The 144,179-nt window shown below is 38.1% G+C and overlaps 3 protein-coding genes across 3 annotated transcripts; 1 reads left to right on the top strand and 2 right to left on the bottom strand.

Annotated features, from left to right (window-relative positions):
* Positions 1-23,651: 23,651 nt before the first annotated feature.
* LOC145768815 (pancreatic secretory granule membrane major glycoprotein GP2-like) lies at positions 23,652-55,072 on the top strand. Its single transcript, XM_082580414.1, has 11 exons — positions 23,652-23,781; positions 25,461-25,539; positions 27,648-27,709; positions 28,770-28,895; positions 30,256-30,461; positions 34,114-34,283; positions 47,136-47,268; positions 47,459-47,577; positions 47,993-48,161; positions 53,139-53,316; positions 54,311-55,072. The coding sequence occupies exons 3-11, from the start codon at positions 27,649-27,651 to the stop codon at positions 54,490-54,492; spliced, it is 1,344 nt and encodes a 447-aa protein (XP_082436540.1). The 5' UTR covers positions 23,652-23,781; positions 25,461-25,539; position 27,648; the 3' UTR covers positions 54,493-55,072.
* Positions 55,073-57,518: 2,446 nt separating this feature from the next.
* On the bottom strand, positions 57,519-87,451 carry LOC145768862 (uncharacterized). Its single transcript, XM_082580468.1, has 12 exons — positions 77,296-87,451; positions 74,570-74,757; positions 71,543-71,776; positions 71,124-71,323; positions 70,089-70,278; positions 69,141-69,290; positions 68,369-68,792; positions 64,090-64,229; positions 63,170-63,268; positions 62,494-62,626; positions 60,662-60,818; positions 57,519-58,393 (listed from the first exon to the last, which is right to left on the bottom strand). The coding sequence occupies exons 1-12, from the start codon at positions 87,449-87,451 to the stop codon at positions 58,234-58,236; spliced, it is 12,231 nt and encodes a 4,076-aa protein (XP_082436594.1). The 3' UTR covers positions 57,519-58,233.
* A 2,579-nt stretch (positions 87,452-90,030) lies between these two features.
* Positions 90,031-127,415, bottom strand: LOC145768861 (von Willebrand factor-like). The gene is made up of 18 exons (XM_082580467.1): positions 127,271-127,415; positions 120,857-121,088; positions 120,028-120,171; positions 119,390-119,615; positions 118,791-119,006; positions 117,961-118,054; positions 117,209-117,376; positions 116,194-116,322; positions 115,069-115,183; positions 110,755-110,866; positions 110,041-110,170; positions 109,276-109,469; positions 107,033-107,140; positions 105,902-106,047; positions 105,154-105,293; positions 97,067-97,212; positions 96,951-96,983; positions 90,031-90,393 (listed from the first exon to the last, which is right to left on the bottom strand). The coding sequence occupies exons 1-18, from the start codon at positions 127,413-127,415 to the stop codon at positions 90,031-90,033; spliced, it is 2,841 nt and encodes a 946-aa protein (XP_082436593.1).
* Positions 127,416-144,179: the final 16,764 nt, after the last annotated feature.

Genomic DNA, 144,179 nt, shown 5'->3' with positions numbered 1-144,179 from the left:
TAACGTTGAAATCTCTATTTGTTTTTAAATACGTAAGACATTTCTTCCATTTTTAAACCATTCTGCTCGTGTTTCCTTCGTCTGCCCCACCACGAGCTTGCCACCCCTGGAAAGGAAATTTAATTCAGAACACGATTCAAAAATAAAATTCCGAAAAATATATCGGGAAAATATTTTTGTAGACGGTCAATTGAAGGCGTCTATAAACGTTAAAATCTCTATTTATTTTTAAATACGCAAGACATTTCTTCCATTTTTAAACTAGTCTGCTCGCGTTTCCTTCGTCTGCCCCACCACGAGCTTGCCACCCCTGGAAAGAAAATTTAATTCTGAACACGATTCAAAAATAAAATTCCGAAAAATATTTCGGGAAAATATTTTTATAGACGCTCAATTGAAGGCGTCTATAAACGTTAAAATCTCTATTTGTTTTTAAATACGTAAGACATTTACCCCATTTTTAAACCATTCTGCTCGCGTTTCCTTCGTCTGCCCCACCACCAGCTTGCCATCCCTGGAAAGGAAATTTAATTCTGAACACGATTCAAAAATAAAATTCCGAAAAATATTTCGGAAAAGTATTTTTATAGACGCCTAATTGAAGGCGTCTTTTAACGTTGAAATCTCCATTTGTTTTTAAATACGTAAGACATTTCCCCCATTTTTAAACCATTCTGCTTGCGTTTCCTTCGTCTGCCCCACCACGAGCTTGCCACCCCTGGAAAGGAAATTTAATTCAGAACACGATTCAAAAATAAAATTCCGAAAAATATATCGGGAAAATATTTTTATAGACGCCTAATTGAAGGCGTTTATCAACGTTAAAATCTCTATTTATTTTTAAATACGCAAGACATTTCTTCCATTTTTAAACCATTCTGCTCGCGTTTCCTTCGTCTGCCCCACCACGAGCTTGCCATCCCTGGAAAGGAAATTTAATTCTGAACACGATTCAAAAATAAAATTCCGAAAAATATTTCGGGAAAGTATTTTTATAGTCGTTTTTGTGATGCTTACTTTTCTTGCCATATCACATATAGCAGTCTTAGTAGATACGATTTTTTGTCTAACTTTTCGCTATTGCAGTTGCTTTATCTTTGACAAGTCGAGTTTTTTATTTAAATTTCTGTGTTCACTGTTCATTTGGCTATGGAAAAAATTTAAGATTTGCTTTGATGTGGTAACGAAAAGTGATTTTATCAGCTTCCGAGTGTTGCTACTTTCATCGCATTGTTTATCGCGCAAATTTTTACGGATCATTTTTTTAGGCGGATCGCGCAGAATTATTCTGCCAGAATGACGGTGGTTGAAAATAGACCACCCTAGTGATGCAAGCCGCGCCGCGCCGCGCCGCGTACGCGGCCGCTTTTGACTTTTTCGCCGCGTGCCGCGCCGCGCCGCGTGGAAGGTTGAAATGACAAAGCCGCGCCGCGCCGCTTGCCGCGTAAACTTTCAAGAAATTAATTTTTCGTAAACGTAAACTTTCAAGAAATTAAACTTTCGTAAACGTAAACTTTCAACTTTTCAAGAATCAGCTATGAAACTTCAAATTTAAATTGGAAACACGGATCAGTTATTTTTCCCTTCGGAAACCCTAAGATGGAAAGCTATGCAAATGCAAATTGCAAATGGCTTGCAGTTGACAGGGTTTTAGGGCTTGCTTGTCAGGGAAGCTGTACGAATGTTTTTGGTTAGTAGCCTAGCTGATAAGCTCAGTTACCAGGCTATAGGCCTAGCGCAACTACCGCATTATTTACTATATCAGTTAGCCCAGTGAGTTCAGGCTATAAGTTTTACTCTTGTGTGTGTAGTTCATATAGCCACTGGCATTATAATTGCATTATTGCTTACAAAAAGTGTTCAAAAGTCCTGATACTGGATCCAGGAACATTCTATTTGTCTTAGTTTGTATTATGTCTTAGAACTTAGATGCATTGCTGATAAGAGAATATGATCTGGTTAGCCTGGCCAATTAGTGCACAACTGTATTGGTACTAGGTTACCAGTTATATGCCATGGATGCTTTTTCCTACAATTGACTTTCTAAACAATAACTCGTTAAAATATTTTTTTTTAATTTTGTAATTTGCGGTGTGCGGTGCGGTGCAGTGTCAAAGTTCCAGATAAATTGCGGTGTGCGGTGCGGTGCGCGGATAGATGAGTCAGTTGCGGTGCGGTGTGCGGATAAAAATTTTGGGTTCGCTGCATCTCTAGACCACCCTCATTCTGGCAGAATAATTTTTCCGCTTTCCGCCTAAAAAAGTCATCCGTGAATAAGTGCGAAGTATACAATGCGATCCGAGGTACTTTCGACAAATCTCAAATAAAACTATAATCCGCAACATATGCCATTTAAATTTTACATGCATCGGATTCAGTATTGAATTACCTTTCCAGGGGTGTGCACCAATAGGTGGGCATTTTGTAGGAACTCCCAGCAGAACGGTTCAAAGATTGAGGATATATTTACGATAGACATTAAAATATTACAATTTTTGCATAGTTGACACCTCTCCAATAAACCTCAAATAAAATTATAATCCGCAACATATGCCACTTAATATTTACATGCATCGGATTCAGTATTGAATTCCCTTTTCAGTGGTGTGCACCAATAAGTGGGCATTTGGTAGGAACTTCCAGCAGAACGGTCCGAAGATGGAGGATATATTTACGATAGACATTAAAATAATACGATTTTTGCATAATTGACACATCTCCAATAAACCTCAAATAAAACTATAATCCGCAACATATGCCACTTAAATTTTACATGCATCGGATTCAGTATTGAATTCCCTTTCCAGGGGTGTGCACCAATAGGTGGGCATTGTGTAGGAACTCCCAGCAGAACGGTTCAAAGATGGAGGATATATTTACGATAGACATTAAAATAATACGATTTTTTGCATAATTGACACCTCTCCAAACATTTTCGAATAAAACTATAATCCGCAACATATGCCACTTAAATTTTACATGCATCGGATTCAGTATTGAATTACTTTTTCAGGGGTGTGCACCAATAGGTGGGCATTTGGTAGGAACTCCCAGCAGAACGGTCCGAAGATGGAGGATATATTTACAATAGACATTAAAATAATACGATTTTTTGCATAATTGAAACTTCTCCAAACATCTTCGAATAAAACTATAATCCGCAACATATGCCACTTAAATTTTACTGGCATCGGATTCAGTATTGAATTCCCTTTCCAGTGGTGTGCACCAATAGGTGGGCATTGTGTAGGAACTCCCAGCAGAACGGTTCAAAGATGGAGGATATATTAACTATAATCAAGAGAATAATACTGTAGCGATCCATTATTTCATCGTATAAGTTTTCCTGCCGTTTACTAAAGTTTCTGTAATTTTCCATGCAACTGCTCCCAAAGAAAATAGAAAAAAGGGAACACAAAATAAAATGGTTTGTTCGTCCTTTGACGAGAGCTCGATCACATCAAACCAGCTCAATTAGACAAACAGCTCTATCAAGTCGGACCAGCTCACATCAAACCAGCTCAGTTAGACCAGTTCAGCTCTCAGAAAAACATTAAATTGATTGTTTAATTAAAATGTAATAACTCGTGATAATGTTTCACGATCCTATAATTTCATTATTCTGTAATGTTTAAATTCAATTTGTGTTATAGACCTACAATATTATACGAACACCTTCTGATAACTTAAAATTATAATTCGAATAACAATTGTGTGGAAATTAGTTCATGGAGTCAGATAGCCAAACTAGATAAATTAGATAGATAGAAATTTCACCAAGCAGTTAGACAGCCTTCATCTTAATTCAACTTATAAACAAACCATTCTCATACTTAAACTCATACTTAAATATAAACTATATCCTCATACTTAAATAATCTAAATAAAATATTACCACATTGGTTACCCCGCACGTAGGTAGGTTTTTAAAAATAAAAGTAAGTTTAACAAGATAACCAAAATATGGAGACTCTGGTAAGTACATTATGCTACAAAACTTTTATTTCTACGTCAATAATAAAAAAAACACGAGCTCATAATTATCTTTTAAAAACATGTCACCTTTTATCATTTCACGCGTCGATTTTCTAACAATTTTTCTGTAGCGTATTGTAGCCTACTTTTAAAGCACCCTGCCGGCAATTTATTGCTTGTTAAACGTAACTGATTGTTGTTGTTCGCTCAATGGAAGTAATGAAGCGAATTGTTCAACGGCAGACTACTCATTTCAGCAGCCGATGTCGACAATTTATTTCATGTTATGCCGAAGCGCCATTTGCCAATTTTAATGTTTTTAAACGTTGCTTAGATATGCTAATTACCAACAAGTTGCCTTTACAGGGAAATATAATCATGTAATTTTTTGTAGAATAATTGCAGTTTCAAATGTAACTTAAATACTTAGCTCATTTTAATATATTTTTTTTTTATTTTTGCCTTAACCTAAACATGCAACTAGCATGCGAGATTACGAGGTTCGAGCCTCAATCTCACCTTTTATACAGACGTACACGTGCAGGCACAGCTCTGCAAAGCGTTATGGTGTTGCTTCCAAGCAACCATCCGTGAGTTTGTGCGTCTTTTTACTCCGACAAGGAGCATCTCCAAATAGGAGAAATTATTGTGAAGACTTTGCTTCACAACTTTGCCACCCTTACGTTTTCAGCTGAAGCAATCAGTTCGTATAACTCTGTGGCGCAAAGACAGGGGAAACTGTGCGAAGCCGCCCATCCAGGATGTAGTTTTCGTTTGCCCCAATTTTTTTTTTAATATTACTAGGAGCTAACATGATTTAAGAAACGTTGTTTCTGTTTTTTGTTTGCATTGCACTACTGTCTATGCACAGTTTTTGTTTTTTTTACCCTGTAATGGAACTTTTTGTGTAAGCTTGCTTGGCATTTAGCAATTTCTTTTGTCTCTTGAGAAGGCAAAATCGCTGTCACGTGTTCTGGTGCTGAGATCGACAAAACAGCAATATCCATCACACTTAACTTTTACTCAGCAAAACCATCCATTGATGACATCACTCGCATCGACTCAACTGACACTATATAATTTCTTCCATTTGTAATTTTGTATCGAAATATGGCTGATCAACGTTGGATAACCGTTTTGTAGCATATCGCTGAAAATCTTCAAGACAACCCGTAGGGTTGACATGGCAAATCTTAGTGTTCACGTTGCATGAACAGTTTTCGATGTTTTAGTTATGTTGCTGTATAACGTTTTTTCGTCAACAGTGCTATTATCGCCACCAATGATGTCACACGCTGTGAACAACAGTGATGGACCTTCGAACCCCGGAAATGTTACTAAACAACAACACAATAAATCAGTGACGTCATCTGCCGAACAGTCGACAGGCAGTTCATGTGATTAACGCTGCAAACCCTTGCGTTTACGTTGTATTTTAATATTGCAATTACGTAACGTTTTACTGTAGTGTTTGTGTATTTTTAACAGCGCCAAGCTGTTGTGCTGAGACGAATGGTCTTAAGGATTGTCCACTCCAGCATTCGTCCATTTGTTTATTTTGCAGTCTGTAGTTTCCGTAGAATTAGGTTATTTTTGTTTGTTCTAAATCCATGTGTTGGTTTAATCATCCTATGTAGTTCTTTACAGGAAAGTACAGCCTCTTCCAGCATCTCAGCCAATTGGCAATTCTTTTTCAAGTCTCTTGTAGGCTACAAGCTGGCCAACCTGCTTTTCAAAAGCTCTTGCCTATACACTGTAGGTTATATAGCTTCATTGCAGGAAAAATGCAAATATTTCATTAATACGAAATCGTTGCCTTTTTCTCCACTGTCTGCATCTTTTCCAATGCAGATCCAGTAAAATTTAAATGGCATATGTTGCGGATTATAGTTTTATTTGAGGTTTATTGGAGAGGTGTCAATTATGCAAAAATTGCATTATTCTCTTGATTATCGTCAATATATCCTCCATCTTCGGACCGTTCTGCTTGGAGTTCCTACCAAATGCTCACCTATTGGTGCACACCCCTGGAAAGGGAATTCAATACTGAATCCGATGCATGTAAAATTTAAGTGGCATATGTTGCGGATTATAGTTTTATTTGAGGTTTATTAGAGAGGTGTCAATTAATGCAAAAAATCGTATTATTTTAATGTCTATCGGAAATATATCCTCCATCTTCGGACCGTTCTGCTGGGAGTTCCTACCAAATGCCCACCTATTGGTGCACACCCCTGGAGAAGTAATTCAATACTGAATCCGATGCATGTAAAATTTAAATGGCATATGTTGCGGATTATAGTTTTATTTGAGGTTTATTGGAGAGGTGTCAATTATGCAAAAATTTCATTATTCTCTTGATTATCGTCAATATATCCTCCATGTTTGAACCGTTCTGCTGGGAGTTCCTACCAAATGCCCACCTATTGGTGCACACCCCTGGAAAGGGAATTCAATACTGAATCCGATGCATGTAAAATTTAAGTGGCATATGTTGCGGATTATAGTTTTATTTGAGGTTTATTGGAGGGCTCTCAATTATGCAAAAATTGCATTATTCTCTTGATTATAGTTAATATATCCTCCATGTTTGAACCGTTCTGCTGGGAGTTCCTACACAATGCCCACCTATTGGTGCACACCCCTGGAAAGGGAATTCATTACTGAATCCGATGCATGTAAAATTTAAGTGGAATATGTTGCGGATTATAGTTTTATTTGAGGTTTATTGGAGGGCTCTCAATTATGCAAAAATTGTATTATTCTCTTGATTATCGTCAATATATCCTCCATCTTCGGACCGTTCTGCTGGGAGTTCCTACCAAATGCCCACCTATTGGTGCACACCCCTGGAGAAGTAATTCAATACTGAATCCGATGCATGTAAAATTTAAGTGGCATATGTTGCGGATTATAATTTTATTTGAGATTTGTCGAAAGTACCTCGGGTCGCATTGTATACCTCGCACTTATTCATGGATGACTTTTTTAGGCGGAAAGCGGAAAAATTATTCTGCCAGAATGATGGTGGTGAAAATAGACCAGCACTGAAGCTGCTGTTGGGAGTTTCCACATTTTTTTCAAAAAAAAAAAAAAAAAATGGATTGGTAGCTCCATATTTACTACAGGAAAAACAAAATAACACAATATACATTATATAATAATCACAATAACGTAGTTCAGCGGTTCTCAACCGAGGGTTCGCGGACTCCAAGGGGTCCGCAAAGTGTGTTTAGGGGGTCCCTGAAAGTTTTCAAATTTGCAGCACGATTGATAAATTGTGCAGTGATTCTCGACGTCGCATTTGTGCGTCTCGACGCCCAGGTAGCTTGCGTTGTTTGAAATTTTCAAAGGCCGTCGCACCATAACTTATTCTAATGACTTTTCTTTTTTTTATATAGCTATGTAGCCTATTATTGTATGTTCAACTTAATTCTTTCGAGACAGCAGATTGTTGAGTAACGCTTAATTTAGAAATTATCGTTAATCAGCATCCTGTTTGCACTTGGCTTACACTTTTTCTATGAATGTGATTACAACCAAATGTTGACTACAAATGAAAAAAGGGAGAAATTGCAGTGCAGAGCGATTATTCTCTATTTTGAAGCTGATCAAGAATGTACGGCGGTTTACGTTGAAGTATGATCACATACAGGATCACATACAGGTCCCATTAGGCATAAAATCATAAAAAATCATAAAACTTTGCTTGATTTGGAAAAAATCATAAAATAGCATAAAATTTAGACACTATCATAAAAAATCATAAAATTTAGTTGTGATGGAGAACTGAGCATGTAAAAATAAAAAAAATTGTGGTTGTGTAGCCTAATGTGTAATAGTTGTGAAATTCCAACCATGATGACAGCACAATTATTTAGGCTATGTACCGATTGTGACGCCCATAGGCGTAGCCAGGGGGGGGGGGGCGAACGGGGCCATGGCCCCCCAAATTTTCAAAGTTTGGATTCCGAAGTTGAGCCCTTTGTTGAAAATATAATAAAATTTGTAGAAATTTATAACGTTTTCCAAGACATCTGGCTATTAACACCCCAAGGACTTTTTTTAGACACACAGAAAGACACCAATAAATTTTGTAAATCCTAAATCGCGCAAAATTTACGCGATTTACGTTTCTTTTAACTAATTTGTGGAAGCTATTTCAGAATGGCTTACTCTGTTGGGTTTTTGTGTAGCTGAGTTTTTGGTGTTCTCTAATTTTAGCCGCAGATTTTGCCCGTTCGTGTGTAAGAGCTACCTTTAATAAGTTAATAGCTGTTTATCTGCTAATAAATTTCATACAAATATTACCCTAAAAGTGTTTCCAGAAAGCGCTATAATCCATTATTTAAGTGTAATTTTGCAAAAATTTTCCGGGGGAGCACGCCCCCGGACCCCCCTATAATACGCGTGCCTTAGGCACGCTCAACCCCCACCAGTTTCATTGCTTCCCCTTGCTCAAGCCCCCAGGATACGCCACTGCACATCAGGTGGCGATGTCTTAAATCCAACACTTTGTCGTTCTCTTCAATTCATCAAATATTTGGCCCCCCCCAAATTTTTTCCTGGCTACGCCACTGGTGACGCCATCTGTGGAATGCGTTGATTTAGGGCAGGGGTTCTTAACCGGGGGTAAATTTACCCCTGGGGAAAAATTTCACCTACCGAGGGGGTAAATTTACTGAATCATAAATTAAAGTAAATTTCATATTTTCAATTATTAAAAAACTGGTAGTATTGCACTCGATTTTGATTCAAATTTATGCTTAGGCCTAATGTAAGTTTTCGTCTTTTTCTTTTATCTCCACGCAAGTAGACAACCAGTTTCATTTCAGCAGCGCATGTGTGCTACATTTTTAGAAAAAATGGATAAATTAATTTCTTTCAACAAAATAATTATATCTTGGAATCATACAGGTTTACTTTGCACAGACGGTGTCCCTTCTATGCTCGGTGCTAAGTCTGGCTTTACAACTCCGGTGAAAAAACGCGCACCGAACATCATTTCTACTCACCGTGCCCTTCATCGACATGTACTGGCAAGTAAAAACCTTCCAGAATATTTGAAAGCAGTATTGAAGCATGTGGTTGAATGTGTGAATTTTATCAGGACACGTGCTCTTAATCATCGTCTTTTCAAAGTGGTTTGTGATCAGATGGCATCAAAACACTCTGTTCTCCTTTATCACACCGAAGTTCGGTGGCTCTCTATAGGGGTCTTGTTTTGTCTCGAGTTTTCGAACTATAATGGTGAAATTGAGACTTTTCTTCGAGAACGCAAATCTCCGTTGAGCTTTTTGCGACAACAAATTTATTAGTGCATTGGCTTAGGGAACGTTCAAATATTACGTAACGCTTTTTTTCCGAATTTTTGACTCCCCCCTCTCCCATGTAACGCCAACGTAACGCTTTTTTCAATCCCCCCTCCCCCATGTAACGCTTTTTCACTACGAATTCAGCACAAAAAACTACCATTCCGTACTGTAAAGCGTTACGTAACGTTTTGCTTGAACCCCCTCCCCCCTCCGATGTGACGCTAACGTAACGCTTTGCATAAATCCCCCCCCTCCCCCTCGAAGGCGTTACGTAATATTTGAACGTTCCCTTACTTGACAGACATTTTTCAAGTTTGAACCAGCTCAATATGCAAATGCAAGGAAAAAGTGTTAGCATTAGACAAAATTAGATCTGAGGAGTAGGCTAGACTAGAGGAGTTCAAAAAGGAATTTACGCAAATTTTGCAACATTTGATGATTGGGAAGTCAGTAGAAGTCGCATCGAGATTTCTGACCTCAAAGTCGAAATATGCCAACACCTTGCCGCCTCAAAAAAGAACTTTGACGGTTACTACGAAGATGAAAGTTTTAACAGTACTGCTCTTTGGATAACTTATCCCTTCGAAGCCAAGTTAGAAAGTATTGCTGACGATGATCTTTGCAAAAATGAATTGATTGATCTTCAATGTTCAACAACGCTTTATTGCAAACTCTTATCGTGCAATGATAACTTTTCCAAGTTTTGGTTTGGATTAGTCGAAGAGTTTCCTACGCTGACTATGCGTGTATTTGAAGTTATTATACTTTTTTCAACTACTTATCTGTGTGAAGCAGGGTGCTTTTCATTGTTCACTATTAAAACAAAACATCGATCTCGCTTAGTTCCCAAAGACGACATGCGAGTAGCTCTTTCAACGACTGTTCCAAGAATCTCCAAAATTGTTCGTGGAAAGCAAGCACAAAAGTCATTTGAGTAGACATTATTTTTCACAGGATCCCGTCAAGAACAATCGTGTCTTCGGCAAATAAACAGCTTGTTTCTGATATTTGCCAAGGTAAATCCAGACAAAAAAGGATGTTTTGCATTTCTTCGCATGGTTGACTGCACTCGATGACATCACAAGGGGCCATCAAAACGGTGGGGGTAAATTTTACTTTTTTCATTCGGCAAGGGGTAAACGAGACAAAAAAGGTTAAGAACCCCTGATTTAGGGTAACATGTGGTTGGGTATTCAAGTCCAGCATTGCTTGTGTAGCTAGAATTACAAAAGGACCGTAGCTAATAGCTAGCTAGATACTTTCATTGCACGTTTTAAACGTCATTAGACATAGACAAGTAGACGTGACAAGATTTCAAGACATTGCAGTTATTGTGAGAGATTGGTGAAAGGATAATTTGACAGCAATGTTTTGGGAAAAAGCGTAGAGGCATTTGCAAGCAATCATTGTTACTCAGGCCTCGAAATTCAAGGCGGACATATCCTTAAATCTTGAGTGGGACTTGTGACATTAGCCTACTTCTTGCAGGTTTTGCCTAAGCAAAAAAACTTCAAGTCAAACATTGTATTCACCCAGAGATACAAAAGGATTTCAGAAGCATTAAAGTGCCCCTGACAGGTTGGATCCAAGTATAGTAACTTTTTAAACCATTTCCTAGCGCAGAATTACACTTAGCGAACTTTTTAATCTTAACCTCGTAACTCGACTGGTTAGGGCGTAATTTAATCAAACGACTGCTCCGCAGCGCCACCACAGGCGAAACTCCATATTTCACTGCTCTGGGACGACTTTGGTGGTATTACGTCATTGTAAGTCGGCGTTCTTAGCGACGGATGAAACATACGTTTCCTAGATGTAATTGCTGGATCACAGTTTAGTCGGAGTTGGTACAAGCGGTTGCTTTTTTCAAAGATCTGTTGTTTTTTACAGTTTAATAAAACTGTACTGGATACGTTCCTACAAAACCTAAAATATACTTGAAGTGAAAAATGAAGAAATTGTACGAATCATCATTCATATTTAATTCATCATCACTATTCAAAAATAAATAAAAGTTCTCTCTCTCTCTCATGATGTGCCCTCAGTACGTACATAGCAGAGTCTATACATGTAAAAGCCTAGTTTACCTGTACAAGGGTACGTTTTTGTAAACGTTGTTGTTTAGAAGTGCTGAAATCATCATCAGCAACTGGTTGCATCTTTGCTTTTATAGATGGTAGCCTATGGCAGATTTCTTCAAAATGTAAAGTTTGCTCAAGCCCATTTTTACTTGAGTGGTATTAACAAAATCATCTTCAGTGAAGTGAAGAGAACATATACGACTAGTTTTGTATGGCCCATCCTACTTTTGAACACTTGAAGAAAACTTCGACCATTTTCTTCTCAGCACCTTGTTTTGTGGGAAAGCGTGAAAAGCACACGGTCTTTGTCACTGACACTGTCACATATTATTTATTTACGTCAGACAAAGCTGTCCACATCGAAAACAAAACAACGAAATACTGTAATACACAAACTGAAAATGCACAAAGATCACAGAGAGCCACCTTGGATGCCGTCGGTTTAAAAGCTCACTAAATAGGCTATCTACTCTTACAAATTTACATACAATGAGCGTTGGAAGAATTGAAAGCATTCAGAACGACAAAAACAATCAGATGACATCATGTCTGATATAAAGCGATTTGAGGAGTGTATGCAATCGGTTAATAAACGAAAACATGTTTTTTCCTCAATAAAGCATCAAACGTAGTTACATTATTCATTACTTGATATTCACGGGCACTGACCTAACGAGGCAAGTTGTGCAATATTCTGAAAGAGTCATTGTAAGCAACACGTAATTGTTTTATACTAGAAGATCTAAACTTGTTCCACAACTGGGATAAGTAAAACGACATACAATAAGAACGAAATAAACTGTTTTTTACAGCGGGTGAGCATTTAGAAAAATTGAGATTTTGCATTATTTGCAGCACAATACTGAGAACGTACTTGCCTTGAAATATAATTTTCATCTGAGAACTATCAATAAATACATCCAGGTATTTTACAGAGTCTGTGAACACAATTTCAGATTTACCTAGATGTAGCAGAGGAGCACGTAAAAGATAAAAGTTTTTTGGGGAGAATAACATACCAAATGACTTTTTAGAATTGAAAGTAATTTCATGTTCAACAGCATACTTGTGGCAAACATCTAACAAATTTTGTAAGCCACACAAACTAGGCGAGATGCAGCAAATGTCATCAGGAAACATAATATGATTTAGACAAAAGTTGCCAACATAGCAACCAACTTTTGTTTTATTGAGATAAGAAAGCTGATCAATATATACGGCAAAAAGATAGGGGCTGAACAGTGAACACCCCACCTTGTCAGACTCCGTTGGACACAGTAAATGATTGGCACAGGTGACCTTCCCACCTCACTTGCATGGTTTTTTTACTATAAAGGCACAAAGGTCACCAGTATTCCAATAAGCGAACAAAATAGATAGGCAGTAGGCACGTTATGTGTGATAAGCGTTTTAAACAATAAATGATGATTGACTTTGTCGAAGGCTTTTGAAGCATCCAAAAAGACAGAATATACAGGAGTGTCATGACTGATATAAGAGGACACTGGTTGTTTTAATAAAAAACACTCATGTCAGTACTATGACCAGACTTAAACCCAAATTGATTGTCACTGGTATTCAAGAAAGGCAATAGATGATTCAAATAAAACATTCAAACAGTTTTGAGATTACTGTAGCTAGAGCAATAAGTCTATAGTTACCTGAATCTTGAATGTCGCCATTCAAATTCTTTACAATCGGGACTAAGACAGTGTTCAAGCAAGAATTTGGTACAGTGCCATGACTAAGACACATATTAAAAAGTACACTAATATAAAAACGAATAATCAGCATAAACAATATGTTCAACTGAAATTTTGTCAGCACCAGCAGCGCGGTTTAATTGCAGTTTGACAAGCAAGGAACCAATTGTGTCCATGTTGCAACAAAAGTTGTAATATTTATCCCTAGAAGAAATACATGAGTTAACAAATTCTTTTTCAGTGTTGGTTTTGCTAGAATTTAGCAAGGAGCTGTAATGATGTTTTCACATCTCAGCAATTGCTTCAGGACCTTTTGCTCCACCAACATTTACAGGAAGAGAACTCTTTTTGCAAGTAGACTTTTTTACTTTCTGCCAAAATGACTTATGTGAGCTGTCCAAGTTGAGTGCTGAGGCAAGCACATTTGCTCTATGTTGTTTAGAGGCATGATTACAACGGTGAAAGGCTTTTTTAAACTCCTTTCGTTTGCTCTGCATCAACTCATATAGGTAACCATTTCACTGTTTCCCATTTTTTACCTACATGATGTAACTTTCTCTGGCAGTAGCATGAGCTTGCTTAACATGATTATTCCAACCAGGAACAGAAAATATGTTACATTTCTTCTTTACATCAACAAAGATTTTATCAGAAGCTGCTTTGAGAGCATCAGTTATAATATTATAGAAAGAGTCTATTGAGGCAACATGAGAAGCATCTGAACAATGAGAATTATTGCATTTAATACTTTCAGTTGGCAAGGAAATTTTGGATAGATATTTTTAAATACAGCAATAGGCTATACATGAACAGCAATTTTTAGGCATTGCTTCAACCATAAATTAAAGGTAGCCTACTGTTTGTGAGATACTGTTGTTACACTGCAAATGGCTATAGCCAGATTAGGACAAATAAAAAAGTATCAAAATTGTAGCCCTATGAAACTGCAATTTCAATTGAATTGAGATGCTGTTTGATAAAAATAAACTCAACCTATTTGATCAAAACCTGGTAGTACTAGTAAGTTCACTTTTCTATTTCGGTAATTCTTAATTTGCACATGCTTTAGACCAACAGAGCCCAACACATTCTCGTTTTGCAGTAGCCGTACTATACCTAACCAAGTCACCAGTCACCACAGATTGTATCCTTACAGCTTACGGTGACGTCACAGCGATGTTGCCGTTTTTATTTTCGCAATAGAATGAGTGTCAGATTCGCCGATGTCAACGAAAGTTTGCAAGCGTGTAACTTAGTAGCCTGTTGATATTTTTTACAATTTTCTGGTCAGGGAAGTTTGTTAGTGTCACCTTTTTGGTATCTTAGGTAAATTTCGCAAATTTATTTATCTGTCAGAGGCACTTTAAAGTAGGGTTACCATATTTGAAAAAGCAAAATTCCGGACAGTGCATGATTATTTTCATGAGACCATATATATGCGCTACCAGGCGCGGATCTATGGGGGGGGGGCAAGGGGCCCGGGAAAATTTTGTGAAATTTTGTTGTCAACAAATTTTGTGAAAAATTGTGAAATAATTTTGTGAAAAATTGTTGAATGGTTTGATATACTTCTAAACAGCTGATATTAGTCCCACAGCAGACTTAACTTATCCCGGGGGGGAGGGGAATTATTTTTTGTTATTATTAAGGTTGAAATTATCCATCGATTATACATTTTAATAGCAACATTTGTTGGAGCTGGCTCAGCTGAAACCAACGCTGAGCCAAATGACGTCAGTTGAAACAATCTGAAACCTGAATTGTTTTATAGTTTTTAGTCTTCATCATAATTTCAATCAATTACCGTAAGCTATATGTCTGCAAACATACAAATATCCAATTGGTCATGGACACTGCATACAGGGTTGTAAACCAGATTTCAAGTTTACTTTGCATGCTTAGCAATTTTTATTCCAGCAAAATTTATTGATGAACATGGCTGTTTTAATGTCTATTTTTATAGAGTATCGTATATGTCGAAGTATCGTTGTTCACAGTGGTGTAGCCAGGGGGGGGTTACAACCCCCCCTTTGGCACGCGTGTAACGTCACGATATTGAGAATGATGCTTTCAGTCTCTAAAACAAAGTTTGCCTAATTTTAAGCGAAACTGCATTAAAAGAGCGAGTTTTGCCAATACCAAACATTCAAACATCTCAGCCAGGAATTAGCAACAAGAAAACATAGAGACTTAGCTTTATTACCGAAAAAATGCCGAAGAAAACATGATCTTATCTTTTTGCTATACCACCGGACAGCACCATTTTACAGGAATATTTATACCCATTTTTTTGTTGAAAATGCTCTCAGAATGCACCAAATTCAAAGTAATTTTTCAAAATTTTCTGGGGGAGGCCCCCCAGACCCCCGCCGCTGGGTGTTGCCTTTTGCGAACACGCCGTCGGGCTTCGCCCGCCGGCCGTCAAAACCCCCAAAATTTCTGGCTACGCCACTTATTGTTCATATCTGTTTTATCTTTTTCTTTTTTTTTAATTCATTTTCAAATTTTCTGGCCTCCCCCCCAAAAAAACTCCTAGATCCGCGCCTGTGCGCTACCGAAATGCTAAAACTGCAAAAGTTGTACGATACTTATGCTAAAGCGCCAGCTACCGAAATGAAAAGTATTGTCTTCTGTCACGAGCAGAATCTCACACCAGGCAGGGTAAGCACTCTCTAAATATAGCTACGGACCGTCACTGAAATAAATTTCAAGTTCAAAGTGAAAAATAATAATGAGAATTAGGTTGTGCCGAAAAAGGAAGAACAGCAATTACATGCTTAAAACAAATTAAAGACACGCTTGTAAGTCAAGTCACTACAAATTTACTCTTCCGACGATGCATATTTTTCTGAAGATCTAATTCTCTTCAATAGGGCCTTGTGTGATTTCAAAAATGGGAAAAATTCACTACAGCACATATCTTTGAAATTATATTGAAGAGTCAATATGCCTTTCATAGTCGCAACGCTCGACTTGTTTCTTTCTTAAGTCCACTGACTTTGCATCAATGAAAAGACTCTCTCTACATTGGCATTGTGGGATGTAACAGCAAAGAAAAAGTGTACAATCCTTAAAATTTCTGAGTGGCATGTGATGTTCGTAGACTGATCGAAATATTTGCACCATTTCTTATGCGTTTGCAATTTAATAAATTCTTCGTCCTGTAGGTAACTTTCCACAAACAGCTTCAAGTTACACATTTGGTCAAAGTACTTTGCATCGTCCACATCAACCCCTTTACCAATCAGATCTCCAAGGCAAGGCTCTACATCCTTCCAACTTGGCATCTCGTTCAAGGTCATCCATTTGAAACAAGCAAACTCTTCCATTGGTTTCATCCATTTGCACAGGTACTCCAAGCATCTCTCATAGAGGTTTGCAACTTCGGAAAGAAAATTGTTACATTCATCTTCATATCCCTCTTCTCTTTTTTCAACTAAAAGCCTTTTAACTTTCAAGGACATAAAGTTTTCATTCTTCCTTTCCACAAACACCTTATGAACCAGCTCCAAATTTTCTAGCACTTCTGCAACGGAATTGTTTTCTCTCTCAACTACTTGAATACATCCATGAAACACGGACATTAGTGAGTGCATATGCCAAAGGTATAACTCGCTCATTTCATTTTCAAAGAACCGTTTAATAACTATTGGTGGATGATCCCCCAAAACGCCCATCACAAAATTCCGGACATTTGAGAATTTTTTTAAATTCCTCCCGGACGCAAAATTTAACCCTAAATTCCGGACATGTCCGGAATTTTCCGGACGGTATGGCAACCCTACTTTAAAGCATCTTTTGACTGAAGCTTATATTTCATTTGTATCGTTTGCTTCTGGTGACTTTGAACAGTTTTTAGTCCTATTCCAATATGAAGAGCCACTGATTCACATTCTTTACTCAGCAATGTGCTATTTGATCACGGAGCCCTTTGCTTAGTAAATTTATCATAAAAAAGAACATATCCTCCACAGAGTCAGAAAATCTTATGCTTGATGTCACAAACAAAGAACTTCAGAAGCCGTTGAACTTGATTGATGCTGGAACACGAGAAAAAATATTAGTCAGTGATATTGCAGTCCTTACTGAAGCTGACAAGAAGAAATTTAAATCTGACTGTCTAAGTGTCTATACTTTTTTGTGGTTGCTACAATTAAGTTACCTTTTAGTTTACATCATTTGCCATTACATTCATCTGTTATCAAGCAGGCACAATTTTTGCGGATGAGTTTTACAAAAAGACTGATCTTGAATGCAACAAATACACCAATTCCCAATCTTCTTACTGGACTCAAGCACTAATCAAAAGTGGTATACATAACGGTAACACCCCTACCAAAAGTGTCTTCCTACAAGAGAATTGAGCATTATTGGACAAATGTTTTCGAAATGTTTTCTCACGTAAAGTAGCCTACTGCGTCAGCTCTTAAAGATATTGACGGCGTCAGCGCTAATTTCTAGCGTTATTTTAGCCAGGGTCTCACAAAACGGAAGTATTTCAACCAGGTGCATGATAACAATAGCTATAAATAAAAAGCAGGTTTTATGTTTTGAGACTGTATTGCAATTAGCTGTTTTAGCTATAGTTACTTCTTTGTAGAAACACAAGCATTTCACAACGTTTGTCTGACAATCTGCTGCGTTTGGGACGCATAGCCTAATGTCCTTCCCAAGCGAAATGCGTTCCACAACGAATGAATGGTAGGCTATTGGTGTGTTGTCAGGGGCGCCGAAACGATTTTTGACTGGGGGAGCAAGACTATAAAAAAGGGCACTTTTGTTTACTAAAGGGTCAATTTTTTTCAAGTTTTAAGTTAAGATATAGCGATAATGCTAATCCTTCAGCTCACTACGTAGGCTATTGAGTAATGATAGCCTACAAGTGTCCGGTACACAAAGAAGGGCATCATGCTATGTTATAATGATGTAACCTACTGTTCAGCCTCAAAGCAGCCGGCGGCCATGGCCGCTAAGTAGTGCTTGAATGACCGCCGGTGCTACTTCCTCAGTCGGCCAAGTTTTGCCGCCGGTCTAGCCAATTATTTAATTTCGCAATAGAATGATCGTGGATTAAATGTCGAAAATATGTAGTATCAAAGAGTGACGCAGAATTAGGTCAGCGCGTCATAATCGCCACTGTTGCATTGTGCGGGAATATTTGTTATTGATGGAATATATCCATCTGCGATCACCAGCGCTGTAAGTCTTGTTTGTAATTCCCGACGCTTATTTTAACAAAATCTTAATCCGAAGTGCTAATTTACCTCGGCTGGCAATATTGTCGTTTTTATGTCGATTCGATGTTGCCGGACATTGAATCGTTGTTAAAAGGGAAAACTAGGTTAGTTGACATCCGAGGGGAAAATATTTTTTGATCATAAGTTAGGCTAGAGCAGAGTTTCCCAAACTGTGGTCCGCAACGACTGCACAGGCGGTCCGTGGCGATATAACTAGAAATTAGAAAGTCATACATATACGTTGTACAGTACGTACCCTGTCAAAGATAATTGCCGCAGTTCTTTACAACTTAAATGATTTCGAAAGCTTTTGCTATCCAGTAGGCCTATCGTAAATCTTACTTGTTTAGTTGTTGCACCTTCGTTGCAGTTTAAAAGTTGTTTACGAAAAATTCTCGTATTCAACATTCTCATTTAACTTGTTGGTGTGGGGTGGTATGGGCATGTTTTTGAGAAGGAATGAAGATGATGTTTTGAGAAGAGCGCTGGAGTTGCAAGTGGAGGGTCGTAGAAAACAAGGAGACCCAAGAAAACGTGGAAAAGGCAAGTTGAGGAAGAAAGCAGCAAGGTGGGCTTGACAAGAGAGGACGCGTTAGACAGATTGATGTGGAGGTAGGGTGTGAAGGCGATTGCGGCACTTGGAGGTGAATCCGGCCACCTTCCGTAACGGGGACATCACCGGATTAAAACTGGACTACTTGTAGAACGCGTATTGGAATTGCGAGAGGAGCTTTCAGTTTTCCTGCAAGCGCACAATGCTGATTTGGCTTCACTAGTAGGCTAGCCGATGAGATTTGGCTTGGGAAACTTGCATAGCCTACCCCCTACATGGCAGGCATTTTTAACCTTCTAAACCAATTGAACTTGTCACTTCAGGGAAGAAATGTGAACATTTTACTTACTCAAAACAAAATAACAGCATTCATAAAGTAACTCAACATATTGAAAACAAGGATAAATGATAATGTTGTGGATATGTTTCCTGTTCTGTGTGACTACATTAGTCTACCAACAAATCCTTAATTAATACAGATTTGATTTTCTTTGACGTTACACAACATTTGGAATTGCTTTCTGCACATTTCAAGAAGTAGCCTACTTTTAAAAAGAGATATATGAGAATTTTGACTGGATTTTAAACCCTTTTGTTGTTACAAAGACTGATCTGTCAGGACGCGAAAAAGAAGAATTAGCCGAATTATCATCTGATCGAAATTTAATGCTTAGTTTCAATCAAACAACCATTGCATCTTTCTGGTTGAGTGTTGTGGAGGAATACCCATTGCTATCTCAAAAGGCCACTAAAATTTTATTGCCTTTTTCCACGACCTACATGTGTGAGACAGCATTTTCAGCTCTTACCAACATGAAGACAAAATACAGGTCCAGACTTTCCGTGGACCCTGACTTACGAGTTTGCCCTTCACAAATAACTCCGAGAATTGATCACTTATACAAATAAGAAGCAATCCCATCGGTCCCTTTGATGTTGTCAGTTTTTTAAATAAACAAAATTCGGTTTTATTCATTTTAGCCCTTGTATTGGGGGTCCGCGAATAAACAGATCACAAATAGTGGTCCGTGGCCCAAAAAAGTTTGGGAAACCCTGAGTTAGGCTATTTTGCAAAAATTATGCTTCTTTTAGTAATGTCCTTCACATCATTGCAATACTTATTTTATTACCTTGCCGTTATCGTCAACACAATATGTCGAACGTTGTTTTTCGTTGCTAAAAAGAATTCTAGGGGAGTGGCGAACTTCTTTAAAATAAGCCACATTGAAGACACTCGTGCGAGTGTCGTTAGATGGTCCTGCAGTACTGGATTACAATCCCGATAAAGCAGTTACTGCGTGGTGCAACGATTCTATTGTAGGACGTCGCCCAGGCCCAAACTTCAACAACGCTAAGTGATCATTTTAGCGTTGTTGCAAGTTTAATTTTATTTACTTGTGCTATCGTTATTTTTATTTTGGCCTCCAAGCACGCAGATTTGGCCGCCGAGAAGGAGCTCCCGGTAGGCCACGATGGCTGCCGAAAAAAAACGAGTTTTAAGGCCTGTAGGCTACTGTGTTGCAGTTGCAAAATTTTGTGCCGTAAATATTATTTTGAGGCAAAAATGAAAGATACAAAATAGGCTAAAAGCGAATAGCAGAAATTGTTATATTGCAAAATGTGCAGTAGCTTACATAACTTTAAAAAGGCACCATTGCCTCCCCTGCCCCTCCATCTGCAGAAAAATTGAGGGCAGGGGAGCATCCGCCCCCCCCTGCCCCTCCGCTTCCGCCGCCCTTGTGTGTTGTAGGCTATTTCAAAAACAAGCCTTCAAAACGTTTACTCGGAAAGGTAGCCTATCACTGTTCCAAGCGTGCTGTGATGGCTTAGCATATATTGCCTACGGTAAATCTTATTTTAACGAGGTCCACTGCACCAACATCGCTCTTTTCAGGGGCATAGAGCTCTTGAAATAGTTTCTTCAACCTCCGCGATGACATTCATTGATTTTTCGCTTTGTCTTTCTGATCCCTCGTTGTCGATACTGCACACGATATGAGTGATCACCATTTGGCGAACTTCTTCCGCTTGTATTCCAGGGAGTCATTCCAACCAACGCGAAAGCGGGTAATTCGGAAAACGAAAAATGACGCATAGCGATTGACACTTAAAGTCGGCGCTATCACTTCAGTCAACAAAAAAATAAACTGACCGCGCTAGCCTCAGCGTTAACAAAAAGTTGACGCCGTCATTGTACAACACTGATCGTGCTTAAATCATTTGTATGAAAAAACCTAACTTTTTAGCCATATCGAAGTTACGTTTTAGACTAGGCGTGCAACATACGACTCGCGGGCGCTCGGTCGCGGTAGCCTAGCCATTTTTCAGGATTTTGGAACATTTCTAGGCAATGACACATCAAAAGGAAGAAAATTAGGCGGTTAAAGATATTTTTTATTGTTTTATGTTGGGTGTTTGCTTTATTCCTTGATTTTCATTTTTTAAAGATGTTTTTACATTTAGTAGACTTTAGTCCAGAGCTACTCAACTGGCGGACCGCGGTCCGAATCCGGACCTTCTGGGTGTTGAAGGTGGACTTCGGGCTTCTGGAAGAATAACATCATTGCAACATTTTAGGGCCTCTTTAAACAGATTTCCAATAAGGAAAAGCAATTTTTTGTGATTATCCAAGGAGCCGGGGGGCTTCGCCCCCAGACCCCCAACGCTTTGCCGTCTTCTCTGATGTGCGATCCACACAGCTACACTACAAAGAAACACAATACATTTTTCCTTTTTTATTTCTTTGTTTGTGTCAGACAGAAATCCAAATCGTGTTACATACTACCTGAAAAGTGTTTCGGTGCTCGTAGGCTACTGGTTGTTTAATTTTCGTGGTTGCATATGAAATATTCACCGGACCGCAAAAATATTTAACTTCTCAAAATGGATCTTTTCTCACATTAGTTGAGTAGCCCTGCTTTAGACATTAGTTTAATTTCCACATTTTTCAGATCTCAGTCATTATTTGATCAGGCTCAACCTTTTTCAATAGATTGAGAAAGCTTTTTGAATCAATGATTAGGCCCGGTCATCGAACTGAATAGAGTATAATTTTCTCTTGTTGTTGAAGTGTTAATTGTTGCCTGTGAAATAGGCTACTAGGCCGATGAGACAACATTTTAGGCCCGGTACCAATAAAATCTTTGGGCCTCAAATAAAGACATGTTCTACGAAAAACGCACCGTGGGCTCTCCAAAAAATACGTTATGGTTTGTTCATGTTGCTTGGCCCCTAAAAAGTTCCTGGCCTCTAAAAATATCTTGGGCACGACTCTAAAAGTACCTCCTGGGCCCCTTTTGTCAGCGCTACTGGTAAAATACATTATCCACTAGATGCAGCCTGGAGGTGTCCTTGTTGTGCGTTGCTCAAGCGCACACCCAGAGAGTTTGCATCATCTTTCTTCGTTCACAACGTCGGTCACTCAACCGACTGAACTACTTGAGTGAACCTTAATCGAAAATTATACCGTGGAATAGAAAAAAAGATCGTCAGCAAAGCTCACTAATTGACCACTTCTGAGCTGTTATTTGTTGCAAGACTCTCACAAATATAAGTCCGAAAGGCTACTGACGTCTTCATGGAGCAATAGAAGTATGTGCAGTGTCAAATAAAATCATTTAGCAATCTACTTGGCTGTGTTAATTGCAAAAAGTGTCTCATATTGACAAACATAACTGCGGAGAAAGCACTGAGTGTCGAATTGCCAGAGGCAACAGTATCAAAACCAGACATTTTGAGCGAGTTGCAGGCAAGTGCGAGTTGTCGAGCGAGTTTGATTTTGAAGTATCGTCTGGCTTCTTGGAAAGTCAGTGCTGCCATCATTAAAACTTTCACAGCAGTGGACCACTAAGTGCTAATAGGCCACATCAGTGCAAAAAAACAAATATGAAAACATGCATTTGAAAGGTTATTTATCGAAAGTTAGTCCTATGCTGTAAAGTGCTATGCAAAAGCCGTTTCTTTGAGTTTTGTGGGTGACTTCACTGAGATTTGTCATCAAAGGCATGTGGATGTTGTCATGCCTAATCATAGTTTCAGTTTACATGTTTATTGAGAGACGACATCGTTTACAAAAATCATAAACCAGCAGCTTCACTAATAGATTTTAGAATGTGTTTTAAGACTGTAGTTAAAACTTTAAAGTTTAATAAGCTATAGGAATGCCAGTAGCTATAGTTTATGCCAAACATCATTGCAAGAACAGACGAGAACTGAAATTCGTAGTCAGCTATTAGTTTATAAAGTTTTTCTGAAATCATGCAGCAATTAACTAACTTCTCATTCCATTTTAACATCAATGTACGGAACAAATTGTCATAGGCTATGACAGATGCAAAAGTTACCAATGCAATCATGTTATCATACGCCATAGCTCATACGCCATCATGTTAATTGTTTAAAACTTCGCAATGCCAGTTAGTCATCATAATCTTACTCGTCTGCAATAAAAGAGAAGCATTTATTTATTTTCATTTTTTTAGTAAAGCAAGTGATTTTTTGTCTAGTTTAGGCCTACCATAAGCTACTGTAGCATACTGTACATTATGATTTGTATGCAGTGTTCGGCCTGTGCGTTAATTAAGTCTTTATAAACTAAATTGAATTAATTAATAAATATAAACAAACTGAATAGCACTGTTTAGTCGCTCCTTAGGCCTATATATTTGGTGCCACAAAGTAAAACAAGACTGAAAGAATACAAATGCTCGTCGTCATTTTCTCTGAAGTTCTAAAGTCTATTAGTAATTTTAACCGCAAAACTATGTTTTGTTTGCGTATATTATTTCAGAAATAGGATTGATGGAGTAGAGGGCCCAAATGTTATGAAGTTTGGGGTGTGGAGATTTGGACATAACAGAAAAAAGAAAAGAATTATTTTATTTTCTGAAGAGTAAAAGAAAATAACAAAACAATAAGGTGAGATATTGGGTTATTTTGTGCAAGTATTGCATTTAATTTAGGCGTGAATACAAATGATGTTATTAATAGACTAATAATGACTGTAAATCAACGCTGCTCAATATAGAAATATTATGAGCAGATGACAGTAGATTCACCACCACAGTAGATGTGATAATCAACAATTGGTCACAAGCTAGGGTAGCTCGGACAATTTTTTGAAAACAGCCCATATTTTTTCTAAATTACACAGCAAGTTCGTAAATGTTATTTTGTTGTAAACCTTAAAGCTTTGCCAAAAAAGGGTAGGAGTATCGTTTGTTTCAGCAAACCGGAAATGCTTATAAAAAGCATAATTTTTACGGTCCTCAAATGTCCGAAGTCACCCCGGTACCGCGGTAATTTCGGACATGCCGGGGTCATCTCGGACAGCAATTTTATGCAGACGTTTTGAGTTGATTTGACAGTTAATACAGAATATTTGTTTTTCTTTTATATGTCCGAACCATTATGCCTTTAAATTCCAATAAATTATTCAAAAGATCTGAAAATAAGATTTTGTTTAAGTTTGATTTTTTTCTACAGGGATACTTCGGCCATTGTGTCCGAAGTATCCCCGACCACGTGACTACAGGTAAATGAAGAAAATATGGCTACCTGATTAACTGCTGGTCAAAATCATCACTTGCTTATCTGAGTATTGCTTTCTAACTACAACCTCAATCAATAAAAAGTTTGTTTTGGTTAACTGCAACGGAATTATGACCTTACACGTACAATTTTGAAATCTTGATATCACTGATAAAATTACTTTGTCGGCCTCAACTTTCTAAGAAAGCCAGACATACTTGCAAACTTTATCCTGATTTGTAATGGAGCCACAAAGCTTTGGTAAACGTGATCAATACTCTACTGTGACGTCAAATGCCTTATCCGAGGTATCCTCGCGTCCGAACTATCCCCGGTCTCCCCTATATGGTTTTGCTTGCTTTGCAATTAGTCTATTGTGTCTTTTAGCAGATAGGCTTATTTCAATACAATTACCGCCGGTTGAAAGTAAATTAAAACTGTCAAGGGAGCAGAATGTGGAATCTAAAGTATAAAGCAGAAACAACAATCATTAGGTTACTTGCCTACTGCAAGTTCATTACTGCCTTGGTGGCATGATGGTGTAAGCCCGTAAAGCGCTTTCAACAGTGCTGAAGGAAATGGTCGAAACCTACCCCAATATCTAGGCCATGTTACCATCATGGTTTAAAAGACGGAAAAAGCGAAACGCCTCGACCCTCGCAATGGTCGATATTATTGTACATTTTTGACCACCTGAAGATGGTTGCTCGTAGCTAACTAGGCAACCTCGTAGTTGCCGGATTGTAGTTGTCTGAGGAGTAAATGTCTCTGCAATTACTGACCTTCGTCTGATGCTTCCTGGTAATAGAGTTTGGGTTATCATTGGTGATCGGTATGTTACACAAGAGGATAGTTCACAAATTTAACTTGACAGGGAATATTTCGTCCCTTGCCCTGGTAGTAAGTCTCTGCTCAACCCCTTCTTTAGAGCACAAGTTTTAGTGTTACTTTGTCAGTTAGTAAACGTACTACTTTGCTCACTCCCGACTCGAGTAAAAGTGGCAAACTGCAGTTCGCCATGTTTTTATTCTAAATCACTCAAACATAACAAGCATTGTTTTTTCCAGGTTCGTTTCTGCGACCCAATCGCGTGCGCGCGTTAGCGCGAAGCGCGAATAACCGAAAACAAATTTCTAATAATTGAAGGTAAGTTTAGTAAAGATGTTAAAGCCATTACAACTTATTCTATTGCATCCAGGAAAACTTGTTACTGTCGATAACAGGCTTGGTTGTTGATACTTCTTAACATTGTAAACAAGGCAATTTGTGTGAAAGGTTAAAAAACCAAATAAAAATTATTTTGAACTTGTAGATGTAGACATGGATGTAGATCATTAAAAGTTCTAAATTCACATTTAAGCCATGGCGGCTTATTTAGCATTGCTGCTAATAATTTTTACAAACAATAATTAATAAGTCTTATAATAAGGTTTAAAATACGTTTATTGTCTTCACCGTCTAGTTTAATATTGTAATTGATGGATTACTTGTACTAATTGCTTTTATGGTGTTACTTTGAATTCGATGTTTTGAAACCCATGCCCTCATATTTGAATCTTTTGAAAACGGATCCAAGTTTGTGTTGGGTATTAAAGTCTTCAAATGAGAGGAAACCAGCGAGGCTAGTTTTGGTGTTTACTCTTGAGTATGCTTTTTTTTTTTTTAACAAAAAAAAGTATGCTTTTAAAGTGTCTTTACAAAACACAGTCATTTCTTCTCGATAAACCTTGAACCGAAGTGATTTGCATTTAGAGCGTAGGCCTACATAACATGCGTCTTTGTAGCGTGGTAGTGGTTCAGGCACTCTCAATGATTAGCTACATAAACAGTACGGTATTATGATGTGTTAAAGATATAAGGGTATGTTAAAACAACAATTTCATTTAGTGTAACTACACACATATTTTGGTAGATATAAATTATTGCATTTTGTTCAGTAAGCATTTTGTCCTGAAACAAACTGTACATCGCAATGACGTGGAAATGATGTGTTATGTTACTTGTTATATTTTTATAGGAAGAACATTTTTGAGGTTAAATTTTAGGGCAAATTAAACGAAAAATCAAAAAATTTATAACATCATATTCCCGTTGTATATTTTGTCCAATTTTCGAATATGTGTTATAGCCTAACATAATTTAGGTAGTCAGGCAGCACATACCACTCTATAGCCAAATTACCTTTTGCTGCCTACGACAGTCTTGAATAGAAAAAGACATTTGTATTAGGTACCTGTAGAATAATCCCACTCAGGTGTTGCTTTAGCATAATTAAACTAAAGCGATGGTAATTGTCACAACAAACTATCGTGAAAGGAAGTTAATCCATGGCGCTTGACCATAACTCTGTCGCTCCAAAATTGTTTAATCTTGCCAAAATATTCATAAAAAAGAGAATACAGTCAAGATACATAATAATGTTTTTTTTAAATAACTTTAAGGGGATGTGGGGATTTGTAAAGTCATTGGCCCCCGATCGGACTAAAAAGGCAAACGCCATACTCGAGTTTCACCCTTGTTTGGGATCGTCAATATGAGAGATACTAAAATTTTGAAGCAGTTGAATTGCAAAGTTGTAACAATATAAGCAAGATGAAGTGCTGCGGTATCAATATTCGTTTGTGAACTTAAATTGTTGATTTGAACAATGAAACAAAAATCGTAATTTTAGATATTTTAAACTCTTTTATTTGCCATAGTCTGGCATTTTGTTCTTGTCCATATTCAAGACATCATGAGTAAACTTTCGTACTGAAATTAAATAGCAGAAACACATTAAATCAGAGCTGTGGAGTCGGTCGAAAAATATACTTGGACTTTCGATTTATAACAGGCAGACTCCGACTCCGGCTTCAGTGTTGCCAGGTTTTGAGGGTTGCCAGATTTGTTTCAATTGTTGCCCTATTTTATTTATTTAAAGTTTAATTTCACTTGAGTTGTGATCGAAATTGAAACGACAATTTTTGCAAAAACTGACAAAAACAAGCACTTCTATTTTCTGGTAAAGTATTAGGGTGCAACACGGAGAACAAAAAACAAAATAAGTTAAAAAAATAATTGCAAACAAAAATTCTATTGTTTATCTTTTGTATCAAAGCGGACTCTGCACTTTTCTTAAAGATTCCGATTCCGGACAGGCTAAAATCTCTCCAACTCTATGGCTCCGACTCTATAGCCCTGCACTAAATAACTAGTAGTTAGAAACTGAATTATAATAGTCTCTACCTAATAATTGTTCTTTATTTTCTTCACAGAATGCTAGATTATCATGTGTGGACTTATCTTCTTCTGGCATTGATAACTCCATATATTGAAGGTGAGTTTTAGAGGAAATTCTTCTTTGTATTTGGTTGTTTTGTATCATGATGCTATTGCTATTGTATCATGATGCTATTGTATCAAAACAAATGCGCTATTGTATCATGATCACAGGTGTGCATAAAAACCTTATCGATATCTTCAAAACTTCATAATTTCTGACGGCGTTCAGTGTTTCTTCGCTGGTTTGAGTGATTTTCGTATTTTTTTTGTTACATTCTGTTCCTTGCAAGTATTGAAACATCACAGTTTAATCAATTTATTGGAATGAATTTATTTTGTTAGTATTGCTAGTATTATCACTACAATTTTACAGAATGGCACATTAAACGAAGTATTTTTGCATTTCCAATAGAAGTCTTATTCATGTCGTTATTTTTACTTTTGTTCTTTGAAGTGCAGTAATTTAAATTGAATTGAGATCACTCAATGGTCTAAATTAGAGTCTTGGCCTGTCGGCTTTGACGTTATTGTATTTACTGTAAATCCATAACGCATCCAATCCTTTCCCCCGGCTTGGTGTGACAGTTCAAAAACACCAAAACTGAAGCGAATGGATTCATTGCTAAACCAGTTTTAATTTTTAGACCAAACTGATTTATGGAAACACACCCCAATGACAAGCATATGACCTTTGTCCGTTTCTCCATCAAGCGATGGAGATTGATTTTTATCTCATGAAAGCTTGTCTTACTTAATGTCGTTACTTGATCGATTTTGATGAATGATTGTTTAACGGGTTTAAATAACGCTTTGCTGATGCATATACAGTTTGAAAAATCTTTTGACGTTGACCAATGATATTTTCGTACGTGGACCCAAGCCCGGTACAACTATTTGTAAATGAACCAACAGTACTCTCCCCAGATTAAAGGTCAATAGCGGAATTGTTCTCTGCCAGATACAACCCGAATAATACTTTTAAACACAGCAAAAGGTAATTTTATTACACGATTGTTTCCACCCAACATATTTTTTATATTACCTTTTCTGACAAATCTTCGTACTTGCATCTTTATCTTAAACGAATTTAACTCTTGAAATTTTGCATGTACCAGGGCAGGAAGGCTCTTGCTCCGGTGTAACTTGCAACAACAAAGGAACTTGTACTCCGAACTCGGAGTACAGTCGAGGCTATTGGTGTGACTGCTCTGAAGGCTGGGCTGGACAGGATTGTCTGCACCGTAAGTTTGATGTACTCATAATAATAGCGTTTTTTGCAGAGCCTCATCCATAGTAAAAACCATGCTTCTAGGCGTTGTACACGACAATAGTAAATAGTACACGCTAAGTACTTATTGTGACGTGTGCAATACAGTAGAAGGTTTTCAGACGAATCATAATTTTATTTAAATTTTCTGCTTCCTTTGAATGAATAGATAACAGGTATAATATAATAGCCTATATACTGTAATATAACTGCAGACAGAACGTCACTGTTTCGAAGGTCTTATCAGTGCAGTAAACGTACACTAGACGTGAACGCCTTATTACCATATAAGTAGGCTACGTCAGCGTGGTGATTTTCCCTTTGTGGTACGCAACCACATTCGGATAATATATATATAGGATTATATAGTAAATATAGTATAGTATATTAGGTATATAATATACCTATAATATATAGTATATTAGTATAGGATTATATAGTATATATAATAGATGACAGGTAATAGATAACAGGTGTAATAATAAATAGATATAGCAAAAACATTTTTGCAGCGGCACATCCATGGTGGAAACTGTGCAGTAAAGTACTAAACTATGTTCGTAGGCGTTGTACATGATCGTATTGAGAAAATAATTTACTTAGTCTAAGTGTAAATTTGAATATTTTTGAACGAGTTTTGAATCCTTATAAATTCTCAGCTCCCTATAAAACCAGAAAAAAATACAGCATTATGCGTCAACAACTGGGAGGTTACAGTTGCCGATTACAGACCGAATAACAACTGCATGTTCGACTCCAGCCACCCGCACTTGCTGTTGTTTCTCTGGGCAAGAAACTTAACGATAATTGCCTCTACCTAATGATCGATTTCGAGTAATGGGTAGTACCAAATTTAAGTCATAAGTAGAGTAGACAACCGGAAACTGACATTGCCGTCGGCTGCAGCGTGGGTCAGGTGTATGTCGGAAGGCGTACACCGATGCATAGCGCTCAAGTCCGCTTTCCCGCAATGCAGGATAAAGATAAACAAACAAACAAACAAACAAACAAACAAACAATAATGTAATCTTAATTAATACGTTTTATAAATGAAAGAAAGTAAAGATAACAAAATAGGTTTGAAAACTCACCTGAGAGCTGTGATACAGTAACTAATTGAGCACGAAAATCTTTACTCTTAGATTAAAAAAAAAACTCTTCTTGGTGGTTTTGCCAACTATCAAAAGCACGGACACAGCATGTGACCAAGATTGACAGTGAATTGTTTGCTTGTATCTTTTAAAGGTTATTGGTTGTATACGACCTTATTCATTATACTCACTCTGCTAAGCATCTCTATAATTTTATTAACTACAAAGTGTATCTCTTTTCAGCTGAACCGACTGTTGAATGTGGTGAGGATAGAATTGATGTGGTGATAGACAAAGGGTTGGTTCAAGAATTGGAAATAGATGATGACGCACAATATGTCTATTTTGGAAGATCGTCAGCATCTACTCAATGTCGTGCCACAGAACAAGGAAATCTTTATAAATTATCCATCAGAGCACCATTTTCGTCTTGCGGGACCCAAGCAATTGTAAGTCATGAAAAAACATAAGTTTAGAACTATAGATGAAGATAGTGATTTGTAGGTTTGAAATATCTGTGACCTAAAACAAAATTAATTTCTATATTTTGGGATTCGTTTTATCAATTCAGATTTATAAAGCTTTGGTAGAGAGTTTGCTTTGTTGAACCATAGAGAAATAAAACATAGTAACTTTAGCGGGTTTAGCATACTTTATTTCACACAAAATATAACATAATTAAATAAAATAAACTCAAACGTTTTCGACACGTACGTGTGTCCTCATCAGGAATTAAATCTGCAATACATAAAATGAAAAATCGTAAGATAAATTTGACAAATTTGACAATGGCTTAGTACAAATTTGACAATTTGTCAAATTTATCTTACGATTTTTCATTTTATGTATTGCAGATTTAATTCCTGATGAGGACACACGTACGTGTCGAAAACGTTTGAGTTTATTCTATTTAATTATGTTATATTTTGTGTGAAATAAAGTATGCTAAACCCGCTAAAGTTACTATGTTTTATTTCTCTACAATTCAGATTTCAGAAGGAAATTTTATTTCTCATTGTGTATTGTTATAACTTGTTCTTTTGGAGAGCTAGCTTATCCCTGATCTGGTAGGCCTACATGGTAGTCCTGCACTCCGGCTATAACCACATGAGGTTTCAAAGCGAATGTCGGCAAGATGGCTTGTTGTTAAATTTAAGCCCACTCTTTGTTGTCTAGCAAGTGGGAAAAATTTTAATGCTTTTTTTGTCTCGGAAATTTAGTTTCATTTAGTTGTAGGCCACAAATGACACATATAAAAGGTAAAGGTGAGTCAAGTACTTGATCCATCGGCACTAACAAGAGTATAGGGTGGCCAGTTTCTTTCCCTCGGCCGCCTTTCTTTCAGCACTTACGTCCACCCAATTTATTACACCTTGGGTAGAGGTGAGCGGTGTTTTTCAACAATCCGCTTCAGCTGGGAGTCGAGCCGGGATTGTATGATTGGAAAGCGAGCGCTTTATCCGCTGCGCCATCCCACAGCTATTCGAATCAGATATACGTAACCCGCGCATAAACGTTAGGACAAAATTACTGAACTTTTCAGTTTGAGCTACAATGCAACAAATATAATGCTAATCGATTGCCCCTTCAGTGTTTTTAAAACACCATTCTTTGATCAGATTGGAAATGCAGCAACCTAGGCATAATCGAGCTTATTCCAATATTGTTTCAATCACCTTTGCTATAACTTTGTTGTGTCAAAACTGGTCAAATGCATGTTGGTTACATTGCGAAAAAAAGTTGTGACAAGTAGAGCATACTATTTTAAGCACGCAATACATTTACATAACCGTGTTTGTGAGATTGAGTTTTCCATTTAATTTTTAACACAGTGTTGGATTCCATCGTTATAGCCTACTTTGCAAAGTCAGGCTGGGAATGGTTCTTTTACAGTAGAGGGGAGCTCTTATCTATAGTATAATTGCGTCAACTGGGAAGTACCCATGCTTGGAGGTGGAAGCTCGTCTTGCGCCCCTAAAAGTTGCAATGAAACCGCTATTTCGAAACTAAAAAAGAACGAGTTGCCAAAACAAAAATTCCTGAGGATCATACGAGTCAGGTCTCCCGAGTTCCAATATATTGCCTGTCAAGGTAGCTTTACCCCTGTCATTCTTTCATACAATAATTTTTTCTGTGAGACCTCTATCGAATTTTTTTTCTGAGTTTTTATCTAGTTCAAATATTGCATGTGCAGAAACAAAAGCAAGTACAGTAGCCTGTATAAAAAATTTATTCTTTTGTGAATGAACTTATGAGTTTTTATAAAATACTAAAAATTGAAACGCAATAAGCCATTTATTATCACGAAATAAAAACGTGTACGCTCTAACGCCGTGAGCTATAGATGACTTGACGTTGTAGATGGTCTAAGAATCATTATATCTGATTTAGTAAACATTTAAAACAACATCTTGCCACATCGGTTACGGATAATGTTAAGAAAACACTTTCTTGAAACCGTAACCGAATAAATGGATGCATAGGTCGGCCGATGATTCAGAACTCTCCAGGGTGTTACGTTTTATTCAATGTCAAGTTTTCACATATGAACTCAATTTGCGTATTTGACATGTTGCGCAACTGTTCACTTTTGTAAACCAAAAACGACCAAACGGTGAAAGCCCCCTAGATTCTGATTTGAAATAAAATAGTTAATTGAACCAATTCCATGGAAGGTTTAAAATATGATAAAATTAGAAACCATAATTTTTGATTTGTCTTATTTAAGATGTTGTACTCTGTAGGATTTTGTTTGAATAAAGTTTAAAACATGCTATTCCCATGTCGAAGTAGATTTTTAACAGATATAGTAAAGATAACATAAATTGTGAGTTGTAATAACTATTGTGTAGCCGCGCCATATCAATATTTTAAATTATGCTTCTAACTGCTTTACTTGACGTTAGTTTACAAATTAATATCAATCAGCAGCATCTAAACTAGGTTATAGTTAGCTTTCAGAAACGTGGTAATAATTATTTCTGAAACGTTAGTAGGCTATTCGTCTTTTTAACGTCAACCGAAAGTATTTTCAAATCGTTTTGTCCACTTGTGTTGCTGCAGTATTTTCCTAATTGTCTCGTCATCTCCATTACAGAAAATACCTGCTGTCACTAGATGTATAAACATCTAAATTGTTCATTGTAAACCACAGTTAGGCGGCTTATGCCTAAGTATACAGGGGTTTTAAATTTCAAGGCGAACCTACTAATGTTAACAATATCAAGCATTTTAGTTTTTTTTTTTTCTTTCTCGCCATCACTTTGTATAGTGATGTAATCAAAAAAAAAACGCTTAGTAGACCAGCAATGTATAAAAACATTGAATTGGACTGATTAAACTTGTCTTTGATGAGCCATAATTGCTAACTTACTTCGATTTAAATTCAGATAGGCCTACGTAAGAATTTTTCAATAAAAATTACACAACTACTGGTAGGTTTGTATAATCCTTCTGAATAGTAAAAACTTAAAAAGTTTTTCCCACTGAAAACTGTATTTCTGCTTATTTTTATTTATGTGATGCAAACCGCACTTGCCAAGGTACAATCAAGTGCATGTCAATGGTGACTTTGAGAGCTTGAATGAAGTTTAAATTACACTACCAATGCTTGGCGCCAATGCCTCAGAATTAAGCTTCAGAGACAGATTTGTCAGCCCGAGGAATTATAATTGGATAAGGAAAGTTCCATCCCGTTTCTATTTTTGCCTAACCACTAAAGCCAAATCGATACATAGTAAAATACATAGGACAAAACACGAGCTTTAGGACACACTTGAAACCAAAATAAAATAGTAAATTAAACAATTTGACACGGTCGCAACACTCTTACCCAAAAGAAATCAGTGATAACAGCAAAGCTTTTTGAAAAGAAAGCTAAAGATAGTTACGAGAGACATAAAGGAAACTTTGCCGCACTAGTCACATTTCCATGGTAGCATCGTCTTTGGACGTGGAATGAGAAACTAAAAGATACGAAAAAATCTATCAATCGAGTGCTAATTTATTACAAACAATTTTTAAAACAAACAATTTTTCATTACAAACAATCTTTATTACGCACAGTCAGTTATTAACCGCCATGTTTTTATATTTGTGCAGCAACGGGCTGCTGGAGACGACTACACATTCAGCAACACTGTCGTTTGGAATCGCGAAGTCCATAACACCCAGAATCTGATTGATAGAGAGCTGATATTGCTGGACTTTGAATGTATATATGAAGACACGTACACCATCACCGCCCTATCAGGAATAACTCCAGAATTAAAGTAAGTTTTAATACTTAACTATATTGCTCAGCTTTGGTATTTACTTGATCGTTCACTAAACACCAAAAAAATACTATTTTTTTCTGGTATGATGTAATTTAAGCTAAAACACCACAAAAATTGTAAGCGATCATCTCCCAAACAGCAAATTAGTCGTTTTAAACATTTAATCATTCAATAGACGTTGAATTAATGTAAAAAAACGATTGTTTTGCTGTTTGGGTTGGGTTTTGTGTCAACGTTTCATTAGTCAGACACGACTGACTTCTTCAGATGCCAGATCAGGTGATGGTTGCCTGTCCAATAGGATGTAAGTGTAACTGGTAAAATAATCGTATGAATGCAAATTATCACTTTTAATTTGCAGTTCTTACGATAGTTTAGCACATTCACACACACCGGAAAAACGTGCCATGCTTTTGAAGCTTGTGTAAAGTTTATTACATTTATCTCGATGGACAACATTTTTCAAAACTTATTGTTCAATGGTCGAATAAGCTTCTAAACTAATGTTTTAAACCAAAATATGCTCGACATTAAATCATCTAAAACAAATCGACTTTGTTGTAAACAAGGTCAATGGCCGAGTGACTATCGCCCTCCGCTCTGATGCTAGTAGGTTTGGGTACCAAAACCTTCAAAAACAGTACCTATTGTATTCTTTGCATGACGTAGTGAGAATGAGTCGGGTAATAATGTGGTGACATCGTAAACCTGATACAAAAACTGACAAAGACTATTGTCTCTAAAAGAACTCAGCAGGCTGTTGTAGACCGACAATAAACAAACCAGATCGTTATTATTACGTTGTTGTAAAAATTGATTTGCAAAGTAACCCAATAGTTCTTTGAAAGATAAAGTCATTATAACTATCGGTATAAACATTATCAAAATGGAAAGACTTAAAGCGTCACAAATGTATTTATTCAGTTTGCGGCATGACGCTTTCCAGTGAGATATTTTGATTGATACAAAAAGGTTTGGCAGAAGTATTGCTTGAGTATAGCCTGTTGTTAAAACTTTTCGCTGGTAAAAACAACGTTTGTAGGCCTATAGTTTTAAATAGTTAGCCTAATTTGCCAAAGTAACAGGGATTCTTAAATCGCACTATGTTAGTATGCACGCACTATCACGTAGCGGTAATTGAATATGTTGTTACTGTTTTACATCAAACATTGTCACTATTCTTTGAAACCTCTAAGTCTACAGCCTCTTTCACCCTAAAAGGGGGATCATCAGAAGGTCGTTATTCAAATAGAATTCTATTTGAATAACGACCTTTTGATGATAATAGAATTATAGAATAACGACCTTTTATTCAAATAATAATAAAATAGAATAATAATAGAATAATAGAATAATTAAATAGAATAATATAATAGAATAACGACCTTCTATTCAAATAGAATTCAAATATAATTCTATTTGAATAACGACCTTCTGATGATCGCCCTTTTAGGGTGAAAGAGGCTGTAGAGGGTTTAGAGAGTAGTAACTATGTTTGATGTAATTTATTCTGCTTGGCTTTTTGCTTGGCATTGAGCACTTTTTGTAGTATTAATAGTATTTATTGTTACTGTTTTAAATGTTTAAATAAAACTTTTTGAAGTGGTGAACTTGAGTTTTCAAAGAAATGATTTGATGATTGCAAGCATTTGAACAGTTCAAAGTTTGCTTTCTTTTGTATGCAAATATGAGCGTTTAGTTTCTAACTTAAAAGCAGTGGAAACATTTTGATACTAGGCCTAATGTCTGTTGGTACTTTTCGGCAATTTTGAGCTGTTTGCTAAGTAACAGTCAGTAACTTTACAATAAAAAGTTTAGATGTTCATCGTGAGTCGTATCCTTTCTAGCTATGGTAATCATTCCCTTTGAAGATGGGCGAAACGTCAGCGAAACAACAAAAAACAGTTCGTATGTTTTCACTTTCATTTTTGCATTCATCAGATGAACGTTGTAACTATTGCTTAAAAAGCCCGTAGCTTTAACCACCCTCTAAGCAAGCAATTTTGGTAAACTTTATCAAATTGTCTCTGAAAGCTGAGTTTCATCACGTAATTGTCTTGAATTTTTATATAGCATCATTATATTGCGGTTAAAGAGTTGTTGAGCAGGTTAGTGACAAAAAGTCAGTTGTCAAGATATAGGCCTACCTCGTGCATAAATGTCTAACTTAGCGTTTTACTTCAAGATGAAACCTCAGCTTTCAAAATTTCTTTTATTTCATCTTTTGTTTTATTGACATTCGCCAGTAAAATAGTTAGACAAAAACTTATAGGAGCAGAACCATTTTTTAGGAAAAATATTTTTAATGATAAACCTTTGATAGAGAGTTCGCTTTGTTGTACCACAGACATATTATTTATGGCTAAACAATTATATATAAGATGACAAAAGTCAGCAATGACATGGCGTTTAACATAATAGGTCTACAGTAAAGAGAAAACAAGTTAATTATAAATCGGGAACGTTTTCGGCCATACACATGTCAGCCCTTACATTTTGTGACCTATCATAGCTACTTCCATTCTTTTCTTGGAGTGACAATATGTTACCATGGTTTAATGTTGCATCCTGCAAAGCTTTTTTCAAATTCCTCTGTCAAAATATTCTGAGTAGGCTACGCCTTATCTAATGTCATTTGTAAGCCAATGAGTTGCTGAACTTTCACTTTTAATTGCAGAAGAAAAACAATAGTATAATGCTGTAATTTTATAGATCTACTTATAGCAAGAACATGAAAACTACAGTGTCTTGTCAAACTAAAATATTCTTGTTTACTAGAAAAATATCGCGGGTTTGTGATATTCTTTTATCTTTACTTTATTGATTCCAAGTTTGAATGAACACTATCTTTACTTTTTAGTAAAAAAACATTTTCTTCTCCTGGGGGCTTCATTCCTACTTTAAGTGGAGTTGCCAGAGCAGATTGCAGTCCTTCACACCACTCTGACAGCAGCATCCTCTTCTTGCACTCCAACTGTTTTAAGGTTTGCTGCCACACCGTCTTCTTCCTATTTTCTTGTTGGCCTTTCCCGCTTTTGTTTCCAAATTTTTAATCATCTTATTTGTATTTCGATGTAATCTTCATTTCTCCGTACAACGTGTCTCAACTACCTAAGACCTCTCTCCTTCAGGTTTTTCAGTTCTCTTGCATTCGTTTCTTGATAATTATTTCTCCGTACAACGTGTCCCAACCACCTCCACCTTGCATTCGTTTCTTGATAATTTCATTTCTTACTCTGTCCTGCTTTACTAACCCAGAAACCATCGAAGCATTTTCATTTCAGCCATTTGCATTTTCTTTTCTCGTGTCTATTTCAAAGCTATTGTCTTCATCCCATAGCCTACAACAATACAACATTGCTGGTCTTACCATCGTTATATAGAGTTTTTCCTTCAGATTTTCTGACAAGTTTCTGTCACACATGATTCGTTCTTTTCTTCGATGCTATCCATCCTGCCTGGCATCTCCTTGTCACCTCTTTGTCACTTGTCCCCTTCTCAAGGACTGTAGATCCAAGATACTTGAACTCTTAACTTGTTTTACGACCTCTCCTTTTAATTTCATATCTGCCTCATTTTCTTCATCATTATCTTTTGTTGACATCTAGAGCTTGATATATATTTTTTTTCTTTGCCTGCTGGTTTCCAAACCTCAATCCTGCATTGCTGCTCTCCAAGTCTCGAGCGAGCGTTGCTTCCCTTCTCATCCTTGCAGATAGGACAACGTCGTCTGCAAACAAGATATTTCAGGTTGTCTTTTTTGGGAGGTCTTCCTGTTATTCAATCCATGATAACATAAATCAGAAACGAGCTCAGTGCTAATCCTTGATGTAGCCAGACCATTACCTCAAAATTACGTAAAACGAAGTTATGGTAAACGAAAATACACATATTTGTTTTGAGACAACTTGAATAGAATCCGTGATATTGTTTGTGTATCGCGGTTCCTTACAAACTTTACAATCGTGATCGTTTAAAATTTGTAAAAAATTTGATTACTGTTTCTCATGTAAGATGACTTGGCAACAACCGAAGAATTAGCAGTGCTCAAACACCGCTAAAAAGCCCAGAGGCTAGATCGAATGCTGCTTTGTGTTTATACCAATCTGATTACTCTTTTCAGTAACCATGCTCAGTTTTGAGCTTCTGAAATCAGAAGAACAAAATATATTGTGTTAAGTATTGAGCCAAACACTCCAATTAAATGTCAAAAAATGTACTGAGAAGATTTTTTCTAGAGTTTTGCTGTTTTTCAAGTAGGCCACCGCAAGTGATGAAATTGCAATTTTATCTATGATCGTCATAGATATGTCTTTGATAAGAAACTGGAATGTCAGGTTTCTCGAAGGTATGTTGATGATCGAAGCACTAAAATTGATCGCTGTTGTGTTTACCATTCAACGGTATTGCCGAATTTTTGCGTAATTCTGTTAGACGTTGCAAGAGTTAACAGAATTACTTTCAAATGTGCAATTTATGTTTTATACTGTACGTAGGCCTGCAAAAACTGTTCATGCATGAAGAAACGAAGCTTAAAAACTATTTCCGTTTTTTTTTTTTTTTTGTAGAACATATCAACATTGATTCCCTTGGCTCAATACGACCCCGTTTCATTAAGTGAAGAGTAGTCCTCTCTAGCAAATATTCGACTCTTTGTTTGAACATCTACAGATGTTGAATAAGTGTAAAAATACAAATAATATAACGCAAAAGGTTTTTACGTAACCCAGCCATTCAACCAGTCTTTTTTCACTGATTCAAGGTTTGTAAAATGTAAAAATGGACTGATTTGTTGACTGGGAAAAAGCTCTGCACGTTCATATGAAACCGCTTACAGATTTTCCTCTTCCAATGTTCTTTATAGTGTGGTTACGCCTACCTACATTTTGTAATCTATAATAAGATCAGTTTCTATATATGTCTAAGTGTATTGATTTAGCTTCTTTCTCTCTTGGTATCTTGATCAAATGCTTTACCATTCAATTGATATTCCAACATTATTATCATTATTCATGTTACATAAAATGTTTGATTTTTCATAAGACATTATTCATTACCTTGAAAAATCAATTAGTTATTGCCAAAGCACTTTTGAAATACTGTAAGGTACCTTGTTTTGAAATTTGTCTTTAGTATGGCAATCTGTCGTAATCCAATACATATTACAATAATAATAATAATATTGACACTGTCTACTTTGTAAAGCGCTGAGAAGCAATACATTCTGCGATGGATACAGCGCTATATAAAATCAAAAATTATTAATATTATTATTACATATTGATATTAGTGGTGGATTATAGTTTTGTAGCTTTTACAATTTTAGCAAAATGTTTTCTTATACTGTAGGCCATTATGCAGTTAGTCTCATTAATTCTTTGTTTTCAGATAAGAAGCTAAGTTGAAGAACTACTTAAGTCGTTATTTTAAAATTTTGAATTTAAAATTGTGCTGTTTCAATTTCAAACTATCTTCCCTTGAAAAACTTTATCTTGCAAGCGGATTGAATGAGTCAGACTAACTCGTATAATATCGTACAATAAATCGTTTCCCATCAATTTGCAAACCTAACCTCTTTGCTTCTCACAAACGTTTTTGATTTGAGTAGTTTTGAGCTCACTCATTTAAATGTCAACTTGCACAAAATTTACCTGTAATTCTACTCAATGTATTTTTAATTGTCAGAGCAAAAATACAGAAAGGAAATCTTTTATTTATAACAATGCCACGATATGTTACTGAGTTTCTAATATGTAATTGTGTTAAAAAAGAGATTAAAGAGCGTATATTGCTTATTACAAAAACTCTCTAGGTGTAATTTACTTCATAAAAGTATTTTCTGCTTCTTATTAGTTACTGTACAGAACGGTAACCCCCCAGTAACGGAGAGAAGTGAGATTTAGAAAAAGAATAAAAATGTCAGGTTATAAATACAAACGAATCATGTTCCTGTTTAAAACTTTGCAAAATCATGTAAATACAAACCAGCCTTACTAAATTACGTTTAACTAAATACACACAAATAAACTATGTTGCAACCAATTCTCCCACCACTGCAGGTGATGCATTACTGTTAAATCTTCAGTAAGAAAGGAAATGAAACATTTACGATTGCTGATTTGAACAATATTGAAACCATGTCCACAGTAATTAATTTTCCAGCTGTAGAATTGTCCAAAGCTAGAAATGACAACCTTCTTATTTGGTCATTTGTTAATACAAAGTTTTATAGAAGTTAATTGCTTCTAAACCCCCATTAGCAGCACAGCCTGCTAAACCAGTTTCTCCAACCAAGTTGTGTCACATCCGATGTTGAAAGTGCAGTCATAAATATTTTAACTCACTTGCTTATTTTCCCCTGACTATATTTCTCTAAATTTTACCCACCATTACTAATCCACATTCCAACCACCCAAGAATCCAAATTTTTGATTAGTGCACATCATACCATATGGTAAATGCTTGATAAATATTCTAGTTTAATGTGCTGCAAACGAAACCAATCAATCAATGAACATTACATTGTTTAGTAATGCTTTATTTTCATACTAGAAACAAAAACAAGAAAATCTTTTTGTTTTAATGTCTAAATACTAGTTACCATAATCTCAAACTTACTGTTATTTGTTTAGGTATAACATGTTTTTGGCAGAAATAGTTATTCATTGTTGTTAACTACATTATAACATATTATTTTCGAACAAACATTTTTCTTTTTGTTGCTATAAGTTATCAGAGTTCTTTAAATAAATATAGGTTAATTGTATTATTTAATCATCAACTAATCAAGTTTTTATTTGGTTATGAATCTTTATCATCGTACTGACAAAGCCTCTGATAGGTTATACCTGGTAATTTCGCATACTTGTAGAGGCTTTGAACCACTGACGCAGGCCCGGTCGCAACTTTTGAAAAGGTACCATAAAAAAATCCCCTTTCAGCAATGGTTTGACCAATCAGAGCGGTGCTGATCAGTGGAGCATGATAATCTTGAATTAAACTACAGTACAATTAAAATTAAGTGAGACTTTCGTATGCACCAACTAGAGATGCAGCGAACCCAAAATTTTTATCCGCACACCGCACCGCACACCGCAATTTATCTGGAACTTTGACACTGCACCGCACCGCACACCGCAAATTACAAAATTAAAAAAAAATATTTTAACGAGTTATTGTTTAGAAAGTCAATTGTAGGAAAAAGCATCCATGGCATATAACTGGTAACCTAGTACCAATACAGTTGTGCACTAATTGGCCAGGCTAACCAGATCATATTCTCTTATCAGCAATGCATCTAAGTTCTAAGACATAATACAAACTAAGACAAATAGAATGTTCCTGGATCCAGTATCAGGACTTTTGAACACTTTTTGTAAGCAATAATGCAATTATAATGCCAGTGGCTATATGAACTACACACACAAGAGTAAAACTTATAGCCTGAACTCACTGGGCTAACTGATATAGTAAATAATGCGGTAGTTGCGCTAGGCCTATAGCCTGGTAACTGAGCTTATCAGCTAGGCTACTAACCAAAAACATTCGTACAGCTTCCCTGACAAGCAAGCCCTAAAACCCTGTCAACTGCAAGCCATTTGCAATTGCATAGCTTTCCATCTTAGGGTTTCCGAAGGGAAAAATAACTGATCCGTGTTTCCAATTTAAATTTGAAGTTTCATAGCTGATTCTTGAAAAGTTGAAAGTTTACGTTTACGAAAGTTTAATTTCTTGAAAGTTTACGTTTACGAAAAATTAATTTCTTGAAAGTTTACGCGGCAAGCGGCGCGGCGCGGCTTTGTCATTTCAACCTTCCACGCGGCGCGGCGCGGCACGCGGCGAAAAAGTCAAAAGCGGCCGCGTACGCGGCGCGGCGCGGCTTGCATCACTAGCACCAACACCAATGGGCTATTTAAACCATGATTAAACTGTGATTAACCAGGCAAGTTAAGTAACAGAGTTAATACAGCTCTGGAGTAGGTTTAAAGCTTGATTAACTTTCCAGCAAAGGTTTCTAGTACTGGTATTGTATTAGTTCTTGATAATTGCAACATCAGGCTACACCTTTTGAACTATGGAAGGTGTGATAGGATTAGAATGACCAAAATGTAATTGTAAAGGTTCTTCACTTTTCATGGACAGCAACTGATTTATAATTGTATATAAAATAGTTGAGGTTATGGGTTGCTTACCAAAATTTGGCTACTGTAGCCAGGGGTGCCGGAACAATTTTTGACCGGGGGGTGTAGGATTATGAAAAAAGGGCATTTTTGTTGCTGAAAGGCCAATTCTTTTAAAAGTTTTAAGATATAGCGATAATGCTCATCTATCAGCTCACTTATTGAGTAATGAACAAGTGTCCGGTATACAAAGAAAGGCATCATGCTTTGTTATAATGATGTAACCTACTGTGTTGCAGAATTTTGTGCCATGAATATTATTTTGAGGCAAAAATGAAAGATTATAATTAGGCTAAAAGCGAATAGCAGAAATTGTTATATTGCAATATGTGCAGTAGCTTACCGGCGCCCCTGATTGTAGCATATGCGCTGTTACTGATGGCTTGTTGTGGCTTTATACCGGTAATACATTGTCCCAGGCCTATAAAAAATTGTTTAACAAGCTGTTTTCGAATAAGGACCTTCTGCTGATCCTTCTTTTAGGATGAAACAGGCTGTAGAGGTTTTAGAGAGTATGATACCGTAATAACTATATTTGATATATTATATACATGTGACTGTCCATATTTTAGCATTCAATGATATGTTATACTCATACTACATTGTCCATTCCTAACCCTTTTGCTTGTCATCAATGTTTACCTAATCACAGTGACCATGCACACCTATCACTTTGTATTTTCATTACATGTATGGAATTCATGAATACCAGTGTGTACAATTAGATACAAAATAGTAATAACAACATGGTTGATGCAGTGAATGTAGTGGATTGTGCTGAACTTGATGCTGAAGACCTCACAAAGCGAAGTTTGGAAGCAAAGGTTTCGGTGCTTGCGAATTCCTCTCCGAACTAAACAGGACAACACCCTTCCCATTATAGTCGCAACTGCTTGTTTGCATAATTTTGCTGTTCGCCGTGGTGGGTTTTGAAGAATCTTCATCTCACGCCAACTCCTGCATAAGGAGCAAACAGCAACCCATGCCCACAGTTGGTGGAAACGCAATGAGATGGCAAATTATCAGTCAATACTTCTCAAGTAATCCGGTCTTGGAACTCATACACCAATCTTATCACCAGGAGGACATGGGTTGTCAATATTTTTAAACTAAAGTAATATTTTTAACGTAATCGATTGATTTTCACCCAGTGCTGTCAATGAGCCGGTTGCTGTTTTCTTTCATTGTACACCTGATGAGGGATGTGTGAGTAAATACTCAGCCAGCAAATCATTTTTTTACATTGATTCAACATTTACAGACGTTGAATCAATGTAAATAGTGGTTGATTTGCTGGCAGGGTAGTATCCTGAGGTACTAGTTTTTTCTGTCTGTTTTAATGAAGTTATGAAACCATGGCTACAGCTACCTGGTGTGTTTATTTCTAAATTGTTCTGTATGGATAACAATTACGAACAGTGAAAAGTTACAACCATTCAATTGTACATATACAAAATGTTATCACTAGGGCGATTTTTTGTAACCAAAATGACTTCAATTTTGCGAAAAAGTCACCAAAAAGTAACTTTATTCGAAAACAAGAAAGCGAAAGAAATGGCAGAAATTCCACATAAAAAAGCATCTAAATTGGTTTCAATTTGTACTCAAATCAGAATTACACATTCAAATTACACAATGTAATGTTTTACATTCTCTGGGAAGAAGTTTCTGTCAATCGAACACTTTATACAACTTAGCTGTTGCAGGGAAAACAGCAGGAAAAAACAAACACTCTAGCTGTTGCAGGGAAAACAATTGGTTAAATATAGTTAACACAATTTGTTTGATCGCATCCGGTAATACACGTGATCGTTTTCGGTAATACACGTGATACGAACAAGCATGGGTTCGTGCATATCTAAAATCCATACCATAGTAGAAGATATATTAAAAGTCTTGGCATTACATAAAATGTAAATTCATCTCTCCAGTAGCAATAAAAGATATATGATACAAATAGGGGAATTAGGCAAAAAAGTATGCAAAATAAAGTGACCTAACAAATGAAAAGTAATCTAAAAACACAAAAAGTGACTTTTGGTAACTTTATAATCTTAAACATTGACCCCACACAACCATGAAATTTTGGTAATACATTTCCTTTGTTAATTGGTACAACTATAGAAAAGTAACTTTGGTTACAAAAAATTGCCCTAGTGATCACACAAATACTTAAACAGAGTAGCAAAGCTCAAATTTGTTATTTTTTACATTGCTCGATTTGTGCCTGTATCAGTTGTTCAGCTAATTCAAATTTTCTTTTTCGGTGTCATTACTCTTTTGGGGTGGACCACCGCCAGTGGTGAAGCGTTCTTGGCGGGCCAAAGAGACCCTTTTTTTTGCTTGGGCCTTCATGTTTGTCCATAACCTTCGAAGCGTACCCTCTTCTCTAACTGCGAAGGTTGAGGCACCATTAAAATCTTTGGTGAGTTCCCGCCACATCATTTTTGTTGTGTGTAGTCACACCATCAGTCTTCTTGCATTCAATAATATTGCGATATGTTGCAATGCAAGTGAGAAACAGATCTTTTTCGTGTGGAGAAAACTTTTGCGATCGTTGTTTTGACGCTTTATAAATGAATTAAATTTAACAGTCAAGAAAAAAATTTGAAATATTTGTTCTACACTGAAATACAAAACAGTAAAATAATGTAGTCAAATCATTTCAGAAAAATTTACATTAGCCCAATGTTTATGAAAATAAATTTCTAGTTGGCAGTTGTGTCTTGATGAAAAGCATTCCATTACCTCCACCTTAACATCTAGCCGCCTGAGTGGTGAGAGCGTCTGCTTGATAACTGTATGGTTCCTTCGCTGCTTCCAGTCATCTGTTGTGTTGCATGTGTAATCGCAGTGTACTGTATGTTGTCGCAATGGGCGTAAAATAAAACATGTTGTTTTTAACAAAGCCTGAGCACTACTGTAAACTGGTCTGGACAGTTTAGCACCCTGTAGTCTTGTAGTGGCATTGCCAGGAGTTTAAACAGCAAGGAGTCAATCCATGCAGATGGACCCCCTCCAGTGTGTTGACTTAGGCAACCCCAGTAACAGGTGGAGGCCTCCCTCAGAGAATTTTGAAAAAATTACATTAAATTTAGTTCATTCTGAGTATTTCGAGCACAAAATGGTCAAAAACAAGATAAACCTCTTTCAAAATGCGACGGTTTCTATCAGGGCCATTGAGAGAACCTTTCGGGCCCGGTACCAAGCAAAAATCCGGGCCCCCAAAGCTTTGAAAAGCAAAGCGACCTTGTACAACCGTGACACTTGAAATGCCCTTTCACAACTTCTTAAAAAGCATGAGAAATGGTTTGTTGATATTAGACTGTCATAACACCTAAGATTCACTTTCAAATTTCTGATGAACAACCTTGTAGCCTAACTGCATCTGCTAAATTCAGCTGATTTCAGGCTGCTTCTGCAATGTAGTGAAAGTTACGGCACACCAACTTCAGTAGTTAAAACCAGGGAGCACTTTAAAAAGGTGTTTTATTGGCACCTGACAAAAGGGCTGCTTAGTAGGCTACCTGGCTCACATATTACACCAGATATCATTTCGAGCAAATTTGTGAATACCGGTCCAGCTTACGTTTCTACCAAATAATTTATCAGCAAATATAACGCTTTTTGTCATTGCTATGAACAAACAATGTATGTAGGTACCTTTTTCTACCACTGAACCCCATTCTATAAAAACATAAGTACGGTACCATAATTTGATGATAGAGCCTAGTGATGGTTTATGTACGAACAGGCATGTTGTAGTTCAAATACTTCGTCATGAGCCATTTCATGTTGAGGGAGGTTGAGGTATTACATTTAAACAGCAAAATAGTCATCATGAGTCCAACAAGTCCTCACAGAAAAATTTGTAACCAACAGGGTTTTTAATGAATGCAGTTTCAAGCTAGGTTATGTTCATTGAAACATGTGACTGAGAGACAAAATAGTAAAAAGGAATCTGCAATTACATTTTGTATGTATGCAAAGCACAAATCCCTTACTAAGATTATTGCAGTTATAAAGTCCATGGTGGTATTGTCCTATCCTATATCATGAGGCATCTTGGCCTAATAAGTGTTCTGTTCACATTCGACTCATTTAGCGATGGTAAAAATATATCATCTGGGTAATTTTTGAAATGTCGAATTTAGCCTAAGTGTGAAGTCTAGTTGTTGGTATACCGATTTGCTTCATACTTTCAACTGACATTCAAAAACGGCTGAGCACTGGGACTGACTGACTAATCAGCATTGCTGCATTACTAAGCCTTGAGTTGTGAAAAATGCAATCTCACGCTCCACTGACTGTTGAGAACAACATATCACGCTTCACTGATCAGTACCGCTCCGATTGGTCAAACTATGTTGAATCTCGGTATAGGGGATTTTTTTATGGTACCTTTTCAAAAGTTGCGGCCCGGTCACCGAGATTGACAGAGTGAAGTTTCCAAAAGTTGTTGAAGTCTTGCTGCCTGGGAAGTATTCCACCCACTTGGTACAGTTTTTCTTTGTCCATAGTTATATCAAAGCTTTAAAGTGATTACAAATGTGTCACACAAAGATCAGATTATTCTCAACTAACAAATCAGTTTGATGCATTTCAACTTCAAAATTTCGTCTCCGGAATCATCCACAAGGTTTAAGTATTATGTTTTTATTATTAGTGTCTTGCGTTTTGTGACGGAACAAGGTCAGTTTGAAGTTCGAATGAGATTATTTGACGACAACAGCTACATTGATGCCCACGAATACACAGAAGCCCCTACCATTGTGATCGGAACTTATGTATATGTTCAGGTTAGCAGATAGGTTTCTGTGCTTTAAACTAGTTGTTTTGCTTAAAGGTTTGTTTTATGCAGTGGGATAAATACAATTTTGCGCTCTAGTTTTGCGTAATGTATTATCATATTACGTTTAAAACAATCACAGTACTAGAGAAGAAGTCTGGTCAATGAATTTCTTTGTTTCCTTTACCAAACTCATTTAGGTGCAACTAAACCATGTGGATGACCCAAATCTTGTTGTGACTATGGACCGTTGCTTTGCTTCCCAGTCACCAGACCCAGCAGATCCTATTTCAACCAAGCACATATTGATTGCAGATAGGTAAGCCACTGATCAACTTCAAAAAGTACAAGCTGTATTACTTTGTACTCTTTAGTGTGAAAGGATTGGAAAATGTATGGCTTCGCTATGCAATTTATTTGTTCATACATTAAAATAAAATTCCTAACCCTAAAATCCAATTAGAATATTTATGCAACGTGGTTGTAGCAAAAGTAAAGACGAGAAAACGGCAGCAACTGTTTGAGTGCTGCTAGTTTGTAGGTATTCTTATTTCTCCGCATTTTCTATTCTGTCATTGTTAACATATTGTTAACATTTTTTCTGATTAATACCGAGCTAATGATGGTAATAGTCAAAATAACTCCTTTGTTAAGATAATTTCTATTGTTTTTAGACCTGAAATCTTCCTTTGTTTACAAATTACTTTGTTGATGTTTGTGTAACGTTGTTACAGATGTGCAAACCCTAACGACACTACAGTCCAAATTCGACTGAACGGAGAAGCTGCTGCGAGTCAATTCAAGTTTCAAATGTTCAAGTGGAGGTGGAGCGCCGATGATGTTTATCTTCATTGTGAAGTTGACATTTGTAACATGACAAGTGAAACTTGTACCGGGGAAGGGGTGAGGATTTTTGTTTTTAAATTCTTCTGTTTGGTTATAATCTGCAGTATTGGCTAAGTAATCGTAAGCGAATTCACTTTTAACGTAATCGTAATTGAATGCATTGCCAAAGCATTTATTAGCATTGACTATTGTACATCAGAATAAAATAAGTCAGTAATTTAATATCAAAAAGTCAAATTTAGCCTACATACAAATTCACTTCTAATTCGCTATTTTCGCTTTCCCTATTTTCTGGATTGAAACAAAGCTTTGATTTTTCTACATTTGCACGGCCACGCTTGATCATGCCATTACAGTGAGTAAAGTTGGAGTGTTTAAACCAAATGCTATCTAAGTGTTATTAGAATTGCTTTTGCAAGTTATTTTGCTTGTTTGTCTTAAAGTTTCTCCGGCTCTGCGCTATGCTGACAAGACCGAGCAAAATTGAAACAAGGCGTCGGGTTAAAGTTTGTTGAAAAGTGCAAAATAGATTTTACGACTAGGTTCATCCGACACCAAAATGGATTTTGTGATAGACCGTTGTATAGTGAGACTGGTTTGCTTATATTTAATGGAGGTAACTTGTTAACTATTTCATGATTTTACTGCTGTTTCGTGTTGCGTATCTCATTCTTTGTATTAATGTTTAATTTGTTTTAGTGTTTTAGTTAGTTATGGCTTCTATATTTGTTTGACAACTTCTGTTGTGATGTTCAAAGCACACATTATCAAAATTTATCTATACTATCATATTATTGGAAATAATGTTTTGGTTTTAATGACTTGTTTTGAAGATTAAAGGTTAAAAATGTATGACTTTGCTACTTTATGACTTTGTTACTTCTTTCCTTAAACATTTACAGTTTGTTGATTCGCTAACTTATAATAGACGTTCAGGTTAGATCGTCAAACATTTTGCCTGAAATGGCTGGTTTTAGTAAAATTTTAGTTTTTTTATTGGGGTATTTTAAGCGGCATTTCAATATTTAGATAATTTTTCGCCTACGCGTGTTGGCTTAATAAATAGCTCTTATGCTAAATTACCAAAGACTTAACATGCCATACAGTAGGCTATACTTTACCGTTCATCCTGTAGTGTAAAGGCACTCCAAGTTTCTTGCTTGGTTTTACCCCGTTTATTTATTTAAATAAAATTTGAAAAATATACTAACCCAATAACATAAAAAACATTGATATAAATTTAGAAGTTGCAAACTTTTTAGCTTAGGTTAGATCTAGACGTGCTGTTTTGATTTAACCCTGATAGCAAATGTGAAAATCTGCTAATAATGCCAAATTAAACCCCAAATTGGTAGTTCTGAAAATACATGTCTGGCGTCAGCAAATGTAGGTTATGGTGTTGTAGCAGCTGCCTTTACTTTGCTACGACAGATGTGATAATTTTTGTGTGTTATCCAGAAATCGACCGATTTATTCTTTTGGAATTTTTTTTTATAGTTTTGAAAGGGGCTGTGTGGCCTATTGATTACTATCTCTTTGTCACAATAACGCCTTGTGAACATACTCAGGCTCGTGACTCGGCTTCGGACAACAGTTCATCGAAACGAATAATCGGATTATCGCAGTTAGAATATATCACAGCTTCAATCGTCATGTTTGCATATTTCGATATATTTCACTTCGACGCAGCGTCTTTCGACAATTTCGTTTCGGTTTGAATTGATTGTTTTCTGAAATTTTTTGGTTTTAATTTAACCAAACAATTTCATTTTCAAATCCCAAAACCGTTTTACCAAGTGATAAACTGTCGTTACAACATTCAAGCGTTCCTATGATGTTGGCTTGAAAAATAAGATTTTGTCTGTTTTCGGTTATATCACAAATTAAAGACAAAATGCTTTTTTTGTAAGTTACTTCTTTCTGCATTTAAAGCGAACATAATGCTTTTTGAAAAAAAAAATTGATAAGTATGCCATAATGAATAAATTGCATCCTTGCAATGCTTGTGTTTTCAATTGAGTAGGTTTTTGAAAAGTTGAGGAAACAAAATTTTGTAGATTGCTTCACTTGAAAAATGAGCATCGACGTGACACATAAAAGGCCTGCCCTTCAATTAATAGCTACCTGGTATTTTATTGCATTCCTTCTTGAAAACAAAGTGTGCTTTTAGCCAACCTTTAGAATGTTATAAGTTAATTTTGTTTATGAGTTGAATAAATAAAACATATACCTAGTTTGTTTCTTTTCCCTGTTTTCACAAAGATAACAAAATTCTTAAACCCAAATTTATAAACCCTTGCAGACTGTTGTAAAATACAGCTTTGATAAAGAGGCAACTTTGTTTAATCATAAGCAAATAATTTGAAGTATTTGCCAAACAGACAGATATATCTTGAATACAAAAAAAAATGTAAACTTGGCTCATTCTATGAAACTGTGATTCTTCATTATGATTATACTTGCAATTATTAACGGTGCTTCGGGGCACGACTTTTATATCTGGTTAAACCTGTTTTGAGTTGACCGGGTTATCCGTATTCCATTTAGCAAATTGGGCGTCTTTTGATATTGATTCAACGTCTGCGGACGTAAAATCAATGGAAAAAGGAATTAATTTGCCGGTTAGGTCACTCATTACTTGGACTAATAATGACTTCAAATTACAAAGAACTACTTATTCATTGGATATGATAATGTAGCCAGGGCCGTGTAAGCTGCCCCCCGTGTTATCCCGGAGGAGAGGAGCCCACGAGTGATTAGGGCCCCTTCACTTTAGTCTGTCTCGTGTTTTTTGACTGTTTAAAAAATAATAAATTACAAAGGCTCGATAATCAATACCTTAAATCATGCAAGGCTTACTGCTTACCGTAAGGCTTACTGTATTTACTGCTTCCAAACCCCCGTCTGGGGGCTGACTTCTACCTAAGGGCCCAACTACTCATATTTAGTTCATGCAGCGTTTTCGGCTTGTCATTTTACAATTTTTTCCATTTTTGTAAAAAAATTTCGCTTCGCTCGCTCAACCACATTTTGTTCATTTCGGCGATATTGGGCAAACATGGTTGAAGATTTAAGGGAGTGAAAAGATCTTTGTGTCACATAAAAACTAACAAAATGATGCAATATTCCACAGTAAATACCGCTCACTCAAATAGCCGAGTAAATAACTAAATTGATAAACTTCAATGTAAATCGAAATAGGTTATGAAGTGAAAATGCTGTCAGTGAAGGTGGGGACACTTCAGGTAAATTTTTAAAGTTCTATCCTCCTGAAATGCTATACCACACTAGGCTACACACAGTTTCAAGAAATAAAATAATGAAGTCTTTCTCTGGTTGTAAAATAATTTTTTTTGAAATGGTAGGCTAACTTAAATTTTAAACCAAACCTTCTCACTTCAAAACTCCCCACACCCTTTTTCCATTTTTGTTTTGCTTTCTCGGACATTAAGTTTTGCCTTGTTCATTTATATATGTTATAAATTTTAATTTGTTAAAACTCTGGTCCTTCCAGGCGCGGATTTATGGGGGGGCCCTCCCCCGAAATTTTGTGAAAAATTGTATGTTTCCGCATCAAATGGTTTGATATGCTTCTAAACAGCTGATATTAGTCCCTCTGCATTACAATTGATGAAAATGGTTGTTTTAATGTCTATTTTCTAGCATATCGTATATGTCGTACAGTCGTAGTATCATTGTTCATATCTGTTTAGCTTTTTCTTTCTTTTTAATTGATTTTCAAATTTTTTGGCCCCCCCCGAAAAAAACTCTTAGATTCGCGCCTGGGTCCTTCCCCAACTTTTTTCTAGATCCTCTACTTTTCTACTGCATTGTCGGCATGGCCTATTCACTATTAGAAAATCTTAAAAGTTGCCTACTCTTTGCTAAAATGATGAATGTAAATTTTTCTTCACATTGGAAAAGTTTGCGGTCCTAAACGCTTTTTGGTCCTATTTTTAAAAACAATCACTAAACATAAGGGCCCACTAGTATATTTTTGAGGGCGGGCCCCGAGATGGTGCTCACGCGGCCCTGAATGTAGCTGTCCATGAAAGTGGTTTGACTAGTTTTTCATTACAAAAACGCAAAGCAATGTTGAATAGATGAAATAATGTGAAAAATACGTCATCTTTGTTTACATTTAGCTCTTGCGTAGTCTTGAATTGCAATCTTTTTGTTTGTTGGGGTTTGTTAGAATTCAGGGTTTCCCAAACCTTTTTGAGCCAAGGACCACTATTTGTGATTTTTTTTGGGCCACGGACCACTAATTTTTCGTAAACAACTTTTTAACCGTAACGAAGGTGCAACAAGTAAGATTTACGTTACTGGATAGCAAAACCTTTCGAAATCATTTAAGTTGTAAAGAACTGCAGCAATTATCTTTGACAGGGAAAGTACTGTACTTGTACAACGTATATGTGTGACTTTTTACTTTCTTGTCACATCGCCACGGACTACTTGTGCAGTCGTCGCAGACCACCAATGGTCCATGGACCACAGTTTGGGAAACCCTGTGTTAGATTATGCGGTTTTGTGTTGTTTTTATATACTTTGCAGGAAATTATTTCTCAAGCTTGGTGGAGAAAAATACTTCTCAAATAATTGACATTTGCTTATATCTATTGCCAAGTTTATTCAAAAATCTTTTGCCGTATATTCGTAACGAAATATGATTTAGTGATAATAGCATTTCACCGACAAAGCTTGGTAGCGATGTTTGTCGAATGTTGATGATATACCTGACGGTTGAAATTTGACTGAAGTATAAATGTATTCAATTAGATAGTTTTAATCTGATGGAATAAGTCAGTAGAAACATTTCATAAGACACCACAATTACAAATTTCAATAAAAACGGAAGAAACTTCTTTATAGCCTAAATATGCCAAAAAGTAATAAACAAAACTGGCAGGTCCGCAATAAAATAACATTTAATTGTGTGTGTTCGTGCGGTTATGTGTGTGTGTGTGCGTGTGTGTGCGTACGATATAAGTTTCAACTCATCAACTCTGCATCATTTGTTAATTTTTCCAGATCGATTGCAGAGGATTAGGAGGTTTTAGAAAAAAAAGAGAAGTCCAAACTCAAGAAGGAGTATACGACCCAAACTTTGTCCCTCACACAGGCCACATCATCTCTCAAGGTCCTATCCACGTGACGTCAAAAAGCAATGACCTGTCTGAAAGTAATTTGTTTGGTGAAGATAGCTCAGGTAATTTTGGAAATTACAGTTTGTGAGTAGCCTACGTCATTTCAATGCGTCATTTAATTCGTCAGTTGTGTGATGTAAGCATCTGTCCACAGCTTAAAAGGACGCCACTTTCACTCATATTACAGACACCCGCAGTGTCTTGGTACGATATTCGATGACATGCTTGAAATTGAACCTGAGGCTGACTTTCTTTCTTTTCACTTCTATCTTCCACTTTTGTTCGAAATATTGCTTAGAAAAACTTTTTCGGGCGAGAACTTTTCCAGGGGGCCAAAGAACGCAGAAAACACTAAACACTTTGTATACCTTGAAGTTGTATTGTTTCTTTCGAGATCTTTTGTTTGGAAGGTCTGAACCTCTGTTATCTGCTCAATTTTTTTGAGTTTAATTAAAACTGACTGAGCGTGAGAACGTTTTTAATTTTTACATCAATGTTTTAAAGTTTTCAAAAATATGTACGGTGAGAGTATTTGTAATCTATAGGTTGCTGCAGCAGATGCAGTGCTTTGACCGGTAGAGATTTTAACACAGGACACTTTTCGTTATGTTCTTATCAACCAGGTTACTGAAGTCATTGTGGCCCTTCTAGCACTCAGCCAGAGAGTTGATTCTTGCTTTAAACTTTTTTTGGTAATTAAAGAAAAAAGATTAATGGCAGCGGTGGGAAACGAACCTACGTCGTCGAAATAACTACTTCCCTAACCGTTAAACCGCTAGGGCGGCTAGGCTATGCTTCCCCGGCAAAACGTTTACTTAACTTACTGTCTATCGTGTATGAGTCACATGATTGCAATCAGCTGATTTAAATCTTGCTTTCTGATTGGTTAATAAACCTCATCTGCAGCTGCGACCTGCAGATAACAAATAAGTGTACCATAGCCTGCTGTGATAAGCAAGGTCTTCAATTTATTGTTATTTTTTTTATGAAGTTTTTAAATTAATACACCTTAATAATTCACACGACGCCTTGCAACAAAAGCACCATTTGTTTCAGTGGACTCTACCATGATAGTTCTTGGAGTGGTGCTGGGAATAGTTCTCGTCGCTCTTGGAGTACTAGGAGGAGTTTATGCCAGAAGAAGACAAAGCTTAATGAAGCACGTGGCTAAACAAGAAGCTGCCGCAGCCAAAAACAAACAATTAACATCTTTGCATTTCACTACAGAAGCTTTCTAACACTAAAATTAGGTGCCAAATGTCCATTTATAAGAATAATTTATTTTGTTGTGTAAAATCGTTCTTTCAGAACGATTACTTTGGAAGGCTCACGTTGATTAAGAAAAATTACCTTAGTTGTTGCTCACTAAGTCGGCTAGTCAAAAAAAATACATGACATATTTTCGAATTTCAAACATTAATTTTGAGAATGCTCAGAACTACAAGATGCTGTGCACCCAGTTTTTGCGCTTGCTGCTTGCCCTGCTTAAACTTGTTTAAATATAGGTCTCTTGATTATTACAAATCTGGTTGTTCGAACATACTCAGTGTTGTCTCTCTTTTAATGTTGTGTTTCATGCTAGATTTTATGATAAATTTACACCCTAGTGTTTCAGTTAAAGAATATTGCTTTGTTTTGGTACCTAAAAATTTGACAAGATCAGTTTAACTGCTGGACAATTTTCGTATCTGTCTACAGTGTGAAATCGTAGTAAAAAGTCATTCATGTGTGCCTTCATGTTCTGCGTATTGTGTAAGCTATATATGCTACACTGAGATTACTGGCAATGAAGCAATGAAATAAATTTTTACCAGATTCTTGGTGCACTTCAGTTATTGCATAATTTTTTTTTAGTAGTCAACGTCGCAAAGTCAGTGCTGGATTAACCAAGTGCGGGACCTGTAGCAGATTGATTTGATGTACAGATAATAATGACCAGGAAGTAATTGAATATTTTATAGATTTGATCTACTGTACATTCTACAACAACAAAAATAACAAAAGTCTAGTGTAATGTTTTATTTGCAAGAAGAAATATAACACTTCAACAATATCATTCAAAGGTCTTTTCGACGCATTTTGATCTCTGCAAATTTGACAATTATTTCAGATGAGTTCAGTGACTTCAGAATGTCATTTTCAATATTCAAAAGAGTTACATAGTGTAGCCGCTCTTGCCCCATCGTGTTTCGCAGATAGTTTTTAATCAACTTCAATTTTAAAAATGATTTCTCTCTAGTATAATTAGTTACCATCATACATAGATAAATGCGCAACAAATTGTCAATGTTAGGAAACGTAATGTCAATATTGTTTTCTAAACCAAAGTGAAATAGTTGAGTTCTGGAGAGGAGCAATCAATAGCAATGTGTTTTACGAATTCTGAAAGCTGAGGTAGTTCATCTTTCAATCCGTCTTTCAAATCTTGGAAGTCTGTCAGCACTTTCTTGGATCTACGCAGGTGTTAGTTCATGCAGACTTTGCAAAAAAACTAAACCGTGTGTTCAATTGGGTGTAGGCTATGCCTTGCGACGTTGCTCCAGCGCAGATGGTAGGCTGTCCAATACTGCAAGGAAAACTTCCATCCGGAATCTGTCTTTAGGTGATTGATTATTATCCATTGCATCTGGAATTGAACGGCCGCTGCCTACCTTCTCATCGCGCCTTCGATTTCGGACAATTTTTCTTGTGCTTGCTGGTCGGTAAATCGGTAATCCGGCCCTTGAGTCAGCTTCTGCGCCTCTGACTCAAATTAACGAATTGTTCTCTGAAAGTCTGTAGAGATCCTGCCAAAGAGGCACACAACGCTGAAGCAATGTTGAGATTTTGCTGCTTTGCTTGAAGAGAGGTTTGAGTTGCCTGGAAGCAATCGAGTAAGCTATTCCAAAAAACCGTTGGGACTAGTAATTTATTCCTACAATTATTATAATGTTCTCCTATGGACCTATGCCATTCCAGTTTGCAAGTCAAAAGTTACTTGCCATGTTCGACATTTTTTTGCAAAAAAATGTGATGCTCGCCAAGCGCGGAGCCGTAGCAACTGCTATTATAATTAATCCGGCGCTGCGCAAAGCCATTAATATTAAGAATTTTGGTTATTTTGTGTCATGAACAGATTGTTCGTCAAAACAATTAATGGTTTAGCATAAGTTTCAAAGCAGCATTAGAATTTCTTTGGCAATGCTTGCATAAGCAGAAAGTAGGCTACGTTGCAATAGGTAGGCAGAAACTATCTCTTATGAGAAGTTAGCCCAGTACTAAATTAAGAGATAGGCCACTCCAATCATTTAAGGGAGTGAAGCTGCAGGACAGAAGAAAATGGACCCATCATTAAAACTAATTCAAAAATGGAAGACCTAATCATCAAACATAACCAAAACTCCATAATTTATGGTCCGAACATCGGTTTATCGAGCCAGTCAATTACCGGCGTAGTCTTAAAAAAATACTTTCACTTATACTTTTTCGACGGCAAGCACAAGTTTACGATTCAAATCATACATCTTCTCTGAACACGAAACACAATCAGTTTAAATGCATTTAGAGCGTAATTGTTTTTTTAGTTTATCTACAATCAAGCATCTGAAATCAAGGTCCATGAGACTGGAAAAAGTGGGTACATTAAGTCGGTATTCTGATCATTTAGACTACATTCACAACAGATTGCATGCTCTAGTAGTAAGACACCCATGTGGAGTCTCTCCTGCCTCTGAAAGAATCTGCTATTTCTTCGATATGACAAGCTTTTGGCAATGACACACGTACCCAGCAAAGAAAGCGCTCGTTTAAACAATGTCTAAAAGATTCAAATTGGTGTTAGATTTTAAATTCATGGTAGAAATTCATTAAGGGTGGAGCTTTAGCATAGGGTTCGTCTTGTTTTACCATTGTTGCTTGGCTTTGGCCCTTAGCCTACGATAAAAACCAAAGTTTTTCTTCCCCGTAAGTCTCTCTACGATACGTCTTCTGTTACCCGTATATTACGAGGGTTAAACGCAAGCGAATGCATCTCTGTTTGATGGCATTTCTCCATGCCACGGTCCAGAGGATCGACCGAGACAAGGTTTGCCGACCGCAGATCTTTCCGGATGTTGTCTAGCCAACGCTTTTTTGGACGTTCTGAGGGTTATTCCCGTAGACGTCAGATGACAGCATTTTTTTCTATAAGAATACTTAAAAAATGCAATTAGCATTCAATTACAGATAAGTTTCGCTTGTGTCTTTTCACTTTGGAGAATTGACGACAATTGTATGCAAGGTAAGTTTATTTTCGTAATAATGTGCGAGCTGTGATACACCAACGAATAACCTATCGATGTACGTTAAATTTAAAGCACAAGGATAAGGATTACAAGCTTGACTAATAAGGGTGCATGCTTGCTCTTGCGAAATATATGAGTAGCTTATATAACGCTTCAATCCTTGTACAAAGTGTTGGCGTTCATAAACGGTTATCAGCTGTTTTCCTGCGACTAATATTACTGCAATGGGCATGCAGGCACTAAACAAAGTTTAGTGCTAACATTTTGCAGCTAAAAGTAGTATTGCACTATTTATAGCAATCATTGCATAAAGTTGCGATCATATTTGCACAGTTAACACAGCAACAAGTAAAATACTTTTACTTCTACCGTGAGTCACACATAATTACGAAAATAATAAAAACGAAAGGCAATATCAGAGTCAATTCAAAGCAGAAACGTCATCAACATCATCATGGTCATAATCAGTATTAGTAGCGGCTAGAATTAAATTCCATAAAAAAACACGACGATGGAAAATTGGTCTTACGTCATATTCTTATCGTTTTACTCTTTCTAAGGTAAATCAGAGGGTTAAAATTGCTCTAACGTTGAAAAAAAACTTATTTTAAAAGTAAAAAAATCGTATGGTTGCAAAATACTAACCAAGCGTCAACGTTTAAAATACGTTTCAAGTTTTAACACAATGTTGAACCTAACCCAGTCACGTGACCGTTGCTAACAATTTGACTTTTGGCAATCACAGGCTTTGATTTTCTGGTACATCTTTGTTATCTGTTTACCCCCAGCGCACTGTAGAGTGACAGACATTTCTTTCACATCTGTTGGGGCACAGCATGCACACTGCTTTATCATTTTTGATTCTGAGAAAGAAAAGCTGAAATAGAATAAAAAATAATTAAAATTGCAATAGGCATGTAGGCTAATAACTGTTTCAAACTACTTGATAGCTTATAGTCTAGTGGACGTGGACCACCAGTGGTTCAAGTCGACCGTAGACCACCAGTTGAAAAATTTACACAATACTTTTTTGCTACTGTCGTCATAAAACATCTATTGTGACTCATAATGATGTCACAAAGCCCCATTCGGCAGCTTATGCTTCCTTCTTAACTGCAGTTTTGGTGATGCACCCACTCTATATTAGACGCCGCAAATCGGTTGATACGCACTGATTCGATAAACAAAAAAGTCAAAATCAAGCGTTGTCAGTTCAATTCTCTGGGTTTGCAGTCGAGCAGCTCTTCCTTCATTGACACCTAGCGGATGAAATAACTGACAATCTACATTACTTTAACAACTGTAAAAATTCACATCGTCAACGTCCGGGATCGGTCCAGTGTCAGTGATTCAAAGCTTGTTCAAACAGGCAAACTGTCAGAAATAAACTTCTGAAAAGTTTCTTATTTAAAAAGTTGAAAAATTAATAGGCTGGAGTCAGGAGTGGGTCCAGAAAGTGGTCGTAGGAAGGGGCGATTTTAATAAAACACAATGATGTGTAGGTCTGCATTAATTCGACCTTGCAAATATAACATGAATAGAAGTTACTTTTCTGTGTTTTAGCGCGATTGTCCCAATTGCGCCCCCCCCCCCTGGATCCACCACTGGCTGAAGTACAAAGAATAACCTGCTCAATAGGCTTCAAAGTAATAACTTCTCGGTTAGAAAAGTTTTTTACAGAACGATAAGGATTTAAATTAAAAAATAAAACCGTTGAAAATATTCTATTGCAATGTTACAAAATACCATCTAAATTCTGAGTCAACAAAAGAAGTCATTTGTAAATCAACTTTGAAGCGATGTAAAAGTAAATGACAACTTAACTAGCTGGGACTGCTTCAGTTAAACTTTATTTTTGTAAACGAAATTCACCTTCATAAAACCTGTCAGAACCAAAAGAATGATTTATATTTGCCTTCTGTAACGTCAAACTTTGGTAAGAAGATGCTATGTTTTAATGGAGTGAAACTAAGGAATCAAATAGGCTACCAAAAGAAATACAAGAAAAGTCTTATAATGCTTTTAAATTTAAATATAAATGTTTATTAAAGAATTTGTACAATCATCAAAAGTGAGAAAAACTAACTGGTAAAGGTGATCAGGTACTATGACACTTCCTCAAATGGGCGATCAACCTAACACAGAAAGCAATCATTAAGAAAATAAATCAATAGTTTTTTTTCAAGTCTAAACCTTAAACCATTTGACCAGGTTAACACTCACAATAGTATTTCAAAAATTTTCTTAGTATAATTTATGTTGTGGAACCGGTTCTGTCATATTGCACCGTCATAAGCATTTCTTAATCATACTTGTAAAATTCATCTCAATTATTCTACTTTTTACTGCTGCTTGTACGGACAGTTTAAGAAAGTTAACGTATCAAATTGTTGCAATATTTTCTGTATTTGGTATATTTAGCAATACTATGAAGAAAAAAAAGAAATGAAAAAGAATAAAGCAAGGATATGAAGGTTTTGGACATTTAGTGACTTTTATTTTTTTATTTATTTAACATGTAAATTTGCGTTTTTTTTGGGCTAGTTGTGCTGATAGTAATCTTCTGTAATTTTTTCGTTTCGATCCAGTTGTGCTGATGAATCCTATAGGAAGAAAACCGGTTCCACAACATAAATTATACTAAGAAAATTTTTGAAATACTATTGTGAGTGTTAACCTGGTCAAATGGTTTAAGGTTTAGACTTGAAAAAAAACTATTGATTTATTTTCAGAATTTGTACAATGATCACTCCTGAAACATATCATCTGCTTATTTCTCTGCACAGTTCTTTTTTTTATGTTGCATTGGTGCCCTGTGTTATTCCACTGTTAATGTATTATGTAAAGTGCTGGTATTGTGCTATATGTGTTAATGTTCTTAATTTTAGGTCTTTTCTTTAAATGTTTGGGTGGCAGCTGACTTTGATGAGCTTTTGGTCTTTCGCTGCCATCCTTGTTGTGCGAGTTATTTGTGTTTATTGTGTTTTTGTATGTTTTTTTTTTCTTTTTTTTTTTTCGCCAACAAAACAAAAACAAACTGAACTGAACTGAAGTTATGGCAAGAAAGTTTACTCGCGAAGTGTTTCTAAGTTGACACGTAATATTTTATAGGAGCTCAAAATATAAATTGCAAACCAATGCAAACCTTTCCGAAGATTCGCAATTTCCACCGCACTGTGTCAATGCGACTGTGCTCAGACTTGTGCAATTATCAAACATCACATATTCTGCCTTGACTTCCTTTGGCGCGCACGATCCACGTAGCGGGGCGTTGCACTGTCTGCAGCAGCCATCCTCTGTAGCTGTTTGTTACAAGAAATAATAATAATAAGGAAAGCACTTAATCAATTTTGAAAATTTTGGCATGAAGTACAGTAAAAACACTAGAACAACCTATCGACAGAAAAAACAGCTAATCTATTATGGTAGCTGGAAGCTCGATACAAACGGATTTGAAGTTGAAGTGATTTCAAACAAGATTGTGACAAAATGGATTGGCTGGTTTTGAATCTTTATCCTCGGACTGACAAAGCCTTGGTAGGTTAATCCCGGTAGTTTTGCATACTTGTACAGGTTTTGAACCACTGACGCAGGGTCGGTTACCGAGATTGGCAAAGTAAAGTTTTCGATAGTAGTTGAAGTTTTGTTGCATGAAAATTATTCGATCTACTAAGGGCCGCTAAATGGAAAGCAGTCCTGAAATGCGTTGCACAAGCGCACACCCCAAAAACTGAACCAGCGCTGAATGATTTTGAGTCGGGCGCTTAACCACTGAGCTTCTTCTTCGTCGTATGAGCTGTTCTTCCGGACTATATGTTTGGGCATGCTAACGGGGCGGAAAGGGCAAAGTTTTGCTTTGTTATATTTCCTTCAGCATGCATAATATTTATTGACAGGGCTTTAGTAAACCTTTGAAGAAAATGATACAATGCAGCTCACTTTGGAATCAGTGGCGCATTCTGTGTTTCGAAATTCTCGCGCATTTTATTGGTGGTCGTGACCACGACAAAACGAAATTACTTGTGTTGATTGGTTGGTTGAAACATTATCCTCGGAGTAGGAAAGCTTCTTTGAGGGCTTAATCCTGGCAATTTCGTACACTTGTAGAGGCTTTGAATCACTGACGCAGACCCGGTCGCGAAATTTTTTTCCCACGAACTTTCTGTCTCATTTGCATATTTCTGTAAGTGTAGCCATTACTGGTTACCGCGCGGCGCGTAACCGTTTTTACCGATTTTCGCCCTCACAGCAGCCGATTTTCAGCTCTCCAGGTCCAAATCTAAACATTGAACTTGAAAAAAAAAACGTAGCCTGGAGATACACCTAGTCTAGTCAAGTTTAAAAAGGTTGAGAAAAGAAATTGATTCTGGTCACTAGTCTAAAAGTAAGATTTTCCGAATTAATTAAGAATTAAACCTAACTCTAAAAATTAACTCTAACCCATTAACCCTAACCTTAATTTTTATGAAAAGCTTTTGTGCATCGCAAAATTGATGTAAAAAAAAATTGGGTTCGATGGGCGTCGAACCGATGTCCTCACGAATGTAAGGCAAAAGACGAAACCACTAAACCGAACACGCCAACGAAGAACGTTTGCATTCACACGGTATAAATACAAACTCTATGCGAAGTAACAGTAGGCTAAGTTCGTGGGAAAAAAAAGTTTCGCCTACCGAGATTGATAGAATGAACTTTTCGATTGTTCGGATACAAAACCAAACTAAATCGTTTCAAACAAGTCTTTTAAGTGTTTTTATTCAAAATGCGCCAGTTCTACTGCTCTCTATTACTGTGCAAGTAACTTGAAAGAGCAAAGTTTGATTCCCTGTAAGCTTTGTCTCACTATGTAAATTGATTCAGTTGGAATGAGATTGTAAAAGCATCAATTTGCGTTGGTCCGATGACTTACAATGTCTAAACCGATTGAAAGTAGCCTATAATGTCAATTTGAAATTTTGAAACCGTTTCAAGACTTACGAAAAATATGCTCGGGAGGACAGTCTTTTGGAATATCCGTGCAAATATGTTTTGTCCAGGCCAGTGTCACAATACCGGAGTATGAAATGCACGTGCCAGTATTGCAAGAACCGTTATTCACTTCATCACCGATCTGATCAACAAAACAGTTAAGATGCATGCTATGGTTAACGTTAGTGCTGTACTTGACATCAAGCATCAGTGGATGAAACGTAAAGGTTTTCAGGTTAGCCAGTTCCATTCTTTTGGCCACTTTTACTTCAGTAGCCTAAGTAGGCTACGTCTACCCAATTTATTGAAACCTGCGTAGAAGAAAGAGGTAAGAACTGTTTATTCTGGCACTAAACTAAGAAGAACGATACTACAGTAAGAAGGCAATTGCTCTACAGTTCAGGTTATTTTACGTACACCTCCAATTTAAAAATGTTAAATCCTGTACAGGAGTGGCGGAGTACAAGCCCTTTACCATTCACGCGACATTTTTTTATGTGTTTGATTGGTCGGATACAAATTCTTCTGGCAGCTAGGCCTACTGCAACATTACTATAATTTGCTGCATACACTAACGCTACAGAGATTCTACTGTAAGTATAGCCTACAGAACTTTTTTATTCAAGAACCAGCAGCTCAAGGTTTTGCTTGTATTGATCTTTGATAAACTTCTTTGCAATACTACCTTATATTCAGTGTCGTTGTAGACGCATTTGTCCTGCACACATTTGTACGCTGTACAGTTGCAAGTTCCGTTTTTGCCACCTTCGACAAGAGAATGGCCCTGGGTATAAAATGCAAGTATTATTGACATAGCCTACTTGTTTTTAGTAAATCATTTCACTTTCAAACAAGTGCTTCTCGTTTTGTCGCTTCTACCTTTTTTCCAGAATCCTTGCAATGATATGGCAAGTGATCTTGTTTTTTTGGTGCTTTGAAAGTCAGAAATAAAAAAAGCGTCAATGAATCTATAAATGAATGAATTTTAACTTATTTCTGTAATCAATAAGCAATATGCGCGACACATATACCTTGTTTATGTGAAGCCAATCTCACCGTGGATTGTAAACTAACAACCTTTCGCAAGTGAATTGTAAACTACTACCTTTCGCAAAGTCGTTTTATACAGCGTAGATGGCTACCGTCTGCTTATAAACAAAACCTATGCAAATATGCATGACTTGCGTTATTTGAATGGAAAATTTACGAGTTTGCTTAACTCGCCATTTCGCCTGCCTAACTCGACGTTTTGTTTTCAATTCTCTTTCGGATAAGTTAGGCGGATTCTATTGCAACATGCTTTTGCTCAGTTTGTTGGTTTTGAATCTTTATCCTCGGACTGACAAAGCCTTGATAGGTTATTCCTGGTAGTTTTGCCAGTGGCGTAGCTAGGGGGACACGTCCAGGTGTGGCACATTCAGACTACGATTTTTGATTTTGATTATAAATCTGATAAAAAAACGCATTTCATTTTCACATGCTTTTTCTTGAAGGGGCGGCAAAATCTGAATCCGCCCCGGGCGGCACATTCCGGCACATTCCCTAGCTACACCACTGAGTTTTGCATACTTGTAGAAGCTTTTGACGCAGTTGACTTAATCTTACCAAACCACATGTAGGTAGTGCTGGACAAACACATTCGCAAGATTCCTCTCTGCCACAGCAAGGCGTTGAATTTCCTTGTCGAATTACTTGGTGGGGCTCGTTGCAAATTACCGCGGGCGGGCACGTTGAAGTGTTACAAGCTGTTAAACAAAAGTGATACAATCATGCTGTGTTGGAAGACAGTGCTTTATTGCTTTGATCGTGCAGCACACTCTCTACTTTTCCTATTTTTGCTTTGCAGAACGGAATGCAGAAAAGACCTGACAAGTAAATAACATCAAAACGAAATGCAGGCACAAGGGATATGCAAAAATCAAGCAACATTTACAGCGTTAGGCTGCATATATTATATGTGATATACTCATTTCATTTGAGTTAAAAAAAATTTGATTTAAAAAGTTAACTACAATATAAGCCACTTGACTTGATAGCAAACTACATGTTCTTGAGAGGTTACTGATATTTTTATTTTCACTTGTAGCCTAACAATTGTTATTAAGTTTTCAGTGCCCTCGTAAAATAAACTCATCGCAACAAGCACCAATCGGTTTGGTGACGGAAACGCTGTGGTAAGGTTTACAACTGGGCTCAGTGATATCGCAAAGCAAAGTATTGCACTTTGAAAGAAAAAGAATGTTTCTGTTGTACAGTATTTTCAAGTTTAAATTATTTTGCAATAATTTTGAATCAAATTCACAACCCAATATCCGCTGAAACAGAACAATATCATTAAGCTTTGGCTTTTCTTACAAGTATTGTATCATCCCGCCAAATGATAATGATATTTGTGGGAAAATCTTCCATAAACAATCAAACTTTCAACAAATTAGAAATCGTGTAGGCTACTGTCTTTACAAAATGACATAATTTGTTTTTATTGTCTACTACTACTGGAACGACTACGCCATTACTTGGTTGCATGTATGAGCGTTCGTATTTCCCGCCTGGTGGCATTAGAAGATACGAGAAGGTAATTGCTCCATTCTTCAAAAACTGTTAAAAATGTAGGGTTACAAAGAACTCTTGCTTCCCCAGAAGTTTAAACGATTCCGATCTCTATTTTAGCAGTTTTATTTAGTTAGGTTTAGTAAACTCCAGTCTTGTTGTATGATGGAGGTTTAGCAGATGCAGTCCAAGTAGTAAGTAAATGTAAGATAGAAGTTGTAAATGTAGTGACGCTAAGTAGTGACGCTAGATTTTGCACAGATTTTTGTTGCTAGTATTTTGCACAGATTTTTGTTGCTGCTCCATGATTTTGTTGCTGCTCGATTAGTTTGTTGCTGGTAGCTAAATTGCATAGACAAAAGTGTGAACGGTGTGTCGTCACACCAACGCGCAAAGCTGTCAAGGAAATAATTTATTTCAGGTGATGTGCTTTCAAAGTACGCCTTTGCTGTCTCTTTGAAAGATAAAACTGGAAGGAGCCTAATAGAAGCTTTCTCTCACATCATCCAAGATCGAAAATGCGAAAGTCTGCAAACCGATGAAGGAAAAGAGTTCACCAATCGCCTATTTCAAGCTTTTCTAAAAGAGAACAACATACATTTTTTCACAACAAGAAATGAGACTAAAGCTAGCATTGTAGAAAGATTCAACAGAACGTTAAAAACATAGATGTGGAGATACTTCACGGCGAAAAATACTCTAACCTACATCGATGTCTTGAATGATTTGTTGTGGAGCTACAATCACAGTTATCATCGCTCAATTAAACGGACTCTTGCCTCGGTTAATAAGGAAAATCAGGAAGAAGTTTGGCAGGTTCTATATGGAAAGCAACGACCCCTTAAAGGTTCCGAATTTCAGGTTGGAGATAAGGTTTGCGTCAGCTGAGTATCTAATTGAAGCTATTGTCGGAAAACGAAAACGAGGAAGGAATAAACAAGTACAAGTGAAATGGTTAGGTTATCCACCTGAATTCAACACTTGGATCAATAAAAAAGATTTAATTGCTGTGTAACTTCGCTTACGATTTCTTCGCTTATGCAGTCCAATAAAACAAACTGTTTACAATTTTTGTGTGGTATATTTCGATTATACAGAAAAACAACACCGACGGAATAATATTTATTTACACGATTTATTAACGCTCCAAAATTCATCACTAAACAAATCAGGTGAGGATTGAGATGGTGTTTCAACCTCCTCAAATGAATCAGAAATCTCACAGAGATATTGGGCGTCGCACCCTCGATGCTCACATCTCCTAGAGTCCCACTCATCAGTGGTTTGAAGGGGGACTTCGACGGTTTTTTCTTGAAGAAGCATTGAATCCGCTTCTTCATCGCTCTCCTCCACATCAAATATTGGAGAAGGGGCTAAGAGGGGATCACAAAGCGTGTGTAGAAGTGGAATGTTTCCCTCGCGATCAGATAGGTCGAACCTTTCAAAAACACCTTTAGGGGTTGAGCTATTGAGAGGGATAACACATCTTCGGCGGTCGGATTCATATCCACTATCTTCATCATCATTATCCTCACTATCATTCGGGTTGAAGTCTTGACGGAAGAACGCCAAGTGTTGACGGAGGTACCTCTTTTGTAGATCATCACCCCCTCTCATCAAACGCCAAATCTTTTACTTTTAAGCTCGCGACAAGACATTTCTATAATTTAGAACATTAGTACTCCTTTCGTGTTATATATACAAACACCAGAGTAGAAAAAGGTTCTGCAATCAGGTTTAGCAATGTAAATCTGTGTAGGTTAAGTAAGTGAATCTTGTGTATGTAAGTACACCTAAATTAAATTATTTCCTTGACAGCTTTACGCTGTCGCGTCGGTGTGACATCACGCCGTTCACACTTTTGTCTAACCACAGCAACATCTGAAGTGCAACTTAGTGGGAAGTCGCAAGTGCAGGTACCTAAAATAAATTATTTCCTTGACAGCTTTACGCGTTGGTGTGACGTCACGCCGTTCACACTTTTGTCTATGCAATTTAGCTACCAGCAACAAAATAATCGAGCAGCAACAAAAATCTGTGCAAAATACCAGCAACAAAAATCTGTGCAAAATCAATTTTTTTGCTAGGGAAGATTCATTTTTCACCACGTTATATCAGCGCAAAATCAATTATAAGGAATATTGGATCATCATTTCTTACCAAGCGATATATGTAATTCTGTGTAGGTTATGTATGTAAATACTCCTGAAATAAATTACTTCCTTGACAGCTTTACGCTGTCGCGTTGGTGTGACGACACACCGTTCACACTTTTATCTATGCAATTTAGCTACCAGCAACAAAATAATCGAGCAGCAACAAAAATCTGTGCAAAATACTAGCAACAAAATCTGTGCAAAATCTAGCGTCACTACTTAGCGTCACTACATTTACAACTTCGATCTTACATTTACATACTACTAGTCCAAGCCTTTGTATTGTTGTTTTTGCCATGCAAGCAAGAATTTGCAGACAGTGTTGGGGTGCCCATCTCAATCGCGTGTCACAGTTTTCACTGGAGGGCTGCTTAATATTATTATCCTCATTATTATTATTATTATTGTTGTTATTGTTATTGTACAATGCAAATAGGCTACAAATACAATAAAATAAAAATACAATACAAAGGCTTGGACTGCATCTGCTAAACCTCCATTCCATAATACAACAAGACTGGCGTTTACCAAACCTAACAGAAGCAAATAAAACTGATGAAATAGTGATCGGAATCGTACTTCCGGGGAAGCAAGAGTTCTTTGTAACCCTGTATATTTAACAGTTTTTGAAGAATGCGCAATTACCTTCTCGTATCTTCTAATGCCACTAGGCGGGAAATACGACCTCTCATACATGCAACCAGGTAATGGAGTGGTCGTTCTAGTAGTAGTAAACATTAAAAACAAATTATGTCATTTTGTAAAGACAGCAACCTACACGATTTCTAGTTTCTTGAAAGTTTGCTTAGTTGTGTAAGACCTTCTCACAAATATCATTGTCATTTGACGGGATGATACTTGTAAGAAAAGCCAAAGCTAAATGATATTGTTCTGTTTCAGCAAGATATCGGGTTGTAAATTCGATTCAAAATTATTGCAAAATAATTTAAACTTGAGATCTTCTGCCTGCCAACGTTTGAAGGGAAGTTTGGTTTGTGTTTTGTGTGGTTGAGTTGGATTTTCTTTACTTTCGCGACGACTAAAGTCATCCAAGAATTTTTAAAAACAAACTAGAAAAAAGATTCTGGAACCCATTCTACAGATTAGCCTACTTATTACACTTTTTTAAAATCACCAAACGTGCTGCATTTGCAGCCTTTCTTTACAGAATATTGTACCTGAACTTGTGGGTGTTGTTGAGAATGTTGTTGGTATCGGAGTTGTTGAAAGTGACGCAATAGTGATGGTTGTTGTAGGCTGTGTTGTCAATGGGATTGTTACAACAGTTGTTGCTCTACTGGATGGTGACACTGTGGTTGTTCTGTTGCAGTTCCATTCGTCTGACCCATTCGCACAGTTCTTGCGGCCGTCACACAACTGTGATTTCGGAATACAACCGCAGATGTCTTCCGCACAAGGGACATATCCATCTTCACATTGACATTCACAAGTACCGCAGCATTCTCCACTTTTATTCACGTATGTTGAGTGTCGTTCACAATCAGCTTCACTGGTCACGTTACAGGGATATGGAGAACACGTATAGTTACCAGCGAAACAAGAACAGTATTTGCAATCTGTTGTCACCCACATTTTTCGTTCCTGTAATTAGTAAAATGCTTTGCTGATAAAGTGAAGACAACTTTGTAAGCTTTGTTTGATTGACATAACTTAGGCTACTTTAATTAATTTACCTGCGTAGGCTAAGTACGCAACCTAAACTACTGAATAAAATTCATCTAAGGAAAAGGAACTTAGTTTGAGACAAGTTTTAATTGTTACTTCTTTTCTCTGCAACTTTGACTTTTATTATTAGGCTACGTAATTCTATTATTACACTTTTATTATTAAACTTTTATTACGTAATTCTATAAGTAGGATGTTCATACATCTTATGAAAATGTAGGCTACCGTTTTAATCATTGTCAAAATCAAACGTTTCTACATCACCTCGTAAATTGTTCCATTATAAACACAGGGGCAGCGATCTGGAGTAACGCATTCTCCCTTATAGCAGTACCGGTGCGTTTTGTTAGGACACGCACGGCATGAATTGTCCGGTGGTAACAGTGGACATGGTGATGGAGGCTTGGGGGTTGTCTGAAGCAGACCACATAAACATAATATTAGTTTATCATCCACCAAATTATGTATTTAATTATCAGCCTCAATCAGATGTGATGTTGGTGGCTGTATTAATTATTGGTATGTAGCTGTGATTAGTTAATCGTGACTACAATCACGAAGTGATTAGTCTTGTGCACCAAGCAATACCGCGGCGAATATTAAAACAAAGATAATTATGATAGAATTATTCATTATGAATTTTCAAGATCAAGGTCTATTGTTGATACCTAGTCATGTGGTGATATTAGCCTACTTGTTTGACTAATTGACTATTCTTCTAGTTTTTTTGTTGTTGTCATGGCCGAGAGGTGCACGTGCAATGACCAATAAAACACTACAGGGTTTCTTATTTTACATCTTTGTCTAAAATAATGAGCATTGTAAATAACAGAGAAACCGAACGCCAGCCTGAAATAGTAGCTCATTATACAGTGTATGTAATGTGTCTCCAAGAATATAGTGGAGCTTTTGCGTCCAATTATATGTATTTCTTAAATGTTTTGGTGACAAGAAGGATCACAGATGGTGTCCCTCCTAGATCTGATACTGGTCAATATAATTTTGATTAGACTACTCTAATTAAAGGTTATTATTATTATTTATTTGCATCAGACAAAAATGTCCACATTGACTTTAGGCTATAGCATATTCAAATTACAAAAAAAAAAGGAAATATTCAAATATAAAAGCCATACAGTTTTATACAAACAAACAGCGACTTTGACGCAGGTTATATATCATTTACTATGCTGTTATGTAATTTTAACGTACTTTTGTCGTCATTATTGTAGACGACTGTGTTGTCGATAGCGTGGAAGGGACTGTTGTAGTATAGCAGGAGTGGTCAATGCAGCCCAGCCTAACCTCGTAGTCATGACATCTTAGAATATTGCCAGTTAGCTTGTGGACATAGCAACGAAGACCATTTTGAAGGTCACACGTCACTCCATTTTGTCCAGCTCTAAACAAACATTTACATTTACAACATTTGCACCATCAGAGTTTCTTCCCCAAGAAGCAAGCGCTTCTTAAGCAAAGTGAAAAACCTTGAACCGACTCCGAACCGGTGTTGGCCGTACAAAATCTGCAATGGTAAACTGGGGGGTATACAACATGGGCCCAGTTACATGTATCTGTGGCACCAAGACCCAAACATCGGTCCATCCTCTTGTGTGCCCCCAGCTTACCACCAAGTGCAGTAAGTGGAACCTTTCAATATACAACTCGCAAAAGATTGTGCCGATCTGTAGTGCAGCAACTAAATCTAGAAGACTCGATAAAAGAAAAATTGTAACAATTCTATTTGAACAAGAAAATTCTGATTACCCCAACTAAGGGTGAAATAGTCTGTAAAGGTTTTCACTTGTTTGTGAAATTGTAGTATTAATAGCAATCATTGTTTGTATTTGTAACAATGTAGTTTTAAGTGTAGTTTTAAGTGTAGTTTTAAGTGTAGTTTTAAGTGTTGTTCTACGGATTTCGATCTCAGCACAAAGCATAGCAGCACTTGTATTAGACAATCTAAGAGAACATACCGCACAAAAATATCAGCAAATGAAAATTGTGAAAACACATGGTTGTTGAAAAACGGCATAGATAATAATTAGTAAATTAGTATTGCAGTAAAATACTTGTAGACTTTCTGGCTTGTAACGATTGGAGGAGTATTTGATAAATTCAATATAAATTTGAAGGCGCTAACACTGAAATAGATTAAAGGTTTGTGACTTTGCAATAAGAAGGTGGTTATTCCGTCATGAATACATTTTAAACTATAAACTAGCTAAACTTTAAACAAAAACGTACTTATCATATGAGATATTGACCGATTTAAGCTTGCATTGTATCGCAATTGGTTGCTTGCAAGACGAAGCATTAATAAGACTATTGATATCTTCGACCTCATTTCCTTCGTTGGCACTTGGATTGTGAAGACTGCGGTATTTATCCCAAATAATACATTCAGGTGACGGTGTTGTTTGTATTGTTGTTGCTTCGGTTGTAGACTGCATGAGACGAAAACAATGAGAGGAAATAAAGAAATCAAGATGTTAGGATTCTTAAAGTCATTGAGGCCCTGATTGAAGAAAAATGGAAGACGCCAGGGTGAAACTCGAGTATGGCGTCTTCCATTTTCATTTGATCGTGGCCTTAATAAAAATAACGATCTTTATGCAAAGGATTCGAATACTTTTGTAACTTGCCAACTGCTCCTCAATACTTACCACTGATGGTGTTGTCAGAGATGTTGTTAAAGGTGTCGAAGTTGTTAGAGGAGTTGAAGTAATAGAAATGGTTGTTGTTGTTGTGCAGGTTAAAGAGTTGTTCAAGCACAAGCAACGCCCACCGTCAATGTTGATGACGTCACCAGGAGATCTTCGAATACCATTCTTCTTACAGAAGCACGCTTCCATTTTTACACAGGATTTAAACTGGTTAATTTTCCAACCCGACTTGCACTGCGGAGCACAAAAATATTACACACATTTTTTTTGTTTTATAAAACATTAACTTCCAGCTTAATCACTAACTCGTCTAGCAGTATTTTATTACCGAAACCAGTATGTTGGGCAGGCCCAAAACAATAATTGTTAAATATATTTAATACCTGTAATTTTAGAAATTTTATGCCTATAAGTGGTGAATTTTTTTTCAAAGTGATAAGGTCCTGTCAGCCATATGGAGTTGTGAAGTATCTTCCTCCTTGTTGGAAGAAAAGAGGAGGGACGACTTTTACTGCACGTTAATGTGATGCGAGGGAGTCAATAGTTAATTCTATATCAACTTTGTTGTTCATATCTACACCCTCCTTCGCAACGGAATAACTAGCTTTCGCCTATTGAATGATTTAAAAAGAAAATGGCACCAAAATGTTGTAAAAGCCTGTTAATAATAAATCATTGTTTTATTGCTGCAAACGAGGGCAGCATGTAGTAATGAAAGGCTCCACGCAGTTTACACGTACTTTGCTGTCGAGTAGCAATAAGGTTAAGGGGTGGGCAAAAAATAAACGGTTCGCACTCTAGCCTACTAAGAATTATTGTTTACGAATTATTACAAATGTTTTTTGCGGGATGGTTCGACTATTAGCTTTCAACATGAGCTCGGCATCGACTTCTATAGTCAACGTTTTTGGATTTATTTAGTGAGGTGGTTCTATTCTATCCCGGAAGATTGCTTGAAGTTAACTTTACGTATTACACCCTGAGATTTTAAGCTGGATGCACTGTTTTTATTTTTAGCGAAATCACCACGCAAATGGTGACCACAAGTGCTTCGCTGATTGTGACGGTTGTCGAAGACATGAAATCCCTGTGCTAAAAAGTTCACCAGAAGCTTCTAGTTTCAAAATGAATCCTTTGATCACTGGTTTAGATATTGTAATGTAAACAATCGAAGATATCTCAGCAGGGTATGACTAGTATGACTATGAGGGTATTACATGACTATGAGGGTATGACAGCAGCAGGACAATTCCTCTTGTCGTATTGAAAATCTATGTTTTTGCTAACCCATAAACCAGCGGTTCCCAACCTGGGGGTCGCGACCCCCAAGGGGGTCACAGAGCATTTTATAAGGGGTCGCAAAGCTGTTGCCCATGCAACAACAAAAGTGAATGTAAGTCGGACGACGTACCGGTCCGCTAGCCATTTCATTCGGATTGCTTGTAGCACAACATTATTGCATCAGGTGCGTCCACTGTGATGTAATAAGCGTGACTGTAGGTCCTACAGTCACATTTATTACATCACAGTGGACGCATACTGTGTAGGACTATTCGCTGTAAAAGTGTAAATTGAAACTCTAGCGAAGTAGCCTTGTATATTAGACAACAGAGATCAGTCAATACCAGTGGTGCCACTCCTAGTGTTTTTCCACTAGATCTAGTGTTTTTGGGTTGCATCTAGTGTTCTAGTGTTTTTTTTTTGCTATCTAGTGTTTTTAACGCTTTAGCGTTATGTTGGTTTGCATCAGTTTGGACAGTGTTCAAAGTAGCCCACCTATTTTTTGTTTGGCTGCATCAATGTGTTTGTAGTGCTTTTCAAAGTGGACAGCGAGTTTTTTGTCTATTTACATCCAATGATGACCAAATTTGAGATATTTAGCATAAATACTTTAAAAAATACACACAAATTACTGTGAAAAGTGTTCAAAGTAGACTAAAGTAGGTAGCGTGACGTACCTTTTGGTAGGCTTACATTATGTAAGGCTTACATAGTAGGCTAACGTTAGTCGCTTACGTTTCGGCTGTGGATTATAATGGTAGAAGACGAGGCATCAGTTTACACTTGTTTATAACGGTAGGTACTATAGCCTACAGTATAGCCTAATCAAAGAGTGTACTCTTAATATCACACACTGCCAAGTTGATGAGTGTGGAGTTCTTAGACTACACTACCTCAAAGATTGTGAGTAATATTGTGATTTTGAGTATATTTGCAAAGGCCAAATTTGGGAAAAATTTGAAAAATTTGGGCAAATTTTGTTCGCCCTCGCAAAATGTTTTACTCTCCTACGGCTTCAGGGCACTCACTTTCAAGGAAATTCAGTTATATTTTGCAATTTTAAGGACTTTTAACACTCGCTAACGCCATTGGCTGTCATTTTTGTACATTGTGCATGTAAATGATCGTGTATTTATGATACTAGTGTTTTTTTTTGTGAATCTAGTGTTTTTTTCAGTCAAATCTAGTACTTTTCCATGACAAGAGAGTGGCAACATTGGACTCAATACTCGAGATTGCTAAAAAATAGTTAAATGGAGCATCGTTCCATGGAGAAAAAACGAAAATACGTTGAAGAGTACATTAACCTTGGCTTTAGGCCTACTTCTTTATTGACCAATGGTGTTGAGAAGCCACAGTGTGTTTTCTGCAACGTTGTTCTTAGCGCAGAATCATTGAAACCTGGCTTTTCAAGTATTACTGCTCTTCGCTACGACGTATCTAAGTGAGAGTGGTTTTTCAGCTCTTTTGCATATGAAAACGAAGGAAAGAAATAGAATGGATGTGGAAGACGACATGAGACTGGCTCTGTCTTGCACGGGAAGCAATAAAAGTGGTGGGGGTTAGAGCGTGCCGAAGGCACGCGTATTCTTAGTGAGGAGGATTTCTCAATGCTTCCTTTTATATAGCTTTTCTCATTTCTCATTTAGGCATTTTCACAGTAGTGTAACTTGTTTGGCACTGTCAGCGTCCACACAATAGAAAGATAAAATTAGTTAAGAGAATTAGGAATCTTCATCGACTTACAATTGGGCCATTGGTTGGCTTACATCCGGGTATGCATTCGTCGTTGGCTTGACAGTCAACACCATGCTTTTGCATCATATCTGCTTTTGCATCATGACAATAGCTCGAGCATTTTGATGCACATGAGTCCCATTCTTCACCTTTATTGCACAGCCTTGTTGTTGTTTGAGGGGTAGTAGTCAACTGTTCTGTAGATACATTTGACGTTACGTTGCCGGGTGTTTTTGATCAAAGGTTACGATTGACAATTCGAAGATAGAAAAGCAAATAAGATGCTTATATTCTTGTCAAGCGACATTTGTTCGGAACGAATTTTGGTTTATAGTTTTAATTCATTCTAAAATATAATAAACTATCTGGAATCTAGATAGTATCGATAACAGGGCTGTTTACGCTTAGCTGAAATGATAAATGTGAACTTTTTCTCTACATTGAAAGAGTTTGTTGCCATAACCTAACGCTTTCTTGTCCTATTTTTAAGAGCCATCACTAAACATATAAGGGCCCACTTGTGGATTTAGGTGGGGGCCCAGATGGTGCTCACACGGCTCTGATTATAATGATGGTCTCTGCACGGTTCGCAAAGCAGTCAAATTCTTTTCAACCCGTGCATAGATGAGATGCTTGTTCACAAAACCGGAAGTGAACACCAAGCAAAGATAGAGAAGCTACACGGTTTACTGTACATTTTGACCTACTACGTTGATTCCAGAAATTTGAGTACCCAAGAAATGCAATAATACAACATGTAAACTGCAAATAAAAATAAGTATTTCAACCATTCCACAAACTATTGAACAAACCAAAACTGATGCCAAAACAAATTAGGATTCAAAAAAGCAAAATGTTAATTTGGACATCTACCGATCTTGGCATCAAAAGGTTGAATCGCAATGCTGTCAAACTCATGGTGACAACCAGACTCAACAAAATCTTGTGTCAAACAGTTTAGAATTGTTCGCATTCTTCTACAACAGTGTTTCTCAACCTTTTCAATTCACGGACTATTTTTGCAATAGCCCAAACTTTTGCGGACTCATGTTACAGCAATCACAAAAGAACTTGTTTTGCGAAATTTGTTTATTGCTCGCATTCTCAAATTTCAATGGGAACCTTGTTCCTGAACTTGCTTCACCAGTTCATGGAAATTAGAGTTGATGGTCGTTAAGGCACATCTGACGTCGTCTTCTGGTTGTAGTTGGTTGCGGTGCTTGGTTTTAATCATAGCTAGTGCTGAAAAACCAGCTTCACAATGATATGTTGTCGGAAAGGGCAAAAGAGCTCATGTTGCCTGCAAACAGAGTTCAGATAGATTGGGTTGCATTACTTGGACGTTGGCCCAAAATTGAATCAGAGAAACATTTTTGTATTTCTCTTTCCACAGCTGTCGACTTTGCAGCACAACCAGTTGTTCACCAATGCAATCTATTTCCGGATGAACCAGTACTGCTGAAACCTCGAAAAGATTTCGCACCCACTTAAACTCTTTGTTGAAATTGTGGGAAGGAATATATCTGTCCAGCTCGAACATAAATGAAGTAGCCTAAGGTACTCAAGCAAGATTCCGCCGATGCTCTTCAAATCGAATTCTTCTTCTTCCAAAAATGCATCCACAGTTTAAATCAAATTCTTCTCTTTCCATTCGATGCATCCACAGTTTCATTTTACCTTCAAATGCGACAATGTCTTCCGATACATCCAAAAAGATTTTATTTCTTCCCTGCATAGTAGTGTTCAGTTGGTTTAAATGGCTGAAAAAAAATCAGATAAGAACAGCAATTTGGCAATCCACTCGTTGTCGCTGAATCGCTTGGCAAGTTTAAGATAATGCTGTTTTAAAAAAGCACCGATTTCATTGCGTAGGCTAGCCACTCCCTCTAACACTTTTCCTCGTGACAGCCAACGGATGTTCGAATGAAATAAAAGCCCAGTGTGCTCCGCACCCATCTCGTCACACAACGCTCGAAATATACGAGTGCATAAAGGGCGGGGTTTGATATAATTAACCACAGATACAACATCATTGAAGACGGGGTTGGAAGTAACGACTAGTTGTCACTATTCGATAGCGTTATTCGATGCTTTCTGAATATCGAATGCTTATACCCATTCCTTTTAAAAATAAATATCGAATGCGCGTTATTCACTGCTTTTCTATGCAAGCAACGAAATCATTATTCGTTTTTCACTGATCGATATTTAGGAGAACTGCTGAATCATTTTTTGTTGTTCACTTGCTTCGTCGTCAAAACAAATTTACGAGATTTAGTTTTTGGATTACTATTCGACCTAGTCCCCTTCCGGTTTTCGAACTTTAAAGGATTAAGGAAAATTTTGCGGCAACACAGTTCTGTTTTATCGAGTTTTCGTAATTATTTTAGTTTGCAGATTGCTTGTTTTTGGGCTTGCTTTTTGGCCAGTCAATTTTTAATAGTTGCTATTCATTGCTTTTTTTAAGTATCGATAACGGAAAGTCATTGCTTTTTTGGGCACTATCGAATAGCGAAATAGTCATTGCTTTTTGACTAACGACTTCCAACCCTGATTTGAAGACTATGGCTAGGTCTTCTTGAATCTCTTTTGCTGCCAGGTTTTGCTTACATATATGATTTTAGTTGATGTGCTTGCTGTGTCACACAGAGCTTTCGGGTTGGGAAACACTGTTCTACAATATGAGTTTGGGACAAATAATAATTCACGGTATTTAATCAAACTTAAAAACTTACGTGATAAAGGCGAAGGAGATGCAGATGATGTGGAGGTAGTTGCAAATGATTTGGTAAGAAGCGGAGATGTTGTTGTCGTAGACGCAGATGATGTGGTGGTAGCTGCAGATGATGTGGTGGTAGTTGTAAATGATGTGGTGGTAGGAGCAGATGACGTGGTTGTAGGTGAAGAAGAAGTGGTAGTAGGTGTAAATGACATGGTTGTAGTTGCAGATGATGTGGTGGTAGGCGCAGATGAAGGGGTTGTGGATGCAGATGATGTGATGGGAAGCGAAGATGTTGTGGTGGTAGGTGTAAATGATGTGGTGGTAGAGGCAGATGATGTGGTGGTAGGTGCAGATGAAATGGTTGTAGGTGCAGACGATGTGGTTGTAGTTTCAGATGATGTAGTGGTAGGTGCAAATAAAGTGGTTGTAGATGCTGATGAAGTGGTAGTAGGTGCAGGTGATGTCATGGTAGTTACTGATGATGTGGTAGGAAGCGAAAATGTTGTTGCTGTAGGTGCAGATGTTGCGGTGGCATGTGGAGGTGCTGTGGTGGTAGATGCAGATGAAGTTGTGATTGGTGCAGATGATATGGTTGTAGGTGCTGTTGATGTGGTGGTAGTTACTGATGATGTGGAAGGAAGCAAAGATGCTGTTGTTGTATGTGCAGATGATGTGGTGGTAGGTGCTGATGATGCGGTTGTAAGTGCAGGTGATGTGGTGGTAGTTACTGATGGTGTTGTAGGAAACGAAGATGTTATTGCTGTAGGTGAAGATGATATGGTGGCAGATGCAGATAAAGTGGTGGTAGGTGCAGATGTTGCTGTTGTAAGTGCCGATGATGTGGTGGTCGGTGCCGATGATGTGTGTGAAGGTGCAGATGAAGCGGTTCTAGGTGCAGATGATGTGGTTGTAGATGCAGGTGATGTGGTGGTAGTTACTGATGGTGTTGTAGGAAGCGAAGGTGTTGTTGCTGTAATTGCAGATGATGTGGTGGTAGGTGCTGATGATGCGGATGTAGGTGCAGATGTTGTTGTTGTAAGTGCAGATGATGTGGATGTAGGTGAAGGTGATGTGGTGGTAGGTGCTGATGATGCGGTGGTAGGTGCAGATGCTGTTGTTGTATGTGCAGACGATGTGGATGTAGGTGCAGGTGATGTGGTGGTAGGTGCTGATGATGCGGTGGAAGGTGCAGATGTTGTTGTTGTAGGTGCAGATGATGTGGATGTAGGTGCAGATGATGTAGATGTAGGTGCAGATGAAGTGGTTGCAGGTGCTGATGATGCGGTGGTAAGTGCAGATGTTGTTGTTGTAGGTGCAGATGATGTGGATGTAAGTGCAGGTGATGTGGTGGTTGGTGCTGATGATGCGGTGGTAGGTGCAGATGTTGTTGTTGTAGGTGCAGTAGATGTGGATGTAGGTGCAGATGATGTGGGTGTAGGTGCAGATGAATAGGTTGCAGGTACAGATGATGTGGTTGCAGGTGCTGATGATGCGGTGGTAGGTGCAGATGTTGTTGTTGGTGGAGATGATGTGGTTGTAGGTGCAGGTGATGTGGTGGTTGGTGCTGATGATGCGGTGGTAGGTGCAGATGTTGTTGTTGTTGTAGGTGCAGATGATGTGGATGTAGGTGCAGATGATATGGATGTAGGTGCAGATGAAGTGGTTGTAGGTGCTGATGATGCGGTGGTAGGTGCAGATGTTGTTGTTGTAGGTGCAGATGATGTGGTTGTAGGTGCAGATGACGTGGATGTAAGTGTAGATGAATAAGTTGCAGGTGCAGATGAAGTGGTTGCAGGTACTGATGATGCGGTGGTAGGTGCAGATATTGTTGTTGTAGGTGCAGATGATGTGGATGTAGGTGCAGGGGATGTAGTGGTAGGTGCTGATGATGCGGTGGTAGGTGCAGATGTTGTTGTTGTTGTAGGTGCAGATGATGTGGATGTAGGTGCAGATGATGTGGATGTAGGTGCAGATGATGTGGATGTAGGTGCAGGTGATGTGGTGGTAGGTGGTGATGATGCGGTGGTAGGTGCTGATGATGCGGTGGTAGGTGCAGATGTTGTTGTTGTTGTAGGTGCAGATGATGTGGATGTAGGTGCAGTTGAAGTGGTTGCAGGTGCAGATGATGTGGTTGTAGGTGCTGATGATGCGGTGGTAGGTGCAGTTGTTGTTGTTGTAGGTGCAGGTGATGTGGATGTAGGTGCAGGTGATGTGGTGGTTGGTGCTGATGATGCGGTGGTAGGTGCAGATGTTGTTGTTGTAGGTGCAGATGATGTGGATGTAGGTGCAGGTGATGTGGTTGCAAGTGTAGATGACGTGGATGTAGGTGCAGATGAAGTGGATGCAGGTGCTGATGATGCGGTGGTAGGTGCTGATGTTGTTGTTGTAGGTGCAGATGATGTGGATGTAGGTGCGGGTGATGTGGTGGTAGGTGCTGATGATGCGGTGGTAGGTGCAGATGTTGTTGTTGTTGTAGGTGCAGATGATGTGGATGTAGGTGCAGATGATGTGGATGTAAGTGCAGATGAAGTGGTTGTAGGTGCAGGTGATGTGGTGGTTGGTGCTGAAGATGCGGTGGTATGTGCAGATGCTGTTGTTGTAGGTGCAGATGACGTGGATCTAGGTGCAGATAAGGTAGATGTAGGTGCAGATGATGTGGATGTAGGTGTAGATGATGTGGATGTAAGTGCAGCTGAAGTGGTTGCAGGTGCTGATGATGCGGTGGTAGGTGCAGATGTTGATGTTGTAAATGTGGTTGCAGGTGTAGATGATGTGGATGTAGGTGTTGGTGATGTAGTGGTATGTGCAGATATTGTTGTTGGATGTGCAGTTGTTGCGGTGGTAGGTGCAGATGAAGAAATTGTCGATGTAGATGATATGGATGTAGGTGCAGGTGAGGTGGTGGTAGTTACTGGTAATGAGGTAGGAATCGAAGTTGTTGTTGCTGTAGATGCAGACGATGTGGTGGTAAGTGCAAATGAAGTGGTTGTATGTGTAGATGATGTGGATGTAGGTGCAGTTGATATGGTGGTAGTTACTGATGACGTGTAAGGATAAGAAAATATTGTTGCTGTAGGTGAATATGATATGGTGGTAGCTGCAGATGATGTGGTGGTAGATGCAGATGCTGTGGTGGTAGATGCAGATAAAGTGGTGGTAAGTGCAGATGTTGCTGTTGTAGGTGCCGATGATGTGGTGGTCGGTGCCGATGATGTGTGTGTAGGTGCAGATGAAGCGGTTCTAGGTGCAGATGAAGTGGTTGTAGGTGCAGGTGATGTGGTGGTAGTTACTGATGGTGTTGTAGGAAGCGAAGGTGTTGTTGCTGTAATTTCAGATGATTTGGTGGTAGGTGCTGATGATGCGGTGGTAGGTGCAGATGTTGTTGTTGTAGGTGCAGATGATGTGGATGTAGGTGCAGGTGATGTGGTGGTAGGTGCTGATGATGCGGTGGGATGTGCAGATGTTGTTGTTGTAGGTGTAGATGATGTGGATGTAGGTGCAGATGATGTGGATGTAGGTGCAGATGAAGTGGTTGCAGGTGCTGATGATGCGGTGGTAAGTGCAGATGTTGTTGTTGTAGGTGCAGATGATGTGGATGTAGGTGCAGATGATATGGATGTAAGTGCAGATGAAATGGTTGCAGGTGCTGATGATGCGGTGGTAGGTGCAGATGTTGTTGTTGTAGATGTAGATGATGTGGATGTAAGTGCAGGCGATGTGGTGGTAAGTGCTGATGATGCGGTGTTGGGTGCAGATGTTGTTGTTGTAGGTGCAGATGATGTGGATGTAGGTGCAGATGATGTGGATGTAGGTGCAGATGAAGTGGTTGAAGGTGCAGATGAAGTGCTTGCAGGTGCTGATGATGTGGTGGTAGGTGCATATGTTGTTGTTGTAGGTGGAGATGATGTGGATGTAGGTGCAGATGATGTGGATGTAGGTGCTGATGATGCGGTGGTAGGTGCAGATGTTGTTGTTGTAGGTGCAGATGATGTGGATGTAGGTGCAGATGATGTGGATGTAGGTGCTGATGTTGTGGTGGTAGGTGCTGATGATGCGGTGGTAGGTGCTGATGATGCGGTGATAGGTGCAGATGTTGTTGTTGTAGGTGCAGATGATGTGGTGGTAGGTGCTGATGATGCGGTGGTAGGTGCTGATGATGCGGTGGTAGGTGCAGATGTTGTTGTTGTAGGTGCAGATGATGTAGATGTAGGTGCAGATGAAGTGGTTGCAGGTGCAGATGATGTGGTTGCAGGTGCTGATGATGCGGTGGTAGGTGCAGATGTTGTTGTTGTAGGTGCAGATGATGTGGATGTAGGTGCAGGTGATGTGGTGGTTGGTGCTGAAGATGCGGTGGTAGGTGCAGATATTGTTGTTGTAGGTGCAGATGATGTAGGTGCAGATGAAGTGGTTGCAGGTGCAGATGATGTGGTTGCAGGTGCTGATGATGCGGTGGTAGGTGCAGATGTTGTTGTTGTAGGTGCTGATGATGTGGATGTAGGTGCAGGTGATGTGGTGGTTGGTGCTGATGATGCGGTGGTAGGTGCAGATGCGGTTGTTGTAGGTGCAGATGATGTGGATGTAGGTGCAGGTGAAGTGGTGGTTGGTGCTGTAGATGCGGTGGTAGGTGCAGATGCTGTTTTTGTAGGTGCTGATGATGTGGATCTAGGTGCAGATGATGTGGATGTAGGTGCAGATGATGTAGATGTAGGTGTAGATGATGTGGATGTAGGTGCAGATGATATGGATGTAGGTGCAGATGAAGTGGTTGCAGGTGCTGATGATGCGGTGGTAGGTGCAGATGTTGTTGTTGTAGGTGCAGATGATGTGGATGTAGGTGCAGGTGATGTGGTGGTAGGTGCTGATGATGCGATGATAGGTGCAGATGTTGTTGTTGTAGGTGCAGATGATGTGGATATAGATGCAGATGAGGTGGATGTAGGTGCAGATGAAGTGGTTGCAGGTGCAAATGAAGTGGTTGCAGGTGCTGATGATGCGGTGGTAAGTGCAGATATTGTTGTTGTAGGTGCAGATGATGTGGATGTAGGTGCAGGTGATGTGGTGGTAGGTGCTGATGATGCGGTGGTAGGTGCAGGTGTTGTTGTTGTAGGTGCAGTTGATGTGGATGTAGGTGCAGATGATGTAGATGTAAGTGCAGATGATGGGGTTGCAGGTGTAGATGATGTGGATGTAAGTGTTGGTGATGTAGTGGTATGTGCAGATATTGTTGTTGGATGTGCAGTTGTTGCGGTGGTAGGTGCAGATGAAGAAATTGTCGGTATAGATGATATGGATGTAGGTGCAGGTGTGGTTGTGGTAGTTACTGGTAATGAGGTAGGAATCGAACTTGTTGTTGCTGTAGGTGCAGACGATGTGGTGGTAGGTGCAAATGAAGTGGTTGTATGTGTAGATGATGTGGATGTAGGTGCAGTTGATATGGTTGTAGTTACTGATGATGTGTAAGGATAAGAAAATATTGTTGCTGTAGGTGAAGATGATATGGTGGTAGCTGCAGATGATGTGGTGGTAGGTGCAAATGCTGTCGTGGTAGATGCAGATGTTGCTGTTGTAGGTGCCGATGATGTGGTGGTCGGTGCCGATGATGTGTGTGTAGGTGCAGATGAAGCGGTTCTAGGTGCAGATGAAGTGGTTGTAGGTGCAGGTGATGTGGTGGTAGTTACTGATGGTGTTGTAGGAAGCGAAGTTGTTGTTGCTGTAATTGCAGATGATTTGGTGGTAGGTGGTGATGATGCGGTGGTAGGTGCAGATGTTGTTGTTGTAGGTGCAGATGATGTGGATGTAGGTGCAGGTGATGTGGTGGTCGGTGCTGATGATGCGGTGGTAGGTGCAGATGCTGTTGTTGTAGGTGCAGATGATGCGGATGTAGGTGCAGATGATGTGGATGCAGGTGCAGATGAAGTGGTTGCAGGTGCTGAAGATGTGGTTGCAGGTGCTGATGATGCGGTGGTAGGTGCAGATGTTGTTGTTGTAGGTGCAGATGATGTGGACGTAGGTGCAGATGATATGGATGTAAGTGCAGATGAAATGGTTGCAGGTGCTGATGATGCGGTGGTAGGTGCAGATGTTGTTGTTGTAGATGTAGATGATGTGGATGTAAGTGCAGGTGATGTGGTGGTAGGTGCTGATGATGCGGTGGTAGGTGCAGATGTTGTTGTTGTAGGTGCAGATGATGTGGATGTAGGTGCAGATGATGTGGATGTAGGTGCAGATGAAGTGGTTGCAGGTGCAGATGAAGTGGTTGCAGGTGCTGATGATGCGGTGATAGGTGCAGATATTGTTGTTGTAGGTGCAGATGATGTGGATGTAGGTGCAGGTGATGTGGTGGTAGGTGCTGATGATGAGGTGGTAGGTGCAGATGTTGTTGTTGTAGGTGCAGATGATGTGGATGTAGGTGCAGACGATGTGGATGTAGGTGCTGATGATGCGGTGGTAGGTGCAGATGTTGTTGTTGTAGGTGCAGATGATGTGGATGTAGGTGCAGATGATGTGGATGTAGGTGCTGATGATGTGGTGGTAGGTGCTGATGATGCGGTAGTAGGTGCTGATGATGCGGTGGTAGGTGCAGATGTTGTTGTTGTAGGTGCAGATGATGTGGATGTAGGTGCAGATGATGTGGATGTAGGTGCTGATGATGTGGTGGTTGGTGCTGAAGATGCGGTGGTAGGTGCTGATGATGCGGTGGTAGGTGCAGATGTTGTTGTTGTAGGTGCAGATGATGTGGATGTAGGTGCAGGTGATGTGGTGGTTGGTGCTGATGATGCGGTGGTAGGTGCAGATGAGGTTGTTGTAGGTGCAGATGATGTGGATGTAGATGCAGGTGATGTGGTGGTTGGTGCTGATGATGCGGTGATAGGTGCAGAAGTTGTTGTTGTAGGTGCAGATGATGTAGATGTAGGTGCAGATGAAGTGGTTGCAGGTGCAGATGATGTGGTTGCAGGTGCTGATGATGCGGTGGTAGGTGCAGATGTTGTTGTTGTAGGTGCAGATGATGTGGATGTAAGTGCAGGTGATGTGGTGGTTGGTGCTGATGATGCGGTGGTAGGTGCAGATGCGGTTGTTGTAGGTGCAGATGATGTGGATGTAGGTGCAGGTGATGTGGTGGTTGGTGCTGAAGATGCGGTGGAAGGTGCAGATGTTGTTGTTGTAGGTGCAGATGATGTGGATGTAGGTGCAGATGATGTGGATGTAGGTGCAGATGAAGTGGTTGCAGGTGCAGATGAATAGATTGCAGGTGCTGATGATGCGGTGATAGGTGCAGATATTGTTGTTGTAGGTGGAGATGATGTGGATGTAGGTGCAGGTGATGTGGTGGTAGGTGCTGATGATGCGGTGGTAGGTGCAGATGTTGTTGTTGTAGGTGCAGATGATGTGGATGTAGGTGCAGATGATGTGGATGTAGGTGCTGATGATGCGGTGGTAGGTGCAGATGTTGTTGTTGTATGTGCAGATGATGTGGATGTAGGTGCAGATGATGTGGATGTAGGTGCTGATGATGTGGTGGTAGGTGCTGATGATGCGGTGGTAGGTGCTGATGATGCGGTGGTAGGTGCAGATGTTGTTGTTGTAGGTGCAGATGATGTGGATGTAGGTGCAGATGATGTGGATGTAGGTGCTGATGATGTGGTGGTAGGTGCTGATGATGCGGTGGTAGGTGCTGATGATGCGGTGGTATGTGCAGATGTTGTTGTTGTAGGTGCAGATGATGTGGATGTAAGTGCAGGTGATGTGGTGGTTGGTGCTGATGATGCGGTGGTAGGTGCAGATGCGGTTGTTGTAGGTGCAGATGATGTGGATGTAGGTGCAGGTGATGTGGTGGTTGGTGCTGAAGATGCGGTGGAAGGTGCAGATGTTGTTGTTGTAGGTGCAGATGATGTGGATGTAGGTGCAGATGATGTGGATGTAGGTGCAGATGAAGTGGTTGCAGGTGCAGATGAATAGATTGCAGGTGCTGATGATGCGGTGATAGGTGCAGATATTGTTGTTGTAGGTGTAGATGATGTGGATGTAGGTGCAGGTGATGTGGTGGTAGGTGCTGATGATGCGGTGGTAGGTGCAGATGTTGTTGTTGTAGGTGCAGATGATGTGGATGTAGGTGCAGATGATGTGGATGTAGGTGCTGATGATGCGGTGGTAGGTGCAGATGTTGTTGTTGTATGTGCAGATGATGTGGATGTAGGTGCAGATGATGTGGATGTAGGTGCTGATGATGTGGTGGTAGGTGCTGATGATGCGGTGGTAGGTGCTGATGATGCGGTGGTAGGTGCAGATGTTGTTGTTGTAGGTGCAGATGATGTGGATGTAGGTGCAGATGATGTGGATGTAGGTGCAGATGTTGTTGTTGTAGGTGCAGATGATGTAGATGTAGGTGCAGATGAAGTGGTTGCAGGTGCAGATGATGTGGTTGCAGGTGCTGATGATGCGGTGGTAGGTGCAGATGTTGTTGTTGTAGGTGCAGATGATGTGGATGTAGGTGCAGGTGATGTGGTGGTTGGTGCTGATGATGCGGTGGTAGGTGCAGATGCGGTTGTTGTAGGTGCAGATGATGTGGATGTAGATGCAGGTGATGTGGTGGTTGGTGCTGAAGATGCGGTGGTAGGTGCAGATGTTGTTGTTGTAGGTGCAGATGATGTGGTTGCAGGTGCTGATGATGCGGTGGTAGGTGCAGATGTTGTTGTTGTAGGTGCAGATGATGTGGATGTAGGTGCATGTGATGTGGTGATTGGTGCTGATGATGCGGTGGTAGGTGCAGATGCGGTTGTTGTAGGTGCAGATGATGTGGATGTAGGTGCAGGTGATGTGGTGGTTGGTGCTGAAGATGCGGTGTAAGGTGCAGATGCTGTTGTTGTAGGTGCAGATGATGTGGATCTAGGTGCAGATGAGGTGTATGTAGGTGCAGATGATGTGGATGTAGGTGTAGATGATGTGGATGTAGGTGCAGATGAAGTGGTTGCAGGTGCTGATGATGCGGTGGTAGGTGCAGATGTTGTTGTTGTAGGTGCGGATGATGTGGATGTAGGTGCAGGTGATGTGGTGTTAGTTACGGATGATGTGATAGGAATCGAAGTTGTTGTTGCTGTAGGTGCAGACAATGTGGTGGTAGGTGTAAATGATGTGGTGGTAGCTGAAGATGCTGTGATTGTAGGTTCAGATGATGTGGTGGTAGTTGTAGATGATGTGGTAGGAAGGGAAGGTGTTGTTTCTGTGGGTGTAGATAATGAGGATGTATGTGCAGAAGATGCAGTTGTAGTTGCAGATGATGTGATTGTAATTGCAGATGAAGTGGTGGTAATTGCAGATGATGTGATAAGAAGCGAAGGTGTTGTGGCTGTAGGTGCAGATTCTGTGGTGGTAGATGCAGATGAAGTGGTGGTAGGTAAAGTTGAAGTAGGAGTAGGTGCAGATGCTGTAGTCGTGAGTGCAGATGGTATGGAAGTAGGTGCAGGTGAAGTGGTGGTAGGTGCAGACGATGTGGTTGTAGGTGAAGCTGATGTTGTGGACGTTGCAGATGAAGTGGTGGTAGTTGCAGTTGATATGGTAAGAAGCGAAGATGTTGTTGCTGTAGCTGCAGATGATGTGCTTGTAAGTGCAGATGATGTTGTTGCAGGTGCAGATGTTGTTGTGGCAGGTACAGATGAAGTGGCTGTAAGTGCAAATGATGTAGTCGATGAGGCAGATGAAGAGATGGTAGGTGCAAACGTTGTGGTGGTAGGTGCAGGTGATGTGGTAGTAGGTGCAGATGATGTTGTTGAAGGTGCAAGTGTTGTAGTTGTTGGTGCAAATGATGCTGATGTAGATGATGTGGTGGTAGTTTGAGCAGATTTTGTTGTCGTAGATAGAGGTGTATGAGCAAGCGTTGTAGTAGAAACAGGTGTTGTAGTATGTGGAGATGTTGGAGTAGTAGGTGCAGATGATGTGGTGGTAGATGCAGATGACGTTATGGCAGGTGCAGATGTTGTAGTTGTAGGAACAGATGCTATTGTTGATGCAGATGGTGAAATTGTAGTTGAAGTCATAAGCGGAGTTGTTGTTGTTTCTTTCAATGTGGTACACGGTGCACCAAGGCAATGAACTTTGCGACGAGAACAAAAGCATTTCTGACAATCGTTGGAGAACTCAGGAATTGGATCACCTTGAAATAAAACGATATCCATGTTGTAGCATTTATTAGCATATATTAAGAATACTGTACTTAATTTTTATTTACCCTACTTACATGTTGGCATATCTTAAATTAGAAATGTTAGGAAGGCATACATCATTGGAGTACGGTGACCATATTTTTTGGTGTTGTTGTAGGTTGCAGGTGATTTTTTAGAAAGTTGCAGGCATTTTTTAGAAAGTTTAATACATATGCTCAGTGCCGGATTAACCACGTGCGGGGCCTGTAGCAGATTGATTTAATGTATTATACAGATTTGATATTTTTTCATTATAGTGCAGCCGCTCTTGCCCCATCGTGTTTCGCAGATAGGCTATAGTTTTTAATCAACTTCAATTTTGAAAATGATCTCTCTCCACTCTCCAGTACAGTTAGTTACCATCAAATATGGATAAATGCGTAACAAATTGTCAATGTCAGGAAACGTGGTGTCGATATTGTTTTCTTTAATCGAAGTGAAGTAGTTGAGTTCTGGAGAGGAGCAATCAATAGCAATGTGCTTTACGAATTGGTGTATGCCTTGCGACGTTGCTCCAGCGCAGATTGTAGGCTGTCCAATACTGCAAGAAAACTTCCACCGGGAATCTGCCTTTAGTTGATATCCACTGCATCTGAAACTGAGCGGCCACTGCCTATATTCTCATCGTGCGTTCGATTTTGGACAATTCTTCTTGTGCTTGTTGGTCGGTAATCCGGCACTTAATTCAGCTTCTACGCCTCTGACTCAAACTTAGCGAATTGTTCTCTGAATGTCTGTAGGGATCCTGCCAAAGAGGCACACAACGCTGAAGCAATGTTGAGATTTTGCCGTTTTGTTTGAAGAGAGGCTTGACTTGCTTGGAAGCGATCGGGTAAGCAATTTCAAAAAGCCACTAAGGTTCCAATTTCGAGCAACTCCAATTTCTCAAGGAGTCCATTTGCCTGCTGTTGACATTCTGCCTTTTGCTCTTCGTCATTTGCAAGTTTCTCCGGTGCCTCCTTTTTGAAAAGAAAACGTTCTTTAATTACCTTAATTAATGGCATCAGTTTTTCCGGACCATCGTGTTTCAGAGAGCTTCTTTAGCACTCCACCACCTGAACACTCCAGAACGGACCAACGGTGTGTTGAAGCAGCAAAGAATAGCCTAGGATAGATATTTTCAACGAAGTCAAAGAACTGAACTGTTTCTGGACACGATTGTGCAGCACGTACACCAACTAAATTCAACGAATGAGCATAGCATGGAACATATTCTGCAACAGCACCAATTTTTTTTTGTTGACAAGTGTCTGTAGGCCTACTCCGTTATATTTTCCGCTCATGTTGGACGCGTTGTAATAACTCTGTCCAAGGCAATCGGCAAGATTAATACTCTTCTCACTAGTGTACAGTACAGTCGAATAATCTTTCAAACAACTAGTATCGTGGGCTCGTGGCACTGGATCAGGCAGTTGCCTCAAGAGGAAATTACCGGTTTTTAAAGTTTACAATAATTAGGAAGGGATAAGACGTTGGGACTAAGTAATTTAATCCTAAAACTATGGTATTCTCCCATGCCATTCCAGTTTGCAAGCCAAAAATTACTTACCAATTATGTTCGACAGTTTTTTGCAAAAAAAATGTTTTGCTCGCCAAGTGCGGGGCCTTGTGAAGCGCGGGGCCCGTATAGCAGCTGCTACATCTGCTACTATAGTTAATCCGGCACTGCATATGCTTGAGTTTCACAGTGACTCAGTCTTCATATTATATCACCTCAGTTTGTTTAAATATCACCACAACAGCTATTAAACAAACTGTAAACCTAGTATGTGTATAACGCTGCTGAAAAAGTGAGCACCCAAAAAAATAGTCACCTTTACCACTGATACACATCATTATATTGAATGCAACGTTTTCTTTCGTAACTACAAGGCTAAAGCTATTAGCTTTATGTTCTATTTTGAACACAATGAAGATTCAATGCATTCGTACCCAATACGCCTTCGATCGGGTCTTAGTGTGTTTTACCCATTATTTACTAATGCTTGATGTAAGGCTATTTTAGAATGCTTCTTAATTTTGTGGTTCATGTTCTTTTTTAATTTACGATTGATTTTACTGGAAGAAATGAAGCCTAACTAAAAGCCATAATATTTAGCTATGCCTTCATGGTAGATATAGGTTCTACTTTGATTTCATGTAAAAGTCCATACGGTTCTGATAAACTAATAAGAGGTTGAAAATTGGTTCTAGGGACATTATTGCAATCTAATGTATTGTTGAAAATTGGTTCTTTGGACAACTTCCCTCCAGACAACTGCCCCCCCCCTTCCCCCCGGACAATTCCATCAAAAAGTGCAGTAAAGGTTTTTCTTAATTAGCGCTAGTGGTTTCATTATTATTTGCGACAGAAAGATATATAAACATCGCCACTAGAAATGTAGCCTAAATTATAAGCGATTCCTCTTAGTAGGCCTACATTGCGATTTTCATAGTTTTCTACAATGGTTGCAATGCGAGCTGAACAGTCTTGATAGCGTTTTTTGGGCGGTGGTGCAGGAAATCCTGCAACCATTTGGTTAATTGTTACCGTTGCTAAAGCCTGCTCGCTCTTATGCGTCCATAAAGTTCCAAACGTTTGGATGATATGCAGTAATGTTAGCTTGAAGGTGGATATGCCATCCTTCCAACGAATTGTTTGTGTGGGGAAGATCTTCCACTACACGATCATGCATGCTCCACGTGCTGATCGGAAAACGGGGTGATCGTCTGTTGATGCGTAGCCTTCTTCCGATGAAGACATCTTCAAAGTAATTTATGATCGAGTCAGCTTCTGTTGGCATATCCTGAAGTTTTTCAAACGCACTAACTACGTCATTTGGTCGAATGAAAGCCAGAGCTGGGAGCATACGATTTTTCAGAGCAAAGTCAACATCTGCCTGATATTGGCCTTGCAATCCTTCCGCCTGTCTTTCCTTTAATCGGTGTAACGAGTAACGATGTTGCTACCAAACGTCTTCGCGCTATGAATATTCTTCACCGAGTCATGTTTAAATTTTATTATTCTCTTGGTATTCATTATCCAGGGGCAGTTGTCCAGGGGCAATTTTCCTATGGGGGCAATTGTCCGGGGGGGGGGGGAGGGCAATTGTCCAGGGGGCAGTTGTCCGTATACCTGAAAATTTTTTAAACTCAAGTTTAGTCTAGGACTAGGTGCTAAAATGCAGTAGAAATGGCTAAAGTGCATAAAGGAATAAATTGTTTCTTTTCTAGAAACATTACTGCCCTATTGTCTCACTGTAAAAAGGTATTAAAATCTACAGAATGGCCTATTATTTTTCGTTAAAAAAATCTGCAATGTTTAAGAACTACTTCAAGATGCAATTTGGTTTATAAAGTTAAAAAAAAAATTGACAATTTTTTTACAACTTTTTTTTATTTTAAGAGTCTAGATCAGAGGTTCTTAACCAGGGGTGCACGGCTGCACGCACCACTAAGGCGTGCGAGACCGGTTCAAAGGGGTTGTGGGGATGCTGAATCATTAAGATTAGTTGTAAAATGACATAAAAATATGCTTGTTTAGCGGGCTTTGTTACGGCCAATCTCTGTACAAATCAAACGTCATATAAAACCGTTCAAGTCTACTGAATATTACGTCATGGAAGTTGCTAGAAAATGTGCCAAAATTGCACCATCGTTCATAGACTTGTGTCAAACTTGTTAGGACTTGTTTGGGCCTGTTTAAACAGGAAATATTACATTAGCTTTAAACACCTGTTGAAATGACTTCATAATTGTCTTTCATTATTGCGTCACAGTACTGCATACGTGAATTTGAGATATTGCTATCTATTCTGGTCATTCGTAAAATGATTGTTTGAAAGTTGGCCGCACATTTAACTGTTGGCTTAGTGCTTGCTAGCTGGACAAAGGTTCCGTCTTTTATCCAAGTAATCTGTTCTGTAGTGACAGTTTTCAGTGGTGTACGCGTTGCACCCCCTCGTTTTTGGTAGCCGTGGGCTAATTTTTACAGAAATACACTGTTTGAAAAGAAGTTCAAGTGTGTGTTTCTTCGGTCATTATATGCAGACGAAAGGATCCGGGAACTTTAAGTTACAATTTTCCCACGAAGAAATTATGGTTTACCGCTGTGACCATAAAAAATAAAAGACGATTCTCTGTCTAGTGTTTGGCACAGAAGCACTTAGAAGCAAAAAAATAAAAGACGAAGTTTGTAGTTGGTAGGCTAAGAAGCACTTAGAAGCAAAGAAATAATAAAAGAAGATCTTATTGGTTGGTAGTCTAAAGAAGCAAAGAAAATTAAAGACATTTCTTCTCGGTAGGCAACTGAAGAACTTTAAGCTAAAAAGTAAAGACATTTCTTCTCAGTTTGGTACAGAAGAAAAATAACTTGACATTTATTGGCAAGAAAGAAGATTAAAGGCAATCCATCTGTGCTTGAAGATTCAAGTCGAAGAATCCAAGCAAGTTTTGTGGACTTTAGGACTTCATACTCGTACAGCTACGGTATCGTGCATTTAAATTCTTTTTTGTATTTTTACGGTCTTTGCAGTTAAGTTTTTTATAACTTAATTTTGTGTGTTTGTGTAACTTAATTTTTTTAATTGTTAAATTTAGCCCTAACATTTAATATGTCTACACTCGGTGGCGACAAGGACTCGACCGCCGTAGACTCGACTGAGTTTAAGCCTGATGATGTTCTTTGCGGTCGGGCAGGCCATTCTGGGGAGGGACCCATTAACGATGAGGCTAAGTCAGTTCGAGAGGCCCGGCATCTTAGACGGGATATTTTGACTCAAATTGGGAAACTTTCTGTGGCCCTAGGTTCTTTGAGTGATAAGCAGGAACTGTTAATTTTTAGATCTAAGTTATCTACTTTAGAAGAGGAATTACGGCATTTCCATGCTCTCTTGAGTAAAATTTTTAACTCTGCAATCTTAGCAGAACTTCGTGATAGGGTAGATCCCGAATTTAACTCGTTAAAAAATAACTTCGAACAAAAAGAAAGTGATTTCTCAGATATGTTGGATGCTGACATACATCCTGAGGATAGCGCCTCAAATGTAAGCACTAGGATGTCTAGGACTTCGTCTCGGATAGTGGCACAAATTAACCTGCAGCTAAGACGAGAGGAGCTCCAGATCCAAGCTGAGGCCGAAGCAAGAGCTGCTGAGGCCATCGCGAGAGCTGAGGCCATTCGAGCTGAGGCTGCCGCGAGAGCTGAGGCCGAAGCGAGAGCGGCTGAGGTCGCCGCGAGAGCTGCTGAGTTCGCACTCAAAGACGCTCAGTTGAGGGCTGAACAACGAAAAGAGGTAGTTTTAGCTGAATATCGATCAGAGGCGGGCTCCCGGCGTAGCTCTAGGAAGGGCTCTTCTAGGCATTCCAGAAGTGAACATCAATCACAGTTTAATTTACCTAACCTTTTCCAGACGCCTGTTCAATCTGTAAGTGGACCTGTACAATCCACATGTTTTCCAGCTGTTTCAGGAGGTCTCGGGGCCGCGGCTAAGGGTCTTCCGAAGGCTGTAGAGCCAAGGTCTGCAAATTACAACCGAACTCCTCCCCCAGAGCGTACAGGTCACGGGGCCGCCATTAGCAGTAATGCTTTGCCCCCTTCACAGTTTTCAGCGCCGCTAGTTTTTGATCGCCCAGCTACACGTAATTTGGGTGGTTGTGAGAGGCGTATCGTGTCTCCTGATTTTAACGTATGTGAGGATCGTGATCGGGCTGTGCATGTGACTGAGCCCACTCAGCCCATTAAGGGATATAGCTTGTCTTCTCCCGCTAAATCGAGTTCTCAACAGCAGGATTGCTTTTTTGAATACCAAAATAGTAGGACGTTCTTCGATAAGGCGGCCTTGATTGGTTACGATGGTAATAATATGCCATTTGTCTTCTTTAAAAATCGTGTTATGGCCTTGATGGCAGCTTCGCCCTTTAAGGGAACTCGTTTGACTTTGTTGCAAGCAGCTTGTGTTAGAACAGCTGCACAAACGATTGCTAATTTGGTTTCTGACACTCCTGGCTTGTCAGAGGAAGACAGGATAGAAATGTCGTTAGCTCGCTTGTCCCAACGTTTTGGGGTTCGTGGAGGTCTTTTCGCAGAACCAGAAATTAGAAAGTATCGCTATGGTAGCAAATTGACTTCTATCTCTTCCAGTGATTTGAAAGAGTTTAAAGATGAATTGTCGCAGTGTTTGCTTTACGCGAAAGCTTATGGTCAGCGTGATAAATTAGAAGGACGTTTTGTTTTGGATTTGGCTAAGCGACTCCCGTTTGACGCTAAGCAGCGTTATCTTGACTTTTTAGGTGATCAGTATGGTAGCACTGAGGAACCTACCTTTCAGAGTTTGTTTGATTTTGTAGTACGGGAGGAAACGCGCAAGTCGACTGATTTTAGCATTATGCTAATGGGCGATTCTGGTGAGTCGCAGCATTTTAAAAAGTTTGGCAAAGGAAAATTGCCTTCATGTCCGGTTAGGCAGACGTCGGTAAAACCCCATGATAATGTGATTTCAGGGAGTTCGCAGTACTCGACTGCTGTTGGCGCACCGCGCGGCGGTGTGGCCAGACGTAGTGACATACCGGCATGTTTTTGTTGTTCGTCACGTGGTCAAGTTGAATATCATTTTTTGTCTAATTGTAAAGAATTTTTGCGCTTGACACCTAAAGATCGGAGAGATGTCATTGTGAAAGCTGGCAAATGCTTGAATTGTTTGCGCCAGCATATGGTTAGAGACTGTAATCATGCAAATAACTGTCGTAAGTGTGGACCTACCAACGATAGGAAACACTATTTTCTTCTGCATGATTTTTATGTGACGTCACGTGATTCTCTGGATTTGGTCGGTAAAGATGAGGCTGGTGCCAGAGTTCCTGTGCGTAATGTTAAGATTGGAAATGTTAAAGCAGCCTTTAACCGCGTTACTGCTGCTCGTGTTTTGAATCCAATGACTGGCAAATCGAAGTTGGTGTATTGTCAGCATGATCCTGGTTCGCAGTTGACCTTTGTTTCGAGTGACTTGGTGTGCGAACTTGGTCTTAAACCGTATGATAAAGCGTCGTTTAAAATGGATACTCTGGCTGGTCAGAAACCTACTTGTGCTGACCTTGTTAAACTCAACATCCAGTCGTTAGAGACTGATGAACTGTTTTGTGATATAACCTCGGTGGTTAACCCAGCTTGGGCTGACGATGTTAAAACCTTACCCCATAAACAAGATTTAAGTGGTTTCCGTCATTTTCATGACGTGAATATGTTTCATTTGAATGATTGTAGTACTGTAGATGTACTGATTGGCAACGACAACGCTTATTTGATGTGTGCAAAAGAAGAGCGTGTTGGTGACAATCGTAGTGAACCGCATGCTTTGCTCACTCCTCTCGGTTGGTTGGCTTGTGGTGGTAAGTCACCCTTAGTTGAAAGCGTTGCTAAAGTGTGCAGAGTGCAGACGTCTTCAGAGTCGGATGTCATCTCTGGCTTTCAGCGTAAAATTGAGTCTCGTGATATGGAAATAGCAGACCTGAATAAAGTCATTCAGGATTTGACGTTGCAAAATGAAACCTGTGAATTGTCTCGCAATGATAATTTGGCTAGAGAACTTGTCGAACCGAATATTGAGTTGAAAGATGGTCGATTTGAGATACCTGTTCCGTTGAAGGAAGATACTGATTTACCTAACAATTTTGTGTTGGCGTCAGATAGAGCTGCTGATTTAAAGAAGAAGGCTTTAAAACAATCTGAATTCCGAGGAACTTGTGTAAATGATGTAATGTCTTCTTGTCCTGAATTGTCTGACTTGTTAAACCCTCTGGCAGATGTCTTGGCTAGATTTCGGCTTGAAAGATTTGGTTTCATGGCTGATGTGACCAAATACTTTTTTCACATTTTGGACTCTTCAATACGTAAGCCCAGTTTTATTGAACTGCTTACGTACACAGGCAGTGCCGTTCGGATCGTGAACGAACGCCCTTTGGTACCTTTGAGTGACGACCCTAGGGATTTTACTGTCATCACCCCTGCCTCACTTTTGACCCCATACTTAGACCCATACTGTGCTGTTGGGCAACCACATGATCGTGACCAATTAAGAAGGGATTATCGGTTCAATTTGTCACTTTCTCAGCAGTTTTGGAATAAATGGATCGATTTTTACTTGCCAGGTCTTCAGGGCCGGAAAAAATGGCTAAAAATGGCCGAGAATTTGGAGCCTGGTCAACTTGTAGTGGTAGGTTCTCTCCAAGACATTGGTAAACGTGGGAAGTATCAACTTGGGAGGGTGCATGAGGTAGTTCCACAAATTAGGAAAGGGAAGCCTGTGGTTCGTAGAGCCAAAGTTGCCGTCTGCAACTATGATGAGAGTACGGGGAAAGTGAAAGTAGACTACGTGTTGAGGGATATTTCGTGCCTCGCCCCCGTAAAGAACACCTAAGTGTTAGGGTTTGAGCCTGGTTTTGTCTGCGGTGGCCGATACTTGTCTGAGCCCGGAACAGTCGGTTATTATCGCAACTATTGTATATAGCGTCATTTGCGTGTACCTAATACCTATGGTACCAATTTCATGTATCGTCGTGTTTATTCTTATTGCTGTTCATTCTTTGCATGCCCTTTGTATTTGCGTATTAACTTAAACGTGAGTGATTCAAAAAATTTGTGTATCGTGTGTTTTATTCATTGGCTCACGATTGTCCTTCAATTCTTTTTTAGTTATGCCATGTTAGACTGTCATAACTAGGGGCCGCTATGTTACGGCCAATCTCTGTACAAATCAAACGTCATATAAAACCGTTCAAGTCTACTGAATATTACGTCATGGAAGTTGCTAGAAAATGTGCCAAAATTGCACCATCGTTCATAGACTTGTGTCAAACTTGTTAGGACTTGTTTGGGCCTGTTTAAACAGGAAATATTACATTAGCTTTAAACACCTGTTGAAATGACTTCATAATTGTCTTTCATTATTGCGTCACAGTACTGCATACGTGAATTTGAGATATTGCTATCTATTCTGGTCATTCGTAAAATGATTGTTTGAAAGTTGGCCGCACATTTAACTGTTGGCTTAGTGCTTGCTAGCTGGACAAAGGTTCCGTCTTTTATCCAAGTAATCTGTTCTGTAGTGACAGTTTTCAGTGGTGTACGCGTTGCACCCCCTCGTTTTTGGTAGCCGTGGGCTAATTTTTACAGAAATACACTGTTTGAAAAGAAGTTCAAGTGTGTGTTTCTTCGGTCATTATATGCAGACGAAAGGATCCGGGAACTTTAAGTTACAATTTTCCCACGAAGAAATTATGGTTTACCGCTGTGACCAGGCTTTAACAGACATTCTGAACTGCAGGTGACTATTACTTTTCAGTCATTCTAAAACGGGATGTGATGACTGGTTGAAAATTTCAAGGAGGTGCCAATAAGGAAAAAGGTTAAGAAAGACTGGTCTAAATAGTCTAACCACAGAACACCTTCTTGATAGCGGACTCCGTGGATTTCTACGCAGAATTGGCATGTGCTTACATTGACACAAGTGGTACCCGTCTCATCAACCACCTGAAATAGAATTAAATAGATTAGATTGCATAATTTATGTAAACCTTTTAACAGAGCATTTTCCAGTGCCACACACAGCTTACCATTCCATTAGGACAAGCACATCCTTCAACACAAGATTCTGTACAGTTTGATTCAACTCTGCCGTAGTAATTTGCGTTTTCACAGGTTTTAGGGCACGCCGTTGTACACGTTTGGTATACCATTGGACAATCTCCACACATCATCGCTAAAAATATAAATAGAGTTTTCATCACTATACGAAAAAGGGTTACTGTATTCTAATTTTTAAAGGCAATTTCTCTGAAAATATTGTAACCATTTAAGGGCTGTTGAAATATCACATTAACCCTTCCAAGTGTCAGAACAATCAGTGTTAAAACATTATAGTCGGTAGCTTGGTTAGAGCAGTGGTGTCCAAAATTTTCCCCAGCGGGCCAAATTTGATGATGCGGAAGTGCCCACTGGCCAACAGCCTCTGACAACCTTGTTTTGTGTAAAGATGTGAATAACTGTATGGTAGCATTGTATAATTTAAAGTCATTTTTATGCAACAAACCAATATGCAGGTTGGAGTATTTTATGATGTTAGGCTGTATGAATTAACTGCTTTTCTATCAGAAATAAACATCCAAAAAATTTGTAAAACAAAGCTGTGTTAACACTTTGCTCCTCAAAGGGAGGCCAGATTTGGCCCCATCTCATAATTTCCTTTGATTACTTGAAGCACAGTAACGCTATGCACTTGGTTTTTCTTGCATTTTCCTAAAATTGCCAGGCGGATCTGATGATATTAAACTTGATGCTAAAAGTTGTGTAGTTTTCTTGAAAATTCAAGATTTTGGTGAGTTTTTGCAATTTCTAGCTACCTTCCAGCAAAGCGTGAAATGGATTACATTGCGATAACAAGCAATAAGCTCATAATAGCTTCGTGCATCGATATGCGCGAGCAGAGAGAAGCATCCTCTTGTTTTCCTTTGTTTGGTTTGACCTCAATAATACAAAGCGCGTTATTTTTTATGCTACAAAAGAACAGCCAGTGATCACAAAGCTATTAATTAGAAACAATAATAGCAAACGTTTTTTGCGTTATCAGCTCTACGAAGAAGAGCAATCCACGATCAAAATAGTAGGCTATGTAGGCCACAAACTATTCAAGTAGTTTTTCAAGCAGATAATATTCATTGACCAATAAAAAACGTTACAATAAGAAATCTTCCCTTGGGTAAAGACACGAAAAACCTGGTTTCGAAATAAACGTTCTACGGAAATGCTCTCATTGACAAAACTTGCAATTGAGGAAATGTATCACACTGCAAATGCTTTTGGGAGAAGCCTGAAAAATAGCATTTTTGCACACAGTAATTGAGAGATATACTCAAAATTATGAGATAGGCTCCATTTACACGTAGCAGCTAACTCGATGGCTACATGTTCCTTCCCTGCTTTATGTCACCTACTTGTTATGTGTTGCATTTTTGTTTCACAGTGCACTGTGTGTTGTTCCAAAGAGCGCAAAATAAACATGATAATGCCTCGTCTACACTACAAAATATTTTGTAATGTAGACGAGGCATAAAGCAAGGCGTCACATCAGACAAACAACAAATCAGCTTTCTTGATCATTGATTCAACATCTGAATACGTTGCGCCAATGTATAAGAGGCTGGCTAGTGTGAAGACCCGCCATTTATAAACGATTCGATTATACCAAAAGTGGGACAAACTAGTGGATCAAAGAATGAATAAACGATGCCGAAAAAAATAAATCTAAGTGACGAACAATACCGATGTCTTCATTTATCTTGGAAAAATGCTGCCTAAACTTATCAACAAAAAATACCGTAAATAACGGCAAGGATCCCGAAAGCAGAATTTGCTCGACTTTGGCATGAATTTAGTCAGACATCTAATAATTCAGATAATATGAAACCAAGGAACTTTCAGAAATAATTAATTAAACTACCATTCAACGTTTTATAGGCAGAGAACTGCTTATCTGCCTATAAAACGTTGAATGGTAGTTTAATTAATTATCTAATAATTCCACACATACAATAACGGGCTCTCAACGGCTGAAAGATACATTATCAACCTGGTTCTGGGCGGTTTGTGTAACAGTTTAGGGGAAGGCACTGCTTGAAATGATGCACCACACAAAAGATTTTCAATGAAGACTAAGTCTAAAAACCAATGTTGATTGTGCTGCACAGTGACTTCAAGTTTAGGACAGAAAAGGCACAAAAATATCACGATAAAAATAAAGACCTTGTGGGAAATTTTCGAGAATCATAACAGGAATGCAAATACCATAAACGCGTAGTTTGCATGCTGCTCTAAGCTGGCCGGCAACCACAATGGTAGACAATACAGGCAGTTTATAATTTGATAACAGCGCAATAAACATTATAAATACGTAAACCGACAATTTTCTTTTAAAAACGTTTTACGTCTAATAGTAAATATTCCCCAACAATTTTTTGTGAAGCGCTTGCAAACCACGGTTTTGAAAAATAATTTATCATTATTATTTTTTACTTCTCAGATGTTGTAAAACGTCATCAGCAAAATCACAAAAAAACATTTCATGACTTCAATGTAGTAGGCCTAAGAATTTTTTATAGAATTGTAGCCACGTTGTTTCAACAAAGAAGCCATTTTTTGGCAATATGAAGTTATAGAAAATAATTTGCAATCATGCAAATGTTTGGAAAGAATCTAGGAAGTCTTCTCACAATCTGGCACAAAATGATTATATTTATTGTATCTGTACAATATTTTTTATGACAAGCTTTGAAGCATCGTTATAATCATTTTTATCTTTGAAATCAAAAGTTAATTTTTTTTGGCCAGAAACGTAATCGCTGCCTTGCTGAGGTTGTCGCCTGTACGTGTATTTTTTGTGCTTCAAACAATAAGGACCCAGTCAGCAATACAGTCCTTTTACATTGATTCAATATTTGTAAACGTTAAATTTATGTAGATTTGCTGACTGTGGGTTATTTCACATTTCCTTTGTTTACGCTTGTTCCTCAATTCGCTGTTGCATTGTTTCGACGCTGGCGGACTAAAAATGTATTTTCAAATTGATTGACACAATCTTCAATAAAAAGTGAGCTTCGAACTTAGATTTGTTGATGTAAATGCTTTATTTTTTGTGGATGTAATTTATGAGTCATGTTTATAAACACCCGTAAGCGAAATGACTTATGATGTAGCCTGCATGATATTTGTGATGCGACTTCACACAAATCCACAATTTTAAAAACACCTAATTTGAACTTAGAAATTTCAGATAATTTCAACAGCTTGTTCAATTGTCTTCTCTCTACTAAAAATATTCATACTACAAACTCAATTGTAGACCTAAAATACACAAACCAAGATGTAAACAGCTATTCAAGCAGGCTAAGGTGTTACTTATGAGAAGTTTAGTTCCATAAAACTAAAAGCTAGCCATGAGTTTTTGAAAGCATTCGTTTAGGACAAAAATGTAAAACAACAAACGCAGTTTTGTTTTTTTCAAATTCGTGTAACAATATTACTCTGATTGTAACTATTTAGAATTAATGAGTAGCCTACAATAAGATTTTCTCGCAAGTCATTAATCTTTATCAATGCAATGATTCCGCACACAGCACACACACACTTCGTGCGGTTGATCGAGCTCTTTGTTTTTCAGAACTTTGCATGAAATCAGTGGTGCCACTCCTAGTGTTTTTCCACTAGATCTAGTGTTTTTGGGTTGCATCTAGTGCTCTAGTGTTTTTTTTTGCTATCTAGTGTTTTTTTAGCGATTTACCGCTATGTTGGTGTGCATAAGTTTGGACAGTGTTCAAAGTAGCCCCACCTATTTTTGTTTGGCTGCATCAATGTGTTTGTAGTGCTTTTCAAAGTGGACTCGAGTTTTTTGTCTAGTTACACCCAATGATGACCAAATTTGAGATATTTAGCATAAATACTTTAAAAAATACACACAAATGACTGTGAAAAGTCTTCAAAGTAGACTAAAGTAGATAGCGTAGCTTACCGTATGGTACCGGAGGCTTACATTTTGTCGGCTTACATTTGATGAGTGTGGAGTTCTTAGACTACACTACCGTACCTCAGAGATGATTGTGAGTAATATTGCGTTTTTGACAATATATTTGCAAAGGCCAAATTTGGAAAAATTTTGTTCACTCCCCAAATATGTTTTACTCTCCTACGGCTATGACTTCAGGGCTCTCACTTTCAAGGAAATTCAGTTCTACTTTGAAATTTTGAGAACTTTTGACGCTCACTAACGCCATTGGCTGTCATTTTTGTACATTATGCATGTAAATGATCGTGTATTTATGATACTAGTGTTTTTTTTGTGAATCTAGTGTTTTTTTCAGTCAAATCTAGTACTTTTCCATGACAAGAGAGTGGCAACAGTGCATGAAATCAGATTAGCGCGGTAATTAAACGGCGGCAAGATAAATCAAAATTGTCGTTTTTGGGTACCTTTGCAAAAATTGAAATATCAAGTTTAACATATAAAATTTTAGAATATATAATGACTTTTGAAACTTATAGACAAATGATCTTTTTTCACACCAGTGCAACTTCTGTTGAAATAGAACCAGCGGATAACACGTAACAGCTGATTGGATTTGATCCAAAAACGGCCCCCTCTTGAGCAGTTAACTTCCAAAGAAAGGTTGAAAAGCAAAGGGTTAATGTGAAGGATGAAACTGACATCTTGATTTCTTTACCCTGGCCAAGTCTGGTTCAAGGTTAGTGGTAGACAAGTGTATATAAGGTATCACTTAGATGAGAGTCGCTCAGCCCATCTCAAACCGAAAACGTCTGCCCACACAGATATGTTGAACCGAACATGCTCAACATGGTCTTTGTGAACTTTCGCCTTTCTGGAAATTTGTTTTTACCCAGCTGCTGGTAACAAGAAACGAGAGAAAGATGTAGTCCTTTGCAATTGCGGCAAGAAAATGAATGTGGTTGTTAAATTCGTTAGCAAGAAAATGAATGAATGCTCGACTGCATCACTCATTAGTCATTTACTATACTTTCCAGACAATAATAGTTGATTTCGCAATTATGACGCAACAATTCTATTTTTTCTCGGCGGCTTTTGTCAGTGAGAAAATATTGTTTTCATCATATTAAAAAAAAATCAAGTTGAGTTTGTATGATTTCTGTGCGGGACAAAAATAACAAACAACAACAGGCGCGCGGCTGTACAAAAATGTATCGCTGGCCGGACTTTAGACACCCCTGGGTGGAAGTGTTTGCCTCTGATTAAGTAGACACGGGTACCTAACCCAAAGAAGAAGAGGCAAAGAAGTGCTATCTTGTCGTCCTTTTTACATTTAAATGTTTATTAAGCATGGGATTAAACTTGACAAAAATTGTGAAATTGTATTCATCATCATCATAATCCATCGTCGGTTTGTTCCCCACTAGTGGGGGTGGCCGATTGTTTCCGCGCAGCAATCGTTTTAATCCCTTTTCTCCATTTCACCCTGTCCCTTGCATCTTCCTCCTTCAGTCCGACTTTTTTAAATTCATCCTTCACTTGTTGTTTCCACGTTCTTCTTGGACGACCGCGTTTCCTCTTCCCATCCACCTTTAGATCTAGTGCCTTTCTAAGAAAACTTCCTTCCTCCCTCCTTATCACATGTCCATACCATCTTACTCCATTTGCCCTTGCCAGTTGGTCTATGGTCTCTCTCATCTCTAGCATATCCAACAATTCTTCAGTCCTTTTTTCCCTTCTCGTTTTCACCCCACACATTGCTCTCACCATTGACCTTTCCGTTCTTCTCAGGATTGCCAGTTCACTCTCTCTCAATATCCATGTCTCGCTACCATATAGCATTGCAGGCCGCACACAGCTCCGATATACTTTCCCTTTCATCCTTAGTGAGAATTTTCTGCCATACAACATTTCCCCACATTCCCTGAACTTTGCCCAGCCCAATCTTGCCCTTGTTGTCACCGCTGCTTCACATCCACCACTTCCATTTATCCGATCACCCAGATAACAGAAGTCTGTCACTGTTTCGATGCCATGGCAGAACTCATCATCATGGCCTTCCACTTCATTCCTTCCTTTACTGCATTTCCCACAAACAAAACACTTCGCCAATCTTGTTGCGGCTCTCTTGACATTAGCACATCTTGCATGTACCCACTTTCCACATTCCTTGCATTGCATTGAATTTCTCATCACTCTCTTGCCACATATTCCACAGGGATCTACTTTGCTCTCAACAACTGTTCCTTCTGCTCCACTCACCATCACTTTTGTTTTTTCAAGATTCACCTTCATACCCTTGGTTTCAAATGCTTCTTTCCATTTCTCAAACTTTCTCTCCAGTCCCTCCATACTATTACTTGTCAAGACCAGGTCGTCTGCATACAAAATTTCACTCAATAAGCCCTCCCTCACTCCTTCAGTTACAACGTCAACCACAATAGAAAATATCAGAGGTGACAAAACTGATCCTTGGTGTACACCAACCTTCACAAAAAACTCGTTTGAATAATTTGATCCAACTCTCACTTTTGTTCTTGCATCCTCATACATAGACATCACAGCTCTCACTAATACCTCCGGTATACCTCTTTTCCTCATTGCCCACTCCATCACTTTCCTTGGTACTCTGTCAAATGCCTTTTCTAAGTCGACGAAACACATATATAGTTTTCTCTGCTTCTCTCGGTATTCCTCCTGCATTCTTCTCAATATAAACAGAGCATCCACTGTACCTTTTCCTGGCATGAATCCAAACTGCATATCATTTAATTTCACCAATGTTCTCAACCTCTTTTCTAGTATTCGCTCCACAATTTTCTTTCCATGCTCTAGTAGTTTTACACCTCTATATGCACTGCAACTTCTCACATCCCCTTTTCTCTTGAACAATGGAACAAGAGTACTATGCTTCCACTCCTCCGGCATTCCCTCTCCATCTAATACCCTTTGGCTAAGTTGTAGCATTACTTCAATTCCCAACTCTCCACTTGCTTTTATCATCTCTACGCTCACTTCTGATGGACCGGCTGCTTTACGCAGTTTCATTTGCCCCATTGCCTCCACCACTTCATCACGAGTAACCTTTCCCACTGGACCCTCCACCAGATCAACCTCTGTCATATGATCCCATACATTCTCCTTATTCATAACATTTTCCATGTGTTCCTTCCACACTTCTCCTCTGCTTTCCGGGCTGAAATGCAACTTCCCATCTCCACTCCTTATACATCTTCCCCCTACAATATCATTCCCATCCTTTTTCATTTGCTTTATGAGTCTGAATACTTTGTTTTGGCTTTCCCCCATTTTATTAAGTTCCTCCTCAGCACCATTCTTCATAGCTCTTGCAACAACCCTCTTTGCCTTCTTTTTCATACTCTTATACTTCTTTTTATTCTCTTCTGACCCATTTTTGCGCCACTGCTTGTATGCATCTCTTTTCTGTGAAATCGCATGCTTCACCTCTTCATCCCACCACCATGTGTCTCCACGATCCCTCCTCACTTTCTTTTTCCCACATACTTCATCACATGCTGCTAGGACACCTTTCTGAAATGAAGCCCACAAGTCCTGCGCACTCATGTTTACCAGCTCTTTTGCTCTTTTCATAAACTTAATTCTCGTTTCTTTTTCCTCCAGTTTCCACACATTTCTTACAAAAACTCGTTCTTTCTTCACAATTTTCTTCACTTTTTTCATATTTAAGTCTCCTACTACTAGTCTATGCTGCAACTCCCACGGAATTACTTTCACATTCTTCAAGTACTTTCTCTGTTCCTGCCCAACCACAATAAAATCAATTTCCGACTCATGTCCTCCTGAGCTGTAAGTCACCTTCCTTTTCTCTTTCTTTTTAAACCATGTGTTGGCAATACAAAGTTTCCTTTCATCACAAAATTCAAGTAGCATTCTTCCTTCCATGTTTCTCTCCCCAAAACCATACCCTCCATGAATGCCCTCGAACCCATTTGCTTGTTTTCCAACATGTCCATTAAAATCTCCTAATCCAAACACCAACTCTTTTGAACTCCGTAAATCCCATTCCTCTGCCAAGTTACCTTTTATACAAATTACCTTTTATACTGTATTGAAAGTATAAAAGGTAATTTGTAATATTCTACAGTAGTTATAAAAAAGTCAACATACGACAAAAATCTTCGTTCCTCCAGTTTATGCGAGCTCCATACTTAGAACATCTTTCAGCATAGGCGGAAACAACGGTGCAAACACATTCACAGTCCCCTCCGGAGTCACATCCACAAGCATCGTAGACACACATGTCATGCCTACAAATAAACTACAGTATAACAAAAGATACAATTTTGGTAAGGAGGTCACTTTCTTCAACCACAGACATATACAACCAAGCAACCACACGGCATTTAACATAATCCATTAAAATTGAACATAAACTATACATGAACCTCTCGACGGGTGAACGTAGGCTGTACCGAACTGTACTTTATATATGCTGTAGTAGCCTATACTCTTAACCAAAACAATGCTTTGTAAGCGAAAATCCACATTAAAATGCTATTCATTAAGCGGTGGGATGGCGCAACGGATAAGGCGTTGGCTTTCCCATTATGCAAACCTGGTTCGACTCCGAGTTTCAGCTGGTTGTTGCTAACACCGCTCACCTCTACCTAAGGTGTAATAAATTGGGTGGGCGCATTTCCTGAGGGAAAGGTGGCCGAGAGAAAAGAATTAGCCACCCTACTTTCCTTAGTGCGGAAGGCTAAGCACAATGAGAACCTTATCTTCTCGTATTCGACATTTGTATCAAGTATTGAAACACTTTTACCTTTTACGTTAGATTTACTAAAGTACAGTTGTAGTAGTGGTAATAGTGATAAGCTAGTTTCTAAAGGTTAATAAATACAATATTTTTTACCATTTTGTTGGATCGACCAAGGAATGGCAAGATTGAAACACATCAGATTTAATGATGTGGCATTTGGCTTCAGCCCATGCTCGCCTCTCTCCATGCAAAGCACAGGTGTCGTCTACTTCGGTTGCTTTTGGGCAATACGTATGCACCTGTAAAAGTTGAGCCATCTGCTTAGTAGGTAATCATTGTGATGTCTTCACGTAACATTAAAGTCGTGAGCATTATTAACCCTTAGATGCAACATCAGGGTCAAATTGACCCCGTAAGCTCAAATTTTGCTTGTATTTGTTTAGGGAATAAATTTATCGGCTCTGAATTTTCTGACAACTTTGACAAAGCTGTTTCATGTTTATCATTGTTATGATTTTTTGTTCTTAATGTGTTCTTACAGATAAAAAATAAATATGCCAGCTAGAATTTTTTTTTTGCATTTGTTTAACATCTACAACATTAAATCAATATAAAAGATAGGCTAATAATTTTTCGAGCTGAAATTATATCTTTGTGTAGCGTTTATAGAAAAGCAATTCTTTCTTGAATTGGCTTCACGCACAGAGCACTCACGAGTGCGTCGCAAGAGGCGAATAAAAATGCGATGATACATCACAAAAAAAAAATTTAATTTTACTGTAGAAGCACAGAATTATTATTTTTTATTTGTCAGCATTTACAGTAAAATAAATTAGATATTTAGCATTTTGTTAATAGCTTGGACTTAGTTTTGTAATATAGTAATGTTCATGACCTAGCGTTTCGCCAGAAGCAGATCTCAGCATCTGCCCCACCAGTTGCTGCACTAATAAAACATTACACTGGCCAACAACAACAACAACAACAAAAATTCAAAACTTTAGTATTTACCAAAGTTTTTTATTTTTTATTTTACACATTTTGTAAAAAGAGTAAAGTTTTCTTATTCCAAGACAAATGATAACTTTCAATATACCTGCAAAAGTTTTTATCACAGTCTAAATGTGAAGTCTGGATTGTAAAACGGCCGCATAAATTCAAGTTCAAGCACAATTGTAATTTTAAAACCATTGTATTTTCTTGAAATTGCTATACTGTATTGCACGTTTACACCGAACTAGTTGAAATTGGACGTTTTATGTAAGAGTAAAGAAAACGATTTACCGCCCATGAATTTCCAAACACATACGGAAGCTGCTCCGGAGGTCCACCTTCTGGTGTTGTAAAATCGTTATTTTCAATACCATCGCTATTTCCACACAAACCTTCTACCTGCAAAACAAAGTTGAACGACTCAAGCATAGGATTGGTACAAGCATGGCGAAGATGTCATTTAGTGTGACAACCAAATTTTATAAACAAACGAAACGTAATTTTGTTAGGGTGAGATATTAGTTGTGTTATTACTACAAGACGTTATTACTACAGAATATTAACATCATAGTTCGGTTCGCGTTAAAATTTAAAATTGGGTAGTTACACCTGATGTCCGACGTTTTGTTCGTAAACAGTTGTTCGTAAAACAATTGTTCGTAAACAATTGTTCGTAAACAATTGTTCGTAAAATTAATTCTTCGTAACACAATTCTTCGTAAAGCATTTCTTCGTGCATGCAATTGACCGTAATACTAATTGTTCGTAAAACAGTTACAATTCTTTATGAACAATTAATCAGGGTAGCATATATGCTAGAGATGTGCTAGCCTTAGATGTGACGTGCTGCAGACGAGCAGAGAGAGTGTAGGGTCCCTGATTCAGAATGGCAGCGAAAAAGGAAAGCCAAAACTTTTGTATGGTGGCCAGCTTTATTACAAAGATTATAGTGCACTTAACGCACACGGGCAAGAAACTACTTATTGAAAATTTGAGCATTTTCAAAGGAAATGTCCTGCACGAGTAGGTTAACAACAGGGGCGACGAAACAATTTTTGACTGGGGGGGGGGGGCAGGATTATGAAAAAAGGCACTTTTGTTGCTGAAAGGCCAATTTCTTTAAAACTTATAAGATATAGCGATAATGCTCATCTATCAGCTCACTATCGAGTAATGATACAAGTGTCCGGTATACAAAGAAGGACATCATGCTATGTTATAATGATGTAACTACTGTGTTGCAGAATTTGTGCTGTGAATACTATTTTGAACTTTTGATTAACGATTTCAAAAATATTTTCATTGTCGAAATCGAAAACTAGAGCTCATATCTCGAAAACTAGAGCCAATTCGAAAAAACTAAGTGCATTTTTGGAATCAGGGGCCTTGAAATACTTAAAAATGACTCTCACCTGTATTTGTGGCAAAATTTTTTTGTCGGTCTGTGTTATAATTAGGCTAAAAGCGAATAGCAGAAATTCTTATATTGCAAAATGTGCAGTAGCTTACATGACTCTAAAAGGGCACCATTGCCCCCTGTCCCTCCATCATGCCCCTCTGCCCCCTGCTTCCGGCGCCCCTGAGTAACAACTGAAAAACTGTTCACAAACAATTGACCTATCACCTGTTTACGAACAATTCACTATGCGAACAATTGATGTATAGGAAGAAATGATTTACGAAGAATTGTTTTACGAAGAATTAATTTTACGAACAACTGTTTACGAACAATTCGCCTATAACCGTTACACCTAATTGATGGTAACCCTTCTGACTAAGTTTGCAAAAAAAAAAAATCCTTTAGCAAACAGTGTCCAAAAACTGCCTAATCCGAGTAAAAATGTTATCAATCTTCAGAGTTAATCATTGAACCCTTCAATTCATCCTTCCAATCAAGTTTCTCATGATTCTGGTAACTCTTTTGTCAAATGGACCAAACAAACACAAATAAAAAGCGCCCCGTTAGCTCAGTGGTTACGCGCTCGGCTCAAGATCACGCGGCGCTGGTTCGACGTGCGCTTGAGCAACGTATTTCAGGACTGCTCTCCATTCAGCGGCACCTAATGAATGGAATAATTTTCAGGCAACAACACTTCAACAATCGGAAAACTTCACTCTGCCAATCTCGGTAACCGGCCCTGCGTCAAGAGCCTCTACAAGTATGCGAAACTACCAGGAATAACCTATCAAGGCTTTGTCAGTCCGAGGATAAAGATTCAAAACCAAACCAAACCAAAATCTACTGAATGTCCTTTCAAAATTTGGCAAATTGTTCTAATTAAAGGTAAACGTTTTAATTTGAAAGAAACTTGGCAAAAAAACTAACAAATTGTCTTCCATCATTCCAATCTCAATGAACCGTAATCTTGTTACTTAATGATTTTTAATGCAAGTTTTTCGAGTATTCCTGAAGAAATGGTAAAAAACGTTTAAAAAGACATGTAAATCCTATGTACTTGTTCAAATAAAAATTTGAAATCAAACTTCACAACACAAGTAGAGAAATCGAGTCTGTTACGTATCAGTGCTCTCACCTTTCCTGAGTGCATGTTTCCAAGTATGACAGTGATACGTGATTTTTTGTCGGATTTTAATGTTATTCCAATCCTATTTTCTCTCACAAAAATCCACGTTCCTGCGCTCCACACCTCAAACCCGGGAATACGCTTCAATTGAAGAAGTGTAGTTTTATGCTGTATGGTCAAACTGCTGCGGTTTCCATATTCATCTAAAATATACATTTAGCATTGTATTAACCATCAGACCATTAACCATCAACAATGCAACATCTACTCGAATGCCTTGACCTAAAAGCAATATCCTCTGCACAGGATTTGGCCTAGTTCAACGATAGAGCAAGAGCTTACGTGATGCTCTGGGCTACGGCCGTGTGACACACGATGAAGAAGAAGAAGAAGATTACATTAGCAATAATTTAAAGTGCATAATTCTCACCAGATATCAAGACGCAATTTTAAAGAACGCTCTGCAGTGAGGTCTTTGTAAAATTATTCCAGGTCTTCACTGTTGTTATAGATTCATGAGGAATTCAAGAAAAAGTTATAGTCAAACTTGAATTAGGTTAGAAATTAAATGAGACTGTTCACAATGCATCTCATGTGCAACACGTTAGATTACTTTTGTATACATAAGTTATACTATAAGAAGATGTTTTAGGTCTAAGTGGTAATCTACATTCATTCCAACGTTTCGGTCATCACATATAAACAATAACTTCTTCAAAAATCTAGATCTTAGTATAAAAAAGTTTTTCAAGATAGTAAGCCTATCGAATCAACCTTTCACAAAGATGGTGACTTTCTTAGAACAAGATGCCCCAGAGCTTCCGCAGAGCACGTTCTGCACGATTATGCTGAAATCGAACTGGTTTTGCTTTGAGTTTCTCACCAATACATAATCACACTCCCCCTTTGAAAAAACAAAAAAAAAACAATAACAAAATGAATTGTGTAACAACAGACATTATCAACTTTACGCATAAAGGAAAGTTGGCTCGACACCCAAACTACTGATTTATTTACTCACAAGGCACTTCATGGCACACTTAAAGAACAAAATCGATTAAATACCTTGCCTTCTATTTTAATATACATCAACTACCAACTATAAGACCTGCGTAGCGGTCTATAGCCGCGGGTTAAATCGTGTGCCGACGTTGAATCAATGTAAAAAAACGATTAATTTGCTATCTGAGTTGGTTGTGAGAATGTGGGGTATGTCTTATGTAAACCATGAATTAGTTTTACGTTCAATACAAGACCGCTTTACCTCTTGATGATTTTCCTTTTAATTGTGTATTATGAAGCGGTAAATTCAATAATGCCTCTACCAAATAATGTTTTTTGCAATTGGTGTTAACCAAACTATCTGTGTATTGTCTTCTAAACAATGATGTAATAAACAAAATAAGATCAAAATCATTATGGGTATTACTTGGGCTGAATGTAAACCACAATAGCAGACTGATATCTTGCAAATACAAAACAACTTACCAAAAAATCATATTTTAGACCATCAAATGTCTCATAATGAGCACCCCCTGTGGTTGAGCATTCCTTCAAGCATACATCCTCCTTACAGTCCCACATCGGTCCTTTGCAAGTGCTGAAAAAACACAATCGTTTCAACGTTGAAAAAACGTTTGCACTGGCAACTCTGCTACATATGATAGCCAAAACTTCATGCCAGAGCCTAAAATGGACAACATGGGTCAATATGACCCAAGCGGTGCAACTCATGTTATACACTAGCGCTAGCCTAAATTTTTTAGTGTATGCAATCTAGGGTTAAGTTTTTTAGAAAACAAGACGAGTTGTTACCATCTTTCAGTGGTTCTTAACCTATTTCCTGACACGCCTCCCTTTTGCAATGATCACTTGCTTCTCGCTCCCCTCCAATATTGAACAAGTGTAACATTAAAAGTAATTTTGTTTTTGTTAATTTGTTAATCACGGTACATATTTCTCATATACTTGAAATTGCTTCTCAGAAACTAAAATTTTAATGAAAGGGTTAATTCCAAATTGGATAACATAGCTTAAGTCTTCAACTCTCCGCCTGTCACTGGTTTTAACTGCAACCTTTGTAGCTTCACAAAAATGTGTGGATCCGAGCATTGTTAGTATTTGTATATCCTGAGTCGAGATAAGCGAGTAAATAGGAAGGTGGTGCTGAATAACTATTTCTTTGAAGTTTTAATTGCCAGTTGGGTTAAACTTATGCAAAAAATGCGCTTGTGCAATAAAATGTTTGATGGACTTCCAAGTTTTCATTTTTGCTTGGAATTCTTTCGTGATTTTTGCTTTCAAGGTGTTCAGATGAGTTGCTGCTTGATTCATCGTACCTACTCAAACTCAAAGTTACCATCCGCGAGTGCAGCATCTAAGTTACTGAAGCTCACTAGATTTATTTGTTCAACTCAACTCTTCCAGAAGTTAAGTTTAAAAACAAAAATTTGTTTTAATTAGCATATTTCTTTGACAACAATCAAACGTTTGTATGGAAAAGCGAGGTTCTACGATCACATTTGCATGTCGTTACACAGAAGGTTGAAAAGAGGACTGCAAGAGCTTCCCTTCCATCATAAAGCTCTTATAGTTTTGGTAAAGTTGACTGCCTTAATGATTAAGTTCAGAACACTCTTTATTTGTTTCCTGCAGGCAAAGGTTTGGATGCTACGGCTTTGCAATAATTAATAGAATGAGTATACAAATAATTTGACACTTAATGCATTTTATTCCTTTTCACTCATGACGAAGCCAGATTGCAGAGCAATTGCACCAAAATCTCCGTTTCTACTTAGCCTTATCTGTGATTTCCAGTTCACAACAAAGAATGTGAATGGCATAACTTTTATGGCACATTGAAATTGCTATAATTATACACTGCAAAAAGATTACATATCGTAGTGGAGCTCGCAACTCCCACGAGAAATAAATGAGGCTCCTTAGGGGGCGCGTCCTCAGGTTTAGAACCACTGCCTTATATACAAATAGCTACACACAAAAATATTGAAAAAACATGACCGTTTAGTATTGCTTAACGGTTTCTATCAAAAACAAAAAAACGGTAGGTTAAAATAAATCATTCAGAATTGTGATGTGATGTTCTGTGCAATAGTGATTAGTGATGTTCTGTGCAACGCCGTTGATGAGAGTTTGGGTAAAGGGCCTACTGAGTCTTGACTCTACATTTATTGAGTTCCATTAACCCTTTGAAGGTTGGGGGGGGGGGCTGTCAATTCAACTTTTTTGTATCAACAGTTGTATCTCTAAAACCACTGAGGCTGCGACTACTCGATTTCTTGACTTTTCCTAACTTTCATTCACCTCTATTGAACTGAAATTTTGAGCGAATAAAGGTTATAAATTGAGAGATATAAGGCATTTCTCAGCACATCCTCTGAAATATTTCATATTCTATTGTTCAAAATTTTCCCACCAGCTGGATGAAAGCAATTAATTTGGCCCACATCTTGTTAATCAAATGAATTAAATTGAGACTATGTAAAAAAAATTTAATTACAACATTGCAATGCATGTTTTTCATTACTCTATCAAAAAATACCAAATAATTCAAACGTCATAAGTCACATCAACATTTCAACGTATATGAGCAGTTCTAAAATTTACATAGTTTTAACTTTTGGATATGCTCTGCGTGAATAGTTTTACAAAGTGAATCCCAAATTTTGAAACCGTGCCTTAAAAAATAACAGAGATATCATTCCTAAAGCATAAGAAGAATCGACAGCCCCCCCCCAAACTGAGCAAGACTCCAGGAGCCCAACCGCCTAAGGGTTAAGGATAGGGGATCTGCTGACTACGAAGAAGCAGGCCAGCGATTCTCCATCAAGTATCAGCTCAGTATTTTTTATAAAAAATGCATGGAGAATTAGCAGAGCCCTATGTGTGACATATGCAATATGCATTTCGCATTATACTGACTCTTGACTCTTTAGTAGCATTCCTCAGCTCCAGAGGCTAAAATGGTGACGTTGCTTTAAAACTGTTACATAAAACAAAAAACAGTTAGTTTTACCAAGTTTGGCATCCAACTTTCACTGTCTGTCCATGTTGATAAGCCGCTCCCCCGTGGTAACAAGGGCAAATGTCCAAGGAAATGCACTTCTTTCCATCCCAAACAGTGTTATTATTGCAAACACATCCTGGTTCGCAAGCCTCGGATTTGCACTAAACAGCAGGGTAAGGTCATTTTTCTGAAAACAAAATCTCTATTTCTTTTCAATTTTTAATTGAAAATCTTTGATCGGGGGCTTAGAACAGGTATAAGCGTAAGTTGTTGTTGTCGTATCCAGGCGTAGACCTGGTGGTTGAAGATTTAGATTAAGTGGACGCAAAGACAAGGAAGCCAATCTTCGTGTCCTTCAAGCATGCCTTAGAATGTCCTGTCAAAGACACAGCTGCATGCTCTTAAGGGGTATCGAAACGGCGCTCTTTGGAGTGCCGTTCCCGGGCTCTCACCACTCGGCTATGCAGCCGGAAAGCTAAGAGTAAGTAGAAATAAAATAGAGTTATTGATTACACTTCTGATGCAAAAATTACATTGTATTTTTGCAGCAGAATACTGTAATAGCTCACGATGATAATTCTCAAGTGGTGCGACTTATAGAGTTTGTTTCAAACGAAAAAATATTACAGCAAGGATTAAAACTAGCATTAGGCTACACCAATATTGCTTCATGCTGTATAGACATCGCTTAATAATCCCATGCGTCAGGTACAGTGACAATTAGGGCTACGAAGAGTTAATAAAGTTATATTTTGTGCTGATACAGGAACTTGTCAATCGATTACAGTGAAAAGAACCGCCATTAAACAACCTCTTTTTCAGGATCTGCTGCGAAGCTAAGTGAGTTATAGATACTCTTTTTACATAATGTACCGAATTTCTATATTGTCAACCTACTTTAACAACTGCAATCATTCATTCTTTGTTGAAACAAAAATTGTACGTACTGTATAGCCTACTGCATAAAATTGTGCTCATATCATTGATTAGATATTAGAATTTTTTAATGACTTTTAAGTGTAGCCCAACAAAGGTTTTTTCCGTGTTCGAGAGTACGTTATTTTTCTACAAAATACTTGCGAAAACGTAAATATGAGTTGATTTGTTAAGATCAACATCACGTAAATGCTTTACAAATATATGTAATAAACTGTTGTCTTTAAGCCTTTGTTTTGGTTTCTCGATGTTAAGGGAACTCGAAGTCATGGTTCATTGCATTTGATTATAAATTTCATAACTTCAAGAGATCCAGCAGTAGATCGCTTCCGACGTAACAATACGAAAACAAGCAAACATTGGTTAGATCAGGGGTTCTCAACTGTTTACTCTTGTTGACCTTTTGCCAACTGTTTAAAATGTATTTACTCCATTTAGATTTGTTTTAGATAAAAATTTGTCATCTATTCTTTGGAAAACGTATACCCTTGATGAACGATATTTATCCCAAGGGGTCAATAGGTTGGAGGTTTATGTTTATATTAAGGATAGAAATTATATTGATTCCTCACCACTTCGGGCCGTCCGGCATTTTCGCAAGTTTTCATGCAGCTGCTTCTACATTTTTCCCAGTGCATGTTATCAGGACATACACTGTCGCCGCACAGATTTGGTATTTTCTCACATTTCCAGTCACCTTCGTGGCACAAACTAAGTGAAGAGTACATAAAAAAAGAATGAGTTCCATATGTACACGTTGAATCAGAATAACACCACATCAAAAAAAAATTTATTATGACACATAGTAGGATAACACATTTCATTAGAAAATATTTCACCATAGATCACAACCATCCATCATGGTTTCACCAGCGAAGTATATTTGTTCAAGTTTCTTGCAGCCACACTGGGAAGGCTCGATACATGTCTTTTCATCGTAGTCAAGCAACAGCCCTGGTCAAATAATACAGTACTGTGAGAATTGGGAATTAAATTAGGCTTCCGATTCGTATTATATATTAGACATTATCTTGTGAAGATGAACATTCTTTTGTGTAGATCGCCACGTTCAGAGTTGCCACGTTTATTTTGCTGATTAAAAATGTTGCTAAAATTAAAAAAGTGACTTCAATACCGTACTTGAAAATTAGCAAAATTAAAAAATTTAATGATTTAATTTAATTGAAAATTATAATGAAATGAATTTTTGAATTTCACCCTCAGCAGACCATCTGTCCTTTCAGCAACACACAGCACTCTGTAATTACAGCTGCAGCACACAGACAACAAGGAAGAGATAACTTACATGGTCGTCGAGTGAACTACTCTGATTGTGGTATACCTTAGGCTTAAAGTGTTTTGCCGAAAACAGCTGTGTGCTGGGAGAGTGTCAAACTGGCGTCCTTTCGAATGTAGTGCAAACATTATTACCACTCGGCCTTGCAATGCACAAAAAGACTGATTTTTTGTCCTTAGGTACCAGAGCTTAATTTAAGATCGGGTCAAGTTGAAACTATAAACTACGGTAGTAATTTTATTTTGTATTTTGCAATTTGTTGTGATAAGGCGATATTTAAAATAAATTGGTTCAGGCATTCAGCTACTAGATTACTGCCAGTATATCAATTAGCTTGATACCAATCATAATCACCCTACTGCAGTAAAAAGTAACCAACATCTAACAACGTTGAATCTATGTAAAAAAGGGAACTTTTTGATGGATACAGATTTGAATAAACTCTGTGTGCAATATGTTAACACAATGTGCTAAAAAGTTGATCTAAAATACTATTCATGAGCAGATTGCAACTTGGAGTATAAATAAATTTTTAAAGTTGTTCGTTTTCAATCGTTAAATTGCACAAAAATTGTACAAGACTTGTTACTTCTTAGATCACTTGTGAAACGTTTGGCAAAACGTACCTTTCGTAACAAGACATACGCAAAAAAACAGATCTACTAACCATTGGAACAAGTGCACCCTTCCACGCAGGTATCATTACACTGCGACTTATCAATCTCAGCCGAAGCACAACTTCCACCACACGCAGAACCACACTGTTGGTAGACTGTGTCTCCCGGGCAGGAAACAGCTGCAATGAAGGGAAGTTACGAGACCTAATAATCACTGGAATTATTTACCTGCAAATTAAAATATTTTGCATCCTTTTGTTTATGCAGAAAAGGGTAAACAGAATCCTTTGAAACAGCCGGAGCATCGGTACTTTGCCTGAAGAGACAGACTTGTTCGACAATTAGTACTTTTCGTCAAAAGTTTGTCCGGCCATTCAAGCGCATTTGCAGCCTACAGGATTTAAGAGTGTCGCAAAATCGTCATAAAATCAAAAACCGATTCCCATTATACTAAAATAAAAAATGGTACCAAAGTGATCACGAAAATATTGTGATCGGTGACGTATGAGCAGATCTTTCCAGGCTAGATTAGAGGGCAGGAAATCATCAGCCACTCAGCAGTCTCGTCGTCCAGGAACCTCAGACCACGCGCACCATGGGTTAAGCAGTGGTGGATGACATGGTCTGCGGTCTGTTCAGTGGCACCACACTCGCATTCTGATGAAGGAGCCAGGCCCTACTTGGTTTCTTCATCAGAATGCGAATATTGTGATGAAAGCGCAATACGAGATATTTTAATTAAACACGTTTCACAGATAATAATAATGTTATGGTTTTATTTATTGACCCTCTACATTCTACAACGGCTATGGTCTTTTAGAGAAAGGGCTCATTTTTAATTTTATATCAAATTTACGACTTATTCTCACTGCACTATGCAAGAAAGAACACAATAGGTACTGTTTTCAAAGTCTTCGGTTTGAGCCGACCTGGAATCGAACTCCAGAGCCGAAGGAGAAACCACTCGGCCACTGAGCTGGTACATTTAACAGATAAAAAGCGTCATGCGACTGTATTAAAACTTATTCTTAACATTCGATACAAAAATAGAAAAACAATACATACCGCAATGGGGAACGAAAGGCATCCAGTTCATTATCACCCCTTGGGTAGCACAAGACCGGGAATAGTCAGCAAATACGTCACAGACGTTGGTAAAACTGCTACCAGTCCAACAAAACTGCTGCTTGCATTGAGAAACGTATGATGAAACGTCAACAAGGCCGTTGCACGCTGTAAAGAATCACTGTCAAAAGCAATGTCAAAACAATATCTTCAATACAAGAGCTTGCAAATGTTTTATTTTTGTTTACTGCATAATCACACGATAAATTTTCAAAACAAAAAAAAACGTATACCGTATTTACTTGATTGTAAGCCGCGGCTTATAAAGTTCTTTTTTCCATCAGTTTTGCGGCTTAAATTCAAAGGCGGCTTACAATCAAAGGCGGCTTATATTTTTTCTTTTTGCCTTTTTCCTTGTCGACTTTGCCATAGCTGTTTTGCCGCACTGCGTTGTCTGATGCCGACAATTGTGAAGTTGTGACGTGCATTTTAAATTGTCACATGCATTTATAACGTGCATTCGAAAGAAAAAAAGGAGTTGTCAGTTTTATTTATGGTACTTAACAGTAAACAGTTTCAGCTTTGCGTGTAAACAGTATTTGCGGCTTACATTAAATTTTTAACACTATCACATGCGGCTTACAATCAAGGACGGCTTACAATCAAGCGCGGCTTACAATCAAGTAAATAGGTACACAGTATAAATAGGAAAACCAGCCAGCTAAAGATATGTAAAGAAATTAAACCGCCACCTTTAAATGGAGCTTGGATCAATTTGGAGCAGAGATTAGATGCGGCTACTTTGTGCTGTGGGTAGAGGTCACAAGCTTCCTTTTCTAATTCAGTCTGACAAACAGAAAAATACAACATATTTGTTACGTACATTTACCTCCAGTAAGTAGTAGGATTAAGATCATTGTGGATTATTCCATATTGAGGCATAGAAATGAAGAAAATAAAATAAGTTGTATTACTTTGTTTTAAGTTTTAAACATAAAAAAAAATACAACACATCCAACATTACAAGTGCTCAACCAACAGATAGTGGAAGACATTACAATGTTCATTGTAATGTATAGTGTGTATTAATTGTTTTTAATAATCTAGATAATTTTAAAAGTCACTTAGTGTAAGCATGGCAATACGTATTTAAATTAGAATCGTACGGAGTGTATATCTAATATGCTTGTTTCATGCAGAGTTTGATCATCGTCACTTGTGTGAGCAATCTTCATGAATACTTACATAATGAACTGTTTGACAATGCAGATGTTGAGAAGGAGCGATCCTGGCGTCAGCACTACTTTTAAAAGCTTTTAAGCTGTTCACCACGTAAGATACTCTCCACAAGTGCTTTTTTATCATGGGAAATTTGCATTCAACAATGCTTACTTGTAACAAAAACCATCGACAAAACTTTAACCTAAGGTATGACCTTAACCACAAATTTTCATCAGTCGGTTGAAACAACTTTTGTAGTCCCACAAAACAAGTGCGTAACGTCATGATTTGATGTTGCCGTTTTGGAATCAATGTAACAATCACAAAATTAGTTTAATTTTTTATTGAAAAATTGCCGTACTATTGAATCAGGGCAACTGGGCACGGTTTTCCATTTGTTTCCAAAGGCTAAGACACTGGTTTCTGTATCCCCTTGGAGTGTGAGAAAATCGTCCTTTTCAATGTTGTTAAATGTCCCACACATGCCTTGTGTTTTGCCAAACAAACCAGGAGAGGCAAAGACATAAACCCGTTTTAAGCCATTCCATAGCACTGATAAACCGTTGTCCATTTGAGCCTAGAGTGAAAATAAATTGCAAGTAAAATACAGCAAAAAAAAACCTACATCAGCTGCTTTGAACTATTTAAGCCTTGAATCTTTATCTCATCAAAGACAATGAAGGTTCAGTTTGTTTTATTTCTGACCATCACAACGAAAAAAAACAATATGTGCCTAACATAGCAGAACTCCAGAAAAAGGCGGAAGCGACAAAATGCGGACGTTATAACGTGCATGATACCAAAGCAGGACAACCAGTTTAAAATATGGCACGGTCGCAACACCTTAGGTTACATAAGGTCACACTTAAGGTTACACTTAGGAATAGGCCAACTGCCTTAATGTGTAGGCCTAAGGAATTAAAGCCTAAAGGCCCAGACGCGAATTTTTATTTGGCTCACCTTTATCATCAAGAATGAAGTCTTCCTTATATACAGGCCATGTCCTGAGAACGGGAGTAGATCTACTATTCTTCCGTTCACCTTCACTCCAAAATCACGTATCAACTGAACTACATGTGAATTGTATCTGATAGTTAACGACGTAGTGCACGTTGTCACCATGTGCGTCTTTATACAGAGGGAATTATCAAGTTCAACGCTGAATTTTTCGCCGGGGAGATTGGTTCTAAAAATAAACCAAATTAAAATTAAACAAATTTCAAACAGTAAAGTACTGTAGTCAAAATGCTTTGAATTAAGTCGGCAGCCGTGGCCGAGTGGTTAGCGCGTTGGGCTCGCAGTCGAGAGCCTGCATGTTCGACTCCAGCCACCCGCACTTGCTGTTGTTTCTCTGGGCAAGAAACTTTACGATAATTGCCTCTACCTAGTGATCGATTTCGAGTAATGGGTAGTACCAAATTTAACTCATAAGTAGAGTAGACAACCGGAAACTGACATTGCAGTCGGCTGCAGCATGGGTCAGGTGTATGTCGGAAGGCGTACACCGATGCATAGCGCTCAAGTCCGCTTTCCCGCAATGCAGGATAAAGATAAACAAACAAACAAAAAACAATTACAGATTTGCTGTCACCACTTACTTTGCTGTTGCAAGAACATAACTACAAGTTCCGAAAAAATCGTAAACTTTTCCATCGAAGGTGGTATAATGATTGTCATCTATAACTTTACAAACACTTTCACATCGGCTTTCCGTGCAGTCCCAAATACCTCCCACGCATTTGCTGCAAATTGTATTCAAATTTTTTTCACTTTCCTTGTCACTAAGACAACTTATAGTGTGATATGAAATGCACAATGATGAATGAACTACTGTCGTAAGCTAAGGTTTTCTAGTTTTCAACTAAAACACTTACTTTACTTCATGTGATGGTTTCAACCAAGACAACAGAATGTGTTGAATAATATTGATTACGACTAAAAGTAAAACAGACTATGGGGATGAAAGTTTTATGCAATAGAGATCAAAGATGTAGCCTACAAGAGCCACTGCTTTAGAGTATTAAAGAGCCGGGGTTTTGGTTTTGACCGGAGCCGGAGTAGAATGGGAGTCAAAAACAGGAGCCGGACTCTGATATTTTGGCTACTTGATACTTTCTTTACATACAAATATTTAGGTTGCAGCCTACTTGGCACAGTAGTTTTTTTTTTTGTACTTCTATGGTTTTCTTTTCCATGCAGTAACTTTTTCAATTTGAAATATATTTTTTTCTGTTCATGATAGGAGATAGTGAAGACATAAGTTAGACAATATATAACTGTACCGTGGTTTATGGTTTGCGCTCGAAGTCGGAGTGGAGTTTAGAGTCGAAGTGGAGCAGAAGTCCAACAAAAACAGACTTCGCATACCAATAACTTAGTTAGCCTAAATAACAAGTAGGTCTATATTGCTTAAGTTCTAGCACCAACCACTTGTTGCAATCTTTTTTTATGAACTTTCCAGATGGGTAAATCTTTTCATGCCATTCGCAAGGGCATTCCGACTTCTCTATACATTGTCCGTTGTGCAACACTGTGTTTGTTGGGCAATGACAACCGTCCAAACAGCGCTCGTCTTCGCAATCATATAGCACATTTTTGCAGGTTTTTGGACAAGCTGTTCCACAATTGCCGTATACCATACCAGTTGGACATGGCATAGCTGCAATTGAAGCAAATATTTTAAAATATGCATCTGAGTATTGGTTATGGCAATTTTTAAATAGGCTAGCATAGTGACAGCATTATGTAATATTAAATTACTGCACATGTAAAAAGACCTAGCAGCTAGTGTAGCACAACTAGCACTTAACTAAATGTACTGTAGATTGGGCTTAGTAGAGGCTCACTTAGGCATCGGTTTGATAGGCCTATATAGAGATAACTGGCGGTTCCAACAACAGACCTGTTAAAGTTAAAACATCCACAAAGGTTTCTTATAGGTAAGGCTCAGCCAACTTCGGCTAGAAATAATATGCTACTATACATACTCTAGAGTTGTTCATGGGAACAAAAGCTTGAAATTGGGAAGATAAAATAGTTTCATCTAGCAGCTTGCCAACAATTTATTTTCAATCTTGTAAACCAACTGATGAAATTAACTAAAGAAACAGAAATAGTGACACAGTTGTAGTTTAGGAAGCACAATGTTGGAAAGATTAATGAGGTCATAGCATATCAATTACAAAAGCTTCGAATGTCGATTAAAACTCTGAAGTAAGCCTAATAAAAATTGATTGATTGATTGAATCTTTATCCTCGGAATGGGAAAGCTTCTTGCAAAGCTAAATCCTGGCAGTTTCGCATACTTGTAGAGGCTTTGAATCACTGACGCAGCCCCGGTCACCGACTGAGCTAGCAACCGAGCTATCAGAGCTATGGGAAACTGTATGTATTCAGGCTCAAAAACTTGTCGTTTCGAAAACCAACAGCACGTCTATAAATTGTTTTTGGAAAGTGGGCTGCTGATAACAAACAGTCAGTCTCCAGACGCACAACAGATAGATAGCCAAGCACTTACGGCAAAGAGATGCTGTTCTCCAGTCTGCCCTGCCGTCCAATCTGTTACACTCACGAAAATAGGCTTCCATGACCGAACAAACAGACGCAGGGGAACCTGAGTTGGCACAAGCTTGGTCATAGCAAAACTCGATATAGGGAATAGGTGAGACCACCTGATAACAATATACCTAAATTAAAGGTGAGAAAGTGATAAAAAGCAGGATGCTTCCCCAATAATTGTTGTTATTTCGACTTCCGTTGATAGATGTGCTAACTGACATTTGCTACAATTTCCCTCTTTAAAGGCATACTAAATGAAATTTTCAAACGGGGAATTAAGCATTAAAATACGTAAACTGAACATTCAAAAATACATTTCAAAAAAAATTACATAAAAAAGATTTATTTTCAATGGCACTGGCAAGACCCAAAGTCCAATGTTTCATTTATTTTTAATTTTTTCAAAATGACCACAAAGTGGAAACACAGCTCGAGAATACGTCACAAAAGACAGCAATAACAAAAGCCACGATACCACATCTGATGTTTTAAGCAAACTGTCTCATATTTTGATGTTGAAATCTGATGTTTTGATGTACATACATACATACGGTAGCCTACAGTTAAATCGCCCGCAGTAACAACTATTGCTCGGTCAGCTGATTGCTAGTCTATAGTGACGTAGACTGTACAGTCGCACGTTTCGCTGCTCACACCCATTCCGTTTTGAAAGCTCTGACAAAAGCACGCGCGGAATGCTGATCAGACCGCAATGAGGCAAAATTTTATTGAAAATCGTTTTATGGTAATATGTTAAACACAAAGAACGTGTACAATTGCCAAGTCAGGTTTTTCCTTTGGTATCCCTTTAAATAAGTAAAGAAATAATCACTTTTTATTGGTCGAAAAAAATGACAACAAAATGCAAACATTCAAAAGAAATCACGACGATACGAAATTCGGAAAAATCTCGGCAACCAGGCCGGTGGTTGAATTGAACCTCCGCTCCAGAACCTCAAATCACTACAATTTAGTTTAGTTTCTGTTTATTTCAGGGGTCACCAACTGGCGGCCCGCGGAAGGTATCAGCGCACAAGTATAACCAAAAATACTTTTCTTGGAGTTAAACAGTATGAAGGTAAAAAATACTTTCCGGTAAGCATATTTTCGCTTTGTATACGATTCCACAGACCGACCAATCAAATTGTAGTTCTAGGTAGGGGTCGTTTAAAGTTATTCCAATGCGATGTTCCATCCACACTGGCCCAGTGGTTGATTAAAACGTCTGTTTTCGAATTTCGAAAATGTCTGTGAGCATAGGGTTGTTTATTTTAAGTTTGTAAACGTCCTGTAAACACTAGTGTGCGATTCACTGTTATTGGTTTCACGAGCAGTGTTCTCTTTATGCAACTTTTTGTTGGCAAAACAGGTCGGTGTGCCAACTCAATTTATAATAAATTGCAATGATATTATATATAAATTTAAAGACTTTTTCTGGTATTATGAAAATATTTAACTTAGAACTGCAAAATGTTGTTAATCAACAATTCTTGCCATGCTTATAAGCACCGCAAGTGACATTTGTCTAATAATCAAGGAAAGACGGTTTTATAGACTCTCACAAAAAGGATGAAAAACCAACTCATCGCTTTTTTAGAGGGAACACTGCTCATGAGCTACGATAGAAACGTTTTTTCGGTGATTTCCACAAGCGTTTGCTTCATGGTGCCTGGTTTCTTTATCTCTGTTATTGGAGCCTATTTTTCGCTGATATGTTTGCAGGTCACTATTGTTGACTGCAGTGGCGTAGCCAGAAAAAAAAATTTGGGGGGACCAAATACTTGATGAATTGAAGAGAACGACAAAGTGTTTGATTTAAGCAATCGCCACCTGATGTGCAGTGGCGTATCCTGGTGGGTTGAGCAAAAGAAGCAATAAAACTGGTGGGGTGCTAGAGCGTGCCGAAGGCACGCGTATTCTAGGGGGGTCCGGAGGCATGCTCCCCCGGACATTTTTTGCAAATTTACTCTCAAATAGTGGATTATAGCGCTTTCTGGAAACACTTTTAGGTTAATATTTGTATGAAATTTATTAGCAGATAAACAGCTATTAACTTATTAAAGGTAGCTCTTACACACGAACGGGCAAAACCTGTGGCTAAATTAGAGAACACTAAAAACTCAGCTACACAAAAACTCAATAACTACACATAAACATAACAGAGTAAGCCATTCTGAAATTGCTTCCACAAATTAGTTAAAAGAAACGTAAATCGCGTAAATTTTGCCCGATTTACGATTTGCAAAATTTATTGGTGTCTTTCTGTGTGTCTAAAACAAGTCCTTGGGGGTGTTAATAGCTAGATGACTTGGAAAACGTTATAAATTTCTACAAATTTTATTATATTTTCAACAAAGGGCTCAACTTCGAAATCCAAACTTTGAAAATTTGGGGGGAGCCATGGCCCCTTTCGCCCCCCCCCCTGGCTACGCCTATGGTTGCCTGTATTGCCATGTGTCAAACATTTCTATGTTTACTGAAACTGTCAATGGCAAGATATCTTTTGTGAAGCGAAGTGACAACACCACTCTTGCTTGGCGATGAATATTCTGATGAAACCGCTCGCCTGACTATTAGTGCGCAAAACAAGTGGCCTCGTTTATTAGGCATTGTTAAAGAAGTCAAAAGTGTTGGTAAAGGAGCTTGGCCTGGCAGTAGCGTTGTTCGACTAATTTTGTTGCTGCGGTATTCTAAGATAAATATTAGCAATATGTATTATAACGCTGGATACTAGGTACAAAATGCGTTCTTTTCTAGCATAAGAGTCAACCTACCTAGAATTTTATTAGTGCGGCCCGCCACAGCTCTCCTAAGTGCCAAAGTGGCCCGCATGCAAAAAAGGTTGGTGACCCCTGGTTTATTTGATGACAAAACGAAAACAATACGATGCTAATCAATCGGCTATACGCTTCACCTTCTTTTTGAATGTTAGAGGTTTTACATTTTAAGAATGTTGCAGACGCTGTTGTAGGCTACACATCAAACATAAAATGTTTAAATGAACTCAGTAAAAAAATACCAAAAACTAGGATTAGAAGACGCATTAAATTATATGATAAATTGATACTATTAATTTTTGGTTGACATTGCAAACTGCAAACTTGTTTCGCGGGATATATTTTGAGAGGATCGGCAGGACAGCTACATCAATTGGTTATTGAAAGTATGGCGGAAGGAAAGAAGTGCATGGGGAAGAAGGAGGCAAACATGGGAAGATGACGTAATACAGTGGGCTGATTTGTCAAGCATTAGAGAAACAAAAAGAGTAGCGGAAGAACGTGACTTGTGGAAGAAAATGACAGCCAACCTTCGGATCGGAGACGGCACGTGATGATGATGACTGCAAACGAGCCTAACCACGCTGAAGTGTAAAACATTATGAAGCAAAGTTGATTTAGTGTTAATCCGTTATTTTTGCATAATTTGGATTGTTGCTGTCAGTTCAGTTTTCAGGGTCGAGTATTTATTTAACTACCACCAGAGACAATTTGGATAAAACATTGTGTTGGTCTTTTGCTAAGTCGCCTTCCTCGTTTATTAAAGTACGGTCAAGTATTGAGTTTCTCTTTTTTGCTTTAATCTCAGAAGAACTTGTTTCGACACAAATAAGTTACTGGCATCGATTGGCTGCTAAAACAGGAATAGCCCTGTAGCCATCTTTTTTTTGGCGTTATGCAAAAATTCTGATGACATCAGAGAGCTTTGCCGAAAACGTTTGAATTCATTTTGTACGTTAGTAGCCTACCTGTATATCGCATTTTTGAAAATGATCATTCAATTTCAATCACCTTAATTTACTGTCAATTATTTATTTATCTGTGATATAATAGACTGTGAAAATGAAACCTACTGTATTTTTCATGATTTGTTATGTGAAATAATAATTGAACATTATTCCTTGCATTATGTGTTTAACTTGTTCTGATTCTTCACTCTTACCTCGTAACAGTTTGCATATTTGCTCGGATTGTAAAACTGGTCGCAACTCCGTTTTGCTTGTTCGTAGGTATCATTATTTACAAGTTTACAGTGTTCAACTAGTTTTGAGTCTGGACATTTTCCTTTACACAAAATATATCAGTCACAAATTGTATTATTAAATATACAGTAAGAGCTAATACAGTAGTTACAAAAAGGTTGGTTATTGATAATTCACGGTTTCAACTGTAGTTAAACTGTGTTTTTCTCATTTTCCACAATTACAACAAATCGTCGGGCATCAATGCTTGTATGGCCCACTAGCCTATTTCTGTTAGCGTACACGATTAGTTGGTTGTTTAGTTTTAAATCTTTGTCCTCGTACTGACAAAGCCTTAATAGGTTATTCCTATTAGTTTTGCATGCTTGGGGAGGCTTTTTACGAAGGGCCGATTACCGAGATTGACATAGTGAAGTTTCCGATTGTTGAAGTGTTGTTGCTAGGAAATGACTCCATCCATTAGGTACCGCTGAATGGAGAACAGTCCTTAGAATGCGTTGCTTAAGCGCACACCCCGAGAATTGAACCAGCGCCGCTTGATCTTGAAGCAACTTCGTTCAGGAAGCCAAGCGCTAACCAACTGAGCTATCGGGGAGGACAACACAGTACAATACAGGGATTCATAATAGGCTATCGGGATCGCCAACTCGGCTGGATATCTGACAAGCGGAGTGTAAAAGTGTTGCCAGATATTTTTTAAATTTTTAGAAAAACTATTTTTTGGGCATTTTTAAAGAGTAGTAGTTGCCCAAAGCTTGTCCATTTAAAACTAACCTGAAGTTTAAAGTTGCACAAGATTGAGAAAGTAGTTTGTAGTTGTTTTACTTTGGAATAAGAATGTGAATTTATGCATAAAATATAAATAAAACTTTGAAAGAGAGGTTAAATTTGCAAAAAATATAATAGTTTGATAAGTGAATAATAAAATTGCTTTAGATTGGTTTTAAAATAGTTATTTACGGGCAAGTTTTGGGCGACTACCACTTTAAAAATACCAAAACAATATTTTTTCTAAAAACTTAAAAAATATCTGGCAACACTTTTACACTCCGCTTGTCAGATATCCAGCCGAGTTGGCGATCCCTATACTATGAATCCCTGAGTACAATATTTACTGAATAACAAAATATAACTACAGACAGTGGCACACTGTAATGATCACGAAGGTAGGCCTATAACTTATACCCAGTAGACTACATAAAAAAAAAAACTATAGTCCAAGTATTCGTGGCTTTCAGCTATTTGCAGTATAGCTTATTGTACAATATGTTTGTAGTATTCAATCAATTGTGCACACATCTTACCATCATCTGATGACATTTCCCAAGAATTTCCAAATGATGCTGCACTTAGCTGAGTCGTTCCTTCCATGTCTTTCATATCATCCGAAGCTATCCCGTTGTTGTTTCCACATAACCCGCAAGTTTTCATGCTCATGCTGGAATCCATCTAAGCAGGCAAAAAAAATTTTTTTCAGCTGAAATTTAAATTAATACAATAAGTCTCTGCAATGGAGTTGCTCCTTCTCTGAGGAGTAGTCTATAGTCAGTAAATTTTACGGTGAGATAGGCTACTCATACTGTTACATACATAGCTTAGCCTACTGATGTTTGATACCCATGTACTGATACCTATGCATAGCATACGACCGTGTCTTTGCAGGATACTTCACCGTACACTTGAAGATGGACAACAAAGATTTGCTTAAAAATTGAATGAGGCTGTTCACCAGACATTAGTTAATAGCACGATACGTTCTACTGGTGCAAACTAAGTTGGACTACCACAAGATGTATATGGTGATAATCTGCTTTTATTTTGCTTCCTTGCCTCACCTTACTCTTAATCCACCACAATCACCAGGCATCAGTCTAAAAGCCTAAATATTAGACTGTTCTGTACTAAATCTGAGTCGACTGTATTAACTTTTCGTTTCATTTTATGAGCATTGTTACATAAGATGACTACTGAAATCTTTCATGAATAGTTGAATACACACACTTTTTCTTCTTAGAAAGTTGTTATAGAGGTATTGACAACATAAAAAGTATAGTTTCGATAGTGCAAATGAAAAGAAAGCCTTTTTCTTCAGCCGTTGTTAACAATGCTGCCCCAAAAATATGCCAATATATTTGTAGCATAATAATTATAATATGTAAAAAAAAATTTCTAGTCATACCTCAATAGATACATAGTTGTGACCATTCCACTTCATATTGAATCCAAGTGAGTTTCTTACTTTTAGATATGGTCCAATCTAAACAATAAACAAAATGTGTTAAACATCACCATCATCCCTTCAGTCGATTTCGACTCTAGTCTCACCACAGCTCTCAACTCCTCACAACCTCCATCAGCTCTTCCATGCCCATCCCGCTGTCATTCATCTATGTACGGAGCTATCTCGGTTTAGGACGTCTTTTCCTCTTCCGCTGACTAAACCAACCATAAGGTATTTTTTTCAGTGGTTTGCTTCTCATTGTGATTATGTGGTCAAAATATGAAGTTTTTGTTGGTGTTTCCAACTTTAAGGGCAAGGGTCAAATTTATCAAAAACTCAAATTTTTCTGAGGCCAAATGAGCACGTGTAAATTAATCCCAGGGCTGCAATACACAAGAAGAAGAAGGGTAATCTTCTTTTTATCTCAGGCAAATTGTTTGGCTCTTAGCTTATTTTTCATCCTAGATGTATGAATACCATCTATTATGCAGTAGGCTATAAGTTACTACTGTTTATAGAACCTGTCAGGATTGAGATTAAGAAAAACTTTTTTTACAGTAGATCGTAAATAATTCCTCATACGTTGTTGGGTTTGTAACGATGACAGCCTGTGGCGGCGCTCGAAAGAGCACTGCGTTGACACCACTCAAGTTTTTATTTTTCTCTCTCTATTTGATAGGACACTTTAAAGGTATGTCTGAAGGTGGACATAGAGATTGGCTTCCTTGCATTTCTGTCCACCTAAACAGGTACACCGTTGGTGGTAACTTTCAGGTCAACTTTTGCTTCCCTGTTGCGATAAAAGGCTATTGTCACTTTGTTTTTGCTGAGCTTCCGTTTCAATTGATGAAGGTATCCTGAGATGGTAGTTATGCCTTCGCCCTACGTCATTTTCAATAGTTGCAGTCTCTCTCAGAGTGTGGTATGGCCAGGTCATAAGCATCCTTATCAGGTTTTGTAGATGGTAGATCGTGAGTATGGGCGTTGACAAAAAGGGGTGCCAAGACTGATTTTTGAGGGACACCGTTTTTGAGACATCGCAGTCTGTTAAATTTTCCGCTTCCGGTAATAAGGGGAAAACTCCTGTTGTGGACAAGTTACATCATCCTTTTGACCATGTGTCTGTTAGGCAATATAGGCGAAGTAGTTTGTAGACCAAGCCACGGTGCCAAACTATATCATAGGTCTCAATATCAATGTCCCGTTATCAATGTGTATTGATATCCATATCTTGATTTAGTAGGCTAACTTAATCTACTGAAAATAACCAACTAATCAAATCAACAAAACAACGTAAACAAATTTTTAAGCAAAATTGATTGATAAGGTATTACTTTGTTCAATATCTATTATTAGCTCCATCACAATGTCACTGTTTTTATGTTTATGAAACTTTTACCTTTATAAAAGCTAAATTAAACTTAAACTAAAATTTTTTTAAAGCTGAAAGTTTCTTACTTTCTCAAATATGTAACCATGTGCCATGCCAGGAATGGCAATGCTCTGTGAATCAGTTTCTGCCGTTATTTCCCCTCCACTTGACTTCTTCAGGGAAATTTCGATAGAAAAAGCATAAATGGAAATGGATGGGGTGCATGTGTTCTCTTCACAACTAGATTTCACAACAGTAATTTGTAAATTTAGTAGTTTTACCAAATGTAAAACACGCTTTTTACAGTAAAGTGCATGTGGACTATAGGAAAATGTTTGAATGTGGGAAAAAGGTACTATGTTTAACTATGAAAGTTTTCCTCTTCCGACTGAAATTTTTTTTTTGAAAGCTTAATCCTGACAGTTTCCCATATCTGTGGGCTGTAGAGCTTAAGCCACCGACACAGGCCTGGTCACCTACATTGACAAAGTGAAGTTTCTGCTTGCTGTTGAGGTGCTGTTGTCAGTAAAATGTTTCATTAATTATGTGCCATGTATTTGAGAGTTGTCCTTGAGATGTATTGTTCAAGCGCATACCCCGAGTGTCAACCCAGCTAACTTGATCTTGCCATTTCTTCATTCACAAAGTCTAGGTCTTAATCAACTGAGCTGTCAAAGTGAGCCAAAGATGGTGTACCAACTATCACTAAACATTTATTTATGGCAGGGGTTCCTAACCTGGGGGCCATGGCTCCCTAGTGGGTCATGAGCCTTTTTCTAAGGGGCCATGGAAAAATTTGAAATATAATAATTTTTTTAATTTATGATGTCTAAGTCCAGTCCAACACTATATAGGCTAACAAAAGACTAAATTAACATTTAATAAAAATACTAGTACATTTTTCCCAAATCTTCAATGAAATGGTCTTTAATTTCCGTTTTTTTTTTCAAAAATATTAATATAAGACTTCTATGAAAAGTTGTAAACAGCTGCGGCTGCTGTGAGACTAATAAATATCACTGAATTTTACGATTAAAAAGACGTTTCCTAATTTTTTCAAAAGGTTGAAAAAAGTAGGTGGGCCATTGATTTTTCAAAATTTACAAAGGGGGCCACAGTGTAAAAAAGGTTGGGAAGCCCTGATTTATGGTCTGTAAACTAAGTAGAATAGAAGAAGTTTAAATCACTAATTAACCACAATCTTGATTCAAATGTCGTATTTTGTAGCCAAAAGATGCTCATTGCTCGGACTTTACATTTAGTTTTGTCTGCTTGTGCGATAGCTTAGCACAGGAGGATAAAACCCCTTGACAACTTTAAATTCAAGTGCTAGTTTCAACCAGGGCCTCCGAGAGAAATCAGGACTGGTCGGGAAACAATACGAAAAATGGGCCTAAGAAAAACAATTTTCAGCTAAAATAAAAGCAACCAATTTGTATCATGCGTTGCATCATTATGCTTTAAGCTGAACTTGGCTTACTTTTCTCAACGTACACAATTGAATTCCTCTGAAGTTCAAATTTTAACTACGCATAGTTAAGAAAAAAAATTTTTCAATGTGAAAATCAATAAAAATCACTCGACTACACTTGTAGAAAAATTGCTATTGTTGCTCACTATTTTGTCTAGAAAGACTTGTAGTAGGCCTAGGATCGTATAGTGTGCACATCTCATATGCGGTGCCTTTGGCGCTTCAACCAGTGTTTAAAAATATCAGATGCGCTGCTCCATATCCGCCACTGATTTGGTGGTTGAGCACTCCATCCTTCACCAAGTGATCGATGTCCTGAATGTTGGATTCGCAGTGTGAACATCTAGGGGTGCTGAGAGTACTCCACCTACAGTATCTAATGTTTTGGCAGTGCGAGCGTGTTTGCTGATGACCTTGTTAGCTGTGACACATTCTTGTTTGTTTGTTGTGTGGAACCTTGGAAGAGCCGTTTTTGGGTCGGTGATAACGGCCTCCTCCCTTTGTCAAGTCTACGTGACAGGCCACTATTGGTTAACAGCAGTAGATTTACGCCTTAAAGCAATTTAGCGTAGCCTTCCTCCATACGAAAACGATTTTTTCTTGATTGAAGCATTTACAATGATCGAAAAATACTTGAAACATTTCACTCAAAAATTTATTCATTTTTAAGTTCATACATTTTTATTTTAAGAGCAAAAATGAGCCCCTCTCAAAAGTGAAAAAACAAAGAACTATTTGTTTTTCCTTTACAATGTTATGCTAGGAGGAAAAGTTGCTCGACTCCCCCCCCCCTCTCGGAGCCCCTGGTTTCAACATCTACTGTATAGTTAACTTATTTGTAAAAGTGATATTGCCAATATGATACCGGCAAATAACCTGCCTCCTTATCGGACTAACTTTTATCATCAAAAGTCGGACTTCACGACAAAACATGAAACCGCAGTTCAAATTTCATCTTGCGTAGTCGAGCAGTAGACTTTAAATGCAACTCTGAGTTTGTGAGGTATCAACTCTGAGGTATCTTGTTCCAAACATGAAATAACTTATCTTCAACATTGCCTGAATAATTTATTTTCAAACTACTGTTTTTGGCGTAAAAGTCGTGTTTTACGCAATAAGGATAGCCACTTTTTTAATTGTCAGAACAAAAAACACTAATCTTTGTTTTGAAAACTTATTGAATACACTAATCCCATGCATGCTGTATTTACTTGTGATTGAAGATTATTGAGTAAGAATTTTCTGTGCAATCTCCAGCTAACTTGTACGAACATTTCCCTTGAAAGTTGTACATCAATCCATCAAAGGTGTGATAAAAAGAGTCGCCAAAAGTGAAACAAGCCCTGTGGTCTTCGCTGACATTTTTATCTAAAATTAAAGTTCATAAACAGTTTGTTACAGGACAATTATAAAATTTGCAATTCGTGTGCACTTTTCACAATTTGCAATTCATGTGTACATTTGACTGTACTTGTCTCGACTGCGTAGTGGCGAGAGCCCTGGTACGGCATTTGAAAGGGCGCCGGTTCGACACCGCTCAAGGCTGCAGTGTCTCTGGCAAGACACCTAAAGGGGAAAAAAAGAAGAGATTCCACACCGCTCGCCGCTGTGTCTCTGGAAGCACACCAAGAAAAAAAAGAAAAACGAAAAAAAAAGATTCAACACCGCTCTAGGCCACTGTGTCTCTGGCAGGACAACTAAAAGCATGTCTGAAGGTGGACATCAAGATTAGCTTCCTTGCTTTCCCATCCACTTAATATAGATCTTCAACCTCCGAGCCATAGCCTGGATACGATGATTGTTTTTGTCTCAGTCATTAAAAAATAAATACAATGTATTGTAGGCTACCAAGTGAAAGCACTGAACACCAGTGACGTATAGCGTGACTATTTTGTTTGGTTGTTCACTTTTTTAGTACACTTTAAGCATAAACTGTAGTCTACTTGTATTCGAAAGCAAAAAAAAACATGGTCGCGCTGATTCAGTTGAACAGCACCTAAGGCTTTTTTAAATACAAGTCGACTTAAGTTTGCTGAAAACGTAAAACACCTAAAAAATGTTCACGGGACGCCGCTATACTGAATACCGAAAACTTATCTAATTCTCTGTGAAGAACGATATTGCACAAAACAGCGTATGTTCCTCAGCAATACGAATCAATGAAACAAAACCAAAATTTTTTTGCCTAATAGGTCACTTACCTGGACGGATAATACTCCGAGGAATATACCGGTTTGTTTGTTGAGTCTCAGTGGCTGAAATAAACACAAAATCTTCCATTACCACGCAAACAATAAAGATTTAACATTGCTTTTTGGTATTATACTTTCAAAAATATATTTGTTGAGCAACGCACTTGGCTAAGCATACTACAGTGATGTTCTAATTAACAATTATAAACTATTTTTTCTAGCTTATTTTGCGCAATTTACATTTAACCACTTGTTTTCCACGCAACAAGAATTAAATAGCCTACATTTGACATTTTGACAGTTCATTCGGGGTTTCACGTAGAATTAAAAGTCTAGTACTGTATAGGCTACGTGTATTGGCCGAATATGCGCCATTGTCACGGCGTAAACGAAGTTTAATTAAGCAAGTGGCCTAGTTTGCTAAGCTGAATATAAGATGTAGCAAAAATGAAATTGCAGACACAGACGTAGCCTAGACTACATAGCTAACAAGGACGTGGTTGTCAGTAGTGGTTAAGAGGAAATAATCCACATGAAAGCAGGCTACACTAAATAAAACAATTGTATTAATGCCCGTTAACATTTTTATCACTGCAATCTTTTCTTTAGTATCTTTACCTGTTTTGAGAGTTTTCGTAAACCTTTAAAAAATTTACCACTCAAACATTGCTCAAAAATTCCTTGGTCAACTTAAAATTCGCTTTTGGCTGCATTGTTAGTTTTAGCAAACAGGTGTAACCAACATTGTCACGCTGTAGAACAGTATTTTCTACGTTGATGTGAAAACGGCTAAAAGCAAAAAACAACTAGAAAAATTTAAACAAACTAAATACAGTATTCAAGTTTCTTTTGTCACTTAAGGGTAAGAAAATGTTTTTAATATTTCACCTATACACTCATCGGTGATGAACGGTGGAACTCAAGTTAAAAGGAAGGTGAAAAAAGAAAATGTGTAAAAATATTTATGTTGCCATTATAATTTAAATTATTAATATTCTGAACAAATGAGGGAAATTCAACTCAGACTAAATTTTGTAAAATGTTGTTGTGCGAATGGGCTGCCCAAACCGAACCCACATGAGATCTCACATTAACCTTTGTAATAATTATGGCAGTATAAAAATAACACTGACAAAGTTGTTTTTATACAGCCAATAAAAATATTTTTGTTTTGTGAAAACATTTGTTTTAATATTGGGCAACCCACTTACCACCCATATTTGAGTGATTTTACAATTTGGCAGCCCAATTTCAACCCACACTGGTGCTCATATTTTCTATTTTATTTTTCAAACTAAAAGAAAATAATAATAAGCCGAAATTAAGAAATGGGCATCGGTTTGGGGCAATTAATTAAACAAACGTGAAAAATGGACTTGTGTTAACTTATTTGTGACCCATAAATAACCCACATGGTGTGCCTACAAAATGGCTTCACTTAAGCTTATTTAAACCAATATTGGATCTCTTTCACATCTGACGGTGAGTCTGTAACAATGGCGGATTCATCGGGGAGGGGGACGATCGCCCCTTAAAACACAGAAAGTTAAGCCCATTTGCAAGGTTGGATAAATGTAGACCTAAGTTACACAGTATGAAAGAAGTGGGCGGCTATTTTCGAACAGAATTTGTGGCATTGTTTGAACCACCAGTTAAACTGAACCGTATCTGGTGCAATAAGTTACACTCTATCACTAAGGCATTTTTGTGACAAAATTTACAGTAGTTAGGCCTCCTTGAGATCCCTGTAGTTGCATTGAGAACTGTGCAGCATTGCAAGAGAGTTCAATGTCGAGTTTAGGAAAAGGGTAATATTTTCAGTGTGCGTTAGGTTGCGTCCTCACATCGTGCTGTTAATGCTCTGTGGAATAGTTTCCCAGTGGGCAATTTTATAAACATTTTACAACCTTTGCATATAAGAATATTAGGGAAATAGATCGGGCTATCTTCAGAGCTCTCTGCATCAAAATAACCACAAAGAAATTAGTAAAAGATCTGGCCCTTTAAATGATTAGTTTCGGCAGTCAACGCTGTTGTTAGAAGCTCTCCAGACAGAGAGTATATAGCCTGCTTCGTAGGCCTAGTAGCAAATTGTCACAACACATTGACTGCCAAGCCTATTTTCCAAAAGTAGCCCCGCAAGCCAATTGTTGGGTGACGCAAACCTGAATAACCCATATATGGGTGACGCAAACCTGAATGAAACATAGGGTGTCACCCATACATGGGTGACGCCGGACGCGGCAGTCAATGTATTAAGCGAACCGGTAATTCTCTATTTCAATTAAAAAAGCTGTTCAAATACGTTTGGCGTATGGGTTTCTTATGGTCGGATAGTGTTCGCTAAGCACTACCGATGTACGGCTCCTAGCTCAGAAGGGGCGAAGTTCTAACCTTATGTCTTCTACAGTGCATTGCCAATTAACACCACACAACATAAGCTTTGTATAATATAATTTAAACCAGGGTAGACCAACACAATAATATTAAATAACACTAGAATCAATGTCCTAAATAATAGTCCAGGTTTAACTTTGCATCATTGTTCCGTATATCATTCCTTCCTTTGATGATTTCCTTTTTTTTAGTGAAATTTCCTTTAAGAAACCATGATAATGATTCTGTAAACATTCCATACTTCTCAAAAACGCTTACTCAGCATTCAATAAAATTCACAGGTGCAAAAACATGGAACAAATTTCTTTCTTCAATTAGAAAGACTGATACAAAGTCACTTTTTGTCCACAAACTAAAACAACATTTAAGCAAAACGGATACGCAATAGAAAGGCAACGTAGAAAGGCTGTTTTCTATTCTTGTAAAGATTTCAGTTGAAATTCGAAATAATGTACAAAAGATTAGGCCTACATAACAATAATGTCGATTGCTTGTGCTGTACTTTTACGTTTGTATATATCAACAGCAAACGCAACACTCCATAACCAACACGACACCATCACAAAAGCAGATGAGAGCTTCATCAACACTATCGGGACATCATCATCTACCAGCTCGTCCATTCCATCACCCACCCGGACAAGAAACAATAGCTTAAACTGGATCTCAAACCTCAATCGTCGTAGGCTACTGTGTGATGTGCTGTCTGACCATAGAAAGAGCTCAACATCTGCTCTTCTGGGCCACATCGAAACGGGCTTTTGCCTGAGGATGGGTTTCTTTTATGTCCGGTTTTCCTTCTCCGTCTTATTATTATTATGATGACTGCTCATCCACATCAATATTGGAACTGGCAAATTCAATCCACAACACTTTTCATTAAGCTGTCATTCTCTAGGCCTACTACATGTGTGCTTCTCTTTGTTTTTTTTTGCTGTTCATTTTTTTGAGTTTTGTGGTCGTGCTAACTACAGACATATAGGCTATACTAAATGATTTTCTATTCAGGGTTCAGGCACATTTTAAACCCTTCAAGGTTTTGCCACCTTTTCCGTTCATTAACGTGCTGGTAGGTCTAAATCGACTATTGTAGTTAGTAGTATCTTTTTCGTCCCGGACGCGTTAACGACGAAAAATGAAATGATTGATTGATATTCATATTGTGAGCAAAATGTTCCCATCTATTAACTTCAGATTTCCTATTTTGTATATACCAACCTTTAAGAAAAAACAATTTTTTATTTCAAAGTTTTAAAAGTCCACTTTTTATTTTTTGTCCTGAAAAACCAGGAATGGCATTTTAGAGCATATAAAAGTGCAAAATTTTCTGGGGAAGCATGCCCCCAGATCCCCATAGGAAGCTCGCGCCTTCGGCACTTGACCGTTCGTGTCACATTATGATGTCATACTTACCATCAACATTTTCAGCATCCCATGCAGTATTCGGCCACCACTGGCCTTGAGCATACCTGCAACAATAAAAACATTAGGCTACATTTTTCCTTGTTTCTTATGAGACTGTTAAATATAGGTTGTAACATAGCTATAATCGGTTTAAAACTTTACTGCATATCACAATGAAAGAAACACATGAAATGATACATAATCATTCAGCAGCTACTGTAATTGGGCTATAACCAGTGGGCAAAAGTTGTCATTAAACCAGATTGCCCTTTTGCAATTAGTTATTGCTGACTGAGATAAAACCAAAATTTGTTTAACATGGACTACCAACAACTCCTTGTTTCTAACATAATAAAACAATTATGCAAGTATGTAGTTACCCGAGAGGAAAGATGCAAAGCGCAATTGCAAGCGCACTGCTCCACCAGTTCTTCATGGGCTTCGTTTGAGCTAATAATTTAGCAAATCGTTGTTTTTTTACAAAAGACAAAATTGACTTTTAAAACCAGTAGGTAAAAACCAAACAGGCTCCTAAAAATAGTTGATAGTTAGCTACATTCACTGAAGCCTGAACATATAGGCCTTTGTCCTTTGAATGATTTAGGCTTTGGAGAACTTTTTGTAAAATGGGACAACGACCTTCACTTAAGCCAATGAAATATGTAGTAGGGTTGTCAATTTCTTTTGACGTTTTTTTACATTTTCCGTATATCACTCGACTTAACAATAGGCCTTAGAATAAAAATAACAGCATTTGCACAACACCACGTAGCAGTAGCGTAGACAGGAATTTAGAATGGGGGGGTTTTGACGACCCATCGGCTGGGGGTCTGGAGGGCGTCCCCCAGAAAATGTTGAAAAATTACTTTGAATTTTGTGCATTCTGAGAGCATTTTCAACAAAAATGTGGGTATGAATATTCCTGTAAAATGGTGGCTAAGTCTCTATGTTTTCTTGTTGCTAATTCCTGGCTGAGATGTTTGAATGTTTGGTATTGGCAAAACTCGCTCTTTTAATGCAGTTTTGTTTAAAATTAGGCAATTTTTTTTAAACTAAAAGCATCATTCTCAAGCACAAAGAGACTGAAAGCATCATTCTCAATATCGTGAAGTCACACGCGTGCCAAAGGGGGAGGTTGTAACCCCCCCCCCCCCCTTGGCTACGCCACTGTCACGTAGGCGATGTTTTGCTTCTGGGCTCTGAGCATGAAGATGGTGGTGAAATAATACTTTCAATTGTAACTTTCTGAAACTAGAATGTTTTCAAGCGAACTTTCATTTCACCTAAATTTTCAGCTGCTTTTACACAAATAGGTATAGCCTGAGCAATTTAAACAAACAGAATGATGTCCCATCAACATGGGACTTGGACCTGAGTTTTCATCATACATAGGGCAAGCATACATGTTGACACTGAGCCATTTTAAAGCTTTCTTTTATTACAGTAGACTTGACCATACACTGCTTCATAGAGCGTAATCGCATGTGCTCTGTTGTATCATTAATTGATTAAGTGTGTCAGTAGGCCTGATTTATTACTTTTTTGTTACGTTAGGGCTGTGGTTTTATTATGTAACAATTGTAATACACCATCATAAGTAAAAAGTTGCCTTTATTGATAAAAAGTTTTTGAAATTAAACAATTGAATCAATGTGCCAAAAATAGGCTCGCCTTAACGGGCACCTACGTGATTTCGCTTCCAGTCCATCTCTATGAAGCAGTCTATGACTTGACCCATTAAAACTGGGTTTGAGAGGTGTTAGTATTTGATTAAAACCTACAAAATTTTGTTGGTTCTTACAGTTACTTTCTTTTGGTAATTTTACACTTCATTCAATAATTGTTTCAGTCTTTTGATTTCGAAACAGTGCGGTATACAAGCAATATTTAACTCTAAATGATTAAATATAGTTATTACTTTCTAAAACCTTTACAGTCTAGGTTACACCTTGCTTCCCCTTAAAAGGGAGATCATCAGAAGGTCCTTATTCAAATAGACTAATATAAGAATAATATTTGAAAATGCACTTTGTGATGATCCTCCTTTTAGGGTAAAACAGGCTGTAGCCTATAGGTTTCAGAAAGTAATAACTATATTTGATGTAATTTGCTCTGCTTGGCTTTTTTGCTTGGTATTGAGAACTTTTTGTAATATTTAATAGTATTTATTGTTTAACTCTAAATGGTAAGATAAAGCAAAGTCAGTTCAAATCCTTTACCGTATTCAGTTTTTTTCGTATCCCACCTAATATCGATATATGGGTGATAAAGTAGACACAGAAATCTCTGAAGTTTCTCGGTGTTATTGAGAATGAAAAAAGTCACACAAAGATCCTTCCTTTAGGATGCAACCGAACGATGCTAATAATAATCAAATCATCCAGGTTTGAAAACTCTTGAAAAATTCTTGAATCTGGCTGATTTCATTTACTGACATCCAGTGTTGAAAATTTAAATAAAGTAAAGAAACAAAAAGCCAATTTTTGTGTCAATTTTCAAATAGCGATAGGCTACGTTATGTTACTAAGCGTCCTGCCAATGACGCAGCCGGGTGATCTCGAAGGATGTTAAGCCGACGCTCTTCCTGACTTTCCGCTGCCTATTTATAGTTGTATGCTACGAAGAAGATTGGGATAATGGAGCCATTGGCAGATGGAATGGTTGGTAAGGCATTTCAGCGGTGTGCTCGCACTTTCTCAATGCTAGCCCCGGGCCGTGTTAAGTGCCCCATGTACGCCTCGGCCTGGAAGAGGGGGCACGATTGCTTAAGAGCCAACTCCTTTTAGTCTGTTTAATGTTTTTTTGACTGCTTAATTAAAAATAAACAATTTACTAGAGAAGCTCAATTATCAATAGCTTAAATCATACAAGGCCGAATTTACTGCTTTTCAAACCCCCGACTAGGGGCCGACTTCTGCCTGGTGGCCCACTCATATTTAGTTCGTGCAGCGTTTTTTCAGCTTGTAATTTTACATGTAGGCCTACGGGTAACATTTAATAGTTTTTTTTTTTCATTTTTATAAAATCTTCTCGCTAGTTCAACCACATACTGTTCACCTCGGCGATATTAGGCATGCATAGTTGAGCAATAAGAGAGTGAAAAAAATTTTGTGTCCTAAAAACAACTAACAAAATGATGTAATATTCCAAAGTAACCATTGTTCACTCAAATAGCCGAGCAAACTAATAATTAAATTGATAAATTTCAATATGAATTGAGATACGTTTTAAAGTGAAAAGGCTGTAGATCAGGGGTTCTTAACCAGGGGTGCACGCACCACTAAGGAATGCGAGACCTGTGCCTAGGCGGTGCGGGGATGCTGAATTATCAAGGTTTGTTATAATGTGACGTAAGAGGCAAAGCTGTTTTACCAGGTTTCAAAAAATTTCGAACTGGAGGCGACTAGGGGAGAGTGGGGTTAGTTGGAAGGCGGGGTTAGTTGAAAAATGATCATTTTTTTAACTCTCGATAACTTTTTTAAATATTTACTGCCAACATGTGAAGGAGTTTATAAAAACACATAATCCATGTTAGTTTCGAATTGTTAAGTCAAAATATACCTGTTTGGCTGACAATTATGTATTTTCTTACTTTCGAAGTAAAAGTTTTGGCGTATTAAAAAACATCTTATGCGTCGATATCGTTAAAGATAAACAGAAGTTTTTTGGTGTGTGTCATCTGTAGGTGTTCTACAACACTAAGAAATAAAAAATTTTAAGTCCAATGCACCATGTTTGAATATTTTAGGAAAATAGTTTGTCATATGCTAATGGGGCTAGTTGGAAAATTGTTGGTGGGGTTAGTTGGAAAATGTTTTGATAACGGTATGGCTATGTAGTATGATACGAGTATATCGTCGTGGTATGATAATAAGCAGTATAAGCTCCAATGTACTTGTTTTAAGCAGACATACATTATAAAATTTTAATTTGAATAACTTGGAAAGTGCTATATATGTGGCATCACAAGTTTTATCAATGCGTTTATTAAAAAATGTTTTTACGATGATCAGGTGTAGAATTCATTGCATTTTGATTTTAAAGCAAGTAAGCATATTTGCTTACAACCCCATGTAAATGTTTGTTGGTTGAAAAAAGAGTATCCAGTTCATTAGTGGGCATTAAACTGACGTTTTTCAACTAACCCCAGGCATGGGGTTAGTTGAAAAATCAATTGTATGTTTGTTTATTTTAAATTTTCATTAAAAGCTTAATTGACTCAATACTTATTTTTGGTTGTATGATAGAGGACACCATAGATGATAATTTAAGCCACTTCAAGTTGTCAGGTTATGCACCAATTTTTTTAAATTTCACTTTAAAAAAAAAACTTTCCGACTAGCCCCACTCTCCTCTACTTCTTTTCAACCAATTCCAGGAGGGTGTGCGAGAGCTGGTTGGTAATTTTAAGGTGGTGCCGACAAGGCAAAAGATTAAGAACCGCTGCTGTAGATGAAGGAGAGAACGCCTCAGCTAAATTTTCGAAGTTCTAACCTACAGAAAGGCTACACCACACTAGGTTATACAAACTTTCAAGAAATAAACTATTAAAATCCTTTTGTGGTAATGAAGAATTTTTTTTGGTAGGCTATGGTAGGCTATGGTAGGCTAACTTAAATTTTAAACCAAAATTTTACCCAAATCCAATTTTATTTTGATGAATTTGGTTAGGCCTACATTCAAAGTGTAGAACTTGATAAAATAAAACATTAATGCTTCTAAAAATGCTTAAAAATTGACCAAAACAAAATCATATTTGTCAAAATTTTCAAAACACCCTCTTTTCAGTTTTCCTTTTCAGACATGTTTTGCAGTGTTTCTATATGTTACAAATTTTGCTTTGTTAACACTCTGGTCCTTCTCCAACTTTTTTCTAGACCCGCTACTATCTTTTCGGCATATCTAGAAAATCTCAAAAGTTGTTTAGGCTACTCTTTAGTAAAATGATAAATGTAATTTTTTTCCACATTGAAAGAGTTTGCGACCCCAAACGCTTTCCGGTTCTATTCGAGCGATCACGAAACATAGAGGCCCATTAATGGATTTCAGCGCGGGTGGGGGGTGAGATGGTGCTCACACGGCCCTGATTAAGCCTGTAGCCTAGTTTAGTGCTTTGTGTGCGAATAATTATCAGCCTATCAGTTGCATATAGATGTGCAATTCTATGCGTAGCAACAGACGTTACAATTAGCCTAATAATTACAGACATTTGCCATGTAATTCCGCTTGTTTCATTTTTTGTGATACCTGAAAAAGTAAAACTAAACCCTATAGAAAAAAATTAACTTTTTATCAAACGTAGCTTATCGCTACTTATAAACTAGAAATAAGCAAATTTATGTTCAAATTTTATAATAACAAACTACCGGAAAACTTCAAAACTTTCTATACACATGTATCAGCTATTCATTCGTATAACACCCGACGCTCAAGCTCCAGTTCGCTTTATACTAAACAGGCAAATACCCAATTATTTCAAAAATTTTTAAAATGCATGGGAATCAAGGTATGGGACACTTTACCCCAAAATATGAAGAAAAAAACATGAAAAAAAGCTACAAAATTTTCCGTGAAATGTGCAAAAGCACTTCTTCAATAATCAAGAGCTATAGAAACGACATCCACTACCTGACTTTATGTCCATTGTTATTATTTTTTGTATTTCTTGCGTCTGTATCTGCATTTGTTTTGTTTTTTCTGTTCTTCCGTCCTTGTTCTTTTTTGTGTCAATTTGCTACAGTATTTAAAAACGCAATACCGGTACTTTTTTTCGTATAACTATTTGAATGAGAGAGTGCAGACTCGACGACCTCCTACGCCTTCAGGGCTACGGTGTTTCGCACTCTCTCATTGGATGCACACTGTACGTTTTGGTTTTATGTAGGCTACGTTTCCGCGTTTCGCATCCAAACAAAAATAAAATGACCATCCATCTATCCTTTGTACAAGCGATGTCGCTCCGTCTAACTGACTTTGCATATAGCACGCTGCTACATAGGAAGCAAGCCTACCTTTTAGGCCGGTTAGGAAACAGATTGACATAAAGCTCCACTAATAGGCTACAGAGAACGTTTGTGACGAAAATTTAATAGGTCTACAACTTTTTTCGTGCATTTCAAAGACTTGTTGCGACATTCTTCATATCAAAGTGTCTACATTAGAGCATAAGCCTAAAACAGCCAACAGAAATGTTGTTCGAATTTAAAAGTGATGACTATCACAATAGCCAAACGTAAAATACACTAAAACAACTTCAATCATTTATCAAAATGTCAAACTAGATAAGTCCCTTCACATACAAATCCCATATCGAAAAAGTAAGAGCTAAGGTGGCTTCTAGAAATAATATTTTACAGAAACTCGGAAACTCTGATTGGGGTGCTCTCCCTGACACAATACGGTCAACTGCTTTAGCCTTATTTTTATTCGGTTGCAGAATATGCTTGGTTGTTGGAACGCTCAGCACATGCCAAGAAAATTGACCCCATATTGAACCAAAGCTGACGCCTGATTACAGGTTGTCTCAAACCAACCAACATCACTTCGCTGCACATTCTGTCTGGAGTTGCTCCCCCCAACATCAAAAGAAGCGTGACCAGCAGAAAGGAAAGATTTTGCCAGGACATGGATTTGAGACAACTACTGTATGGCCAAACTTCAGCACACAAGCGTCTGAAGTCAAGAAAAAGTTTCCTTGCCTCAGTTGTCCCATTAGGTCAAGACGATGTCGCCGCCAATGTGCGGGTTCAACTATGGCAGGAGGGACTGGCAGCCGGACCGACATTGGCCAATATGGAGCTCACACTCATTTAGGGCCTTCCTCCCGGAAAGCGTGAACCGTGGAAGTATTGACGATGCCTCAACCGCTTAAGAACTGGTATTGGCAGGTGTAAAACTTTGAGGAGACACTGGGGGTATTCCATGGGGAGCACAAGTTGCAAATGCGGACAGGAGCAAACAATGCAACATCTACTCGAATGCCCTGACCAAAAAGCAAGGTGCTCTGCACAGGATTTGGCCGAGTTCAACGATAGAGCAAGAGCTTGCGTGATGCTCTGGGCTACGACCGTGTGACACATACGATGAAGAAGAAGATTTATCAAAATACAACGTTAAACTTTGTGATGCTTGTAAACTAAACATAAATTACCACAGT

Source organism: Aplidium turbinatum, chromosome 4 (assembly GCF_918807975.1).
Source record: "Aplidium turbinatum chromosome 4, kaAplTurb1.1, whole genome shotgun sequence".
Taxonomy (NCBI): Eukaryota; Metazoa; Chordata; class Ascidiacea; order Aplousobranchia; family Polyclinidae; genus Aplidium; species Aplidium turbinatum.
This window is presented reverse-complemented; position numbering and strand designations above follow the sequence as displayed.

Bases quoted from the DNA above. Each gene is read 5' to 3' on its own strand.
- LOC145768815 (XM_082580414.1), top strand. From the start codon at position 27,649: ATGCTAGATTATCATGTGTGGACTTATCTTCTTCTGGCATTGATAACT. The intron at 27,710-28,769 runs GTGAGTTTTAGA...TGCATGTACCAG, and splicing joins GATAACTCCATATATTGAAG to GGCAGGAAGGCTCTTGCTCC. The intron at 28,896-30,255 runs GTAAGTTTGATG...ATCTCTTTTCAG, and splicing joins TGGACAGGATTGTCTGCACC to CTGAACCGACTGTTGAATGT.
- LOC145768862 (XM_082580468.1), bottom strand. From the start codon at position 87,451: ATGGATATCGTTTTATTTCAAGGTGATCCAATTCCTGAGTTCTCCAAC. The intron at 69,291-70,088 runs GTACGTTAAAAT...GGTCTGCTTCAG, and splicing joins CTACAATAATGACGACAAAA to ACAACCCCCAAGCCTCCATC. The intron at 58,394-60,661 runs GTTTGCATTGGT...ATTCTATTTCAG, and splicing joins AATTGCGAATCTTCGGAAAG to CTTTTCTTTCTCAGAATCAA.
- LOC145768861 (XM_082580467.1), bottom strand. From the start codon at position 127,415: ATGGATTCCAGCATGAGCATGAAAACTTGCGGGTTATGTGGAAACAAC. The intron at 119,616-120,027 runs GTAAGTGGTGAC...GTTTATTTTTAG, and splicing joins TATGTTCTTGCAACAGCAAA to AACCAATCTCCCCGGCGAAA. The intron at 118,055-118,790 runs GTACGGCAATTT...TCTGTTTGTCAG, and splicing joins CCAGTTGCCCTGATTCAATA to ACTGAATTAGAAAAGGAAGC.